Source organism: Oncorhynchus mykiss, chromosome 10 (assembly GCF_013265735.2).
Source record: "Oncorhynchus mykiss isolate Arlee chromosome 10, USDA_OmykA_1.1, whole genome shotgun sequence".
In the NCBI taxonomy this organism is placed as follows: domain Eukaryota; kingdom Metazoa; phylum Chordata; class Actinopteri; order Salmoniformes; family Salmonidae; genus Oncorhynchus; species Oncorhynchus mykiss.
In genome coordinates, this window is record NC_048574.1 from 59,480,898 (window position 1) to 59,623,055 (window position 142,158).

The window sequence follows — 142,158 nt, forward strand, 5'->3', positions numbered from 1 at the left end:
GTGGCCAAGTTACAGTTTTGACTTAAATCTACTTGAAAATCTATGGCAAGACCTTAAAATGGTTGTCTAGCAATGATCAACAACCAATTTGACAGAGCTTGAAGAATTTTGAAAAGAATAATGGACAAATGTTACACAACCCAGGTGTGGAAAGCTCTTAGACTTACCCAGAAAGACTCACAGCTGTAATCGCTGCCAAAGATGATTCTACAAAGTATTGACTCAGGGGTGTGAATACTTATGTAAATGAAACATATTTGTATTTCATTTTCAATAAATGTGCAATAAAATTCTAAAAACATATTTTCACTTCGTCATTATGGGGTATTGTGTGTAGATGGGTGAGAGAAAACAAATATTTAATACATTTTGAATTCAGGCTGTAAAACAACAAAATGTGGAACAAGTCAAGAGGTATGAATACTTTCTGAAGGTATTGTATCCTAGCCAGAATCCGACTGGACGTCATTTCTTGGAAAAATCCAGGAGAGCTTCATAAAAAATACCTAATGCCAACAGTTTTATCTGAGTGCACAAATCAGTATGCCTACCTACCAAAGTCCAGCACTACTACCGCCCTTATGAAAGCCACACACTCCTGGCTGACAGCTACTTGCTGATATGTCCAAAGTCTTTGACTGAGTAGATCACACAAAGCTCCTGCAACATCTGTCTGACACTGAACAGTGTCCAAGGTTACTAGCCTGGCTCTACAGCTACACCACAGGAAGAATGCAGAGGGTGATGGCAAATGGCACTTTTAGAACTTGGTCAGCGGTCACCTCTGGTGTGCCACAAGGGGGCGTGGTTGCACCATATCTGTTTCTCCTTTACATGTCCACCTGAAAAGTTGTCTTCAGTGACACTCTGGACACTGGATGATGTAGGGCTGTCCCGAGCCATGTCATTAACCAGCATCAAAGAGGACATTTCCATGGGCTTGGAGGCAAAGCAGCTGGAAGAGTGGGACACATCCAACAACATGCTCCTGAATGGGAAAAAGTCATTGGAAATTCGGATATGTTATTTCTAGAGACCATCCACAACCCGCACCACTAATCCTAGAAGGACAGGAAGTACCAGTGGTAACAACAACTACATATATTTGTTTTCATCTAGACTCTAACCTCAGTGGTGACACACATGTGGAGCAGTCAGTGAGGAAGGACTCAAAATGTCTGCACTTTCTGAATGTTCTTGCCAGAAATGTTCTACTCACTGAAGATCTGGTCACAGTCTATACTATACTGGTCAGACCTTGTCTGGAATACGGTGGAGTGCTGTTAGTTGGATGCAGTAAAAAGCAGCAGACCCAACTAGACAGGTTGCAGAGGAGGGCCTTGAGGATCATCTCCATTGTTGGAGCAGTCCAACCACAGCTCCCCTCACTGCAGAGCAGGCTGCAGTGCATCTGGTGAAGGACATGCACACTCTTGACCATCCACTGAATGATCTTCTCCCTCCAAAAAGAGAACTGCACCACCAGGCTCCTGAGAAACAGCCTGTATGAACCGCCTGCGAAATGCCACTCTACCCACTGCTATCAGACTGTATTATAACTCTAGCTCTTAAAAGGTTCTCCCAAAAATGGTATCTTTTTTTTAATCACATTTTAATATTAACATTTCCATAATGAAAAATGTCCGAAGCTGACAGATGTCTACAAAAGGGACTTCTTCCTCCATTTGTTTGATAAGCTGTTGGTACCCGAGTCTGAGATGTTCATGTACAACGACAACAATACGCTGGCCTGGTTCCCTGCAATGGTGAGGCACGTTTAGGGAAATCACTCATGGATTATGAGGTTTTTCGCACCTCAACACATTATAGAAATAAAATATTGATCATTATTGTACTTTCAAATAGCTTCAAATGTGCTGGTAGTGAAACACTGTAATGATATGTTTCTAGAGAAGAACTACTATAGTATTACTACTGTATTACTAGCCTACTACTGTATTCTAGAAACCACACTACCTTCCCTTTACTGTATATTAAGCTATCATTTTCCGCAGGTTAACAACAACATGTCCTATACTTTCACTTATGGTTTATTTCTTGTCTCTTGTCCAACACATCCTCGCTAACAGCCTAGAGTGGAGGAGAAGCGTTATTTCCTGTTTGGGGTTATGTTTGGGATGGCCCTGTACAACAACAACATGGTGCACCTCCCCTTCCCCATGGCCTTTTCAAGAAGCTGGTGAACATCAATCCCTCTTTAGAGGACCTGAGAGAGTTTAGCCCCATTGAAGCAGGGTAAGTTCAGACCATAATATATTGTTATCCCTTAGTCAGTAATGTATTACAGTACAGGCAGTTGTATTTGTTATAAGGACACCAAGGACAGATTAAGAAATTGCATCTCAAGGCATTTTATTGCATCTTAGGGGCAGGGCACTTTCTCTGTGAGGATAAGCAATTATTCATTATTTGGGTAAATAGTTTTTCATTTATGATTAATTGATTGCTGATTTATAATTGTCACATTTATTGTCACATATTATTTTCAATGATTTTGAAGGAGTTTGCAGTACATCTTGGATTACCCTGATGATGATGTTGAAAACATGGACATAACTTTCTCAGTATGTATTGATTTCAAACAGTTTGATTGATGAACAAGTCAAATGTAACATAATACAGATGTAGGATTTTAATTTGATCGCCCTTTTGTTGCTGACAATTTTCCCACACTGCAAGAAATACAAACTTGTAGTGTATTTTAAAGAATTCTAAAGTTAGTCATTTCCACTTTAAAATGACCCCTACAAAATAATGTCCATTAAATATAATTATGGGCTGTATCACATCTGGCCACGACAAAAATAACAACAGAGTTACACATGGGATAAACAAACGTACAGTCAATAACACAATAGAAATCTTTATACACTGTGTGCAAATGAAGTAAGGAGGTAAGGCAATAAATGGGCCATATTGGCAAAGTAATTACAATTTAGCAATTAACACTGGAGTGATAGATGTGCAGATGAGGATGTGCAAGTTTAAATACTGGTGTGCAAAAGAGCAGAAAAATACAAAAAACATATATGGGGATGAGGTAGGTAGTTGGTTGGATGGGCTATTTACAGATGGGCTGTGTCCATCTAAAGCAGGGGTGTCAAAGTCAAATGGACGGAGGGCCAAATAAAAAAATCAGCTACAAGACGAGGGCCGGACTGTTCGAATGTTCATTGAAAAAATTTTAAATGACGCATATAGTCTAGTGAACCTAATTGAACCTACTGAAAACCTAACAAATATATTACAATATGATCAGATAAATAAAGCAATATTTTCTTATGGCTCTGTCAGTAATCTTTAATTTTCAACAGACACAAAAGACAAATTTCCTTTATATAAATATCCCCATAACATGAACATTAAATGAAAGAAACCGGTATTCAAGGCACCATCAGTAGACTATATTTTCTATTTTAGCAAAAGTGGGCTAAATTTACTTCAAAGAAAAAACAATAATAGCAATTTTCTATCATCCACTCAACTGAAATATTTTTAAAATATAATTGGATTGAAATACAAAAAAATAAAGTGCAAAAATCTATTAATCAAAAACAACACTTTGTTTAAGGAGAAGTAACATGCAGTGAAAACAAATATTAAATTTTAACTTTTAAACTTGAACTGAGTAAAAACTCTAAATATGTGATTGCACAGTAATGTTCACTTGTTTGAGGTTGAGGGTGATACTTGGTGGTGTCCCATCTTTTCCACAAGTTCATCAATGTTCGGGGTAAGGCTCTGAGCTGAAGAAATCCTCAGAATTGAGTGGAGGTGTTCAGCAGTAAGTCGACTTCTGTGTGATGTTTTGTTCAGGTTCATCAAAGAAAACAGTTGTTCACACAGGTATGTGCTGCCAAACATAGACAACGTTTGAGCAGCCTGGATGCGCAGCTGGGGCATTGTGCCGGGGAGGAAACGGGCGAACTCCGCAGCACCCACTGCAGCATATTTTGCCCTCAGTGCATCATTGCATTGGAGGTCAATCAACTCCATTTGGAGGTTTGGTGGTGAGCTTTCCACGTCAACAGCAAATGGGTTACCGAGCAGTTCCAACCTGCTTTTTTGTGCTTCAAAGTCAGCAAATCGGCGTCGAAAGTCAGCGGCAAGCATACCTATTTTATCAGCCAACTGTGTGCTCGGGAACGCACTGGTAGAGAGCTTCTCTTTCATGGTCTGGCAGCTGGGAAAGTGGCTCAAATTTTCTTTCCGCATCTGCGTCTCCCACAGAGTCAGTTTGGTTTTAAATGCCTTCACTGTACTGTACATATCAGGGATGACACGATCCCGACCCTGCAGCTGCAAGTTTATTGCATTCAGATGACTCGTAATGTCACACAGAAAAGCCATTTCACACAGAAACATTTAGTCTCGGAGTTGTGTTGTGTCTTTCCCTTTGCTGTCCAAGAACAGACAAATCTCCTCACGAAGCTCGAAACATCTTTGAAGCACCTTTCCCTGGCTTAGCCATCGCACCTCTGTGTGATAAGGCAAATCACCATGCTCCGTTTCTAACTCCGTCAGAAATGCCTTGAACTGGCGGTGATTCAAACCTTTGGCTCTGATAAAGTTAACTGTGCGCGTGGTGATGCTCATTACATGCTCCATTTTCAAGGCTTTACCGCACAACGCTTCCTGGTGTATGATACAATGATAAGCTGTCAGCTCACCTGTCGCGTTTTCCTCTTGCATCTTTTCCCGTATCTTCGCCACCAGTCCGCTCCTGTGTCCACACATCGCAGGTGCTCCGTCGGTTGTCAAACCCACGAGTTTTTCCCAAGGCAGCTCCATCTCATTTACACATCTTGACACCTCTTCATACAAATCATGCCCCGTAGTTGTGCCATGCATAGGACGTAAAGCCAAAAACTCCTCTGTCACGCTTAGGTTGGAGTCCACTCCGCGGATGAAAATTGACAACTGGGCAATGTCAGAAATGTCGGTGCTCTCATCCACAGCCAAGGAATATGCAATAAAATCTTTTCCCTTTTTCACAAGCTGCTCTTTTAGATTGATGGACAACTGGTCTACTCTCTCGGCAATGGTGTTTCTGCTCAGACTCACATTTAAAAAGAGTTGCCTTTTTTCTGGGCAAACTTCGTCACAAACTTTAATCATGCAGTTTTTGATGAAATCCCCCTCCGTAAATGGCCGGGCTGATTTAGCGATCTCTTCTGCCAAAATAAAACTGGCCTTGACAGCAGCCTGGCCTTGTGATTTGGCTTTTTTGAACAGAGCCTGTCGAGATTTGAGGCCTCGTTTTAATTCCTCTGCCTTTTGTAGCCTTTGTTCCATGTCCATATTCTTGTTTTTGTCCGCGTGTTTCGTTTCATAATGTCGTCTCAGATTATACTCTTTCAGTACCGCCACACTTTCTCCACACAGAAGACACACAGGTTTTCCAGCTACCTTCGTGAACATATACTCCGACTCCCACCTTGTTTGAAACCCCCGGTTCTCAGTATCCACCTTCCGTTTTGCCATTTTTGATGGGTATCTGAAAGTTAATTTTACTGTGATGCTGACGACTGCTGTGCCAATAAATATTGAAATGAAGCAGCCTACTGCTCGGTGCGTCACCTTTGCATTGTGGGAAATGTAGTATTGGTGCGTGTAAAAGATCTGCGGGCTGCCGGCTTGCTGCGGGCCGGTTCTAATAATAAATCAAGATCATCCCAGGGGCCGTAAAAAACCTTCTTGCGGGCCGGATGTGGCCCGCGGGCCTTGACTCTGACATATGTGATCTAAAGCGATCGGTAAGCTTCTCTGACAGCCGATGCTTGAAGTTAGTGAGGGAGATCAACTTCAGTGATTTTTGCATTTCGTACCAGTCATTGGCAGCAGAGAACTGGAAGGAAAGGCATCCAAAGGAGGTTTTGGCTTTGGGGATGTATACCTGCTGGAGAACGTGCTACGGGTGGGTTTTGCTATGGTGACCAGTAAGCTGAGATAAGGCGGAGCTTTACCTTGCAAAGACTTATAGATGACCTGGAGCCAGTGGGTTTGGTGACGATTATGTAGCGAGAACCAGCCAATGAGAGCATACAGGTCACAATGGTGGGTAGTATATGGGGCTTTGGTGACAAAACGGATGGCACTGTGATAGACTGCATCCAATTGGCTGAGGTGAGTGTTGGAGGCTATTTTGTAAATGACATCGCCGAAGTCAAGGATCGGCAGGATAAATAAGAATTTGTTCTTCACTGACTTAGTAAATATAATATTTAATTATAAATAAAAATAATTCACTAAAATAATTCACATTTTCTGTTGCTGCAGGATTGTTTTCCTGCTGTATCAAATTGGCTCAAATTAAGTTCCTACATCTGTAGTTAATTGAAGTGAAGTGGTATGAATTACTGAACATAAGATAAATTATATTATTTCAGTGTGTATGTCTCTCGCATATCACTCCCATCTATTTGTCCATACCCTCAGTCTGCAGTGTTATCCTTGTTCATTTACCTCACTTTTTTTCATTACGCACTATTATAGGTGATGTGGGGTGATGTAGTGGTGGAACTTGATCCCAAAGAAACTGGAAATCTAGTCACAAGTGCCAACAAGTAAGATTATAGCAATATTTACAACTGACAAAATATAAGGTTTACAGTATGACACTCCATTGCTACAGCTACCAGGATTGGGGTCAATTCCATTTCGGCAAAATCATCACACATTGAAATATATTTGTATGAATGGAGAAATCATAATGGAAAGTAAATGACCCTTCTCATTCCTTGAATTGACATCATCTGGAATTGACAGCAACCTATACTAGCTACAACTCAATGGATATCTGACTCTGTCACAATCGTCGTAAGAAGTGGACCAAAGCGCAGTGTGGTGTGAATCCATGATTTTATTGAATGACGAAAAACACAAAGAACACTTAAACAAAGTGACGCTATGATAACGAGTGCTGACACAGGCAACTACACATAGACAATAACCCACGAAATACCCAAAGAAGATGGCTGCCTAAATAGAGTTCCCAATCAGAGACAACGATAAACACCTGCCTCTAATTGAGAACCAATCTAGGCATGTTATGGTGCGTGAATGAGGACCCAAAAGCGAATTAACAAACAGAGTACTTTAATGACGAACATACGTGGGCTCAGATGGACAGGTAGATTCCGACAGGACAGGACAAGGTTGCAGCACACACGATGATAGTCTGGTTCAGGCATGAGACACACAAACAAACAAACAAGAATCCGACAAGGACAGGAGCAGAAACAGAGAGAGATATAGGGACCTAATCAGAGGGAAAAAGGGAACAGGTGGGGAACGGGGTGAATGGGTAATTAGGAGGAGACAAGGCACAGCTGGGGAAAAGAGGGGGAGAAAAGGTAACATAACAACGACCAGCAGAGGGAGACAGGGTGAAGGGAAAGGACAGAGACAAGACAACATGACAGTACCCCCCCACTCACCGAGCGCCTCCTGGCGCACTCGAGGAGGAAGCCTGGCGGCACCGGAGGAAATCATCGATCAGCGCACGGTCCAGCACGTCCCGAGAGGGAACCCAACTCCTCTCCTCAGGACCGTACCCCTCCCAATCTACTAGGTACTGATGACCACGGCCCCGAGGACGCATGTCCAAAATCCTACGGACCCTGTAGATGGGTGCGCCCTCGACAAGGATGGGGGGGGGGGGGGGGAAGACGAGCGGGGGCGCGAAGAACGGGCTTGACACAGGAGACATGGAAGACCGGGTGGACGCGACGAAGATATCGCGGCAGAAGAAGTCGCACTGCGACAGGGTTAATGATTTGAGAAATACGGAACGGACCAATGAACCGCGGGGTCAACTTGCGAGAAGCGGTCTTAAGGGGAAGGTTCTGAGTGGAGAGCCAAACTCTCTGACCGCGACAATATCTAGGACTCTTAGTTCTACGCTTATTAGCCGCTCTCACAGTCTGCGCCCTATAACGGCAAAGTGCAGACCTGACCCTCTTCCAGGTGCGCTCGCAACGTTGGACAAAAGCCTGAGCGGAGGGGACGCTGGACTCGGCGAACTGAGATGAGAACAGCGGAGGCTGGTACCCGAGGCTACTCTGAAAAGGAGATAGCCCTGTCGCAGACGAAGGAAGCGAGTTGTGGGCGTATTCTGCCCAGGGGAGCTGTTCTGACCAAGACGCAGGGTTGCGAAAAGAAAGACTGCGTAAGATGCGACCAATAGTCTGATTGGCCCGTTCTGCTTGACCGTTAGACTGGGGGTGAAAGCCGGAAGAGAGACTGACGGAAGCCCCAATCAAACGGCAAAACTCCCTCCAAAATTGAGACGTGAATTGCGGACCTCTGTCCGAAACGACGTCTGACGGAAGGCCATGAATTCTGAAAACATTCTCGATGATGATTTGTGCCGTCTCTTTAGCAGAAGGAAGCTTAGCAAGGGGAATGAAATGAGCCGCCTTAGAGAACCTATCGACAACCGTAAGAATAACAGTCTTCCCCGCTGACGAAGGCAGTCCGGTGACAAAATCTAAGGCGATGTGAGACCACGGTCGAGAGGGAATAGGAAGCGGCCTGAGACGGCCGGCAGGAGGAGAGTTACCGGACTTAGTCTGCGCGCAGACCGAACAAGCAGCCACGAAACGACGCGTGTCATGCTCCCTGGTGGGCCACCAGAAACGCTGGCGAATGGAAGCAAGCGTACCCCGAACGCCAGGGTGGCCGGCTAACTTGGCAGAGTGAGCCCACTGAAGAACGGCCAGACGAGTAGGAACGGGAACGAAAAGAAGGTTCCTAGGACAAGCGCGCAGCGACGGAGTTTGAGTGAGTGCTTGCTTTACCTGCCTCTCAATTCCCCAGACAGTCAACCCGACAACACGCCCCTCAGGGAGAATCCCCTCGGGGTCAGTGGAGGCTACTGAAGAACTGAAGAGACGAGACAAAGCATCAGGCTTGGTGTTCTTAGAGCCCGGACGATAAGAAATCACGAACTCGAAACGAGCGAAAAACAGCGCCCAACGCGCCTGACGCGCATTAAGTCGTTTGGCAGAACGGATGTACTCAAGGTTCCTATGGTCAGTCCAAACGACAAAAGGAACGGTCGCCCCCTCCAACCACTGTCGCCATTCGCCTAGGGCTAACCGGATGGCGAGCAGTTCGCGGTTACCCACATCATAGTTACGTTCCGACGGCGACAGGCGATGAGAAAAATACGCGCATGGGTGGACCTTGTCGTCAGAGAGGGAGCGCTGAGAAAGGATGGCTCCCACTCCCACCTCTGACGCGTCAACCTCGACAACGAACTGTCTAGAGACGTCAGGTGTAACAAGGATAGGAGCGGATGTAAAACGATTCTTGAGGAGATCAAAAGCTCCCTGGGCGGAAACGGACCACTTAAAGCACGTCTTGACAGAAGTAAGGGCTGTGAGAGGAGCTGCCACCTGACCGAAATTACGGATGAAACGACGATAGAAGTTCGCGAAGCCGAGAAAGCGCTGCAGCTCGACGCGTGACTTAGGGACGGGCCAATCAATGACAGCTTGGACCTTAGCGGGATCCATCTTAATGCCTTCAGCGGAAATAACAGAACCGAGAAATGTGACGGAGGAGGCATGAAAAGTGCACTTCTCAGCCTTCACGAAAAGACAATTCTCTAAAAGGCGCTGGAGGACACGTCGAACGTGCTGAACATGAATCTGGAGTGACGGTGAAAAAATCAGGATATCGTCAAGGTAAACGAAAACAAAGATGTTCAGCATGTCTCTCAGGACATCATTGACTAATGCCTGAAAGACAGCTGGAGCGTTAGCGAGGCCGAAAGGAAGAACCCGGTATTCAAAGTGCCCTAACGGAGTGTTAAACGCCGTCTTCCACTCGTCCCCCTCCCTGATGCGCACGAGATGGTAAGCGTTACGAAGGTCCAACTTAGTGAAAAAACCTGGCTCCCTGCAGGATCTCGAAGGCTGAAGACATAAGAGGAAGCGGATAACGATTCTTCACTGTTATGTCATTCAGCCCTCGATAATCTATGCAGGGGCGCAGAGACCCGTCCTTCTTCTTGACAAAAAAAAACCCCGCTCCGGCGGGAGAGGAGGAGGGGACTATGGTACCGGCGTCAAGAGCTACAGACAAATAATCTTCGAGAGCCTTACGTTCGGGAGCCGACAGAGAGTATAGTCTACCCCGGGGGGGGGTGGTTCCCGGAAGGAGATCAATACTACAATCATACGACCGGTGTGGAGGAAGAGAGGTGGCCCTGGACCGACTGAACACCGTGCGCAGATCGTGATATTCCTCCGGCACCCCTGTCAAATCACCAGGCTCCTCCTGTGAAGAAGAGACAGAGGAAACAGGAGGGATAGCAGACATTAAACATTTCACATGACAAGAGACGTTCCAGGAGAGGATAGAATTACTAGACCAATTAATGGAAGGATTATGACAAACTAGCCAGGGATGGCCCAAAACAACAGGTGTAAAAGGTGAACGAAAAATTAAAAAAGAAATGGTTTCACTATGATTACCAGAAACAGTGAGGGTTAAAGGTAGCGTCTCACGCTGAATCCTGGGGAGAGGACTACCATCCAGGGCGAACAAGGCCGTGGGCTCCTTTAACTGTCTGAGAGGAATGTCATGTTCCCGAGCCCAGGTCTCGTCCATAAAACAGCCCTCCGCCCCAGAGTCTATTAAGGCACTGCAGGAAGCTGACGAACCGGTCCAGCGTAGATGGACCGACAAGGTAGTGCAGGATCTTGAAGGAGAGACAGGAGTAGTAGCGCTCACCAGTAGCCCTCCGCTTACTGACGAGCTCTGGCCTTTTACTGGACATGAAGTGGCAAAATGACCAGCGGAACCGCAATAGAGACAGAGGCGGTTGGTGATTCTCCGTTCCCTCTCCTTAGTCGAGATGCGGATACCTCCCAGCTGCATGGGCTCAGCACCCGAGCCGGCAGAGGAAGATGGTAGTGATGCGGAGAGGGAGGCGACGGAGAGCGCGAGCTCCTTTCCACGAGCTCGGTGACGAAGATCAACCCGTCGCTCAATGCGAATAGCGAGTTCAATCAAGGAATCCACGCTGGAAGGAACCTCCCGGGAGAGAATCTCATCCTTTACCTCTGCGCGGAAACCCTCCAGAAGACGAGCGAGCAAGGCCGGCTCGTTCCAGCCACTGGAGACAGCAAGAGTGCGAAACTCAATAGAGTAGTCTGTTATGGATCGATTGCCTTGACATAGGGAAGACAGGGCCCTGGAAGCCTCCTCCCCAAAAACAGATCGATCAAAAACCCGTATCATCTCCTCCTTAAAGTCTTGATACTGGTTAATACACTCAGCCCTTGCCTCCCAGATTGCCGTGCCCCACTCACGAGCCCGTCCAATAAGGAGAGATATGACGTAGGCGACACGAGCAGTGCTCCTGGAGTAAGTGTTGGGCTGGAGAGAAAACACAATATCACACTGGGTGAGGAACGAGCGGCATTCAGTGGGCTCCCCAGAGTAACACGGCGGGTTATTGATTCTGGGCTCCGGAGATTCGAAAGCCCTGGAAGTGGCCGGTGGATCGAGGCGGAGATGGTGAACCTGTTCTGTGAGGTTGGAGACTTGGGTGGCCAGGGTCTCAACGGCATGTCGAGCAGCAGACAATTCCTGCTTGTGTCTGCCTAGCATCGCTCCCTGGATCTCGACGGCTGAGTGGAGAGGATCCGAAGTCGCTGGGTCCATTCTAGGTCGGATTCTTCTGTTATGGTGCGTGAATGAGGACCCAAAAGCGAATTAACAAACAGAGTACTTTAATGACGAACATACGTGGGCTCAGATGGACAGGTAGATTCCGACAGGACAGGACAAGGTTGCAGCACACACGATGATAGTCTGGTTCAGGCATGAGACACACAAACAAACAAACAAGAATCCGACAAGGACAGGAGCAGAAACAGAGAGAGATATAGGGACCTAATCAGAGGGAAAAAGGGAACAGGTGGGGAACGGGGTGAATGGGTAATTAGGAGGAGACAAGGCACAGCTGGGGAAAAGAGGGGGAGAAAAGGTAACATAACAACGACCAGCAGAGGGAGACAGGGTGAAGGGAAAGGACAGAGACAAGACAACATGACAAGGCAACCATAGACCAACATAAACACCTAGATGAAAGCAACCCCATAAATCTACAAAAAACCATAGACAGTACAAACACCCTAGAATAAGACAAAAACACACATATCACCCATGTCACACCCTGACCTAACCAAAATAATAAAGAAAACAAAGAATACTATGGTCAGGGCGTGACAGTCTGTCATTCTTTTGACAGGAAGGAGTTTGTTGACACCTATGGGAACTACATCTTCAACCAGTCAGTAGAGGTGGTGTTTGAAGAGTTCAGGAAAGGCTTCTTCAAGGTGTGTGACAAGAACGTGGTGGAGTTCTTCCAGCCAGAGGAACTGAGGGGAGTGATGGTGGGGAAGGAGAATTTCGACTGGGAAACGCTGAAACAGGTCAGAACCATGTTTTGTTACTACATGACTGAAGCTCAATCCCAAATCTACCCTGAGTCAATTGTCTACATCTGAGAGCATTAAACAAGTAAAAACATATAATATATGGCAGAAATGTCACCTAGCCTATCAGAGGGCAATATGGAGCCTTAAAAACAAGTGTCCTGCGGTTGATTTGGGATTTATGGTGAACATGTTCTGCAACCTGGCTAAAATGTTTTGATGCATTGATTTGACAAATGGTTTTCTTCACCATATTAATTGAGGGCATTTCCCCCCTAGAACACTGTGTATGAAGGAGAGTACCATGCTGGGCATCCCAACATCGTCACATTCTGGGAGGTGTTTGAGGAACTGACAGAGGATCAAAAGAAAGCGTTCCTGTGTAAGTATGGAACATTTTCATTGTAACAGATGAACCAATAACGTAGGCTACTGAGAATACAGTTCTATTCTGTCATTCACTGCCCTCTCCGTTTTACCACCTTTGCCCCTTCAGTGTTCCTGACTGGCTGTGATCGTGTGCCCATCCTGGGTATGAACCAGATCAGGATGAGGGTCCAAACCCTTCTCAACTCCTCCCAACAGCATTTCCCAGAGGCGCTGACCTGTCACTCTCTGTTGCAGCTGCCCATCTACCCCTCCAAAGAGACACTACAGAGCAGGCTTATAGAAGCTGTTGGCCACAACAGAGGCTTCAAGAATGAATAATGGGTGTATAGTGTTGCTGCTATTTACACACTCCTCTCCTGTGTTCATCTTTTCATTGTTCCATAGTTGGGTTTAAGATTTGGATTGTTTTAATGTAGGGTTGTATTTCAAATCCTAGCTTGAGATCTGTACCATACTATGACATTATCATATTGCATTTACCAAATTTTATTAAAACATTTATAAATCAAAAAGTACAGGATGGTTTGTGCCTGCACATTAAACAACACATTAACAAAAATGATAACAACCAAGATACAAAGAAATCCCAAAGTATTTGAAATAATCTAAATGTTAAAAGGAAGCATATCCAGTTTTGAGTTGAACACAAGAACTATTCATTTACAAGACCCACCAAATGGTTCATTACAGAAATCAATGAGAGCATAATATCCCTGCAGTAAGGTGGCACACAATAAGGTACAGATCATTTGACACATCCTTCTCAACCATGTTCCCCCAATTCACAATATAGGGCAGCATTGAACTCAAGACGCTCTATAGCGCAGCGCACTATAAGATACTTTTAAAGGTAATTTACACTTGAGCAGACATGCCAGTGTTTACCATGAATGTGATCTCAGTGAACATCGGGGACAAGGCCTTTAAAAGGTGTATTTTGGGTTGCATCGTGCCCTGACATTACCAAAACCTCCAGGCTCATGATTTGAGCACCACTGACCGCAACTTATATTTAGAGTACTACTCAAGTTCATAGCACTTCTAAATTAGTCATTTTCCTTTGTGAACATGATTCCATTTCCAAAAAGACATACATACTGTTCAAATGACGAATACTTAATTCCCTTTGAATAGAGATGCTCATGTGAACAAAGTCGTATCGGGTTTTAAGACACTCTATAGAGGTCATGTTAAAGGTACAGTGATTAAAATAAAATAATAATATATATAATATATATATATAATAATGGGTGGAACGGAGTGTTTGATGTATTTCATACCATTCCACTGATTCCGCTCCACCAATTACCACAAGCCCATCCTCCCCAATTAAGGTGCCACCGATCTGTGTTCTAGATAAATACAGTAAGTATATTTTTGATCAGCGATCATCATGAGATCTTTATGTAACAGCGCCCTCTGGTGTTTGTGATCAGACTTAACCGTGGCGTTCAGGAACGAGTTGTTGGTGAACTCCACGATACAGGGCCCGGGGGAGCATGGGTCCCCCTCCAGCTCCAGCGGTCACATTGTTGGGTGCGGCCGTGCTCAGGATGCTAGCGGACACGTACAAGGTGAACTGTGGGCCATTGAGCAGGCCAGTTGCGGCCCAGGTTGAAACCGTTGATCCACACGTGGCCCTAGTGATTAAAACAAAACAAAGGAAAATCATTCACAAAAAGGCTAGAAATAACGTACGTGTTCAGGATTCAGAAGTGTCAGGGACCATGAACAAATATGCTGCACTAGGGTATATGAAACTAACGTGGTTCAGTAAACAGTGCTTATGTGATGAGTAACCTTGTCTGAGATCTGAAGAGGTGTGTCTAAGGCAAATGCCTCGGCTTTAGCTCGGAGGGCTAACACACCAGTCTTGTCATCACACAGAAGTCACAGGTCAGTTATACTGACCAAAACTATAAATGCAACATGCGACAATTTCTATGATTTTTCATTAGGCCCTAATCTATGTATTTCAGATGACTGGGAATAAAGATATACATGTGTTGGTAAAAAAAGTATGGACGTGGATCAGAAAACCAGACATTATCTAGTGTGACCACCATTTGCATCATGGGGTACTCTGTTCACAACTTTGACATCAGCAAACCGCTCGCCCACACGACACCATACATGTGATCTGCAGTTGTGAGGCAGGTTGGACATACTGTCAAATTCTCTAAAACGATGTTGGACGAGGCTTATGGTAGAAATATGAACATTCAATTATCTGGCAACAGCTTTGGTGGACATTCCAGCAGTCAGCATGCCAATTGTATGCTCCCTCAAAATTTGAGACATCTGTGGCATTGTGTTGTGTGACAAAACTGCACATTTTAGTGTCCCCAGCACAAGGTGCAAAGATGCATGCACCTGTGTAACGATCATGCTGTTTAATCAGCTTCTTGATATGCCACACCTGTCAGGTGGATGGATTATCTTGGCAAATAATAAATGCTCACAAACAGGGATGTAAGCAAATTTGTGCACAACATTTGAGAGAAATTAGCTTTTTATGGAACATTATGGAACATTTCTGGGATCATTTATGTCAGCTCATGAAACATGGGACCAACACTTTGCATGTTGCGTTTCAGTGGAGGCTGCTGAGGGGAGGACAGCTCATAATAATGGAATGGAATGGCATCAAACACATGGATTGTATTTGATACGACTCCACTAACTCCGCTCCAGACATTAACATGGGCCCGTCCTCCCCAATTATGGTGTCACCAACCTCCTGTGTTGCGTTTATATTTTTGTTCAGTAATAGATGAGCTGGTTAAGAAGCTAAGATTTTTCTACAAAAACAGATTGTTCCTTTCTCTAAGCAGTGAGAAGCAGATTATTCAGTCAACCTTTTTATCTGTTCTTGATTATGGTGATATTAGTTATCAGATGCTGCTACTCTTAAACCTTTGGATGCCATCTACCATAGTGCCCTTCGTTTGGTTACAGATGAGTTTTGAGACTCATCACTGCATCAAAAGGTTAATGTGTATATAATGTGTATATATATATATATATAGTATATATTTATGTTGTATATACAGGGCACATTTGCAAAAGAGGCTTAGGTCTCAATTATTCTTCCCTGTTAAAGTAAAGCTAAATATATATATATATATATATATATATAATAAAAGTTTGGGTTGGCATTGGGCCAAGTGCAGATTCACCAAACCTTGCAATGGTTTTGGTGTTTTATCATGTAACAATAAATCAAAATGTAATGAACAAAGATACAGAGTCAGACTCTGGAAGTTAGACAGATACGAATTGTGTAACAATGGCACTGCATAGAGCAACAATATGCATTACATATTTTACCAATCCGATTTGTTTTTTTATCAGAGTAGATGGGAATGAAATAGAATCGACTGAGTTGTTCGACTGAGTCATGAATCACTACATCTCTATCTATGACAAACTGACCATGGCCCCTTTGTCTCCTTCCCAGTTTATGCACTTTATAGACCACTAGAGGGTACCGCGACCAAAGAAATCTCCACCGACAGTATTGCTGTCACGTTCTGACCATCGTTCGTGTGTGTTTTCCTTGTTTTAGTGTTGGTCAGGACGTGAGCTGGGTGGGCATTCTATGTTGGATGTCTTGTTTGTCTATTTCTATGTCTGGCCTGATATGGTTCTCAATCAGAGGCAGGTGTTAGTCATTGTCTCTGATTGGGAACCATATTTAGGTAGCCTGTTTGGTGTTGGGTTTTGTGGGTGATTGTCCTTGTTCCTGTCTCTGTGTTACTTTGCACCAGTATTAGGCTGTTTCGGTTTTCGTGTTACGTTTATTGTTTTTGTATTTGATTCGTGTTTACTTTGTTTCATTAAACATGGATCGCAATAGCCACGCCGCATTTTGGTCTGACTCTCCTTCACATAAAGAAAACCGTTACAGAATCACCCACCACAACAGGACCAAGCGGCGTGGTAACGGGCAGCAGCAGGAGCAGCGCGATAAAAACTTCTGGACTTGGGAGGAAATCCTCAATGGGAGAGGACCCTGGGCAAAACCAGGGGAGTGTCGCCGTCCCAAGGTGCGGCAGCAGGAGCAGCGCGAGGAGGACTGGACATGGGAGGACGAATTAGACGGAAGAGGACCCTGGGCTCAGCCAGGAGAATATCGCCGCCCCAAAGAAGAACTGGAGGCGGCGAAAGCGGAGAGGCGCTGGTATGAGGAGGCAGCACGGCGACGCGGATGGAAGCCTGAGAGTCAGCCCCAAAAATGTCTTGGGGGGGGAGGGCTCACAGGGAGTATGGCTACGCCAGGTAAGAGACCTGCGCAAACTTCCTGTGCTTACCGGGGGGCTAGAGAGACCGGGCAGGCACCGTGTTATGCTGTGGTGCGCACGGTGTCTCCAGTGCGGGTGCATAGCCCGGTGCGGTACATTCCAGCTCCGCATATCGGCCGGGCTAGAGTGAGCATCGAGCCAAGTGCCATGAAGCCGGCTCTACGCATCTGGTCCCCAGTGCGTCTCCTTGGGCCGGCTTACATGGCACCAGCCTTGCGCTCGGTGTCTCCGGTTCACCTGCATAGCCCAGTGCGGGCTATTCCACCTCGCCGCACTGGCAGGGCGACCGGGAGTATTCAACCAGGTAAGGTTGGGCAGGCTCGGTGCTCAAGAGCTCCAGTGCGCCTGCACGGTCCGGTCTATCCAGTACCACCTCCACGCATCAGCCCTCCGGTGGCAGCTCCCCGCACCAGGCTTCCTGTGCGTGTTCTCGGCCCAGTACCACCAGTGCCAGCACCACGCATCAGGCCTACAGTGCGCCTCGCCTGTCCAGCGCTGTCAGAGCCTTCCTCCTCTCCAGCGCTGCCGGAGTCTCCCGCCTATCTAGCGCTGCCAGAGCCTTCCGCCTCTACAGCGCTGCCGGAGTCTCCCACCTGTTCAGCGCAGTTGGAGCCTTCCTCCTCTCCAGCGCTGCCGGAGTCTCCCGCCTGTTTAGCGCTGCCAGAGCCTTCCGTCTCTACAGCGCTGCCGGAGTCTCCAGTCTGCATAGAGCTGCCAGTCTACAAAGAGCTGCCAGTCTGCAAGGAGCTGCCAGTCTGCAAGGAGCTGCCAGTCTGCAAGGAGCTGCCAGTCTGCATAGAGCTGCCAGTCAGCATGGAGCAGCCAGAGCTGCCAATCTGCAAGGAGCCGCCAGAGCTGCCAGTCTGCAAGGAGCCGCCAGAGCCGCTAGTCTGCAAGGAGCCGCCAGAGCCGCCAGTCTGCAAGGAGCAGCCAGTGCCGCCAGTCTGCAAGGAGCAGCCAGAGCCGCCAGCCAGCATGGAGCAGCCAGGGCCGCCAGTCAGCATGGAGCAGCTAGTGCCGCCAGTCAGCATGGAGCAGCCAGAGCCGCCAGTCAGCATGGAGCAGCCAGAGCCGCCAGTCAGCATGGAGCAGCCAGAGCCGCCAGTCAGCATGGAGCAGCCAGAGCCGCCAGTCAGCATGGAGCAGCCAGAGCCGCAAGTCAGCATGGAGCAGCCAGAGCCACCAATCTGCAAGGAGCCGCCAGAGCCGCCAGTCTGCAAGGAGCAGCCAGAGCCGCCAGTCTGCAAGGAGCAGCCAGAGCCGCCAGCCAGCATGGAGCAGCCAGGGCCGGCAGTCAGCATGGAGCAGCCAGTGCCGGCAGTCAGCATGGAGCAGCCAGTGCCGCCAGTCAGCATGGAGCAGCCAGAGCCGCCAGTCAGCATGGAGCAGCCAGAGCCGCCAGTCAGCATGGAGCAGCCAGAGCCGCCAGTCAGCATGGAGCAGCCAGAGCCACCAGTCAGCAAGGAGCAGCCAGAGCCGCCAGTCAGCATGGAGCAGCCAGAGCCGCCAGTCAGCATGGAGCAGCCAGTCAGCATGGAGCAGCCAGAGCAGCCAGTCAGCATGGAGCAGCCAGAGCTGCCAGTCAGCATGGAGCAGCCAGAGCTGCCAGTCAGCATGGAGCAGCCAGAGCTGCCAGTCAGCATGGAGCAGCCAGAGCCACCAATCTGCAAGGAGCCGCCAGAGCTGCCAGTCTACAAGGAGCCGCCAGAGCCGCCAGTCTGCAAGGAGCAGCCAGAGCCGCCAGTCTGCAAGGAGCAGCCAGAACCGCCAGCCAGCATGGAGCAGCCAGGGCCGGCAGTCAGCATGGAGCAGCCAGTGCCGCCAGTCAGCATGGAGCAGCCAGTGCCGCCAGTCAGCATGGAGCAGCCAGAGCCGCCAGTCAGCATGGAGCAGCCAGAGCCGCCAGTCAGCATGGAGCAGCCAGAGCCGCCAGTCAGCATGGAGCAGCCAGAGCCGCCAGTCAGCATGGAACAGCCAGAGCCACCAGTCAGCATGGAGCAGCCAGAGCCGCCAGTCAGCATGGAGCAGCCAGAGCCGCCAGTCAGCATGGAGCAGCCAGAGCCGCCAGTCAGCATGGAGCAGCAAGTCAGCATGGAGCAGCCAGAGCAGCCAGTCAGCATGGAGCAGCCAGAGCTGCCAGTCAGCATGGAGCAGCCAGAGCTGCCAGTCAGCATGGAGCAGCCAGAGCCGCCAGTCAGCATGGAAAAGCCAGTCAGCATGGAGCAGCCAGAGCAGCCAGTCAGCATGGAGCAGCCAGAGCTGCCAGTCAGCATGGAGCAGCCAGAGCTGCCAGTCAGCCAGGATCTTCCAGATCCGCCAGTCAGCCAGGATCCGCTATTCAGCCAGGATCCGCCATTCAGCCAGGATCTTCCAGATCCGCCAGTCAGCCAGGATCCGCCAGTCAGCCGGGATCTGCCAGAACTGCCAGTCAGCCAGGATCTGCCAGAACTGCCAGCCAGCCGGGATCTGCCAGAGCCAACTACCTGCCTGGGCTTCCTGTCAGTGCTGAGCTTCCTCTCAGTCCCGAGCTACCCCTCAGTCCCGAGCTACCCTTCAGTCCCGAGCTACCCCTCAGGCCCGAGCTACCCCTCAGGCTCGAGCTACCCCTCAGGCCCGAGCTACCCCTCAGGCCCGAGCTACCCGTCAGTCCAGAGCTACCCCTCAGTCCCGAGCTGCCCCTCAGTCCAGTGGGGTCCTTGGTGAGGACTACTAGGCCAAGGTCGGCGGCGAAGGTCGCCTATCTAGGGACGCTAAGGAGGTGGACTAAGACAATTATGGAGTGGGGTCCACGTCCAGCGCCAGAGCCGCCACCGCGGACAGATGCCCACCCACACCCTCCCCTATAGGTTTAGGTTGTGCGTTCGGAGTCCGCACCTTGGAGAGGGGGTTCTGTCACGTTCTGACCATCATTCATGTGTGTTTTCCTTGTTTTAGTGTTGGTCAGGACGTGAGCTGGGTGGGCATTCTATGTTGGATGTCTTGTTTGTCTATTTCTATGTCTCGCCTGATATGGTTCTCAATCAGAGGCAGGTGTTAGTCATTGTCTCTGATTGGGAACCATATTTAGGTAGCCTGTTTGGTGTTGGGTTTTGTGGGTCCTTGTTCCTGTCTCTGTGTTACTTTGTACCAGTATTAGGCTGTTTCGGTTTTCGTGTTACGTTTATTGTTTTTGTATTTGATTCGTGTTTACTTTGTTTCATTAAACATGGATCGCAATAGCCACGCCGCATTTTGGTCTGACTCTCCTTCACATAAAGAAAACCGTTACAATTGCTGCCTTCATAAGATCTCTTTTGACATAAAATAGCAACAGGTTCATCAACAGCATGCAAAAAATGGTTCTGTAATATGTCTATTTTCACAAAACAAGCTTTATTGGATTATAGATTCATAGCAACAAGCATTCACAAAGACGTGGTTGCACAACTCTGTGTGACCAAACAAGCAAACAAACATACGCTTTACGAATAATTACAACAAAGGATATGTTTTGAAATTGTAATACATTTTAACCACAAATTTGATCAATAGGATAATATTTATGGTCAGGGATATGTTTAAAAATTCTTATGAGCTAACGTGGCTAATTTTGAAACATCTCCTTGGGAATTCCCCGCCAAACCATGTATGAATCTAAGCATGAATTCAAAATCATACCAGATCATAATGGAATATGAAATTGTTGCCAACACTCAATAGCCATCGAAGCACAGTGTCAGAGTTAATATCATCTTTAACAACCTGATCTGTTATTTCTCAAGGCACCTCCAGACATGAGAGAGTTGCGGTTCTTGTTAGTGCAGCAGTAGGCATTCCAGTAGTAACTCGGAACATTGACTTGCTCGTTCTGGTCTACCCACATGCTTTAGTTCTGTCGGTATTGAGGGGAGCTTTCTCTGCAGCCATTGTTTTGGTTGTATTTTTTGATCTCACTCAAGGATCCTTTCTTATCCATTTGCTGTAGTGTTAGGTCAGGACGCATAAACTGAAAAATACAAATATTTACAAATTAGCCACTCCACTTCAAGCTTTGTGGTAGCAGTCCAATACAACCCATTAATATATTACTGGTATTCTAGGCTACTGGTATTTAGTCTGAAATTACAGTGTACGAAATACTACCTTCTAGTGCTTATTGCATGAATACAATAGTTTTCTAACCTGCTCCACAGCTAATGTCCTATTCTACTGTAAATATTTAAACTACACTAATGTGATCATTCTGTAGTTGTGCCAGTCACATTAAATGTCTGCTGCACTGAATATATAGGACATTTAAAAAAGGTGATAATGAAAATGAAATATGCAAACCTGTGGTTCATAATAAACTATGGACCCCTCTCTGCCAGGAACCCCTTTGATATCCATTTCATAGGCAAGAGTACAGAGGGATCCTCCTGACACGTTCATACAGAATGGCAAAGTAATAGTGGTTACCGTTTCTCTGAAAAATGTATGCAGGAAAGGAAGCATTTTAAGCAGAGACATTGCGCATGTCACGACTTATGCCGAAGTCGGGCGGCGTCGTCGATCCACTTTTCATTTTCCATTGGTTTTGATTTGTTTTTTCACACAACTGGTTTCTATTCCCTCAATTACTTGTTGTGTATATTAACCCTCTGTTCCCCTCCATGTCTTTGTGTGAGATTGTTTATTGTAGGGCTTGTGCACGTTTCACCGAGAGCATACTAAGGGTTATGTTGTGCCCATTTATCTTGTTGTTCTGGATGCCATTGGTTTTGCTTAATAAACTACTCCGGTTATTATCCACTTCTGCTCTCCTGCGCCTGACTTCTCTGCCGCCAGTTACACACCCCGCTAACCCTGTGTGTTGGGCTCGAGCGGAGTGGGGAGAGCTACATTCAGAATGGACAGTGGCGTATTTCTGAAGAAAGTATCTGTGCCCCTGTGGAGAAAAACATCACAGATGACTTCGCCTCCCGTACACACCCCTGACATCAAGGGCTTTATGGTCGGTTGATTAGTTGTATCCAGTGAGCTGGTACTGGGCTGGAACAAAAGCCTGCACAACATGCAGGTTCCAGGATAAGGATGAAATATTAGCCAAAACATGTGTAGCTCCAGCTGTGAATGAGTCAGTGCGAAAACTTTGTAACTATAAGACCTAAAGGCTAGTGCTACTGTGATTTTGAGCATGGCTTGAGCTTAGAGAAAGAGCACTCTGTCCACATCCCTCATAGGTATGACAGTCATTTCCCCTCACAAATATTACACAACCTAAATATTACTAGGTCATACATACTGTTTGTCTGGACTGTCAGGTTATGAGCCTTACATCATTAATTCAATGCACATGCTTATCACCCCAATGTATGTAAAGTCATTTCCAGCTGGAAAAGCTTACTACTTTTAATTATCTAAACATTTAATTAATAAATCACTCCTTCCCACCCCATCTCAATGCCAAAGGTGTCCTATCCAACACTCAAAACTGCTCAACTTGTTTCTTTATTCGATAACAAAACAAGAGGAAAATTAAATTACATCTATGAAAACTGGACCCACCCACAGTCAATTGTTGTGATACCAAAATATTTGCTAAATGTGTTACGCATATTGTTTAAAACGTACCATGATATATATATATATATATATTTTATTACAAAAACAATAAAATGCAAAGAAATACATTTTCTTACATTATTTTTTTTTTCTTTTTTTTTTTCTTACATTATGCTAAGAGGGGTTTGAAAGGTTGGCGCTTTGTCACATTTGATGAATATCTGTGTGCACTGATATTACATACATGCAATTGTGTGTGTGTGTGTGTGTGTTTGTCATTTTCAATAGAAGCAGTGAAGAGGTCATTGGATCTCAACCAAAACAATGGAAATGCCATGGAAACGCATCGCATGGGGGAAAGATGCTGTGGGGGGAAAGATCCAGAATCTCAATGGCCACCAGCAAAATTAGCCTACATTTAGGCTATTGTTTGTGTTTTTCACACCATGTTGAGGTAAAAATCGGAGAATAATGCTGGTATGGATGTCAACCCGAATACATGTTGATGTCATCATCACCAAGAAACTGTATTACAGTTAAAAAAACGACTACCACCATCGACTTCTCTATACTAGCTATGCTACCAGTCAATACAAATGGGAGTTAGCCTTTAGCAGTCACTTCTACTAAACCTGAAAAGGGACTACTTCTAAATGTTATGCCGTGAAAACAGACATATATCCAAATCAAACTTTAGTGAGCACATTATGGGGATGTTACAATACATCAAAAATTACAATTTGACAAATATCTATTTTGTTAAATCAGATTTGTTGAATGTGCGTCCTTCTATCCCCCACGGTCTGCGTTCCATTGACTTCTTTACCGCATCTATAAGCACTCAACACTTTAGTTTATCAGAGATCATCAGTCCTGGTGATCAGGGAGATAGAGAGAGATACAACCACAAGAACAGACAGGCTACTGCCAAGCCATTGAGTAGAGGAGCCTTTGGGGGTGATTGATGGAGGACTCGTACTTGTAGGAGATCTGGTGAGACAAAGACAGACTTTCATTCTCCAAAGAATAAGGTAGACATTTTAAAAACACTCAACTCTTGTGTCATCTACACCTGTTTGGTAGTCCAATGTTGTCATGTCTTTTCGCTTACATAACCTGGCCTCACCTGGGGAAGAGGTAACAGTCGCGGATGCTGTCAATGCTGTGAGTTCTTGAACTTGTCAAAACGATCTCTCTGTACTCGTGATCTTTATTTCTTACATTCTTTACCTCAGCCACCCTAAACACCTCTGCTGGGGATATCAGCTGATCAATGCTGTCTGAGAAGCAAGTGTACTCATCAATGTTGACTACAGTGCAGGAAATAATGTTGAAAAGGATCCCATTGTCTGAAGCAGATTCCTCCGCATCGGAACGCTTGGCCTTGGTTGTGGTAAACCTCCCAAATCGCACTTCTGACCCTACTTGTGCCTCATACTCTTTGCTTGAGCCACGAAACACAGTTTGGCAGTTCTCAGTCTTCAAAAGCCTCATGGCATCCATTAGAAGGAAGTGGAGGGATTTGAACTGGAAGTTGCCGTTATAGACAGTGACATTCCCACCCTGAGTCTCCACTGCTTGGTTGAACATATTTCTGAACTCATTTCCCCCATGTCCATAAGACACCAATGCATCCGTGTGTTGCTTGACGCCTCCCGGGATTAACTTTGTACACTGCTTTGCCCCCCAGACATCCCTATACTCTAAACTGCCTTTCAGTTCTTCTTCCAGCAGACCCCCTTCCACAACCTTCTTCAACATCTGCTCCCGACAGTGAGTGTACTGGTCATCCACGGCATTAGGAACCATGTCCATTACCTTTGCCTGAGTCACCTGTAATAGAAAAGAGAATTGTTACCTTTTTAGTACAGGTAGTATCACAGCGTAACAATGTATAGCACTTAACATGTTATGACAATACAAGTTCAAATTCAAGCATTTTTCAAATGAAGTACATCAAGGCCAGTTTCCCAGACCCAGAGTGAGCCTAGTTCTTGACTAAAAATCATGCTCAATGGAGAATCCAGGAATAGGCTCACTCTGGATCTGGGAAACGGGCCCAGAAGTCTGTCCTTACAGTATGGCTGGTTCAATCAGTGGTGTAAAGTACTTAAGTAAAAATACTTTAAAGTACTACTTAAGTCATTTTTTTTTTTAGGGTATCTGTACTTTACTTTACTATTTACATTTTTGATAACTTTTACTTTTACTTCACTACATTCCTATAGAAAATATTGTACTTTTTACTGCATACATTGTCCCTGACAACCAAAAGTACATTTTGAATGCTTAGCAGGACTGTGAAATTCACGCACTTATCAAGAGAACTAGTGGTCATCCCTACTGCCTATGGTCAGGCGGACTCACTAAACACAAATGCATCTTTTGCAAATAATGTCTGAGTGTTGGAGTGTGCCCCTGGCTATACATACATTTTAAAAACAAGAAAATGGTACTCTCTGTTTTGCTAAATATAAAGGTATTTATTATTTATACGTTTACTGTTGATACTTAAGAATATTTTAGCAATTACATTTACTTTTGATACCTAAGTATATTTAAAACTAAATACTTTTTTCCTCAAGTAGTATTTTACTGGGTGACTTTCACTTTCTATTAAGGTACACTACTGCTCAAAAGTTTGGAGTCACTTAGAAATGTCCTTGTTTTTGAAAGAAAAGCAATTTTTTTGTCCATTAAAATAACAAAATTCATCAGAAATACAGTGTAGACATTGTTAATGTTGTAAATGACTATTGTAGCTGGAAACGGCTGATTTGTTATGGAATATCTACATAGGGTACAGAGGCCCGTTATCAGCAACCATCACTCTTGTGTTCCAATGGCACGTTGTGTTAGCTAATCCAAGTTTATCATTTTAAAAGTGTAAGGGAATTCGTCTTCTGACGAAGAGGAGTAGTAGGAAGGATCGGAGGACCAATGCGCAGCGTGGTAAGTGTTCATGATATTTATTATAACTCAGAACACTAAATAATAAAACAACAAAGAGAACGAACTGAAACCGAACCACTTCTGTCTGGTGCAGACACAAAACAGAAAACAATTACCCACGAAACACAGGTGGGAAAAGGCTACCTAAGTATGATTCTCAATCAGAGACAACGAACGACACCTGCCTCTGATTGAGAACCATACCAGGCCAAACACAAAAACACAACATATAAAAAAGAACATAGACAACCCACCCCAACTCACGCCCTGACCAAACTAAAACAAAGACATAACAAAGGAACTAAGGTCAGAACGTGACAAAAAGGCTAATTGATCATTAGAAAAGCATTTTGCAATTCTGTTAGCACAGCTGAAAACTGGTGTATGTTGATTAAAGAAGCAATAAAACTGGCCATCATAAGACTAGTTGAGAATCTGGAGCATCCGCATTTGTGGTTCGATTACAGGCTCAAAATGGCCAGAAACAAATAAAGAATTGCTGGAAATGGAGGATTCTTTGACGAAAGCAAAGTTTGAAGGACACAATCATTATTTCAATTACAAATCATTATTTATAACCTTGTCAACAACTTGACAATATTTCCTATTCATTTTGCAACTAACTTCATGCATGTTTTCATGGAAAACAAGGACATTTCTAAGTGACCCCAAACTTTTGAACGGTAGGGTATCTATACTTTTACTCAAGTTTGACAATTGGGTACTTTTTCCACATCTGGGTTCAATCATTTCAATCTTATGACCCCCAAAAAATGTGTTTGGTCAAAACTCTTACCCTGTGAGAGAGCGCAGCAACGAGGATCAATATGAATGTCTTCTCTCTCTGGCCCTGCATTTTCCCAGAAATGGCTGCCTTGTGTGTTCTGGTGACCAATAAATGAGGGATTGAGAGGAGATGGGACAGATCAGAGATGAGAAACAAAATGCAATTGAGAATAAATTACATTGTGAGGTTATAAATAGCAAACAAGAATCTTAAACTTACACAGACACAATTTTACTGTATGTTTTACAACATTTAGGGGTCTTTCATCACAAAATGTCCAGGCAATGTTTAACTACACAACTACTGCCCCTTCTCACAGGTATTATTCTGAAAGTTGACGCAACTACTACATAGATATTTTCAGTGTGGTATGTTCCTAGACTCAAGTGTAAGTAGCCTACAGCTGTTTTAATTGAGTAAGTTAACTATTAATGACTCAAACTATAGGTCTACAATTCACTGTTATAAAAGGCCCTGAAACCTAACAAACATAACATGAGACAATCAAAATAATACAATGAAGATATGATTTGGACACATAGCTTCAGAGTCGTATGGTGATCTAAATGTAATTAACAAACATACAGAGTCAGAGTCTGGAAGTTGGACAGATAAGCATTGTGAAACAATGACACTGCATAGGGCTACAATATGCAATACACATTTTACTAATCAGTTTTGTTTTTTAGTAGAGTAGATGGAAATTAAATAGAATCGACTGAGTTGTTCGACTGAATCATGAATCGAGGCATCTCTATCTATGACAGTCGGACAGGCTCATAGTAATGGCTGGAACGGAATTAATGGAATGCTATCGAACACATCAAATACATGGTTTTAATGCGTTTGATACCATTCCATTCACTGCATTCCAGCCATTATTATGAGCCGTCCTCCCCTCAGCAGCTTCCTGTGATGCTATGGCATTTCTGTCTGCAATGTTTACATTTGCATATTGATCGTGGCCCTTTTATACTCCTGGGTTTCACAAACTTGGTCCCCCCCCCCCACTAATGTAATGCAAGTTGGACCCCCCCCCATGTGACATTGTCGCATACCCGGATATGACATGACATTTCAAATTATTAATTTAATAAAAGTTACATTATTTAATGTAGTTTCTATGAAGTGCACGTGCGCCAAATAAAAAGACCAGTAGCCAACCAGAAGCCTTCAGGTGTGTAGCTTTTTTTTATGTTGGCCATTCAAAGTGGCAAAGAGGCTCAATGTCAAGGAAGTGGAGTGGGAGTTCACTGACGCAATGCAAGTTGGAAAAAAATACGGAAATAAAAGTTAACGAAATAAGAAGGATTAGGCTACAATGAGTAGGCTGTTGTTTTATCTGAATTGGTTTGGGGAGAAAGCTCAGCATGTGGCCTCAATTACAGATGCCTTCAGAATGGTTGACTTTTCCACATTTCACTGATCTTTGTGCCAGTTTTCGGTTTGACAATTTGTTTCAAGTGTATGTGGCGGTTCTGGCTTGTTTGGCACCCTGGGAGAACCCGCCCTTCAGCAACCGAACTCGGGGGCGCCCCCTTGATGTCGCCCTGGGTGTCTGCCCATGTCGCCCGTACCTCTATGTTTAATGTAACACACATTCATTAATTATTCATTTCGGTTGCCTATCCTGACGTGAAGTTTGTTCTATTGAAAGTATTTGACTCTGATGTGTGCCAGAGAAAGTATTAGACTCTAGCCACAACATTAAGGAAATTAGAAGAGTGGGGAGAATTCTGGCAGGGGACATTTTTGGCATAACGGCAAGGAGTCGTATACCAGTTAATACTATAGCGAATTGGTTAGGTTACTAATGTTAGCTCATCTGATGTTAGCTGTCTCACTTTATTAGCAAGCTAATTTTCACACCATAAACTCAATTATTTATCAGATAAGTTGGCTAATGTTGCCCAACATTTCTCTGGCTAGCTAACGGGTCCAGCTAGCAAGATACTTAAAACAGTGCTAATACTTGTTCACCACACTTTCTCCCTCACCTCAAACTTTCCAAAAGCCAGTAGTTTTTCGGTTACAGCTCATGAAGTACGCTTCGTCACCTTCTCACCCCGGTCTCCGTGGTCAGGCTTTTCACCTAAAGTCACCTCTTCGTTATCGTTCAGGGGACGCGCTGCTGTGACTGACAAGCTGACTTTCCAGAGGCGCGCTGATGCTGTAACTAGTAAGTTGGTTGTCTCCTCTTTCTTCAGGAATGTGCTGCGCAGCATTCTGCTGTTTACGTAACGATTGGCTGAGCCTTCGTCAAACCCACCCCCAAACCGTTCTCATCAGATCTACACGAATCACGTATGTCACCTATTTTGGTTTAAAAACGGCGAATTTCGCCGAAAGGTGACTAGTTTGCATCTCTGACAAAGACCACGGAGGTTTTCCAATGTCTTGCAAAGAAGGGGATCTATTGGTAGATAGGTAAAAAAAAAAAAAAAAAAGAAGCAGACAATGAATATCGGTTTGAGCATTGTGAAGTTATTGATTACAGTTGGATGGTGTATCCATACAACCAGTCACTACAAAGGTACAGGCGTCCTTCCTAACTCAGTTGCCGTAGAAGGAAGGAAACCACTCAGGGATTTCAGCATGAGGCCAATGTTGACCTTAAAACAGTTATATAGTTTAATGGATGTGATAGGAGGAAACTGAGGATGGATCAACAACATTGTAGTTACTCCACAATACGAACCTAAATGACAGTGAAAAGAAAGAAGCCGGTACCGAATAAAACATCTTCCAAAACTTGGATCCTGTTTTCAACAAAGCACTAAAGTTATACTGCAAAAAAGGTGGCAAAGCAATTACATTTTTGTCCTGAACACAAAGTGTTATGTTTTGGGAACATCCAATACAACACATTACTAAGTACCACTCTCCATATTTTAATGTTATGGGTATGCTTGTAATCATTAAGGGAGCTTTTCAGGATAAAAAAGAAACGGAATGGAGCTAAGCAAGGGCAAAATCCTAGAGGAAAACCTGGTTCAGTCTGCTTTCCACCAGACACTGGGAGATGAATTCACCTTTCAGCAGGACAATAAGCTAAAACACAAGGCCAAATCTACACTTGAGTTGCGTACCAAGAAGACAGTGAATTTTCCTGAGTGGCCAAGTTACAGTTTTGACTTAAATCTACTTGAAAATCTATGGCAAGACCTTAAAATGGTTGTCTAGCAATGATCAACAACCAATTTGACAGAGCTTGAAGAATTTTGAAAAGAATAATGGACAAATGTTGCACAATGCAGGTGTGGAAAGCTCTTACAGACTTACCCAAAAAGACTCACAGCTGTAATCGCTGCCAAAGGTGGTTCTACAAAGTATTGACTCAGGGGTGTGAATACTTATGTAAATGAAACATATTTGTATTTCATTTTCAATAAATGTGCAATAAAATTCTAAAAACATGTTTTCACTTCGTCATTATGGGGTATTGTGTGTAGATGGGTGAGAGAAAACAAATATTGAATACGTTTTGAATTCAGGCTGTAAAACAACAAAATGTGGAACAAGTCAAGAGGTATGAATACTTTCTGAAGGTATTGTAGCCTAGCCAGAATCCGAATGGGCGTCATTCCTTGGAAAAATCCAGGAGAGCTTCATAAAATAAAATGAATGCCAACAGTTTTATCTGAGTGCACAAATCAGTATGCCTACCTACCAAAGTCCAGCACTACTACCGCCCTTGTTAAAGCCACACACTCCTGGCTGATAGCTACAGACTCAAAAAAAAAAACGATGGTGAGGGTCTTACTTGCTGATATGTCCAAAGTCTTTGATTGATTAGATCACACAAAGCTCATGCAACATCTGTCTGACATTGAACTGTGTCCAACTTTACTAGCCTGGCTCCACAGCTACACCACAGGAAGAAAGCAGAGGGTGATGGCAAATGGCACTTTTAGCCCTTGGTCAGAGGTCACCTTTGGTGTGCCACAAGGGGGAGTGGTTGCACCATATCTGTTTCTCATTCACATGTCCACCCGAAAAGTTGTCTTCATTGACACTGGACACTGGATGACGTAGGGCTGTCCCGAGCCATACCATTAACCAGCATCAAAGAGGTCATTTCCATGGGCTTGGAGGCAAAGCAGCTGGAAGAGTGGGACACATCCAACAACATGCTCCTGAATGGGAAAAAGTCTGTGGAAATTCAGATATGTAATTTCTAGAGACCATCCACAACCCGCAACACTAATCCTAGAAGGACAGGAAAAAACAGTGGTAACAATAACCAAGTATATTGGTTTTCATCTAGACTCTAACCTCAGTGGTGACACACATGTGGAGCAGTCAGTGAGGAAGGCCTCAAAATGCCTGCACTTTTTTAATGGTCTTGCCAGAAATGGCCTACCCACTGAAGATCTGGTCACAGTCTATACTATACTGGTCAGACCTTGTCTGGAATATGGTGGAGTGCTGTTAGTTGGATGCAGTAAAAAGCAGCAGGCCCAACTAGACAAGTTGCAGAGGAGGGCCTTGAGGATCATCTCCATTGTTGGAGCAGTCCAACCACAGCTCCCCTCACTGCAGAGCAGGCTGCAGTGCATCTGGTGAAGGACATGCACACTCTTGACCATCCACTGAATGATCTTCTCCCTCCAAAAAGAGGTAACTGCACCACCATGCTCCTGAGAAACAGCCATCAACTGTCCTGTATACCGTCCCGTATGAACCGCCTGCGAAACGCCACTCTACCCACTGCTATCAGACTGTACAATAACGCTAGCTCTTAAAAGGTTCTCCCAAAAATGGTATATATTTTTAAATCACATTTTCATATTTAAATTTCTATAATGAAAAATGTCCTGTAATGTCTTAAATTGTTCAATATTCTATGTATGTCACGTATTATGTGTTATGTATTGGAAATTAGTGTTTTGCAATGATTACTAATGTAAATTAATAATTTTTTCAGTTTCATCTGTGAGCAAGAATAAATCAACTCAAACTCTTCATTACCTTCTCTCTCTAGTTGGGAATGCTGCAATGCCACGATCAAGACTGCGCGGAGCCGGCGAGAGATATGGCTCGGAAAATGTACCTCAATCCAGGAATGGAATACAGCCGTGTACTCCTAATTATCCCAACTGACAAATCGAGAAGATTGAAATACTTCCAATTGTTAATGAATGTTCATTTTTAGTCAGCATGCTAGGCTAGGCAATCCGATAGCAGCCCATTGGATTCCATGAAAAGGCGATGCCTAGCGTTGGGGTGAGTAGCTACAGGAAGTGTCATCGAATCAAATAGGCTACTCCAGTCAATATAGACACTGTTATATGGGATGATAATAAATAACATGGTCGCTGCTGCAAGTTAGCTAGATAGTGTTGGCTGTAGCGGGGTTGCCTTGGTGTCTCTCTCTCTCCGTCTGCTCGCTCCCATCTCTCTTTCATGTTCTTCCGCTGCTGCAACAATAAAGTACCATCTTCTCCCTCGCATAGCTGTGTTCAGGTTAAAAACGTAGATTTTTAAAAACCACATGTATTTCAAATATCCGGATATCAGACAAAAATGATTGTTACTATTCGAATAGTAAAATTATTTCAAACTCCCATCCCTACTTTCTGCATAGGTTATTATGTACCCATTTACCTGTTCAATTGTCATCTTAATTAATGAGGGACATTGATTATTTTAAAACTTTTATGCCGTATGAGTTTAGTACAACTGCCACACGGGTGTATAGTATCATAACCCAATAATTAAAGCAATTTTAGTATTTTCTTTACTCTTTGCCTGGTCAAGTCAGTGTGCACCCTCCACAAAATACTGCTGACAGTTCTTTTTTGAAATAATTATGATAAACGTGAGCTTAAAAATGAAGTTTGGTAATTACTTTAACATCTGAAAAAAAACAGGGCAAATATCAGGGACGTCTCTGAGGGATGGGTCTTTTCAAACTCCGAAACCATTTTCAGTTCAGCATTTAGCAGTCATGCATGACACAGCATAAAGTGGACTTTTCAGCCAGTTCCACTGAAATGCATCTAGGGAGGTATCGACTGGGTGGTAATTGTTTCAAGCATTATCGTGTGTGTCAAGTGCGTCAGTTTATTGTAGGCTATTTCCAAGATAACTGGGCTGCTATTGTCAATAGACGTTCACTTTCGTTTTCGGCCTTGCGTCATAAGTAACTATTCGAAACTGCATTTATATTTGTTTGTAGGCGTGTTTTCTTTTATGCCCTCTATAAATACAGTTTCATTTAAGATTCATTTTCGTTTCCTGCTTTGTTGATGATGAGTCTTTCTGTATGTCATATGGTTGGTTGCGGTCATATAAACCCATCATTGAGTCGGAAACATCGGCAGGTGCCTCTCCTTCAAGAATCTGTATGGACTAGTTTAAGAATAATACACAACAATGATTTCATGGGGAGATGATTGTCGCAATGGCTTTGGTTTAGTGAAGCCGAATGGTTTCGATACGACCAAAGCGGATATTAATTTGATACACCTTAAATCTAAAATTCAGGCTCTGTCCGCAGGTAACAGTGTGGTCGCGTTTATCAGAAATAATGGGAGACTAGTGTCTGTCGCACGGATTCAAGAGGACCAAGATGGGAGAAGATTCACAGGGAAACTGAGTAGGTCTAATCTCCTTAACAATATATTTTTATAATATATTTTCTTGAGTTGCCCAATCATATGTTTTATGTACTTTAGAGACTGTGAAATGTAAGGAGACGATTCGGGCTCTGAGTTGTGGAGATTCTCATGCTGTTTTACTGTCTGAAGAGGGTCGGGTTCTCTGCTTGGACAAAGCCAATATTCTCAGGTGGGTTCCATTCCATAATGATACATTATATGTAGTTTACCCTAAGGAATTGTCACCCCCCCCCCCCCATTCAAATAGTTAAAGTATAAAAACAATTTGTCATTTAATTCAAATGGGCAAGCTAATTTTAGTCATCTTTCTTCTTTTCCCCCCAGCCCATTGGGTAACCTATGTAACCGACAGGTAACTCAGGTTGCATGTGGAGACCAGCATTCAATTTTACTAACTCAGGGTAAATGACCATTAACACACCTCTAATCGCTGTTTCACAATGCAACTTAACCAAAACAGTCTAACCTTTCAAAACTGTAATTGTGTACAATGTTCTCATTGTATGATTGCTTACTTCTGATTTCTGTTCAGATGGTCAGGTTTTCACATGGGGTCAGAACACCAGCGGTCAGCTGGGTTTGGGGTGGGGCGAGCCCAGCGACATGTCCCCCAAGCCCCTGAAGTCTCTATCAGGGATCCCCCTGGTTCAGATCACTGCAGGGGGAGAACACAGCTTCGCTCTGTCCCTTTCTGGAGCTGTGTTCGGCTGGGGCAAGAACACCGCCGGGCAACTGGGACTAGGGGACACAACAAGTACAGTATACATTACACAATAGCATATGTGTTGACTCTTGTTAAATATATTTAAATAATCAAGGTCCAGACCGAAGACCATGAACAGTACATTATTTGAAACAGGTGTGTTAGTGTTGGGTTTAAACAAAAGTCTTCCCACTCAGTAGTTCTCTCAGGCTGCAGCTGGAGACCCCTGATTTATGTATTATCAACTACATTTTTGTGGTGGTTGAAATTATATTTTAAAAAATTAAGAAAAGTACAGAAATGTGCCTTTATCTGTCTAAAAACAATTTTAACCAGGATGAGAGAGCACAATGTGTCGTGTGTTTGAGGGTTATGTGTTGTAAATAAATAATTATAAAAATGATATATAATAATAACAATAAATTGAACCCAATTTTCTGTAGACAGATGTGATCCAGCTCCTGTTGATTGCCTGAATCTGAAGAAGACTGTTTTGATTTCATGTGGAGGAGAACATACTGCCGTTCTGACAAAGGTTGTATATCTGTCTGACATAATTACACTTTTCCTATAATTTGAACTAAATGTTGTTTAGACCATACAATATGTCTACATTTTATGTGCGTTTATTTATATTGGTGTCTCAATGTTCGCTGCAGACAGCGACTGGAACGAGCTGCAACAAACACTCAAACTGGACAGTTTTATCTCTTCATTCAAAGACTCAATCATGGACACTCTTGCTGACAGTTGTGGCTGCGTTGCATGATGTATTGTTGTCTCTACCTTCTTGCCCTTTGTGATGTTGTCTGTGCCCAATAATGTTTGTGCCATTTTTTGTGCTGCTACCATGTTGTGCTGCTACCATGCTGTTGTTGTGTTGCTACCTTGCTGTGTTGCTGCCATGCTATGTTGTTGTCTTAGGTCTCTCTTTATGTAGTGTTGTGTTGTCTCTATTGTCGTGATGTGTTTTGTCCTATATTTTATTTAATTCATTTATATTTTTAATCCCAGACCCCGTCCCCGCAGGAGGCCTTTTGGTAGGGCGTCATTGTCAGCAGGAATTTATTCTTAACTGACTTGACTAGTTAAATAATGTTGAAATAAAAAATAAACAAAACAATTGAAATGTTTTAGTTTTTAGTTCCCTGGAAATTTGCATTGAAACATCCTCATTAACGTAGAGGAAAACACTGTGATAACTGTCTGGGTTGATTTTGTTCTAGGGAGGTGTGGTGTTCACATTTGGCTCAGGCCGCTATGGACCGCTTGGACACAACTCTCTCCGAGATGAACTACGACCTCGAGTGGTGGGGCATCTTTGTGGATTAAAGGTGACCCAGATAGCCTGTGGAAGGTAGGTTACACTTATTAGACATGATCTGGAATTGACAAAATGTTGTGACACAACAAAAATGTATGTAGGACTGTTTTCATTTTAGCATAAGACCTTTTTAGAATTCATTGTTGATTTGAGAAATGTTTTCTCTGTCTGTTTGCCACATTAGACACCACACATTAGCATTTGTGGGGCCCTCCAATAAGATCTACTCATTTGGGCGTGGAGAGCAAGGGCAGCTGGGAAATGGAGTAAAGATTGATCAGTCTGTGCCCCTTCCAGTACAACTGCCAGGTAAAACATTAATTTATGGTATAACATTAGCCAGAGTACACGCATTTTCAGAACAGATCAAACTTGAATAAAAGTCAACTCAACAAAATGCTTATTTCAATACTCAACTAAAATAACATGAGGTAAAACATGAAATAACATTAACTTGATCATCAACTATTTTTGTCAACATTTCAGACCAGATTGATGACCAGAAAATTGAACACATTTTTGCTGGAGGAAACCATTCCTTTGCGTTGTGCTCTCTTGGTCAGGTATGGACACAATTTGGTTTGAAACAATGAGTTAGCAAAACAGGACATAGTTTGTCCTTTGTACTTAACATTTCTGTGATACGTTGCATCACATTGTCATCTTCCCAGGAGTCTGAAGAAAGGGCTAACAATCTCAGGTCAAGTGTGGGCAAAGTTACACAACAAGCTATAGATGAAGAAATCATTGACAAATGGATCTCGGAATGTGATTCAAAGTCTTGGAAAAAAGGACAGAAGTAAGTATGATATAAGTTGCTATAATTTACCGTTGTTGTTATTTCCTTATTTTGTTTATGTACAGTCACATACTGAACTGAAAGATTACTCATACTTGTAATTGCAGGGAAATCACAAAAATGTTTTCTTCTGCATCGTGTTTAAATGGGAGCTTTCTTGATAAAAGGTAACAGTATTTAATATTGGTTCAAATACATGATTGTCTTATGTTTGAAATATTACATTATCAAAGAATACTGATTTAAATATGGCAAAAGTATTGACAATTATTTCTTGCTTTTATAAGTTGTGACAAACATTACCAAACCTCACCAAAACAGTCTGGCCTGGATTATTCACTCGTCCAAGGCGCATTCCGGAAGCTGGCGAAAAAGGGCAAAGTTTTGACTGAGGTATTTTGTGAATATATTTATAAATTGATATGTAATCGATCCTATTCTGACATTTAGTCTGACATGTATCTTGAACAAGGGACGATTCACACACCTCTTTCATTGCACTAGGTTGAAGCTGTTGTCCAGCACACACTACTTCCCTCCCTGTATGAGGAGTCCATTGGAGTGGAGAGCTTGAGGGTCTACCTGGTTCTCCCTGAGCTCCTGAGGGTCCTTCACAAACAGCACAGAAGGACAGATCTCACCGAAGCCGTTGCTGCTGCTATCCTCAGACTGCACCCCAACAAGCTGCAGGTCCTCGGTAATGTTGCCCTCCATTTAAAATGTTTAAAGTGTGTCACCCCAAATTCAACTTATCAAAAATAACGTAGTCGTAAATCTGTTTGTGCTGTAGACAACTTATTTTGTCCTTGTTCATTCGATGTCTGGCAGATTTAGACTAGGCTAAATTTACAAAATCGTTGATAATTTGAATCGAGTGTGGTAGTGCTGGGCTAAAACAAAACGTGTGCACATTGGGGGTGCCCCTGGAATGATTGTGAAGTCGAGCAAATTCTATAACCCCACGAAATGGTTTGAGAAAGTAATCTGTGTGTTACCATGTCCTGTAGGTGACTGCTGGTCCTCATTGAAGCCGTCTGTCATGACCAAGCACATTGGGGTGTGGAAGAAGGCCCTGTCGGGGATTCTGAGGAGTGAACATATTCTACCCACTCGTGATACTGGGATCAAGCACCTGCTCCAGGTCCTCGGCCATCTCCACAGAGTCAGTGTCCATGCTTCACTGCTCGTACTGTCAATCCATTTATAATGCTGTTTTTCCATTTTGACCAGTCAACTTCGAGGACCGATCTGGTGCCAGGGTGGCAGTTATTTCAATGCAACCTATTTAGAATCAATGAGACCGTAACTGAGATTTGATGAAATAATATTTTTCTGACAAACATGGAAAATATTTAGCTAATACTTTCTAATAATTGTTTATTTATTATCAATGTATTTTACTTTTCTATATTATTTCAAAGGCAAACCAGACATCTGTAGAGACCCAGACTGTTCCAGACAGTACCTTTTGTATGGAGGAGGTTCACTTCAATCCCATATTTCTAGAGGAGGATATAAAGCTTTGGCGTTTATGGTCAAAGCAGGTAAGAAACGTTTTTTTGTCTCAGTCACTGATTGCTAACAATGCTAGTTGCTGTCAGTCTTGAAATGTATTGATGTTCGTTGTTTGGGTCTTAGAAAGTGTCCTGGCTTCATCTCAGTAGAGGCTTGAGATTTCCTCTACCTGAAATGGTCTGGAAAGAGAGCGTGAAGGAAACATTTTGTTTCCCTACTGGAGAATCTTTCTCACCTACTAAAGTTCCTTCTTATCACTGCAGATGAACATAATTAGACAAAGAAGCTCCTTAATTGAGATGCCTTGTATGTTTTCTTTTACATCACTTTCAGGATGTGGATCAGACACCTGCCATCTTTTGTCGTTACCCATTCTTGATGAATCTGCAGAGCAAGATAAACGTTTTTAACATCAACGCCGCACTCACAAAGGTAATGAAACTTGCTTCTCAATATATAGTATTATAATATACAGCAGATACTATAAATCAAGGTGGCTAACCCCCTACTAGAGACCAACTGACTGTGTATGCAGGCTTTTGCTCTTGCCCTGCTCTAACACACCTGGTTCTACTAATCAGCTGCTCACCAGGATCTTGATTAGCTGAATCAGGTGTGTTAGAACAGGGCTGGAGCAAACGCCTGCATTCCAAGTAGCTCTGGGGTGTTGACCATCACTACTGAAGAAACCAGACATATTTCTTAACCTTTTTGATGGAAGAAACTGGTTGAAATAACACCTGTATTGTATACTAGATAAGCACTAAGTGAATACTTAATATTGTACTGTATGCATTGCAGAATCCCCCTAACAATCGCCAAAGGACTGGTATGTGGCTTTTTGACATGTTCCTCGTGGCGGCGCCTGCTCCGGTCTTTGAGCTGAGACTGAATAGAGCATCACTCATAGAAGACACTTTCCATCAACTGAGTGTAGCATATCACAGTACCTTCAAGAGGTCCCTTGTGGTAAGTCCATCTTTTTTAATATGATGAGACAATGTTTTGAACAGAGAAGGGCTATTCCAAAATGTGCTGCTTACATCTCTCAGGTGTATTTCGACGAGGATGCGAAGCTGACAGATGTCTACAAAAGGGACTTCTTCCTCCATTTGTTTGATAAGCTGTTGGTACCCGAGTCTGGGATGTTCATGTACAACGACACCAATACGCTGGCCTGGTTCCCTGCAATGGTGAGGCACGTTTAGGGAAATCGCACATGGATTATGAGGTTTTCTGCTCCTAAACACATTATTTTATTTCTATATCGATAATCATTGTACTTTCAAATAGCTTCAAATATGCTGGTAGTGAAACACTGTAATAATATGTTCCTAGAGAGGATCTACTACTGTATTACTACTGTATTAATACTGTATTACTAGCCTACTACTGTATTCTAGAAACCACACTACCTTCCCTTTACTGTATATTAAGCTATAATTTTCCGCATGTTAACAACAATATGTCCTATACTTTCACTCATGGTTTATTTCTTGTCTCTTGTCCAACACATCCTCACTAACAGCCTAGAGTGGAGGAGAAGCGTTATTTCCTGTTTGGGGTTCTGTGTGGGATGGCCCTGTACAACAACAACATGGTGCACCTCCCCTTCCCCATGGCCTTCTTCAAGAAGCTGGTGAACATCAAGCCCTCTTTAGAGGACCTGAGAGAGTTTAGCCCCATTGAAGCAGGGTAAGTTCAGACCATAATATATTGTTATCCCTTAGTCAGTAATGTATTACAGTACAGGCAGTTGTATTTGTTATAAGGACACCAAGGACAGATTAAGAAATTGCATCTCAAGGCATTTTATTGCATCTTAGGGGCAGGGCACTTGCTCTGTGAGGATAAGCAATTATTCAATTATTTGGATAAATAGTTTTTCATTTATGAAAGCATCATGATTTATTGATTGCCGATTTATAATTGTCACATTTATTGTCACATATTATTTTCAATGATTTTGAAGGAGTTTGCAGTACATCTTGGATTACCCTGATGATGATGTTGAAAACATGGACATGACTTTCTCAGTATGTATTGCATTCAAACAGTTTGATCGATGAACAAATACAATGTAACATAATACAGATGCAGGATTTTAATTTGATCACTCTTTTGTTGCTGACAATTTTCCCACACTGCAATAAATGCAAACTTGTAGTGTATTTTAAAGACTTCTAAAGTTAGTCATTTCCACTTTAAAATGATGCTGTATCACATCAGGCCGTGATTGGGAGTTCCATAGGGCGGCGCACAATTGGCCCAGCATTGTCCGGCTTTGGCCGGGGTAGGCCTTTGTAAAAAAATATTTGTTATTTTATTTCACCTTTTATTTAACCAGGTAGGCCAGTTGAAAACAAGTTCTCATTTACACCTGGCCAAGATAAAGCAAATCAGTGCGACAAAAACAACAACACAGAGTTACACATGGGATAAACAATCGTACAGTCAATAACACACTAGAAAATCTTTATACAGTGTGTGCAAATGAAGTAAGGAGGTAAGGCAATAAATAGGCCATATTGGCGAAGTAATTACAATTTAGCAATTAACACTGGAGTGATAGATGTGCAGATGAGGATGTGCAATTTTTAAATACTGGTGTGCAAAAGAGCAGAAAAATTCAAAAAACATATATGGGGATGAGGTAGGTAGTTGGTTGGATGGGCTATTTACAGATGGGCTGTGTACAGCTGAAGCGATCGTAAACTTCTCTGACAGCCGATGCTTGAAGTTAGTGAGGGAGATCAACTTCCAGTGATTTTTGCATTTCGTACCAGTCATTGGCAGCAGAGAACTGGAAGGAAAGGCATCCAAAGGAGGTTTTGGCTTTGGGGAAGACCAGTGAAATATACCTGCTGGAGCACGTGCTACGGGTGGGTGTTGCTATGGTTACCAATAAGCTGAGATAAGGCAGAGCTTTACCTAGCAAAGACCTATAGATGACCTGGAGCCAGTGGGTTTGGTGACGCGAATGTAGCGAGAACCAGCCAACGAGAGCATACAGGTCACAATGGTGGGTAGTATATGGGGCTTTGGTGACAAAACGGATGGCACTGTGATAGACTGCATCCAATTTGCTGAGGTGAATGTTGGAGGCTATTTTTAAATGACATCGCCGAAGTCAAGGATCGGCAGGATAAATAAGAATTTGTTCTTAACTGACTTAGTGAATTATTTTTATTTATTTAGCTAAATAATTCACATTTTCTGTTGCTGCAGGATTTTATTCCTGCTGTATCAAATTGGCTCAAATTAAGATCCTACATCTGTAGTTAATTGAAGTGAAGTGGTATGAATTACTGAACATAAGATAAATTATATTATTTCAGTGTGTATGTCTCTCGCATATCACTCCCATCTATTTGTCCATACCCTCAGTGTTATCATTGTTCATTTACCTCACTTTTTTCATTACTCACTATTATAGGTGATGTGGGGTGATGTAGTGGTGGAACTTGATCCCAAAGAAACTGGAAAACTTGTCACAAGTGCCAACAAGTAAGATTATAGCAATATTTACAACTGACAAAATACAAGGTTTACAGTATGCCACATTTTTGCATTGCTACAGCTACCAGGATTGGGGTCAATTCCATTTCGGCAAAATCATCTCACATTGAAATGTAAATGTATGAATGGAGAAATCATAATGGAATGTAAATGACGCTTCTCATTCCTTGAATTGACATCAACTGGAATTGACAGCAACCTATACTAGCTACAACTCAATGGATATCTGACTCGGTGTGTCATTCTTTTGACAGGAAGGAGTTTGTTGACACCTATGTGAACTACATCTTCAACCAGTCAGTAGAGGTGGTGTTCAAAGAGTTCAGGAAAGGCTTCTTCAAGGTGTGTGACAAGGACGTGGTGGAGTTCTTCCAGCCAGAGGAACTGAGGGGAGTGATGGTGGGGAAGGAGAATTTCGACTGGGAAACGCTGAAACAGGTCAGAACCATGTTTTGTTACTACATAACTGAAGTTCAATCCCAAATCTACCCCGAGTCAATTGTCTACATCTGAGAGCATTAGAAAAGTAAAAACATATAATATATGCAGAAATGTCACCTAGCCTATCAGAGGGCAAGATGGAGCCTTAAAAACAAGTGTCCTGGGGTTGATTTGGGATTCATGGTGAACATGTTCTGCAACCTGGCTAAAATGTTTTGATGCATTGATTTGACAAGTAGTTTGAATGGTGTCAAGTGTCTATTGCTTCACCATATTAATTGAGGGCATTTCCCCCCTAGAACACTGTGTATGAAGGAGAGTACCATGCTGGGCATCCCAACATCGTCACATTCTGGGAGGTGTTTGAGGAACTGACAGAGGATCAAAAGAAAGCGTTCCTGTGTAAGTATGGAACATTTTCATTGTAACAGATGAACCAATAACGTAGGCTACTGAGAATACATTTATATTCTGTCATTCACTGCCCTCTCCCTTTTACCACCTTTGCCCCTTCAGTGTTCCTGACTGGCTGTGATCGTGTGCCCATCCTGGGTATGAACCAGATCAGGATGAGGGTCCAAACCCTTCTCAACTCCTCCCAACAGCATTTCCCAGAGGCGCTGACCTGTCACTCTCTGTTGCAGCTGCCCATCTACCCCTCCAAAGAGACACTACACAGCAGGCTTATAGAAGCTGTTGGCCACAACAGAGGCTTCTGGAATGAATAATGAGGGTTTTGTGTTGCTGCTGTGTATAGTCCTCTCCTGTGTTAATATTTTCATTGTTCCATAGTTGGGTTTAAGATTTGGATTGTTTTAATGTAGGGTTGTATTTCAAATCCAAACTTGAGATCTGTACAGTACTATGACATTATCATATTGCATTCACCTAATTTTATTAAAACATTTATAAATCAAAGTACAGCATGGTTTGTGCCTGGACATTAAACAACACATTAACAAAAATGATAACAACCAAGATACAAAGAAATCCCAAAGTATTTGAAATAATCTAAATGTTAAAAGGAAGCATATCCGGTTTTGAGTTGAACACAAGAACTATTAATTTACAAGACCCACCAAATGGTTCATTACAGAAATCAATAAGAGCATAATATCCCTGCAGTTAGGTGGCACACAATAAGGTACAGATCATTTGACACATCCTTCTCAACCATGTTCCCACAATTCACAATATTTTAATTTTTTTACATTTATTTAACTAGGCAAGTCAGTTAAGAACAAATTATTATTTTCAATGACAGCCTAGGAATAGTGGGTTAACTGCCTGTTCAGGGGCAGAACGAACTTGCAACCTTCCAGTTACTAGTCCAACGCTCTAACCACTAGGCTACCCTGCCGCCCCTTGATTCCATTTCCAAAAGACATACATACCCCATTGAACTCAAGACGCTCTATAAGATACTTTTAAAGGTAATTTACACTTGAGCAGACATGCCAGCATTTACCATGAATGTGATCTCAGTGAACATCGGGGACAAGGCATAAAAAACAACTCCAGGCTCATGATTTGAGCACCACTGAGCACCACTGACCTCAACTTATATTTAGAGTACTACTCAAGTTCATAGCACTTCTAAATGAGTAATTTTCCTTTGTGAACATGATTCCATTTCCAAAAAGACATACATACTGTTCAAATGACAAATACTTAATTCCCTTTGAATAGAGATGCTCATGTGAACAAAGTCGTATCGGGTTTTAAGACACTCTATAGAGGTCATGTTAAAGGTACAGTCACCCGTGATTAAATTACAAACATTACTCTTTGATTTTTAAAAGATTAGTGAAAAATAGATCACTTCCAGATCAGTGGAGGCTGCTGGGGGGAGGACGGCTCATAATAATGGGTGGAACGGAGTGTTTGATGTATTTCATACCATTCCACTGATTCCGCTCCACCAATTACCACAAGCCCATCCTCCCCAATTAAGGTGCCACCGATCTGTGTTCCAGATAAATACAGTAAGTAAATTTTTGATCAGCGATCATCATGAGATCTTTATGTAACAGCGCCCTCTGGTGTTTGTGATCAGACTTAACCGTGGCGTTCAGGAACGAGTTGTTGGTGAACTCCACGATACAGGGCCCGGGGGAGCATGGGTCCCCCTCCAGCTCCAGCGGTCACATTGTTGGGCGCGGCCGTGCTCAGGATGCTTGCGGGCACGTACAAGGTGAACTGTGGGCCATTGAGCGGGCCAGTAGCGGCCCAGGTTGAAACCGTTGATCCACACCTAGCCCTAGTGATTAAAACAAAACAAAGGAAAATCATTCACAAAAAGGCTAGAAATAACGTACGTGTTCAGTATTCAGAAGTGTCAGGGACCATGAACAAATATGCTGCACTAGGGTATATGAAACTAACGTGGTTCAGTAAACAGTGCTTATGTGATGAGTAACCTTGTCTGAGATCTGAAGAGGTGTGTCTAAGGCAAATGCCTCGGCTTTAGCTCGGAGGGCTAACACATCAGTCCTGTCATCACACAGAAGTCACAGGTCAGTTATACTGACCAAAACTATAAAGGCAACATGCAACAATTTCAACGATTTTACTGAGATACAGTTCATATAAGGAAATATGTTTTTTTAATTCATTAGGCCCTAATCTATGTATTTCAGATGACTGGGAATAAAGATATACATCTGTTGGTAAAAAAGTATGGACGTGGATCAGAAAACCAGACATTATCTAGTGTGACCACCATTTGCCTCATGTTCACAACTTTGACATCAGCAAACCGATCGCCCACACGACACCATACATGTGATCTGCAGTTGTGAGGCAGGTTGGACATACTGCCAGATTCTCTAAAACGACGTTGGAGGAGGCTTATGGTAGAAATATGAACATTCAATTATCTGGCAACAGCTTTGGTGGACATTCCAGCAGTCAGCATGCCAATTGTATGCTCCTTCAAAATTTGAGACATCTGTGGCATTGTGTTGTGTTTTAGCACAAGGTGCATGCACCTGTGTAACGATCATGCTGTTCAATCAGCTTCTTGATATGCCACACCTGTCAGGTGTATGGATTATCTTGGCAAAGAAGAAATGCTCACAAACAGTGATGTAAACAAATTTGTGCACAACATTTGAGAGAAATTAGCTTTTTGTGCGTATGGAACATTTCTGGGATCATTTATGTCAGCTCATGAAACATGGGACCAACACTTTGCATGTTGCGTTTCAGTGGAGGCTGCTGAGGGGAGGACAGCTCATAATAATGGAATGGAATGGCATCAAACACATGGAAACCATGTGTTTGATGTATTTGACACGACTCCACTAACTCCGCTCCAGACATTAACATGGGCCCGTCCTCCTCAATCATGGTGTCACCAACCTCCTATGTTGCGTTTATATTTTTGTTCAGTAATAGATGAGCTGGTTAAGAAGCTAAGATTGTTCTACAGAAACAGATCGTTCCTTTCTCTAAGCAGTGAGAAGCAGATTATTCAGTCAACCTTTTTATCTGTTATTGATTATGGTGATATTAGTTACCAGATGCTGCTACTCTTAAACCTTTGGATGCCATCTACCATAGTGCCCTTCGTTTGGTTACAGATGACAGTTTTGATACTCATCACTGCATCCTGTATCAAAAGGTTAATGTCTATATATATATATATATTAGTTTGGGTATAAAGTATACATTTGTTGTATATACAGGGCACATTTGCAAAAGAGGCCTAGGTCTCAATATGTCTTCCCTGTTAAAATAAAGGTACAAAAATAAAAATATAATAAAAGTTTGGGTTGGCATTGGGCCAAGTGCAGATTCACCAAACCTTACAATGGTTTTGGTGTTTTATCATGGTACAATAAATCCAAATATAATGCACTGCATAGAGCAACAATATGCATGACATATTTTACCAATCCGATTTGTTTTTTTATCAGAGTCGATGGGAATGAAATAGAATCGACTGAGTCGTTCGACTGAGTCATGAATCACTACATCTCTATCTATGACATTTATGTCTGCAACTGACCGTGGCCCCTTTGTCTCCTTCCCAGTTTATGCACTTCATAGACGACTAGAGGGTACCGCGACCAAAGAAATCTCCACCGACAGTATTGCTGCCTTTATCAGATCTCTTTTGACATAAAATACCAACAGGTTCATCAACAGCATGTAAAAAATGGTTCTGTAATATGTCGATGTACACATTTCCTACTTTCACAAAACAAGCTTTATTGGATTATAGATTCATAGCAACAAGCATTCACAAAGACGTGGTTGCACAACTCTTGTGTGACCAAACAAACAAACATACGCTTTACGAATAATTACCACAAAGGATACGTTTTGAAATTGTAATACATTTTAACCACAAATTTGATCAATAGGATAATATTTATGGTCAGGGATTTGTTTAAAATATTGATGTAGCCTAAGTCAGGGGTTTTCCCTCTTCTCAGGGACCCCCAGGCATTTCTTGTATTTGAACTATTCCACAGTTAGCACACCTGACTCAACTAATAATCAAGCCGTTGAATAGGTGAATCAGGTGAGCTAAATTTTGAAACATCTGGCCACTGGCCTACATCAATATAATCTAACGGTTCAAAAATGTCATTATACAGCAGGCCTATACTAAATAGTAACAACAAACGTAAGAGCCTAAGCATTAATTCAAAATCCAAAACAATCATACCAGATATATTAGACAGGTCCACATCTATATTGGACTAACAACCATTAAAAATGTTGAAATTGTTGTCAACATTCAGTAGCCCTCTAAGCTCAGTCTCAAGGACTGTAACAGAGTTATACTCTGTAACATTGTGATCTGTGTTAGGACCCAAGGCACCTCCAGACTTGAGAGGTTTGTCGTTGTTGTCGGTGCAGCAGTAGGCATTCCAGTAGTGACTCGGAACATTGACTCGCTTGTTCTGGTCTACCCACGTGCTGCTTGGGACCACCCCAGTCACCACATACATCTTACTACAGCCTGCACTCAAAACATCCTTCAGCTTCTTCTCGTACTGGTTCCACGGCACTTTGTTCATCTTCGGATTTTGCGGAGCTACGTTGGTATGGGTCATGGTGGCTTTGGAGGCATCTTCTTTATGGTGTCCTGCGGGGTTTAGGTGCCCGCGGTCATATGAGCCAAAGTTGTCATCGAGAGCCTGACTCCAGCCCAGCTTGTAGTTCTGTCGGTATTGTGGAGAGCGTTCACTGCAGCCAATGTTTTGGTTGTATTTCTTGATCTCAAGCAATGATCCTTTCTTATCCATTTGATGTGGTGGTAGGTCAGGATGCACAAGCTGAAAAATACAAACATTTACAAATTAGCCACTCCACTTCAAGCTTTGTGGTAGCAGTCAAATACAACTCATTATTATATTACTGGTATTCTAGGCTACTGGTATTTAGTCTGAAATTACAGTGTACGAAATACTACCTTCTAGTGCTTATTGCATAATTACAATCACTTTCTTACCTGCTCTACAGCGAATGTCCTTTTCTACTGTAAATACTTGAACTACACTAATGTGTTGCATCATTCTGTAGTTGTGCCAGTCAAATTAAATGTCTGCTGCACTGAATTTATAGGACATTGAAAAGGTGATAATGAAAATGAAATATGCAAACCTGTGGTTCATAATAAACTATGGACCCCTCTCTGCCAGGAACCCCTTTGATATCCATTTCATAGGCAGAGTACAGAGGGATCCTCCTGCCACGGTCATACAGAGTGGCAAAGTAATTGTGGTTACCGTTTCTCTGACAAATGTATGCAGGAGAGGCAGCATTGTAAGCAGAGAGACATTTCTCGGGATTCTTTAAGTCCTCTGGGTTGGGCTCGGGTGGAGTGGGGAGAGCTATATTCAGACCGGACACTGGCGTATTTCTGAAGAAAGAATCTTTGCAGTTGTTGAAATTTGGAGCCACTTCCCCTCTGGCCCCCAACAAGGAGAGCAGACAGAGGGACAAGAGGGACAGAGTCACCATGCTGTGCCCCTGTGGAGAAAAACATCACAGATTAATCTATATTGCAATGTTACCTTTACATTATGCCTGTTTAAGGTCACAGTTAGTCACTAGAATCATCTCAAATCAGGTTATGAAAACCACCCAAGTTCCTGAAACATTATAGTTCCTGTTTACTGTAGTTTCCCACCATCTAGAGGTTGACTTCCTGCTTCTCATTTCTGGTCAAAGGTTGCTAAATGATGTTGCTGTAAGGTTATTAATGCTATAATCATATACACTCCAAACATATTGTTCATTTGTCAGAAGACACTTTAGGAAATCTAATCAAGTCAAATTGTATTAGTCAAATTCGCCAAATACAAAAAGTTCACCTTACAGTGAAATGCTTACGAGCCCCTAACCGATAGTGCAGTTTAAAAAAAATACAGATAAGAATATCAGTATATTTCCTTAAGTGCATATCTTGATTGCATGACACATTAGTATTGTTTCTTGCCACTAGCCTATTTAATTTCCTTGTATGAAATAGTTTTTGCTGTGCTCGATACAGAGAACCTTGCGTAATTGCATCGATTTTCGAAATAACCATAAGAAATTGAATATCCAAATAATTTGTTAGATTTTCAATCTCACCTTGTGAACCTGTTTAACAGTCCTTTGAATTGTCTCACTCCCTCAGAGGTCTGTAGTTTCAGAGTAAACACTTCCTGTTACTCTCTAGATACTGTACATAATCTCTCTCTCTCTCTCTCTCTCTCTCTCTCGTCGGAGTGCATGCAAATCTCCGTTGTTGAAACATGTCGTGTCTCATATGAGACAAGTGCATATGATTTTAAAAAAGGAAGGAGATGAACTGAATTTAGCGTTTAGTTTTAAGATTGATGGATTTGATTATGTCTTCTATGCATCTACTGAATCAATGAAATGTTTTGGATGTGGAAGAGAGGTGCATTTGGTGCGTAGTTGTCCAGAGAATGAGCGCGCTGAGCCTGGTAGTAGCTTTAGTGCGGGTGCAACTAACGTACCACAGCGAAGGGATGAAAATACTACAGGTGTAGGGGAAGAGAGAAGGTGGGCAGATGTGGTTGGAAAAGTAGGAGAGTAAGGAATTGTGGATACGGGGGCAATTGTGGTAGATCAGAACAAAGAGGGAGGGGAAACAATAGGTGAGATTGCGACTGCCGTCGCTGAGGTGGTGCTGGAAAATGAAATTGGAGGTCAAGAGGAGATTGAAATAACGGAAAAGGAAGCGGGAGGAGTAAAAGGAAGAATTTAAGGGGTGGTGAAGGGTCTAATTCTAAGAGAAAGGTAGAGATGGATAAATCAGTTGAAGATGAACAGGTTGTAGAGATGGAGTTTTATTCTTCTGCTCCTTTTAAAGTGTGTAGAGGTATTAGGCAGGGATGTTCTATGTCAGGGATGTTATATGCTATTGCTATAGAGCCACTACTAAATAGCATTAGAAGTCGCATTGCAGGGGTGTGCCTTTCAGAGGATATTCCTCCTATTCGTCTTTCAGCCATTGCTGATGATGTAGTTGTGCTAGTGAAAAATAAAACGGAGGTGGATAGCTTGAGTCTAATGGTTGATCGTTTTAGGGGAATATCCTCTGCAAAGGTAAATTGGGAAAAGAGTTGTGCTTTACAGATTGGAGAATGGTCTGGAGGGATCATGGCTTTGCCAGGGGGGCTAGAATGGTGTAAGGGAGGTTTTAAGTATCTTGGAGTGTACCTAGGAGATGAGGGGACTATGGAAAAAAATTGGAGTGGGGTGGTTGAAATGGTGGAAGGGAGGATGAGGAGATGGCGTTGGTTACTATCTCGTATGTCATATAGGGGGCGCACTATTATAGTTAACAATGTGATTGCCTCTGCACTGTGGCATTGGTTGTCAGTTTTAGAACCACCATCTGGCCTTCTGGCTAAGATACAGGCAATTATTGTGGATTTCTTTTGGGATAAATATCACTGGGTTCCACAAAGTGTTTTGTATTTGTCAAAAGAGGAGGGGGGACAAGGTCTTGTACATCTTGCTAGTAGGGCTGCTGCTTTCCGGTTTCAGTTTATTCAAAGGTTGCTTTATGGACCGGAAAATGTGGTGTGGAGAGGGGTGGCAGGTCTTATATTACAGCGGGTTGGAGGATTAGGTTTAAAGAAGGCTTTATTTCTGGTTGATAGTAGCCAGATTTCTAGGGAGGGAGTACCTCCGTTTTACAGAGGCCTTCTCAGTGTGGAGCATAATGAAGGTGTCCAGACGAACTTCAGCGGAGTCAGTGCAGTGGCTGTTGGAGGAACCTCTGGTGTATGGGGCAAGACTGGATTGTACAACTGCAGCTGTTCCACATTTCTCCAAGATTCTGGTGAAGGGGAAAATCATCACCTTAAGACAGTTAATGGCCATGGCTGGGCCCGCCTTAATGGATGGAAGACGGGTGGCAGAACATTTGTGTTACGGTGCGTGAATGAGGACCCAAAAGCGAATCAACTTAAACAGAGCTTCTTTAATTACCAAACATAGGTAGGCTCAGATGGACCGGCAGATTCCGACAGGACAGGACAAGGTTACAGCAAACATGACGACAGTCTGGTTCAGGCATGAATGACACAAACAAACAAGAATCCGACAAGGACAGGAGCAGAAACAGAGAGAGATATAGGGACCTAATCAGAGGGAAAAAGGGAACAGGTGGGGAACGGGGTGAATGGGTAGTTAGAGGAGACAAGGGACAGCTGGGGGAAAGCGGGGGAGAAAAGGTAACCTAACACGACCAGCAGAGGGAGACAGGGTGAAGGGAAAGGACAGAGACAAGACAACATGACAGTACATGACAGTACCCCCCCACTCACCGAGCGCCTCCTGGCGCACTCGAGGAGGAAACCTGGCGGCAACGGAGGAAATCATCAATCAGCGCACGGTCCAGCACGTCCCGAGAGGGAACCCAACTCCTCTCCTCAGGACCGTACCCCTCCCAGTCAACTAGGTACTGATGACCACGGCCCCGAGGACGCATGTCCAAGATTTTACGGACCCTGTAGATAGGTGCGCCCTCGACAAGGATGGGGGGGGGGGGGGGGGGAAGACGAGCGGGGGCGCGAAGAACGGGCTTAACACAGGAGACATGGAAGACCGGGTGGACGCGACGAAGATATCGCGGAAGAAGAAGTCGCACTGCGACAGGATTAATGACCTGAGAGATACGGAATGGACCAATGAACCGCGGGGTCAACTTGCGAGAAGCCGTCTTAAGGGGAAGGTTCTGAGTGGAGAGCCAAACTCTCTGACCGCGACAATATCTAGGGCTCTTAGTTCTACGCTTATTAGCAGCTCTCACAGTCTGCGCCCTATAACGGCAAAGTGCAGACCTGACCCTCTTCCAGGTGCGCTCGCAACGTTGGACAAAAGCCTGAGCGGAGGGGACGCTGGACTCGGCGAACTGAGATGAGAACAACGGAGGCTGGTACCCGAGGCTACTCTGAAAAGGAGATAGCCCGGTCGCAGACGAAGGAAGCGAGTTGTGGGCGTATTCTGCCCAGGGGAGCTGTTCTGACCAAGACGCAGGGTTGCGAAAAGAAAGACTGCGTAAGATGCGACCAATAGTCTGATTGGCCCGTTCTGCTTGACCGTTAGACTGGGGGTGAAAGCCGGAAGAGAGACTGACGGAAGCCCCAATCAAACGGCAAAACTCCCTCCAAAATTGAGACGTGAATTGCGGACCTCTGTCCGAAACGACGTCTGACGGAAGGCCATGAATTCTGAAAACATTCTCGATGATGATTTGTGCCGTCTCTTTAGCAGAAGGAAGCTTAGCAAGGGGAATGAAATGAGCCGCCTTAGAGAACCTATCGACAACCGTAAGAATAACAGTCTTCCCCGCTGACGAAGGCAGTCCGGTGACAAAATCTAAGGCGATGTGAGACCACGGTCGAGAGGGAATAGGAAGCGGCCTGAGACGGCCGGCAGGAGGAGAGTTACCGGACTTAGTCTGCGCGCAGACCGAACAAGCAGCCACGAAACGACGCGTGTCATGCTCCCGGGTGGGCCACCAGAAACGCTGGCGAATGGAAGCAAGCGTACCCCGAACGCCAGGGTGGCCGGCTAACTTGGCAGAGTGAGCCCACTGAAGAACGGCCAGACGAGTAGGAACGGGAACGAAAAGAAGGTTCCTAGGACAAGCGCGCGGCGACGGAGTTTGAGTGAGTGCTTGCTTTACCTGCCTCTCAATTCCCCAGACAGTCAACCCGACAACACGCCCCTCAGGGAGAATCCCCTCGGGGTCAGTGGAGGCTACTGAAGAACTGAAGAGACGAGACAAAGCATCAGGCTTGGTGTTCTTAGAGCCCGGACGATAAGAAATCACGAACTCGAAACGAGCGAAAAACAGCGCCCAACGCGCCTGACGCGCATTAAGTCGTTTGGCAGAACGGATGTACTCAAGGTTCCTATGGTCAGTCCAAACGACAAAAGGAACGGTCGCCCCCTCCAACCACTGTCGCCATTCGCCTAGGGCTAACCGGATGGCGAGCAGTTCGCGGTTACCCACATCATAGTTACGTTCCGACGGCGACAGGCGATGAGAAAAATACGCGCATGGGTGGACCTTGTCGTCAGAGAGGGAGCGCTGAGAAAGGATGGCTCCCACTCCCACCTCTGACGCGTCAACCTCGACAACGAACTGTCTAGAGACGTCAGGTGTAACAAGGATAGGAGCGGATGTAAAACGATTCTTGAGGAGATCAAAAGCTCCCTGGGCGGAAACGGACCACTTAAAGCACGTCTTGACAGAAGTAAGGGCTGTGAGAGGAGCTGCCACCTGACCGAAATTACGGATGAAACGACGATAGAAGTTCGCGAAGCCGAGAAAGCGCTGCAGCTCGACGCGTGACTTAGGGACGGGCCAATCAATGACAGCTTGGACCTTAGCGGGATCCATCTTAATGCCTTCAGCGGAAATAACAGAACCGAGAAATGTGACGGAGGAGGCATGAAAAGTGCACTTCTCAGCCTTCACAAAAAGACAATTCTCTAAAAGGCGCTGGAGGACACGTCGAACGTGCTGAACATGAATCTGGAGTGACGGTGAAAAAATCAGGATATCGTCAAGGTAAACGAAAACAAAGATGTTCAGCATGTCTCTCAGGACATCATTGACTAATGCCTGAAAGACAGCTGGAGCGTTAGCGAGGCCGAAAGGAAGAACCCGGTATTCAAAGTGCCCTAACGGAGTGTTAAACGCCGTCTTCCACTCGTCCCCCTCCCTGATGCGCACGAGATGGTAAGCGTTACGAAGGTCCAACTTAGTGAAAAACCTGGCTCCCTGCAGGATCTCGAAGGCTGAAGACATAAGAGGAAGCGGATAACGATTCTTCACTGTTATGTCATTCAGCCCTCGATAATCTATGCAGGGGCGCAGAGACCCGTCCTTCTTCTTGACAAAAAAAAACCCCGCTCCGGCGGGAGAGGAGGAGGGGACTATGGTACCGGCGTCAAGAGCTACAGACAAATAATCTTCGAGAGCCTTACGTTCGGGAGCCGACAGAGAGTATAGTCTACCCCGGGGGGGGGGTGGTTCCCGGAAGGAGATCAATACTACAATCATACGACCGGTGTGGAGGAAGAGAGGTGGCCCTGGACCGACTGAACACCGTGCGCAGATCGTGATATTCCTCCGGCACCCCTGTCAAATCACCAGGCTCCTCCTGTGAAGAAGAGACAGAGGAAACAGGAGGGATAGCAGACATTAAACATTTCACATGACAAGAGACGTTCCAGGAGAGGATAGAATTACTAGACCAATTAATGGAAGGATTATGACAAACTAGCCAGGGATGGCCCAAAACAACAGGTGTAAAAGGTGAACGAAAAATTAAAAAAGAAATGGTTTCACTATGATTACCAGAAACAGTGAGGGTTAAAGGTAGCGTCTCACGCTGAATCCTGGGGAGAGGACTACCATCCAGGGCGAACAAGGCCGTGGGCTCCTTTAACTGTCTGAGAGGAATGTCATGTTCCCGAGCCCAGGTCTCGTCCATAAAACAGCCCTCCGCCCCAGAGTCTATTAAGGCACTGCAGGAAGCTGACGAACCGGTCCAGCGTAGATGGACCGACAAGGTAGTGCAGGATCTTGAAGGAGAGACAGGAGTAGTAGCGCTCACCAATAGCCCTCCGCTTACTGACGAGCTCTGGCCTTTTACTGGACATGAAGTGACAAAATGACCAGCGGAACCGCAATAGAGACAGAGGCGGTTGGTGATTCTCCGTTCCCTCTCCTCAGTCGAGATGCGGATACCTCCCAGCTGCATGGACTCAGCACCCGAGCCGGCAGAGGAAGATGGTAGTGATGCGGAGAGGGAGGCGACGGAGAGCGCGAGCTCCTTTCCACGAGCTCGGTGACGAAGATCAACCCGTCGCTCAATGCGAATAGCGATTTCAATCAAGGAATCCACGCTGGAAGGAACCTCCCGGGAGAGAATCTCATCCTTTACCTCTGCGCGGAAACCCTCCAGAAGACGAGCGAGCAAGGCCGGCTCGTTCCAGCCACTGGAGACAGCAAGAGTGCGAAACTCAATAGAGTAGTCTGTTATGGATCGATTGCCTTGACATAGGGAAGACAGGGCCCTGGAAGCCTCCTCCCCAAAAACAGATCGATCAAAAACCCGTATCATCTCCTCCTTAAAGTCTTGATACTGGTTAGTACACTCAGCCCTTGCCTCCCAGATTGCCGTGCCCCACTCACGAGCCCGTCCAATAAGGAGAGATATGACGTAGGCGACACGAGCAGTGCTCCTGGAGTAAGTGTTGGGCTGGAGAGAAAACACAATATCACACTGGGTGAGGAACGAGCGGCATTCAGTGGGCTCCCCAGAGTAACACGGCGGGTTATTGATTCTGGGCTCCGGAGATTCGAAAGCCCTGGAAGTGGCCGGTGGATCGAGGCGGAGATGGTGAACCTGTTCTGTGAGGTTGGAGACTTGGGTGGCCAGGGTCTCAACGGCATGTCGAGCAGCAGACAATTCCTGCTTGTGTCTGCCTAGCATCGCTCCCTGGATCTCGACGGCTGAGTGGAGAGGATCCGAAGTCGCTGGGTCCATTCTTGGTCGGATTCTTCTGTTACGGTGCGTGAATGAGGACCCAAAAGCGAATCAACTTAAACAGAGCTTCTTTAATTACCAAACATAGGTAGGCTCAGATGGACCGGCAGATTCCGACAGGACAGGACAAGGTTACAGCAAACATGACGACAGTCTGGTTCAGGCATGAATGACACAAACAAACAAGAATCCGACAAGGACAGGAGCAGAAACAGAGAGAGATATAGGGACCTAATCAGAGGGAAAAAGGGAACAGGTGGGGAACGGGGTGAATGGGTAGTTAGAGGAGACAAGGGACAGCTGGGGGAAAGCGGGGGAGAAAAGGTAACCTAACACGACCAGCAGAGGGAGACAGGGTGAAGGGAAAGGACAGAGACAAGACAACATGACAGTACATGACAATTTGGGGATGAGGTCGGAAAGGATTGTCGGACAAATGCTGGGGAGCTGTAGGAAGGCTCTGTCAGCGGAAGAATGGGGTATGCTTAGTAGCCACAAGAATAAGGTGCAAGATGAAGACGTCTCATTTCCAAAACTAGGGATTACACCAAATATCCCAGAGTCAGAAAGAAAGGCGTTATTGCTGGATTTGAGAGGGTTGGAGGAGGTGGGTTTGGATGAGGTGAATGGGAAGGAATTGTATTGTATTGAATTGTAAATTGAAAAATAGAAAAGATACTCCATGGAGGGTACAATTGGGCATTGATGACAAGGTAAAGCCAGCATGGAGAGCACTGTACAAGCCACCGTTACAAAAGGGTACTGGTGATATGCAATGGAGGGTTTTACATGGCATCATTGCAGTTAATGCTTTTGTATCTGTTATTAACTCAGATGTTAGAGATGGATGTCCTTTTTGTAATATAAGAGAAACCATTTTTCACTGTTTTATGGAGTGTGAGAGGATAAAACCTCTATTGAAAATGCTGGAATCTTTGTTTAAAGCTGTAGGGGAGTTTTTCAATAACACTGTTTTTATTTTGGGGTTTCAATATAGTAAACAACAGAAAAGAAAATGTCAAATGTTAAATTTTATTTTGGGACAAGCTAAGATGTCAATTTTTCTGAGTAGGAAACATAAGATAGAAACGGGATATGGGCAGGATGTAAGATGTGTTTTTAAAGGTTTAGTGAAAGCAAGAATAAAAGTAGATTTTGAGTTATTTTCAGCTGTAAAAGATCTCCTATTATTTGAGGAGAAGTGGGCCTACGAAGGAGCGCTTTGTTTTGTAGAGGAGGGGAAATAATTTTTTTGCTGCTGAAATAAGTTGAATGTATATGTTATGTATTTATTTTTGTTTAGGAATTACATTTGTTGTTTCATTTCTGAAAAGGCAGTGTGTCATTATTTATGTTAACACTTGAGTAAAAAATAAAGGTTTTATAAAAACTCAAACTCTCTCTCTCTCACTCACACACACACTTTTTCTTGCCATCTAGATCCACAATCATTATGCCTAATTCTATGTCATAAATATCTATATTTTTCTGCTCGGATGTGCACGGTTATCGAATATCCGAATGGACGTTAGTATTCGATTACTTGTTTTAATATACAGTGTCTTGCGAAAGTATTTGGCCCCCTTGAACTTTGCGACCTTTTGCCACATTTCAGGCTTCAAACATAAAGATATAAAACTGTATTTTTTTGTGAAGAATCAACAACAAGTGGGACACAATCATGAAGTGGAACGACATTTATTGGATATTTCAAACTTTTTTAACAAATCAAAAAATGAAAAATTGGGCGTGCAAAATTATTCAGCCCCTTTACTTTCAGTGCAGCAAACTCTATCCAGAAGTTCAGTGAGGATCTCTGAATGATCCAATGTTGACCTAAATGACTAATGATGATAAATACAATCCACCTGTGTGTAATCAAGTCTCCGTATAAATGCACCTGCACTGTGATAGTCTCAGAGGTCCGTTAAAAGCGCAGAGAGCATCATGAAGAACAAGGAACACACCAGTCAGGTCCGAGATACTGTTGTGAAGAAGTTTAAAGCCGGATTTGGATACAAAAATATATCCCAAGCTTTAAACATCCCAAGGAGCACTGTGCAAGCGATAATATTGAAATGGAAGGAGTATCAGACCACTGCAAATCTACCAAGACCTGGCCGTCCCTCTAAACTTTCAGCTCATACAAGGAGAAGACTGATCAGAGATGCAGCCAAGAGGCCCATGATCACTCTGGATGAACAGCAGAGATCTACAGCTGAGGTGGGAGACTCTGTCCATAGGACAACAATAAGCACAAATCTGGCCTTTATGGAAGAGTGGCAAGAAGAAAGCCATTTCTTAAAGATATCCATAAAAAGTGTTGTTTAAAGTTTGCCACAAGCCACCTGGGAGACACACCAAACATGTGGAAGAAGGTGATCTGGTCAGATGAAACCAAAATTGAACTTCTTGGCAACAATGCAAAACGTTATGTTTGGCGTAAAAGCAACACAGCTGAACACACCATCCCCACTGTCAAACATGGTAGTGGCAGCATCATGGTTTGGGCCTGCTTTTCTTCAGCAGGGACAGGGAAGATGGTTAAAATTGATGGGAAGATGTATGGAGCCAAATACAGGACCATTCTGGAAGAAAACCTGATGGAGTCTGCAAAAGACCTGAGACTGGGACGGAGATTTGTCTTCCAACAAGACAATGATCCAAAACATAAAGCAAAATCTACAATGGAATGGTTCAAAAATAAACATATCCAGGTGTTAGAATGGCCAAGTCAAAGTCCACACCTGAATCCAATCGAGAATCTGTGGAAAGAACTGAAAACTGCTGTTCACAAATGCTCTCCATCCAACCTCACTGAGCTTGAGCTGTTTTGCAAGGAGGAATGGGAAAAAATTTCAGTCTCTCGATGTGCAAAACTGATAGAGACATACCCCAAGCGACTTACAGCTGTAATCGCAGCAAAAGGTGGCGCTACAAAGTATTAACTTAAGGGGGCTGAATAATTTTGCACGCCCAATTTTTCAGGTTTTGATTTGTTAAAAAGTTTGAAATATCCAATAAATGTCGTTCCACTTCATGATTGTGTCCCACTTGTTGTTGATTCTTCACAAAAAAATACAGTTTTATATCTTTATGTTTGAAGCCTGAAATGTGGCAAAAGGTCGCAAAGTTCAAGGGGGCCAAATACTTTCGCAAGGCACTGTACATTTTTTAAGACAAAAATGTATTTGACTATTTTAACCCTGAAAAGGCTTTTTCTGAATTAAATGTAAATATCCATGTGACATTGTTACATATCCAGTTATGCCATGACATTTCAAATGATTCATTTAATAAAAGTTTGACTCTTTTATGTAGTTTTTATGAAGTGCACGTGCGCCCCATAAAAAGACCAGTAGCCAACCAGAAGCCTTCAGGTGGAAATAAAAGTTAATGAAATGAGAAGGAGTAGGCTACAACGAGCAACCAAGGCTGTTGTTTTATCTGAATTGGTTTGGAGAGAAAGCAGATCCTGTGGCCTCAATTACAGTACGGTACCTTCAGAATTGTTCACACCCTTTGACTTTTTCCAAATGTTGTTGTGTTACAGCCTGAATTTAAAATGCATTAAATTTAGATTTTTGGTCACTGGCCTACACACAATAACCCTAAACATCAAAGTTGAATTGTGTTTTTTATATATATAAATTAATACAAAGTGTCAAATATTCAAACCCTTTGTTATTGGTATAAGTTCAGAGGTAAAAATGTACTTTACAAGTCACATAATAAGTTTCATGAACTCACGCTGTGTGCAATAAGAGTGTTTAACATGACTTTTGAATGACTACCTCACCTCTGTATCCCACACATACAATTATCTGTAGGGTCCCTCAGTCGAGCAGGGAATTTCAAACACAGATTCAACCACAAAGACCAGGGAGGTTTTCCAATGCAATGCAAAAAAGGGCACCTGTTGGTAGATGGGTAAAAATAAAAAGAAGCGGATAATGAATATCCCTTTGACCATTGTGAAGTTATTAATTACATGCAGCCAGTCACTACAAAGATACAGGCGTCCTTCCTGACTCAGTTGCAGTAGAGGTAGGAAACCACTGAACGATTTCACCACGAGGCCAATGGTAAATTTAAATAGTTACATAGTTTAATGGAGGTGATAGGAGGAAACTGTATTTATTGCAGGTCCTCCACAATACTAACCTAATTGACAGAGTGAAAAGCAAGAAGCCTGTACAGCAATTACACTTTTGTCCTGAACACAAAGTGTTATGTTTGGGGAAAATCCAATACAACACATTACTAAGTACCAAGCTCCATATTTTAAAGTTGTGGCTGCATCGTGCCATGGGTATGCTTGTAAACATTAAGGACTGGGGAGTTTTTCAGGATGAAAAATAAACGGAATGGAGCTTAGCACAGGCAAAATCCTAGAGGTAAACCCGGTTCCGTCTGCTTTCCACCAGACACTGGGAGATGAATTCACATTTCAGCAGGACAATGAGCTAAAACACAAGGCCTGGAGTTGCTTGCCAAGAAGACAGTGAATATTCCTGAGTGGCTGAGTTACAGTTTTGACTTAAATCTACTTGAAAATGTAAGACAAGACCTTAAAATGGTTGTCTAGCAATGATCATCAATCAGTTTGACAGAGTTCGAAAATAATAATGGGCAAATGTTGCACAATCCAGGTGTGGAAAACCCTTAAGAGACTTACCCAGAAAGACTCACAGGTGTAATCGCTGCCAGAGTTGATTCTATAAAGTGTAGACTCAGGGGTGTGAATGTTTATGTAAAATAAACATTTCTGTATTTAATTTTCTATACATTTGCAATAAAAATGTAAAAACATGTTTTCACTTTGTCATTATGGGGTATTGTGTGTAGATGGGTGAAATAAACACATATTTAAGATTTTTTTTTAGATTCAGGCAATAACACAACAAAATGTGGAATAAGTATGAATTCTTTCTGAAGGCATTGAAGCCTAGCCTGAATCCGACTAGAAGTTCAATACATTCTCTCTCTAATCGGAACGCGGCTACGCAACGATCAGGACTGCGCGGAGTCGACGAGACATATGGCTCGGGAAACGTAGCTCAATCCAGTGATGGGATACTGCGGTGTACTCCTAATTATCCCAACGGACACATCTAGAATATTTAAATACTGCTAGTTTTTAATGACTAGTATTTTCGTCAGCATGTTACAGCTAATGCTATAGCAGCCCATTGGATTCTAGCGTTGGGGTGAGTAGCTACAGGAAGTGTTGTCGAATCCAATAGAATAGTTTACTCCAGTCAAGACAGGCACTGTTGTATGGGATGATAATAAATAACATTGTTGCTGCTGCAAATTAGATATCTATGGGGGTGATAAGGGACATTTATACGTCTAGGCAACCGTACCACCTGACATGACATGATATACCAGCACCCCCTACTAACATCTGCGTGACTCCTGGGTTACGTGTCTGACTTACATGACATGATTACCAACGACTTACTAACGTCTGCGTGACGTCTGAATCACGTGTTAATGAAAGTCATAATGTGCATAGTTTATATTTACATGAATTCAATCTCAACCATAAATGTTAGAAACCTACAATGTATCGACTGGGTGGTAATGTTTCAAGAATTAGCATGTGTGTCAAATTAGTCATTATATTGTAGGCTATTTCCTAGATAACTGGGCTGCTTTTGTCAGTAGATGTTTAATATTCGGCCTTGCGTCAACAAGTAGCCTAATCCAAACTGTAAATTATGTTTTTAGGCTGTTTTCTTTTATGCCCTCAATAAATACCCTTGCAGTTTATGTATTAGGCCCACAGGGCTACTTTATAAACCTCCCTATGACGGCCTAGATTTATGTTTGTGAAATTCATTCAAGGTTCCTTTTCGTTTCCTGATTTGTTGATGATGATGATGATGATTAGACTTTCTGTATGTCGGACACATCGGCAGGTGCCTCTTCTTCAAGAATCTGTATGGACTAGTTTAAGAATATAACACAACAATAATTTCATGGGAAGAGGATAGTCATAATGGCTTTGGTTTAGTGAAGCCGAATGGTTTAGATACGACCAAAACGGATATTAGTTGAGTTAATTTGATACACCTTAAATCTAAAATTCAGGGTCTGTCCGCAGGTAACAGTGTGGTCACGTTTATCAGAAATAATGGGAGACTACTGTCTGTCGCACGGATTCAAGAGGACCAAGATGGGAGAAGATTCATAGGGAAAGGTTCTGCTTGGACAAGGCCAATATTCTCTCTCAGGTGGGTTCCATTCCATAATGATACATTTATATGTAGTCTACCCTCAAAAATGGGAGCAATGCCTTATAGTAATTCAGTGTCAATGTTTTGATTGACGTTGTAGTCACCCTCACATTCAAATAGCGAAAGTATAAAAACTATTTATTTGTCATCTAATTCAAATGGGCCAACTCTAATCGTATTAATCTGTTCATTTTATATATATTTTTTCTATCAGACCATTGGATAACCTATGTAACCGACAGGTAACTCAGGTTGCATGTGGAGACCAGCATTCAATTTTACTAACTCAGGGTAAATGACCATTAACACACCTCTAATCGCTGCTTCACAATGCAACTTAACCAAAACAGTCTAACCTTTCAAAACTGTAATTGTGTACAATGTTCTCATTGTATGGTTGCTTACTTCTGATTTCTGTTCAGATGGTCAGGTTTTCACATGGGGTCAGAACACCAGCGGTCAGCTGGGTTTGGGGTGGGGCGAGCCCAGCGACATGTCCCCCAAGCCCCTGAAGTCTCTATCAGGGATCCCCCTGGTTCAGATCACTGCAGGGGGAGAACACAGCTTCGCTCTGTCCCTTTCTGGAGCTGTGTTCGGCTGGGGCAAGAACACCGCCGGGCAACTGGGACTAGGGGACACAACAAGTACAGTATACATTACACAATAGCATATGTGTTGACTCTTGTTAAATATATTTAAATAATCATGGTCCAGACCGAAGACCATGAACAGTACATTATTTGAAACAGGTGTGTTGAATGTTGGTATAAACAAAAGTCATCCCACTCAGTAGTTCTCTCAGGCTGTAGCTGGAGACCCCTGATTTATCTATTATCAACCACATTTCTTTGTAGTTGAAAAAATATTTTGACCAGGATGAGAGAACAAAATTGTGTCATGTGTGTGATATGAGGTATGTGTTGTTTTGTAAATAAAACATTATAATTAAATGAACCCAATTTTCTGTAGACAGACGTGCTCCAGCTCATGTTGATTGCCTGAATCTTAAGAAGACTGTTTTGATTTCATGTGGAGGAGAACATACTGCCGTTCTGACAAAGGTTGTATATCTGTCTGACATAATTACACTTTTCCCTATCATTTGAACTTAATGTTGTTTGGACCATACAATATGTCTTCCTTTTATGTGTATTTATTTAAATGGGTGTCTCAATGTTGTAGTTTTTAGTTCCCTGGAAATTCGTATTGAAACGTCCTAATTAACTAGAGGATAACACTGTATGATAACTGTCTGGGTTGATTTTGTTCTAGGGAGGTGTGGTGTTCACATTTGGCTCAGGCCGCTATGGACAGCTTGGACACAACTCTCTCCGAGATGAACTACGACCTCGAGTGGTGGGGCAACTTTGTGGATTAAAGGTGACCCAGATAGCCTGTGGAAGGTAGGTTACACTTAGTAGACATGATATGGAATTGACAAAATGTTGTGACACAACAAAAATGTATGTAGGACTGTTTTCATTTTAGAATAAGACCTTTTTAGAATTCATTGTTGATTTGAGAAATGATTTCTCTGTCTGTTCAACCACATTAGACACCACACATTAGCATTTGTGGGGCCCTCCAATAAGATCTACTCATTTGGGCGTGGAGAGCAAGGGCAGCTGGGAAATGGAGTAAAGATTGATCAGTCTGTGCCCCTTCCAGTACAACTGCCAGGTAAAACATTCATTTATGGTATAACATTAGCCAGAGTACACGCATTTTCAGAACAGATCAAACTTGAATAAAAGTCAACTCAACAAAATGCTTATTTCAATACTCAACTAAAATAACATGAGGTAAAACATGAAATAACATTAACTTGATCATCAACTATTTTTGTCAACATTTCAGACCAGATTGATGACCAGAAAATTGAACACATTTTTGCTGGAGGAAACCATTCCTTTGCGTTGTGCTCTCTTGGTCAGGTATGGACACAATTTGGTTTGAAACAATGAGTTAGCAAAACAGGACATCGTTTGATACGTTGCATCACATTGTCATCTTCCCAGGAGTCTGAAGAAAGGTCAATCTCAGGTCAAGTGACACAACAAGCATTAGATTAAGAAATCATTGACAAATGGATCTAAGAATGTGATTCAAAATCATGGAAAATTTACAGAAGTTAGTATGATAGTTACTTAAATAATTTACCGTTGTTGTTATTTCCGTATTTTGTTTATGTACGGTCACATACTGAACTGAAAGATTACTCAAACTTGTAATTGCAGGGAAATCACAAAAATGTTTTCTTCTGCATCGTGTTTAAATGGGAGCTTTCTTGATAAAAGGTAACAGTATTTAATATTGGTTCAAATACATGATTGTCTTATGTTTGAAATATTACATTATCAAAGAATAATGATTTAAATATGGCCTAGATATTGACAATTATTTACTGGTTTTATTAGTTGTGACAAACATTTCCAAACCTCACCTAAACAATCTGACCTCGATTTGTCTCACCGGAAGCTGGCAAAAAAAGACAAAGTTTTGAGGTATTTTCTGAATAAATATATAAATTGATATGTAACCGTATTCTGACATGTATCGTTGATTGCACATTGAATTGCTGAAATACTTCTAAATTGTTGTCATTATCATTTGAACGAGGGACGATTCACACACCTCTATCATTGAACTAGGTTGAAGCTGTTGTCCAGCACACACTGCTTCCCTCCCTGTATGAGGAGCCCATTGGAGTGGAAAGCTTGGTACCTGGTTCTCCCTGAGCTCCTGAGGGTCCTTCACAAACAGCACAGATGGACAGATCTCACCGAACCCCTCTTTTACGCTGCTGCTACTCTCTGTTCATCATATATGCATAGTCACTTTAACCATACCTACATGTACTGTACATGCTACCTCAATAATCCTGACTAACCAGTGTCTGTAAATAGCCTTGCTACTGTTATTTTCAAATGTATTTTTACTGTTGTTTTATTTCTTTACTTATCTCCACACACCTACACACACACACACATACTTCTTTTTTTCTCGCACTATTGGTTAGAGCCTGTAAGTATGCATTTCACTGTAAGGTCTACCTACACCTGTTGTTTTCGGCGCACGTGACAAATAAACTTTGATTTGATTTGCTGCTATCCTCAGACTGCACCCCAACAAGCTGCAGGTCCTCGGTAATGTTGCCCTCCATTTAAAATGTTTAAATTGTGTCACCCCAAATTCAACTAATCAACAATAACGTCGTAAATCTGTTTGTGCTGTTGCCAACTTCTTTTGTCCTTGTTCATTCGCTGTCTGGCAGATTTAGACTAGGCAAAACCAGTGATTATTTTTATTGAGTGTGGTATTCCTGGGCTAAAACTAAATGTGTACACTGTCGTGTTGCCCCTGGAATGATTGTGAAGTAGACCAAATTATCTACCCCCACAAAATAGTTTGAGAAAGTCATCTGTGTGTTACCATGTCCTGTAGGTGACTGCTGGTCCGCATTGAAGCGCTCTCTCATGCCCAAGCACATTGGGGTGTGGAAGAAGGCCCTGTCTGTGATTTTGACAAGGAAACATATTCTACGCACCTGTGACCCAAGGATCAAACACCACACAATTTTTCCCCCCGATGTTCACAACATGGACAGCTATTTATTTATGATACACATTTAATTGCACATTTCCATTCAGTGTGCAATTAATGAAGTAGCTGTCTAACCCCGGGGTCTCAAGTGAAGCTGGGCGCCATTTCACAGGAACAACTGCCTTATAGTCGCACGCAGCTAGCTGTTAGGATGTTACTCCATCTCCTCTTTTCCGTGGATGGATTCCAATAGCTCGTAAGATAGCTTTAGGCTCTGTGGCTGCTCACAGCCTTGATCTCTCTAGCCTCCAGACCTGCATCAGAGAGCTGCTGGATGTTAGTCGTCTTGATGCAGTGGTTGGTATACCTACGGGATGTGCCGGCCTCCTAGAGAGAGAGAGCGAGCAATTAATAATAGCAATATGACAATGATTCTATTAATGTTTATTCTATTCATATAACTGTATAGCAGCCTAGCTATTTGAACAAAATGGTATACCTTGCACAGACAGGGCAGCATTGATGAAAGGATGTTGAGTCCCATTGGCTCTGTGGTATACCACAACGTTGTCGTTGGATAGCTTTCGTCTGGTTAACAATGGGAATTCCAAACCACCCGCTTCATAACACTATATATGGCGGAAATGTCACCTATCAAAGGGCAAGATGGAGCCTATTAGACAAGTGTCCTGGGGTTGATTTGGGATTCATGGTGAACATGTTCTGCAACCTGGCTAAAATGTTTTGATGCATTGATTTGAAAAGTAGTTTGAATGGTGTCAAGTGTCTATTGCTTCACCATTTATTAATTGAGGGCATTTCCCCCCTAGAACACTGTGTATGAAGGAGAGTACCATGCTGGGCATCCCAACATCGTCACATTCTGGGAGGTGTTTGAGGAACTGACAGAGGATCAAAAGAAAGCGTTCCTGTGTAAGTATGGAACGTTTTCATTGTAACAGATGAACCAATAACGTAGGCTGAGAATAAAGTTATATTCTGTCATTCACTGCCCTCTCCATTTTACCACCTTTGCCCCTTCAGTGTTCCTGACTGGCTGTGATCGTGTGCCCATCCTGGGTATGAACCAGATCAGGATGAGGGTCCAAACCCTTCTCAACTCCTCCCAACAGCATTTCCCAGAGGCGCTGACCAACACTCTCTGTTGCAGCTGCCCATCTACCCCTCCAAAGAGACACTACAGAGCAGGCTTATAGAAGCTGTTGGCCACAACAGAGGCTTCTGGAATGAATAATGGGTGTATAGTGTTGCTGCTGTGTATAGTCCTCTCCTGTGTTCATCTTTTCATTGTTCCATAGTTGGGTTTAAGATTTGGATTGTTTTAATGTAGGGTTGTATTTCAAATCCTAACTTGAGATCTGTGCGGTACTATGACATTATCATATTGCATTCACAATTTTATTAAAACATTTATAAATCAAAAAGTACAGCATGGTTTGTGCCTGCACATTAAACAACATTAACAAAAATGTTACCTAAGATACAAGGAAATCCCAAAATATTTGAAATAATCTAATTGTTAAAAGAAGCAGATCAGGATTCCAGTTGAACACAATAACTGTTCATTTACAAGACCCACCAAATGGTTCATTACAGAAATCAATGAGAGCATAATATCCCTGCAGTTAGGTGGCACACAATAAGGCACAGATCATTTGGCACATCCTTCTCAACCATGTTCCCCCAATTCACAATATAGGGCAGCATTGAACTCAAGACGCTCTATAAAGATACTTTTAAAGGTAATTTACACTTGAGCAGACATGCCAGTGTTTACCATGAATGTGATCCATGAACATCGGGGAAAATGCCTTTAAAAAGGGGCATTGTTGGTTGCATCGTCCCCGGACATAAAAATAAAACCTCCAGGCTCATGCTTTGAGCACCACTGACCTCAACTTATATTTAAAGTACTACTCAAGTTCATAGCACTTCTAAATGACTAATTTTCCTTAGTGAACTTCATTCAATTTCCCTAAATATATACATACTGTTCAAAATTATCCATACTTAATTCCCCTTGAATACAGATCCTTGTGTAAACAAAATCATGTAGGCTTAAGACACTGAGGTCAAATAGAGGTAATGTGAGAGGTACAGCCACCCGTGATTAAATTACAAACATTACTCTTCGATTTTATAAAGATCAGTGCAAATAGATCACTTCCAGATAAATACAGTAAGTGCATTTTTAATCAGTGCTCATCATAAGAGATCCTCTTTATGGAACAGCGCCCTCTGGTGTTTGTGGTCAGACTTAACCGTGGCATTCAGGACCGGGGTGTTTGTGAACTCCACGGTACAGGGCCCAGGGGTGCATGGGTCCCCCTCCAGCTCCAGGACGGTCACGTTGTTGGGCACGGCCGTGCTCAGGATGCTAGCAGGCACGTACAAGGTGATTTGTGGGCCGCGAGCGGGCCAGTAGCGGCCCAGGTTGAAACCGTTGATCCACACCTGGCCCTAGTGATAAAAACAAACAAAAATATACATGTTAAGTCTAGAAATAACACATGTTCAAGATTCAGCAGTTTCAGGGACCATGAACAAGTATGTTGCACTAGGGTATATGAAACTAACGTGGTTCAGTAAACAGTGCTTATGTGATGAGTGAGATCTTGCCTGAGATCTGAAGAGGTGTGTTTAAGGTTAATGCCTAGGTTTTAGCTCAGAGGGCTAACACACCAGTCTCGTCATCGCACAGAAGATGCAGATCAGTTACATTATCTATAAAGGTCATTTGCAGTTGGGGTGCCTGCTCAGGAACAACGTACAGTACAGTTCAACAAACAATTACAATCTCCTTAAAAAAAAAAAAAAGGTAAAACCTCACCTTTCTCCAATCAGGGAACTGGATGTAGGTGTCCTGGGGCAGGTCTGGGATGCCATCCGGGATGACAAAGGTGCCCCCATAGAAGGAGGGGACGGAGAGGGGAGAAGGTGGTGGGGTGCCAGCTACCCTGGAGCCCATCTCCCAGAGAAGACCCTGGCTAACAGCCTGGTCGATGCTGAGGCTGTAGACTTCCCAGCCGGTGAGGATGTCGGCCCCCAATGTTAGGTTAGACACCAGGCCCTGTGTAGAGACAGAGTGGGAGAGAGGAGGGAGTCAAAACATCATAGTTGTGTATGTGTACATAGGACACTCAGGGTTGGCTTCCCAGACTTAAATTAATACTAATGGTGGACTAAAAAGCAGGTTCAATTAAAATTCTACAAAATGCTTAGTCTAGAACTTTACTTAAGTCTATTTCCAGGAAACCAGCCCATAATGTTCAGTGGGACCGAATAATGTTATGTAGAAGTAAGTAGCTAATGGTGAGTGAAATGTGAAAAAAAAAGTGAAATGTTTACTCCGGGAGCTAGCTTTAAATAACCTCTTGCCTTAAAGTCATTGATGTCTTTCCCATAGTTGACTCTGCCCATATTCTCCACCAGTATGTCCACCTGACTCCCAGCCTTCCCAGTCACGTTGATGGTCAGGGCCTTGTCCCTCTCTAGGATCCCAGCAGCAACCTAATGACAGACCGTATTGAATTGCAACAGACGTTTTCCTTTTTTGGAAGAACCTGAAGACTTTTCTCTCTTCCTCTTTTGAGATAATAATCTAATCCAGTCTGACTTTGTATGAATGACAGTGATCCCCAACCCTGGTTCTGGAAAACTACATGGTGTGCAGATCACGGTTCCAGTCCACCACTACAACACAGATTTCATTAAACAAGGTCTAAATTGGGTGTTTTAGTGCAGATGGGACAATAACCTGTCCTCCTTGGACAAGGATTTGTGACCTGCGACCAATGTTGAGCACCAACATGTTAACTTGCAGCAAACCAAATGAATTGCCGGGGAAGTTTCAGTGACTAACTCACCCCATCGACTGATACATATGCCCGGTCATGGACTCCATTCAGTGGTGAGGACAGAGGGGTGGGCTTACTGCAGTCCACAGGCAGCTTGGTCTGATAGAGGACGAACCCAAACGGCTTTTGGAGAGAAAACAAACGGAGTAAAGCCTCTCAGCCATTTTGGATCATAACAACCATAGCTGCTTATACTTAGTGTAGAAAAGGACAGACAGACATTGAGCTTGTGGACGTACTTGGTTCATCTCAATGAAGGTCAACGGGTAGATGCTTTTGACAGGACCGGAGAAGGATAGTATATCTAGAGCATCGACTACTGTGTGGAGCTGAAGAGGCAGAAAGATGGATTCAATTCTACACTGTGTACACTCCGGTGTTCAATCAACACAAGAGAAAATATCAATTTGCTTTTAGTGCATTATGACATGCCTATGATACAATGTAATATATATATACAAAACAACACTTAACCAGCACTTGCACTTGACCCCCCCACCCTCCACTCCACAAGCTTTGACTCTGTACTTTCTATGCCTGTTATATGTGGTTGTCCCACCTAGCTATCGTAAGACGAATGCACTAACTGTAAGTCTCTCTGGATAAGATCATCTGCTTAATGACTCAAATGTTAAAATGTAAATATTGCAACACTTCTCCGCACTGTGTGCCATGTGTCAACAAGGTCAGGTAAAGGCAAAGTCATTTCTACCTGGTGCTGTGGCTTAGTTGGTTAAAGCGCCTGTCTAGTAAACAGGAGATCCTGAGTTCGAATCTCAGCAGTGCCTTTTTTAGCATTTCATTGTACTGTGTACACTTCTCTTTAATCCGTGCATATGACAAATAAACGTTGATAAAAGTGCTAACTCAAATGTTTAATTGTCTGAAGATGATCGACCTTCTTCATTGGCACAGCTCCGTAGGCATATTTAGGTGTTGATGGAAGCACGGGTCCCTCTGGTATCTTCCGATACTGTTGGGGGAAAATACAGGTGGATATGACATCATTAGGTGATAAAACTGACCGATTTACCTTTAATTACAAACTTATAAGAAGTCAGGGTACTAAAATGCTGACCATATAAACCTTTGCTATAAAAGTCACAAGGAAGCATAATCAAACATGTTGCATGTACGACATGTTGTGTGATATCTCTGTTACCAACCAGTTTGATGACATCCTGGATGGCAAAATATTTGTCAGTGAGGTCTCCTGCCTCAGTGAGCGGGGCATCATAGTCATAACTAGTAGGCTGGGGGGCATAGGGGGTATTGGCACCTGAGAATATTAAGAGAAAAACATTTGATTTTCTACGAGTGGGTCTAATCCTGAATGCTGATTGGTTAAAACCGCATTCCAGCCGGTGTCTATTCGACAAGTTACCACCGGCTAAATCTATGATGTTAAAATGCCTATTGACTCTGTTCCATCTGACTTGACTTCGTCTCTGGCCTAATGACACCCGTGCCAATACATCCTCCAAACACCGGCTTCTCGGGCATTATCACTTAAATAAACTAATCTTCACATCATGGCTAAACCCAAATAAAGTGAACTAGATTGGGTTCTGCAATAGAGCAATAGAGAATATGGGATCATTGAACAATTTTACTCACCATTCCAGTATCCAAAATTGGTTCCTCCAATAAACATGTATCTGCACAGAGAGGTTCATAACTTGTCACTAGTTGAAAAATCCTCTGTGCCTTTTTGATGTTAAATGTTTCATGTGTGATGTCAACATATTCCTATCAATCATTGTTGATTGGTGATAGAATTATGACTATTATCCAATCAATTCATCTCTCAGTCTATATCCAATATCCATCCACCCAAACTCACAGATTAACGCTGGCGCCGATGGCGAGGATCTCGTTGAGGGACTTGGCCACGATGGCGGTGGACACTGTAGAGTGACGCTCTCCCCAGTGGTCCAGCCAGCCGGTGTAGAACTCAGAGTTCACCTGCAACACAGGAAACAGTCAGCACTATCTGGCCATGCTAGAGAGGACAGAAGTGTGTTGGACTTTTACCACTAACATCTAATGACATGTAGTTATGGTTTGTGTGCATCTGTAAGTTGTTGTTCGTATGTATCAGTTTGTATCTGGAGAGGATAATTTTTTATATATATATATATATATATATATATATATATATATATATATATATATATATATATATATATATATATATATATATATATATATATATATATATAATAATAATAATAATAAATAAATAAATAAATAAATAAATACACACACATATAAAAACATCTAAATGACAAACATGCTTACCAAGGGTCCATGGGGCTCTGCCTGTCTCTGTGCATCAAATGCAGCAGACACATTCCCACCTGTTAAACAAATACAAACGCACAGGCAGACACACGCAAAGACAGACACAGTTGTTGAACAATGCTGCATACGATGGTATAACACATCCGTCATAGATTCCTAAGGCGCAATGAGTCAACATGTCTGTTTTGGCAAACAAAAGGAAATCGGCCAGGTTAGACGTCACATGAATCAACAACCACCCAGATCTAAGAGATAGATACCATACCAACTGAACACTTCTATTCTTCTTCAAAAAATACCCGTTCCATTTAGTAAGTAACGATCCCAGGCATTTCACAGAAAATGTATCACCATTGACATTTGTTGTGTATATTTTGACCTGTATCAGTTCCCTCTTGACACTGATCTAATGTCAGTTTTGCCATTTCCCTATTATCAGTATGGTAGTGATTTTGGGAATATAATTCTATTCTAGATCTGTGCCCCAGAAGACTACCTGGGCCAAAGTCCACAGTGGCGTAGACGCCCTGCAGAGTTCCACACTTGAGGTACCCGGCCCCGGCCCCGTCTGTGGTGAACAGCACCACGTCGTTCCCCAGGTGGGAGCGGAACAGACTGGTCAGGTGACGCAGGTAGTTGTAGTCACAGGCAAAGTAGCTGCCGTACTCATTCTCCACCTAAGAGAGAGAAGGGGAGGAGAGGGGAGGGAGAGAGAGAGATGGGCTCTTGTTGAGGAGATGAGACAATGTTTGACAAACCGTCTTCTATTGAATTGTAGCATTTTAAGGCACAATATGAAGTTATCCAAACTTTAATTCCCCAATAAATGTTTTATTAATCATTGAATATCAACATGGCTCACCTGAACAGTGATGATTGGGCCACCGTTCTGATAAAGGAACGGCTTCAACATTGGCAGTAGCGTGCCCATCCACTTGTCAACAGCCGCAATGTAATCTGAAACAAACGGATTTGGGTGTCATAAAAACACAATTCTTTATTGTAATACTAATAGAATCCATTGCAGTCTCATCTGACGGTCAATACACACCTGGGTCTGAGGAACGCAGGACAATGTCTTTCTTGTGGAGCAGCCAGGCAGGCAAACCCCCCTAAAGACCAGGTCATGAAATGGGCAAATTATCACACAGTCCGTCAAGAACTACACTGCGGATGTCAAAGTGCCGTTACTACATTGTGATTGATCGTCTTCCAAAAACAACATTATTACACATCATATCATCAACAGGTATATTTATCATTAAACAATTGTTTAGTCATTTTCTCACCATATCCCACTCTCCACAGATGTAGGGCCCAGGCCTCAGTACAACCAGCAGACCAATGTCTTGGGCCAACTGCAGGAAGTGTTCTAGATCCCTGTCCCCACTGAAGTTGTACCGATCCGGAGAGGGCTCGTGGAAATTCCAAGGGACGTACCTGGAATGTCAATTGGACAATGATGTACTATTTAAGTCCATACCACCGAATGGTAAATCATAGCTCTTTCTGAGGTTTAAGGCCCGACGAAGGAATTCTGTCATGTTATCAACATTTGGAGGTTATGTGATTAAATGGCTCTTTGAATTACTTTGAGCAGCGTCAATCCTATGTACCAACGGGCCACTGAAATGACTACCTGAAAACTAGAAGGAACATTGAAGACACTCATCTAACTGGTTGGCATTCAGTTTATTTATGACATAGTGGCCAGTCTACATTCGCCTGGATACCCAGACTAAACGCTACGCCAAGCCTATGGACGTAAGTTTCTTCTCCACAACGAGTCTGGATCTGAGCATCCCTCCCGACCCAGATTGGTTCAGAAACCAATGGGTTGGGCCAGAGCACACGTGGGTAAAGAGGCGGTTTGCAAAATCGTCATTGGCTTTGATACTCTGATTGGCATCAGCGATTGGATCGTCTCTAACCTTTGTTTGTTTGTTTTTTACAACAAGTCGTCAGGCTAAGTCTACATACGTCTGAATGGCGTTCAGTCCGGCCATATACATCTTGAGTAGCCTGTCTTTCCAGTAGGCCCTGGGGATCCTGTTGTAGTGGATGCTACCGGAGATGTAGCGGAACTCTTCCCCATCCTTACGGAAGCAGTCGTTCTTGTAGTCCACACTGAAGGTCTGCGGCACACCAAGCTGAAAGAGATTTCAACAGAGTAAGAGTCACATACCGTCATTTTAAATCTTGCGGAGCCATGCGGTCAGTGCGCTGTTTTTTTATTGCTACGGCAAACTGACTTTAGAGAGATAGTTGTCTGAGTGGCCGCATCTTGAGAGCAACTGATAGAATTTAATTGCAGTCATGCAACTGTTCTGTTACAGGTTCAGCTTTTTATGGTGAAGGGATGATTTATCAGGTGACAGCACAAGGTTGGCAACAACAATGTGACTGCCAATCGTTGCCCCCTAGTTAAGTGCCGTTGCTGGATGTATAAAATGAAAAGGCCTACATCTCGATGAAAATGAATACAGAGAGCAAAAGAGGCCATTGTAATGCACATTTACGTTATTAGTTTATATGGCTTGCAGTAGATCAACCACAGACAGAAGGGTTAACCCAGACACCTCACTGGGGCTATAAAGCTGAAGCATCCGTTTAGAACGTTCTCACCACCAAATATATGGTACTGAGAGGAAGTCCAGGGGGGGGGGGGCCGATATTCTGCTTTCTTTTCCTGTTGCCAAAACTACAATCTGCTACGATGTTTTATAGACTTGACGCTTTTCCAAAGTTGAAAAGCCCTACTTCTCGATTAAAATGAATACAGAGGACAAAATAGGTCATTCTGATATTCATTTAAATTATTAATTTCTATGGTTTGCAGTAGATCAACTGTGATAGTTCATGTCAATTAAGCAGAGTTTAGAATGTTGCTAGCTAGCTACTTCGAAAGCAATCAACAAAGATACGATAAATCAGTACACTAGCGGGTAAATGGTTCAAGGAACCTGCGATTAGTTCCAAGTTATAGGCTAATCTAAACATCATTCAACCTTAAAGTGCATGCCAAAAGGAGGCTTGGATTCTGACTAGTTAGCTTGCTATCTGTGAGCTGTATGAAACAATATCACGTGTGTTCTCTTTTCCAACCAATTCAGTCTAAGCTACTACGAAATGAACCATGTAAGAGTACTTACTGTACTTGCAAAGAGGGAACACAGTAGCACAACTCCAATCCTTGAGCAAGCCATGTCTCAATGTCGTGATGCACTGACTGATTGACTGAACTTCAACAGATGAAATGCGGAAGTCGGATATTGTCATGTGACGATGGCTGTTATGACAGTACTTACGCCTTACCGGTAGGCGGCAGTCTTATAGAATGCTCAAGGCACAAACTAAACTGTATGCTCGTACTTCCTGAAATCGCTTACACACGTGGACTTCCGAACTCTGCTCACGTTGTCGCTTCTTACGGTCTGTAAATAACATATGTATTGATTATTTGTGGTCACATCGTCATATAATTTTGACAACATGTCGACAAGTGAGAAAATAACACCAAACGAAGGACTGAGCGCCGAAGAGGACGAGTTGCCTCCTCCCGTTGTGACTCGGACTCGTAGCGGGCGCAGAGTACGGACCCCAGCTGTGTATCTCGACTCCGAAGTACCGAAGACTCCAACACGCCGAACAAGGAAATCTGTCATTCAAGAGTTACCGAATGAGAACCAGGCGGAACCCGAACCAGAGGTTGTAGTCGTGGAACCAGTTGCCGACGAGACTCGTGCGAAAAAACTTCCAAGCAGTGAGTCCAAATCAAATGCATTGGCAACAGCTGAGGCATGTCCAAAACTGGTCAAGTCAGACACACCTGAAGGGAAATCATTAGGTGCCGTTATTCCAGCTGTGTCACATCATTGCAACGAGAAGGAAAACAAGGTTGGTCCCGTACCAATGGAGACTGTTCCGCACCGCCCAAATAAAACGGCCAAAAAGAGGACTCATTCAGAGTCAAATGAGAAACGTGACGTGATACCTTTGGGTAAACCGAAATCTGGACGGGTATGGAAAGACCGCAATAAGCAAAGGTCAGTAGTTGCAATAGCCTACAATATATTAACTAAGTGCATGCATATGCAAACTATTACTAGTCAGCCCAGCCCATGCAAACACTGCCTAGAAATTGTTTATGAAAATGTACCTTTTTATAGAACTCATTTTTGTTTTTCAGGTTCTCGGCTCTTGTAAGAGATAAGCCACTGTGCACCTCCTGGGAGAAGAAGATGGTGGCCAAGCGAGAGAAGGAGCTGGTGAAGAAATATTCCCTGCAACTGAAGGAGGACAAGGCCAGGGAGAAAGAGGTCTGTATCGTCACCTGTTCATATTACAGAGTGCACTAACATCTTAAAAAGTAGTGCATAAACTGCGTTCAAGACAACTGGGAAATGAGCTCCGACTGGGAGAAATCATTTTTAACTTGGGCCTCTATCTAGAGCTTCGACTTTCCAACCGGATGCTCACTGGCGTCGGGATTTGACCTCGTATTTTTCAGAGTTCGCAGATGTCTTGGAACACACCATTAGTATATGGACCACACATAAGAGGTTGGCAGGACAACTGATTGTTTAGGTGTCCCCCCTCATGATGTCATTGTTTGGGGCTATCTTTTGTCCCTTACAGGAAAAGAGGAAGAGGCATGAGGAGAATTTGAAAAGGCGAGCTGAGAACGAGAGGAAGGGGGAGGTTGTGCAAGTGGTAAGTAAACACACACAAATCCCCACGTGATCTCAAGTGAGATGGGGGTCTTTCTCACTGTAACCTACGTGAGCCAGGCAGATCTCTATTGCTGACTTCAGAGGCCGTATGTATCAATTGTCTCGGAGTAGAAGTGCTGTTCTATGATCAGGAGCTCCCATGTTATCTTGTTAATTTGTGATCTAAAAGGCAATACTGATCCTAAATCAGCCCTCTTACTGCCACTTGATACATATGGCCCCAGGCTAAGCGCTACACCCCCCTCCCCCCTCCCTCCCGATATTTCCATCCCAGATCCGGAACACAACAAAGATCAAGAGGATGAAGAAGAAACAGCTGAGGAAGATTGAGAAGAGGGACACACTTGCCATGCTGCAGAAATCACAGCCCAGGAACCCAAAAGCTGCACGGAAAGGGGACAAGTAGAGGGAGTGCACTTGGTTGACTGATGGAATGTTCAGATCTACAGCTCTGTTGAGAACCACCCCCTAGGCACTTCATGTAGATATGAGAGAACCAGTCAGAAAACGGGCTTGCTCCGTCCGCTCCACGCATCGACCCGGTATTGCAGTTCCTCCAGGATGAAGGCGTTCGATCTTTCCCTCAATAGGCTAGGTGGAATTTTCTCCATATTGCTTAATATATCCAATCCTTTTCAGATCTACACAGTGCCTAGGGGGTAGGGCCAACGCTGTGTGTGAGGCTGCTAGAACTGGAGAGCATGAGCAGCAAACCCTTTCAAAACAAGTAACCGTCTGGAGCATTGCAGATGTAAAAAGTGCCTCCTACCTCTATTTTGTGGAAATCCAAACATGGGCTGGAAGAATTCTTTACTTGACCTCTTACTAGATTTACTGTCGTGTAATGCAATGTTCCATTAAACAAAGCAAATTGTTATACCAGTGGGTCTCCCAACCTTTTTTTTCCTTAATGGTCCACTAGATCACCATTGCAAGCTTTTTGCCCACAAGTGTGTTGCATTAAAGGAATAATGACACTAAAGCAAGTGTGCACTTCTCCAGTCAGGCTTTATTACATCACCCTGTGATGCTGTTATACTCGGTGCCCTGACCAAGATCCATAAGAGAATGAATGAGCTTAAAAAGATGGGGAACTACAACAAATGGAGGGAAGATGAATGGAAAGACAGTGAAAGAACTCAAGACTATATGAACAATACAATGGACATTCAACTCAAGACAGGTCTAGTAAACTAGTTGTACAACACCTGACAATGGTTTTGATGCAGATATTTTTTTTTTCAACTATTGTGGTGTCTTCACAGCAGTGTAACTGGATCAAATGTATTGTACAACGTGTGTGTACGGGGCCAGGGAGTAGGAGAAAAAAGTAATGAAACTAGTTACAATTAATGGAGGACAATCCAGTTCTAGGAGAAACAGTCATGTTCTATTTTACAGAAACAAATGGGAGTTCTCTCTGACCTTAAATACAAATCACCATACTTAGATCTAACTAATCAATATTATTAATAGCACTAATTATTACTTTGATATATACACAAATATTAGCAATGTTCTGTGTCGGTTTTTTCCTCGGTCTCAAAAACATTTTGTAAGTACACTTGAAAATAAAATGTGATTTATCTTATTTTTGGACCTCACACTCAAGCTCACATTCTGTACTAGTTGCACACACACTTCAACTAGAGTAGATTACGAGTAATGCATCCCTATTCATTTATAGTGCACTACTTTTGACCAGGGCCTGGTCAAAAGAAGTGCCCTTTATAGGGAATAGGGTGCCATTTTGGACACTTATTTACTAGACCACTATTCCAATATGTTATGGTTGAGTCTGCTTCATTCACTAACCCTAATAAAAAAAAATAAGGCTACGCTAGATTGTTTTGCTGTTGAAGAGGTGGAAGTCATCTTTGGGATGTAGGACGTAGGAACTGTTAAATAGTATTTTATGACGATACATCCTTCATTTAGCCGATTCCGCTGCTTCGAGAGGGATAACAGGCTCCAAGCCCAAATAGCCACAGCAGAGGAGCTAATGTGATGTCACCGGGTTCTCACACACACACACGTGGGCTCCTGCATTTGTTGCTCACCCCCTTTCTCTCTCTCTCTCAAAAAAAAAAAAAAAAAAAAAATCACCTCTTAAACAGCATTTGTTTAGCTTTGAAAATCTGGCAGCCTCAAAGCAGACATAAGCACCAACCCATTGCTATTATAACCCCCCTCTTCTCACACAGACATATACTCTCACACAAACTGTTCATGTCCATTTAGTCCATATCCTTTGGAAGAGGAGCAAGGTAGAGTTAGTGTTTGATATTGTTAAATCGCTAGAATCTATCTGCCCCCAGTCTTTTCCACAGACTAACATAGCAAGAGATGGAGTGGGTGAGAAAGAGAGCAGCAAAGGAAGAAACAGAAGACACAGAGGTCTAGCCAGTGGCAGTGGCTCTAAAGGGAGATATCTAATCATTGTAGTGAAGATGAAGCTTCAGGGGTGACGTTTTCCCTAGCTACAGATCTAGGATCAGCTCGCCCCCCCCCCCCCAATCCTGACCTTAAACATTAGCGGGGGAAATGCAAAACTGACCCCAGATCAGCATCTAGAGGCAACTTGGCCCTACACGGAAGATGAAGGCAGGTCTTTCCCACCTGCCTGGTTGCATTGTCCTACAGGATCTCACCGCCCCTATACACACCATCCCCACAGAGAGTGATAGGGGAGAGGTAAGGGGCATTACAACCCAAAATCTATCCTGAAAGAGGGAGGGTTGGGGTTAAACAGGGTCGATACCCAGTTTGTCCCTTCTTCAATTGGGGGGAAAAGGGTGGCTTGTTCCAAATGCCTGGGTTAGTACAATTCGCTGATCGGGGGGAGCTCAATATATATCTGGGCACATGTCCCAGTTGCCGTGGTCCTTCGCCTCCCAGTAGCCCCCCTTGTAGACGTGCATGGACTCTCCCGTGATGACGTCCTCAGTCCGCTCGAACCACATCGCCTCATAGTTGTCCTGGTGGACGCCTGACGAAAATAACAAGAGAAAAATAAAGACATTTAACCGATTGAAAGAATCATAGGATGTTGAGGACCAGCCCTGGAAGCTTTGGGAAAGGGACTTCTGCATCAAAAACAATTAAAAGGATGAGGTCAGGATGACAAGGACAACATTGCAGCAGTATGGTGGTGTCTAGCTACAATAGTTACCAGAGTTGTCATGTCTAGTGCTACAAGACTTCACACATACGAACGCCGTAAGACTTTGGGAAGTAGTATTTCTCAACCAAGTTATTCTGCAACTACTAGAGCGTCTAAGAGGAAGGAGACACAAACTATAGACAAATAACAGAGGAGAGAGAGAGCGAACAACACTGGTGTTACTTGCTTTTGACCGCAGCTCCATAATGACCTCCCATGTCATCCACTGGGGGGGGGGGGGGCAAGATGGAAAGATATGAGGTATGATATAAAAAAAAAAGGTGTGAGAATGAAATCATGGTGTGTGTGTCCCGAACGATGAATACTTGCTTTGATTCTCTGAGAGGGGCGGACCACGTGAGGCTGCAAAAGGGAAGACTGTCAGATGAGTATGTGAGGGTGTGGATAGAAATAGATAGTGATATAGAGAGGAAGAGAGTAGAGGGCTACTTGCTTGGAGTGTGAGGTGGAGAATCGTCGGGGTCCGCTGAAGGGGGAGAGAGGAACATGAATAATTGACAGAAAGGAAATAAATTAAAAGGGGTAAAAGAAAAATAAATGACCTACAACCTAACCAATTAAATCTATTTAATATACGATGATACTTACTGGTGTGGAAAATTAAAGCTAGCCTGCTTTTACTGCGCTACAGAGCGGTTTCCTACCATGGGACATTGCCGCATATCAAAAAATAGTTTTCAAACATTCCACTGTTTAATACTAGAATTCAAAATGTGCATTTCACAGCACAAGAATAAGCCGTTTCTAGGCATAGCCTGGAAATCTGGGTCATATTCACTAGACACCTTAGGTAGAAAAACGTCCAGAAAACAGGAAAGGGACTACCTGAACTTGTCAAATAAGAAACTTGTTTAAAGTTGCAAAACGTTTTGCTAGTGTGCACTAATGAACACGACCCTGGTATTGATTGACTAGCATATTTGCATCACAAGAAAGCTAGCTACCATTTGTCTACATATACACACTAAAACGGAAAGTGCTAGAAGGATCACGTGTCAGAAGGAGAGGGAATAAGAGTGAAAGTGTGGAGAAAGCGAGGGAGTGCTATAAGGACAGAGCGATGGAGGGAGGAAAGTTAGTGGTACTTGCTTTCGTCCGAAGCCTGGCTCACTTCCGTACCAATCTCCACTGCATCGGCTGAACACAGCACAAACCAAGGATGGATGGATGAATAAAGAAAGCGGGATATGATGAGGTGATGGATCGTCAGAGGTATTAAAATACACCTACCTTGTGAAAAGTGGAACGGATTGTGTGTGTGTGTGTGTGTGTGTGTGTGAGTGAGAGAGAGAGTAAAGTGAAACAATAGGGGGAAGAGGAGGAGTACTTGCTTTTCAAAGGCGAGTCAGTGATGAAAGAGTCCTCAATGACAGCTTGGGGGACAGAGAGACAGACACGTGTGAAAGACAGACAGACAGATAGATATATATATATATATACACACACACGAGGAGAAAGGGACAGACAGGCAGACTATGAACACAGACAGCTCTGGGACGACACTCACTTGGTCTTTCCTCAAACCTGCCTCCATCTCTGTGTCCTCTCTCTCTAGCTACAATAGGAAGCCAAAGAGACCAGACTCCTCGCTCAACTTAACGGGGAGTACTTCCTTACTCACAAGAACAAGAATTGGATCTTGCTCCCATCTTGGGCATGTCCCAATAATATCCTCAGCGGTACCGGAGCGCCAAGTCTAGGACCAAAAGGCTCCTCAACAGCTTCTACCCCCAAGCCATAAGACAGCTGAACAATTCATAAAATCGCCACCAGACTATTTACATTGACCCCTCCCCTTTGTACACTGCAGTGACTCGCTGTTTATTATCTACGCATAGTCATTTCACCCCTGCCTACATGTAAAAATTACCTCAACCAACCTGTACCCCTGCACACTGACTCGGTACCGGTAAACCCTGTACATAGCCTCGTTATTGTATTACTTTTGATTATTATTTTTCACTTTAGTCTATTTGGTAAATATTTTCTTAACTCTTCTTGAACTGCACTGTTGGTTAAGGACTCGTAAGTAAGCATTTCACGTTAAGTGAAATTAAGTTTGATTTGAAGTATGCACTTGTTAAGTACTTCAAATATTGGATTGGTGAGGCATGGGTTAGTGGGTGTCTCCACCTTGTTTCTCATACCAGTCATTTCCTTTCAAATAAGTATAGGAAAGTCAACAAGTGGACACTGGGAGGAAGGAGAGATAATTGGGATGTAGCCCTTCTTGCACCTCCTTCCCTCGCCCCCTCTTCCTTACCGTCCTCCGCTACCTCCACCCCTTCTGCCCCCTCCTCGGGCAGGTTGGCTGCACGCTGGGCCTCTCTCTCCCTCTCGCGGCGGACGCTCCTCTGCTTCTCCTCCAGCCGCTGCTTCTCGGCGTTGGCCTCGTCCCACCGGCCCGCCTCCATCAGCTGCTGGTCGGGCCGTCGCCGGCTGTCGGTGGGCGCCACGCCCTCCTCGGACTCGTTGAGCGTCAGCGCCAGTGACGAGAAGTAGTACATAGTCTCCGCTCCCTCGCTGCAGATGGGAGAAAGAGAGCGGATGGGAAATGAGGAGAGAGAGAGAATGGAGGAGGAAGTTGAAGGGACAGAGCAATGGAGAGAGATGCCCCCCCCGCCCGCCCGCCCCACACACACACACACACACTCTACTCACGGTAGTGGGTTCTTCTTCCAGAGCTCCTTGGCTTTGAGCGTCTGGTAGACGGTTTTCTGTTTGCCCTCGGTGCCGTTCTCTCCCTTATTGCTCTGCATCACCCTGGAGAACTCCATCTTCTCATCCCACGTCCCTGACAGCACATAGTGGGCCTTACCCTCCTTGTCGGTCACCACACCAGTCACCTTCCTGGCCACGTCTCTGGAGAAGTAGCTGTACGGGGCGAACTTGAGATGGCAGCAGTCGCCGGTCCGGTGGTTCACCACGTCTATCTCTCCCGACTGAGAAAACCAGAGAGAGCGAGAATGGAATTCTTTAAAAATGTGTCCGTTCACCTAAATAAATCTTGAATGTTTGTTTTTTTATGCTTGGAATTGGTCTAAAATCTCCTAACGTCCATAGTAGGTGCTGCGTGCGTCTATGCCAAAAATTGTGGCGTGATAATGTCACTATAACAGAAATAGCCATCATGTGTGAAATATTTCTTACCTGGTCGATCCACAATTTGCCCACAATGATGTTGTGTACTGTTGTAGTGACTTTCTTCCACGAGTAGTGATTGTTGCTCTTCTCAAACACACATTGGATAGAGCCTGTGGAAGACCATTACACCATAAAAAACTTGGAAAATTCAAACAAAAATATTTGCGTGATGGAGACATTTGGCTGGCAGCCCTCACACACCGCCTTACCCAGAGGCATGATGGAGAGGTATTTTCCCCTGAACTTGCTGGCGAGGGAGATCTCCTGTCGGAGGGTCCAGCCTCTCTCGGAGATGGCATGATGAGCAGCTGCAGGCGGGTGGTGACTCACCTGGATGAAGGAGGATTGGGTAGGGCAATATTACAATTGAGTCACTTAGCACAGTGTTTTGCAAACCCGGTCCTAGGGAACCACAGGTTTCTTTTTAACTGTGCACTAAAACACCCAAATCCACTAATCAATGGCTTGATGATTAGCCAATTTCGTGAGTGTGATATGGTTGCGTAGGGATAAGACAACATATTTAAACAATTTATCTAACTTAGTTTCATACGCGTGGGAGTAAAGAGAGCTGTTGTTTCCCACAGCTGCCACCAGGGGGTGTTTTCCCTCTCAGTAATCCTCCAGAGAATTGAGTACCACAGTATGAGTCATAAAACCCAGAAATGGTTCCAATCGTTTTTTTTTGTTTTTTTTCCCACCATACATTTTTTCAATCTGGGATTTTAGAACTACTTAATATACGGGTTGTGTTTTGTGTAGGCGTGACGTTTTGATAACCACACAAATCTCTCGGACACGGTAACGTCGCCAATAACAAGCATAGCATTTGGAGAGTCAATTGAGGCAAATCTATTGATAAAACGCACGGCTATCAAAACGCCAGGCCAAGGTAAGCCTACACAGTTAATAAATGTAAAAAAAAATCTGTAAAATTCACAATGTGAAAAATGAATGGTGGAAAAACCACTGGAACCACTTCCGCGGTTTTATAGGTATTACGTGGCGGACTATTGGAACGTGATACAGCAGAAGGGAACGTGTTACAGCACCACAGGTGATGGACAGCGCTGGAACTCCTGACAGTTTATAGAGGTACCACTACCCATAGATGCCCTCTCTGTTAACGTACTGTGGGAATTGTAATGGGAAATTATTTTCCTGTCGACATGGGACTGATATGTAATAAACATGACTGTATGTGCGGGGGGAGACGCAGACAGATGCATTCCCTTGGGGAAGGGAAACAGGAGCCAACCATGTAACGTTTTATCTAATGAAGTTGTCGTCACTTGTTAAGTCTATAATTGTCTGTTGTAACCAAGTACTGATGTTCTACCTTTGACCTGTTAAAACTGACGGTATCAAATGTTACGGTTAATGTTTGACGCCAGGCTCGATTCGAGGACAGAGATAATGTAACTGTGTCACTGTAGCAGCTGTTGTTGGCACTTCCTGCAAGCATCTCGGGCTGGTGTTTACAGAACATTTGATGCTGTGGGATTCATATTTAAGGGCCTTCTCTGCTTTTGTTCTGGAGGGGTCTCCTTGTTGCAACTTGTAATAAACCGGATTGATATGATTAGATTGTTGTGATGTCAACTTGTGGTTAATTGAATGTGTATTGGTTTTAAACACATACAACCACTGTAGATGCAAATATTCTCTCCTACTCTCTCTCTGCCCCTTCCCGCACTTAGCCCCTCACTATTTTAATTTGTAGCCACCCCGCCCCCCCCCCCCCCCCCCCCCCTTCTGTTTTTCCAATTCCCCTCTCTCCCAACCAGTCATTCCCCCCCACCTTTACCTGTTCACACAGTGAACGGTAGCCGCTCTCCCTCAGTCGGTCCAGTTCGTAGGTCTCCCCCAGTAGGGGGTTGAAGGGTTTCCCTGTACGATGGACCGTAGTGGAGTAGGATGATACGGTGAAGGCAGCCACGTAGCACAGCTGCTCCAGAGAGCTCTGGCATTTAGCCGCCTTGTCCAGGAGCTCGTAGTACTCCAAGTCCTCGGACAGACGCTGCAGCATGGAGATGGGCTCGTTGAAGTTCACCTGAGATAAATGGGGAGAAAAGGGGGCGAGGACGAAAGGAAACTTAGAAATGGAAAGGGTTGAGGAAAAATATGTGTAACTGCCAAAATAAAGGAAACATTGACAAAGTGTCTGGGACTCTATTGGAGGGATGCGACACCATTGTTCCACAATTTGGTGGAAAATGCCGTCTCAGGCACCTCTCCAGAATTTCTCATAAATGTTCATTTGGGTAGAGATCTGGTGTCTGAAACACACACACTTTAAAAAAACCCTATGCTCCTTTGAGACCCCTCTTTCAAAGTTACAGACCTCTTTTTCTAGCCGTGGTAGCCAAAATACTTAGGAAACTGGCCATTTTTATACATGACCCTAAGCATGATGGGATGTTAATTGCTTAATATATTCAGGAACCATCCTGTGTGGAAGCACCTGCTTTCAATGTACTCTATTCCTCACTTACTCAAGTAGAGTGTTTCCTTTATTTTGGCACTTACCTGTAGATCCATTTCATTCCAGAAAGTTGTTCCCTCCCTTCTGCCCTTCTTCAATACAATGCACAGAGCTAAAAGCAATGGTTAGGGTGTGCTGCAATAGTCTATAGTCACACACACACACACACACGTGTGTTTCTTACAGGCATGGGGATCTTGGAGAGCTCTTTGCCAATGCAGTTCTTCATGATGCTCCAGAGGTTCAGCGAATAGTTGGGCTTGTCTGGGATTTTGGTCCGCCTCTTCCTCACTGGCTCCACCTCCAGGGACTGGGGCGACTCCGGATTGGACCCCAACGACTGCTCGTCACAAAGCTGTGGGTGGCCAATGAAGAGGGCATACGTTTTATTTCAAGGGACATCCTATGTACTGTAAAGCAAGTAATTAAACAAATATTTCAAATTTCAAAACACAGTGACAGACTCACCGATTGGTCATCGATTCCAGTCTCAGCACTGAGACCACTGATGTTACTTCCTGACCTTCTGAGTGGAGGAGAAAGAAACAGATATATAGAAAGAAAGAAGTGCATTTACCAATTACAGTTTTCCTTCTAAAAGCTCAGTTTATTCCTCATAAAATGCCATGCCATTTTATATTGATAAAAATGAGGTTGAGAGAGAGAGAGAGAAGGAAAGAGAGCGAGAACAGGGATTTAAAAAAAAACAACATATATATATATATATATATAGAATAACAAAAAAGGAAAAGAAAAAAAGAATTAAAAAAGAAAAAAATAATTTTAAAAAATGTTTTAAAAAAAGAGGTAGAGGCGTGCTGACCTATGATACTTGGGGTCGGCCGGTACAGTGATGAACCCTGCCGGGTCCTCCATAGCGTCAAAGAACTCGTTTTCATCATCCTCGTCGCTTGCGTCTCCCTTTGCTGAGCCCAAACCTGAGGGAGAAAATGAAATATTATGAATGACAGTCTGTTGTCGATTCACTGGTTGACTTAACTAGCAGGCTAACAGTCCGTTTGGAGTTAAAGGGGGTTAAAGGTCAGGGGGTCAAGGAGTTAATGTAACAGTTTGTTCGGGGTCAGAGGTGATGCCTTACTCTTGCTGTTCAGGGCAGGGTTGCTCTGGGAGAGGGGCAGTACGGTGGCCCCTCTGAAGGCCCTCTCCAGGTGGTTGTGCTGCTTGGCAAGCTGCTCCAATGTTTCCTCCAGCCTTATCCTCTGGTCCCGCTCCGAATGCAGGGCTTTCTGCCACCGTTTACTGTGGGCCTGGGCCAGCGCTAAGAAGTCTCTGCATGCCTGGGGAGAGAAATGTTAGGGAAACAGAGGAATGTCAGGGAAATCTCAAAGAACCGCTTTAAGAACATTCATACAACACCACAAAGCCTTGTAAATGTTTGTGTGACACTCAAGAAACAGATGGCTCGTACTGTGGGCTTCAGTTAGACCTGCACTATTAGACCTTCACTGTATTCTATGAACAATCGCTTCGTTAACCAGTTCCCTTTGCACACTGTAAAAACAATAACACCAACAACAACACGTACGTTGATCATAGCGTTGGAGGTGATGCGGAACAACGTGGCTCTCTCCGTCACCTGCCGGATCTTGCCATCCGTGTCGCCTCCCAGACGCACCCCCTCCAGCTCTGACAGGGACCTAGGACATGGGGCACAGCCAAGGAGAGTCAGCCAGTCCCTTCAACGCATCCCCCTCAGCCCATCCCTTTCGTATGTAGTACATGTCATTTCTTTATTCACTCAGACTACTCTGCAAACAAGACAAATATCTGGTCCATAACAAAATCTTAGCCCTTACCTGGTCAACCAGTTACTATGTGCTTGTAAGGATAGAACCCAGCAATAGCTTTTTGCATCCATTGATGTGTTCTATGGATGTGAGCAAAGTTATCTTGTTCTATTAATATTGGTGTGTCTATACACGGGGGAATCAACCAGTTGTTGATTGTAAGGTTTGTGAGAGTGATGGGTTGACCCCTGACCTTTGGAGGGCGGAGCCGTGCTTGGCGATGAGGTCGTTGCAGGTGCTCAGGTCTTCCACCTTGCTGCCCAGCGTGCGCAGTGTGGACTGTACCTCTGAGTTAGAGTTACGTGCCCCTCCGCCCTGTCCCGAGGTAGGGGGTGACGTTGGACACTCATCACCAGAGTCATCTGGAGAAGAGAAGAGGCAAAAGAGGAATCTCAAATATATTTGGATTTGTTTAACACTTTTTTGGTTAATACATGATCCCATGTGTAATCTACAATGTAGAAAACAGTAAAAAAAGAAAGAAAGAAAAACCCTGGAATGAGTAGGTGTCCAAACTTTTGACTGGTACTGTATATGAATAAAATATATACATTCTGTCAGAATGATAGCCCCACCCCCCCACTAATTGGGGGTTATACAGTAAACTGTAATTCTTGAGAATTAAAACATGTTCTCTCTCTCTCTCTCAAAGGAACACATGCAGTATACACTCCACTCAGACACCCTCCTTCCCTTACCCTCTCTCTGTACCCATTAAAGACTGTTCTACACAGACAAATCCCTTCCTCTCCCGCCTCATTTTTCCCTCCCTCACCAGACTCGGCCTGATTACGGACAGCCTTGGCCTTGGCCAGCTCCAGGGCGGTGATCCAGCGCTGCCGCTCCACCTCAGAGCTGGCCTTCAGGTGGTAGGTCTGTGCCCCGCCGTTGGAGATGACAAAGTTGCACGAGTCCTCCACCGCGATGTTGGCCGTGGCCAGGTTGATGGTTCCCCGGCACGTGTGGCCCATCTCCGCCTGGGTCCTGGGGAGAAACAGAGCGAGAAAGTGGAGTGGATTAAACTAGGGTCAACTCCTGAAAAAGTCAACTCGGTAACCAGCTCCAACTCCTGCTTGTACGGCTGGTCCGAAAACAACTTCTAGCCCCCTAACCTGGTTCGCTTCAGTGTTTACGCATCTGAAGGAACCATATAGGAAGCAATACGGCAGAAGCCTCTCTAAGCCTACTGGAAGCCAAGATAAAGACATCACTTTAACTACGCCTACCTGGTTTATTTTGTTCTGCAAACTCCAGAAAGAGGGAAAGAGGCTAGAGAATATGTTCAGATTGAGGCAGCTTTAGGCTAGTTGGAGCAAAATTGAGTAACCTAACTTTGGACAACAATGTTCTCTTCCACATCAATAAAACATTATACATTACATTTAGTAAAGGTCTCTGATTACAGCCAGTTTTAACCAGGAACCATTATGATCACACAAGCAAAGAGGACGGTGGACCCAATACTCAGAAGCGTGGCAATAAAAACCAGCTGACTGATGGACCAGTGTGGACTATTGGCTATTGTTGCCTAACTTATTTGTTCATATGGAACAAAGGAATCTGTCTAATACAGCTATGCTATCTCAAGAGGCAATATAGCCTAGTGTTGAAAAAAACATTTCATATTGCACCATTTCTGGTTTTGCAATTTTGCATGATTGCAAAAACCCATGTACAAATGTCTCGCTAAATGCACTCTTGGCAAGTTCTTCGAGAGAAAACAACCTTACTTGGAAAAAGACTCAGAGATAGGAACATAAAGTGTGTGAATTGTTGGACGTGCTTATCACCTGACTCTAAATTGTTAGGCAAACAGTACTGTTAACACACACACACACACACACACACCGTGCTTGGAGTGGGAGGTGAATGGTACACAGCTACGTCACTAAACAAACACAACTCATATTACACAGCCCAGTGAAGACACGATGACTCTCCCACAGGGCTGAAAACACAATAAGTATTCAGACACACCCCTTTGTTGCAAGCAGAACAGAGAGGAGTCATGCAATATTGTGACACCATTAAATGGCAAAGACTTACACAGGGAATCCATAATGACCTCTAGCTTCAATTTCTTTATGATACCGTGTTCCATAGTCAAAACTCATGATAGGCATATAAAGGAGAGCAAGTTGTATTCATCTTGTAGGGCAGGGGAAATGGGAACGACACAGAGAAAATCACAGCTATAATATAACCGTTTAGTTAGTTCTCCTAGCTAACAAACTAGCTAGCACAGTTTCCTTCACTCCCACCTGCCAAACACTTGCCCTTGCCGTTGTTAACAGAATTGCTGGAAAGCAGTGCCCAACAGGCAGGGGTGAAATACACTGTCTGCTGGTGTGCTAGCTAGCTGCTTATCCCGCATGCTGTGCACCGGAGTCCTAGCTAGCTAACTAACCAACTAGCTAGCACAGTTTCCTTCACTCCCACCTGCCAAACACTTGCCCTTGCCGTTGTTAACAGAATTGCTGGAAAGCAGTGCCCAACAGGCAGGGGTGAAATACACTGTCTGCTGGTGTGCTAGCTAGCTGCTTATCCCGCATGCTGTGCACCGGAGTCCTAGCTAGCTAACTAACCAGCTAGCTAGAACACAGTGTCCTCCACTCCCGCTTGCCGAACACCGGCCCTCCCCTGCAGGAAAACAGTGCCCGACAGGCAGGGGCGAAGGAAAACGTCTACCATTGTCCTAGCTAGCTACTGACATTGTTGCCCCCCCGCCTCTTCTTGTGTGGGGTTTATCAGCGTTTGGCATCCAACGTTATGGTGCATTACCGCCAACTACTGTACAGGAGCACCCTGCCTCCCACCTATGTACCGGAGTCCTAGCTTAATAATGGACCATTAGAAGTATAAAGAGGGGTTCCGGCAGATGCAGGAACGCCCACAAGCAGGAACGCCCTGAATTGCGGGCAGCAAAGATTTCTGGTAACTGTTTAGTCTCATCTGTTACAGCAGGTGCAAAGAGGTACTATGTCATGCAACTCCATCTCGCTCCATTCTTACCTGTAGTAGGATAGTAAACCGTTGCTCAAGACGAACCATCGTCGCTGGTAGCCCTTGATGTAATTTGTCCATTTGAATAGCCATCCTTTGTATGTGTCTCCAGCCGGAGTCGGGGTGGGTGCCTTGGGCTCCGACATTATGACAGCCTGAGCCTTCACAGTGGGCTATTAGATTGGGACCTAGGGACATGAAAAGCAGTAAGACAACCTAAAAATTGCAGTGGAAAATCTACAGGACAATTTACCAGCTAACTAATCCATACACACTTGGGATACGTAGAGGTCTAGTAGTAGACCACGTAAAATGTCAGTGTAAAGTCAGAACAGTTTCTACAATCAGCATAACCCAAAGGCCGGTAGACGGCGATATTGAGTCGTTTCGACATCGCCATCTACCGGCCTTTGGGCTCCAATCAGCAGTCAACACCCGATTTCCCCATCAGTGACACTAGCCTCTGTCAAATACCTCGCTTTGGTTAAGTTTATATTGTGTAAATTGATATAGTAAGTGATATCAGCAACTTAGCTAAAACTGGATAAGTTGTTGGAGACCAACTGCTGCTACTGATGTTAATTAACAAGACTTAGCTTGCTAGCTAGCCTACAAAACTCGGGCTAGATAAGATAGGCTAAGCAGGTAGTTAAGCTAGTTATAGTAGCTAGCTAACGTTAACGGCATAACCAGTCTTGTCGAGGGCAAGACGATAACAGCAATCACGTTACCATCCAAACGTCGGCATAAAGCTAGAGGGATACTAGCTACACAATTTGCAATGACTGTACACTTTACACATTTAGCATCGTCAGTGCAAAATCAACACAAACTCGCTAGCGGCCTAACAACACAGCACAGCCTGGCGCTGAAGTGCAGCATCACACACCGGACTCACGACAATGACAGGCGGATCCACATCGACGCTAGCGACCGTCGACCGAGAGTCGATGCCTTGAGCAGCTAATCATCTCAAGTTTTGCAATAAAAATACACGTATATTATGCTCGTATAGATAGCTAATCAATGATCCAACCAACCAACCTTTATCAGTATGTCGAGGAAAAACTGACGCAATTTCCTTGGGCTTGACAACTTCAACATCCGACTATCAGACTGGACATTTATTTTTGCATTAAAAAAATGAAAGTAACATGGCCAACGTAGCTATCAAGCTACAACCTTTCCCAATCAAAGTTGTCTTCTCCTTAGCATTAAATGTCACGAACACAATTGATTTCAGTTTGTTTACTTTTTTATTTTTTTTATTTTTTACAAATATGTCTACCTACCTTGTATCGATGGGCAAGTTCGTTTTACGTGGGCGGGGTGTGCACATTGTAAACCATTCCATTGGTCTATAATGAAATATCCACTCAACCGGGCACCGGTCCATGCAAAACGAACTAGCCCACTCACTGGTACCACCTGTGTGTGCCGCCAGAGACGACAAAGTGCTTTCGCTTCAAAATGTAAACACATAAATAAGAGTCCTCGTTAGAAACCTTTGTCAAGGAAAATACTTACATTTCTCAACGCCGGTGGAACCTTCATATACAGCCATTGGGTGGAGCACTGTGGGTGGGGGTGTATTCCTTACGGAAACAATTTTACGGATTGCCATAACCCCAATCCGGAGATTTTATTGGTGATGAAAAACATCTCACCCTGTATCTTGACCTGTCACACTTATCTGTGCCATGGGTCCACAGTCTGTTAGCAGCGCCAGCTTCAGTTGACCCCGTAGTGTCCTGTTCTAGTTCTAGGCCCTACTGTATGTCTCATGCCCAGTTAGGCATCAAGTCTCCAGCAGTTTGTGGCCTTAGTAGTAGCTGGCTATGAGTCCCCTGACTTGTCAGGCCCTAGTCCTCCTGTCCTACTAGGGTCCCAACCACCTGACTTGGGGTACCCACCATTCCCTGAACCGGTGGGCCTGCTGTCCACCACCTGCCCTGGATGCCCCTCACACCGGGGAAGCCACACAACCTCACCTCAGAGACGCATTCAGAGGTCAAGACATCAGGTCCGGGAGAGAGAGAGCGAGGTGGGGGGTGAGTGGCAGGGTCGAAACAGCAGGTCCGGGACAAGGTAGCACGTCCAGTGAAAACAGGACACCGCTTACCAGCTGCCACTCAAGTATTATGTCCAGACGCACCTTGACTGGTCCCTTTGTTGCTCTGCCTACATGCCCTTCCATTGCCTGCACCTTTGGTTACAGCCCTTTTATTGTTAAGACATCCATGGAAGGGCAGAGAGGCTGAACAACAAAGGGTGTAATCACATAAATAAGAGTCCTCGTTAGAAACCTTTGTAAAGGAAAATACTCTTACATTTCTCAATTGTTGCACACCAGCAGAAGCAGAAAATATTTTGTGTATCTCAGATTGTTCTGGCAATTCTCACATAGAAACTTCATTGAAAGAAAGGATGTTTGATAGGCATTACAGTGCCTTGCGAAAGTATTCGGCCCCCTTGAACTTTGCGACCTTTTGCCACATTTCAGGCTTCAAACATAAAGATATAAAACTGTATTTTTTTGTGAAGAATCAACAACAAGTGGGACACAATCATGAAGTGGAACGACATTTATTGGATATTTCAAACTTTTTTAACATATCAAAAACTGAAAAATTGGGCGTGCAAAATTATTCAGCCCCTTTACTTTCAGTGCAGCAAACTCTCTCCAGAAGTTCAGTGAGGATCTCTGAATGATCCAATGTTGACCTAAATGACTAATGATGATAAATACAATCCACCTGTGTGTAATCAAGTCTCCGTATAAATGCACCTGCACTGTGATAGTCTCAGAGGTCCGTTAAAAGCGCAGAGAGCATCATGAAGAACAAGGAACACACCAGGCAGGTCCGAGATACTGTTGTGAAGAAGTTTAAAGCCGGATTTGGATACAAAAAGATTTCCCAAGCTTTAAACATCCCAAGGAGCACTGTGCAAGCGATAATATTGACATGGAAGGAGTATGAGACCACTGCAAATCTACCAAGACCTGGCCGTCCCTCTAAACTTTCAGCTCATACAAGGAGAAGACTGATCAGAGATGCAGCCAAGAGGCCCATGATCACTCTGGATGAACTGCAGAGATCTACAGCTGAGGTGTGAGACTCTGTCCATAGGACAACAACCAGTCGTATATTGCACAAATCTGGCCTTTATGGAAGAGTGGCAAGAAGAAAGCCATTTCTTAAAGATATCCATAAAAAGTGTTGTTTAAAGTTTGCCACAAGCCACCTGGGAGACACACCAAACATGTGGAAGAAGGTGCTCTGGTCAGATGAAACCAAAATTGAACTTTTTGGCAACAATGCAAAACGTTATGTTTGGCGTAAAAGCAACACAGCTCATCACCCTGAACACACCATCCCCACTGTCAAACATGGTGGTGGCAGCATCATGGTTTGGGCCTGCTTTTCTTCAGCAGGGACAGGGAAGATGGTTAAAATTGATGGGAAGATGGATGGAGCCAAATACAGGACCATTCTGGAAGAAAACCTGATGGAGTCTGCAAAAGACCTGAGACTGGGACGGAGATTTGTCTTCCAACAAGACAATGATCCAAAACATGAAGCAAAATCTACAATGGAATGGTTCAAAAATAAACATATCCAGGTGTTAGAATGGCCAAGTCAAAGTCCAGACCTGAATCCAATCGAGAATCTGTGGAAAGAACTGAAAACTGCTGTTCACAAATGCTCTCCATCCAACCTCACTGAGCTCGAGCTGTTTTGCAAGGAGGAATGGGAAAAAAATTCAGTCTCTCGATTTGCAAAACTGATAGAGACATACCCCAAGCGACTTACAGCTGTAATCGCAGCAAAAGGTGGCGCTACAAAGTATTAACTTAAGGGGGCTGAATAATTTTGCACGTCCAATTTTTCAGTTTTTAGATTTGTTAAAAAAGTTTGAAATATCCAATAAATGTCGTTCCACTTCATGATTGTGTCCCACTTGTTGTTGATTCTTCACAAAAAGATACAGTTTTATATCTTTATGTTTGAAGCCTGAAATGTGGCAAAAGGTTGCAAAGTTCAAGAGGGCCGAATACTTTCGCAAGGCACTGTATATTTTTGTATCACCATTTTTTTATTTATTTTTTAAATCATGATGAAAGTATAAATGTTTGGGCTATTTGTAGACCAATACAATAAAATTAATGTGAAAATCTGTATTTCAGAATCTGTACATATTCCATATGTTAGATCACACTATAAAGAGTATAATGATGACACCAAGATGTTGTCTGTATCATGTACGGTTCACGGATCATAAGGTCTTACAGGGGGCATGTACACTGTAGGTCTAAAAGGGGCCTAAAATTCCCCCTTTTTTTCCCTTCAAGTTTCTATATGAGAATTGTCAGAAATATCTGATACACAAAATATTTCCCGCTACCGCTGGCATTTTATCGCCCCAAAGGGATGAGGGTGAATTCCACCTTTAGTTAGTGTGTATTTTTGTTGTGTTGAGAAGAGGACCACTCTGTAAGAGACAACTCTCCATAAAGGTACAAAGACAGAAATGTGTGTATCCTCTTCCTCTTGGACCAGAAAAAAATACACGTTTTGCTGTATGAGCATTACAACTCCTACTTTTTGACAAGCAAACTCACTCTCTCATTCTCGCTCTCCCTCTTTTCACCTTTTCCTCCTTTCCTTCCCTCCTTTCCAGGGTTAATCATAACTCTGGAGACACTGAACTAAATGGGATACCTCCAGTCATCTGGCTTCTGTAGACCCTGGCCCAGACACGGCCTTCATCTCCTTCACTTGTTCTCCCACAACTACCGTGAACAAAAATATAAATGCAACATGTAAAGTGTTGGTCCCATGTTTCATGAGCTGAAATAAAACAACACAGAAATGTTCCAATACGCACAAAAAGCTTATTGCTCAAAAAGGATGTGCACAAATTTGTTAACATTCCTGTTAGTGAGCATTTCTCACTTGCCAAGATAATCAATCCATCTGACAGGTGTGGCATAACAAGAAGCTGACGAAACAGCATGATCATTACACAGGTGCACCTTGTGCTGGGGACATTAAAAGTGGTGACAGTGGGGTTATGGTATGGACAGGCATAAAGTACGGACAATGAATACAATTGCATTTTATCGATGGAAATTTGAATGCACAGAGATACCTTGACGAGATCTTGGGGCCCATTGTCGTGCCATTCATCTGCCGCCATCACCTTATGTTTCAGCATGATAATGCACGGCCCCATGTCACAAAGATCTATACATAATTCCTGGAAGCTGAAAATATCCCAGTTCTTCCAGGGCCTGCATACTCACCAGACATTTCACCATTTGAGCATGTTTGGGATGCTCTGGATTGACATGTAGGCAGCGTGTTCCGAATCCCGCCAATATACAGCAACTTCACACAGCCATTGAAGAGGAGTGGGACAACATTTCAAAAGCCACAATCAACAGCCTGATCAACTCTATGCGAAAGAGATGTGTCGCTCTGCATGAGGCAAATGGTGGTCACACCAGAAACTTTATTTTTAAGGTGTCTGTGACCAATTCCCAGTCATGTGAAATTCATAGATTAGTGACTGATTTCCTTCTATGAACTGTAACTCAGTAAAATCTTTGAAATTGTTGCGTGTTGCATTTATATTTTTCTTCAGTAATAAATCAAATTCACTGAAAACTGTGAAATGGTGACGCCGCAAAACCTCAAAAGGCGTTTGGCTTCCACCGCTTCTTCAATAACATAGAGGACGGGGATGTCTAAGGTTGCTAACTGCTCCCAGACCAGGATTTACCGTACTAAGAGGTGGGCAGTTTGAATGAACTAGGGTCTGAGAACCACAGACATTATTTTTTGTTACATTTTTTGTTTAAAAAATGTGTTAACTATAATTGTTTTTAAATTGTGTGTGTGAGACATACTGTCAGGTTTATGGTCTGTGTGTGTCGCTTCAAGAGAGAGTGCTTAGCTTCAGAGCTTGAGATTCACTGTAGGGCTGCTATTGAACTCAACCTGAGAATACTTAATTCTTTATTTTCAGAAACATTTTCAGTGCAAACAAGAACACAGACCCTGGCCTCCTGTCTGGCAAAGACCCCCTCCACAGCTGTCAGAGTTCATCTTGGGACTTCACGGGAACATTAATCAAAGCAGATATACCTCTTGAGAAGAGGCCCAAGTTCTACACATTTCTGAAGAAACACTGCAAGCAGGGAGGTTCTATCCCAGCGCCAACTGCGACTTTTCTTAAATGATCAGATGCTACTTAGTCAGCGTAGAAGGAGCCTGACATATAATCTTTTAAAGATGTTGAGGGCAAAGGGCAAAGCATTGAGCACTAAAAAGCATGTTAGTCACACACCTACCAACTCTCCCACTCTTTCTGTGTTTTGGTTTGAAGCAATTATAATAATAGTTATAAGGTGAATGGAATGACGAGACAAAATTGTTAATCTAATCTATTTGGTGTTTATGTATTTATTGATGGATTCATCAATGTATTATTTGTATTTATGTACCTTTGCACTTTGTTGATGACGCTCTATTTCTTATCATATGTCTTATTTCTTATATTTTTCCATAAGGAAACGTTTGCAATAAAAGGATCATATAAAGATTGTGTCTGTGTCAAGGTTATTTTTAATTGAGCTTTAGTAGAAGGGTAACCACAGGTTCATGGTCCTCTAATACACAAACTTAAGCATTTATTTACATAAAATCCTGTTCCCAATGTTATTAAATCATGTTAGTACTTTCTCCCCAGGCCAAGGTCATAAAAACAGGCATCGGTACACTTAATTTCTTTTGAGCCTAATATCTGATGGTCAAATTCAAAATCTTGAACTTATTTTTTTCTTCTTAAAAATGGTTAACGTTATGAGAAATTTTGATAAAGGGTCTTGTTTTCAGATCTTTCACTTCCTGCCACAGTTTTTTTTTTAAATGGTCTTTCCCCAACCATTTCACCTGCAACAGTTGTGTGTGTTTGTCAATTCAGGATTGGCTACTAATGGCAAAGTTAATGGAGTACAAGTGTTCTGATGGGAGTGGGAGGGAAGCAGCTGTCATTTGTCTGTAATGGTTTATGCTCTTAAAAAATATATATGTTAGATCAGCATCTGGGGATAATTTAATCCTACTCCATACAACCCTCAGCTGCAGAGATAATGCTACTTCACAGCACCATGAGGCGACAAATTAACAGTGATACGTCTTGTGGTTATTTCAAGTGAATAGAGATACCGTGGATTGCTTGCAGATTCCATCTCTAGACTCTGAGGTCTCGAGTTTCCATCATTGTTATTAAAGGCCTAGTGCGGTCAAAACTGTGATTTGCCTGTGTTGTATATATCGCCACACTATGAGGTTGGAATAATAAATAAAAATAGTGATATTGCCCTTTTAGTGTAAAAGTGGTTTGAAAACATCAGCTGAAATTTCAGCCTGTGCTGGTGGGATGAAGTCTTGGCCTGCCTGGTGACATCACTAGTTAATAGACCAATAAGAAAGATATTTCTAAACCTTTCTGCTAACAGTTTGTTTTCAGTTTCCCCCTCCCCACTCAGATCACTCCCACACAGTCTTAGCAAAAATTATTGCCTGAGAAATTGGTCTTTGCTAAGCTATTTTTGTTAATCTTTGACCATTTTAAATGAAAACAACAAGAGTAAGGTACTTAATTGTTACGCAGAAATGATTTGATATTGAGATCAAAACGGCTACATTGGGCCTTTAAATCTAGACTCGAGAACATAATAGAACAGTGGTCCTAATGTCATTCCTGGGGGACCCACAGGGAGTGCACATTTTTGTTTTATTGGAGCACTATTATACATGTTCATAATAAAATGCTTTATTAGTTCATTAGTAGTTAAAAAAAAAAGTTTTACAAAATGTTGAACGTATCAATAACATCAGTCTCACCATTCTCCCAATCACCTTAAGAGACCAGGAAACTCCTGTTTCTAACGTGAAAACATCCACACCATACTTTGAACAACAGCCTGTACTGTACTGTTTCATCATTATTCAAATAAAAGCAGACATGATTTACATAGAACATTTTACTAAATTAAATGGAATCACATATCAATGTATTTGAAACCTACAAGATGAATGACCCAGAGCTGCTTTGTTTTCTTAACAGTCTTGTCCATATCCTGCTTCTTATTCTCATCTCCTGACAGAAGATCTTGGTGTTTTAATTGTCTTTCTTCTTTCCACTATCTTCCTGTTTTCTTTCTTTGTGGATGAACAGCATATGCCTGTTGAGGTTAACCTTGTAATTGAAGCTTTTTCCACATTCTCCACATTTAAATGGTTTCTCTTCCATGTGAATCATTATATGTTTGGTTAAGTCACTCTTTTGCTTGAAGCTTTTCCCACAGTCACCACAGGTAAATGGTTTCTCTTCCGTGTGAGTCAGTAAATGAGAAGTTAGGTTCCTTTTCCTGTTGAAGCTTTTCCCACAGTCACCACAGCTAAATGGTTTTTCTCCTGTATGATTCTGGATATGGTCAATGAGGGTCTCCTTGCGATTGAAGCCTTTCCCACAGTACCCACAATGAAATGGTTTTTCTCCTGTGTGAATCATTTTATGTCTGTTCAGGGTCTGCCTGCGAGTAAAACTTTTCCCGCAGTCACCACAACAAAATGGTTTCTCCCCTTTCGTCTTTCCATTTTCGCACTGTGTTCCTTCTTTGTGGACAAGCAGTATATGCCTGTTAAGAGTAAGCTTGCGATTGAAACTTTTTCCACAGTCACCACAGTTAAATGGTTTCTCTCCCGTGTGAATCACTATATGTTTGGTTAGTTCTCCCTTCAGCTGAAATCGGTTCCCACAGTCTCCACAGCTAAATGGTTTCGCCTCTGAATGAATCCTCGAGTGCATCTTCAGTCGGCCAACCTGAGTGAAGCATTTGCCACAGTCAAGGCAGCAATGAGGTTTTTTAGACGTGGTGCTGCTTTTTGTATGTTTCCTCAATGGTGGGCTGCTGTCAAGTCCTAATGGGTCGCTGCTTATGGCCGAGCTGTGGCTGGAGGTATTACCTTCATTATCTAGAGGGTTACACAAACTGTCAAGACCCTTTATGTGAGCCACAGTGCCAAAAGGGTCGTGATCCAACAGTTTAAAGTCACTACCCCTGTCCTCCACGGTCTGGGGAAGATCACATTCACTTTTCACACAAGGAGGAGTGAATATGAACTCTATGGTGTCCGTCTCCAGGCCTTGAAGCTGTCCTACCTCCTGACTGGTCCAGATTTCCTCCTGTTCCTCTTTAATCTGTGTGAGCGCTGGTTTCTCCTGACTCAAACTGGGGCTCCACTCCTGCTCACAGTGCTGCTGCTCAGGGGTTTCTTCCTCTTTTATCTCTGTTGTGATCCGCAGAAGTCTCCGTAGCTGGTCATTCTCCTCTTTAGATCGGGAAATTTCCTCCTGGTACTTGGCTACCACTTTCTCTACAACGTCAAAAATCTCCACAGCAGCCACTGTTAAACGTTCATTAACAAATACACTCAAAGACTGGAGTTTAGCCATTTTCAGAAGACTGCGAATTCGGTATTAAGTTTCGTGTCTTCCTTGGTCGACACAATGACTGATCGATATCAAAACAAACTCGCTTCCAAATCGATTTCCGTGTTTTCTTCTTCTTTTATTCTTTCAGCGGGTACCGAGTCCAGAAAAGGAAAATAGCGCCACCAGCTGGATGGAGTTCTGAGCTGCAATAGGTGATATGGTGAGTGTGAACCAAGAACCGGATAGAGCCCCACGGTGTAAGTCTATAATACCCATGAAACCTAACGATCAAACAGTGAAATGGTTCTAATCGTTTTCCATCATTCATTTTTCACATAGGGAATTTTAGAAACACTTCAAATTAGAGCTGTGTTTTGTGTAGGCTTACCCTAGCGTGACGTTTTGATAACCGTGTAAATCTCTCTCGGACAAGGATACTTTTAACAATATATTCGGCTTTATTTACTCTGATTTGAAAAAACCCTAATTAACATCAAAGTAGACATTATGCAAGACTACAAATCCCTGCAAGCTCCTGCACATCATCTGTAGCTGACATATTTGCTAACAGCTATTGTGTCAGTTGAAAACTTGCACAAGACATTTCACAGAATATTCCATTTAAAGAAATGTTGCCAATTTATTCATCACTAAATTTAGCTAACATTAGATAGTTAATCCAGAGATTCTTACCTTTGCCTCAATTTGTCAGTCTCGTCCATATCATCATGGCATTTGTAGTTCTTTATGATAGCGCATTTGCAGCTAATTCGCATGACATTTTTAAGGGGGTAAATACAAGTGAATATATTGATAAAAGTCACCTTGTCCTAGGGAGATTTACACAGTTATCAAAACGTCACACCAGGGTAAACCGACACGAAACACAGTCCTTATTTTGTGTTTCTAAAGTCCACTATGGGGAAAATGTATGTTGGAAAAACTATTTCATTGTTTGACTGCTTTGTTTTATGAGTACAATGACTCATACTGTACTCTATGGGGCAGTGGTCACCAACCGGTCGATTGCAATCAACTGGTTGATCTCCAAGGCACTCTTAGTCGATCTCCAAACCATTCTGTAAAAAACAACAACGATAAAGCCTTGCGTTCCAATTTGTATTTATTAGTCTCACTCTGTTGGCTGTGCACCCGATTCAGCTGCCCTGTGCTCCGGGTAGGAAAAGTGTTTCCATTTCATGTGTCTGAAGGTACAAACTCTGCCTTCCTGGCAGGTCCGGAGAGCAAATCAAATGCACTATAGGCTTATCACTGACCAATCGGACAGCTCAGATTACCATGTCTGCAGTAACATAGCAGGCGTAAAAGAAATCTAAAGCAAAGTTGATACTGTGAGATATCAAAACGTATAAAACCATGACTAGATAGAGACTGTCAACGAATACAGCAGAGAGCTGCTGTTTCTATGAGTGAGTTCATGTTTAAGTTTGTACTCAGCACCGTCAACACGTTTTATTCAACCCTCACGCTACAACCAGCACTGCAGCTATAAGGAATGAGTAGGACAGTGTGTAATAAGTATAATACCTTGGTGTTATTAGTGGCTTGTGTCTTTTTTTTATATCAAGCCAATAGTTCACTTTTTATGTTTATATGAGTAACGACATGAATTTGTGCATGAGGCAGAACGTCTCAGCAGGGGAAAAGGAGAGTGGAGGGATGTTGAGTGGCGGACCCTCAGATGCAGGCAAAATCAGCCCAGTAAAATAAAAAGCAAGTGATTTAAATGTATGCTCACTCAAGTGTGCCTCACAAGTAGTACAACAACTGATTTATTACCGGTGTAATCATGCAGCTTACCTCCATTTTTATATACAGTATATATATCTTTTTGAAATGGTCCGAACAACAATGTATTGGCACGGCAATTCAAGCAAAGCCAATATGCGGTGATATTGTATTGGGCCTATAGCCTACTGCACAAACCTCATTGCTACGGTACTGTTTTTGATAGGTTAATGTTGCATAGGCTTACATTTTTTAAGTCGTGTTAAAAAAATAATAATCTGAGAGGTATATCTCGGCTTGTATTTTGACTCAGAAAGTGATCTTGACTCAGAAAAGGTTGGTGACCACTGGTATTGGGTGTGACCGTGTAAAATGTTTAACGGAATCAGTATAATAAAATATAATAATTCCCGTATACAGTAACAGTTCAGATGAATAATTCTTAGGCAGTGCAGTTGCAATTCAAATGCAAAATGATTGGGCATAACATTAACAGACTTGTAATAACAGACGATGCTACTGTATCATTCTGTAGATCAAACAAACAAGATGGGTTCAGAGGATAATTAACATCCTTTCGGAGAATTTACTAGGGGTAATAATAGCTAGAGTTGATTTTGTTGTGATAATCTCTTTTAACACAGAACTAAAGACGAATGTAATTGGTCAGCTGTGCTTGATTTAGTTCTGGGTCCATACGTGTTAAGAGAAGAGATGAGAAGATTCTAGAATGAGGAGCGGAACCGGAAAGAGGAGCTTCAACCTCTCTTTTTTGCAAGTTACGGGCTGAAATTCGAAAGATGCTAACACCCGCGAAATTGTGCTTTATCCAAATAACCAGTGAGGACAAACCCAACCACGGGAACTGGTGTTGCTAGTTATCCCACGCATCCCATTCCTTCCCGACAGATTCTATGTTTCCAGTTTTGTTTACGTAGATCTGTCTACGAGAGATTCATCTTGTGAAAGCACACAAGTGAAGCTGATGAAAAATGTTATAAACATGATATTATTACATTATGAACGCAAAGATTACACATATTTGCCACAGCACCATCATAAGGAGGAAAGGTAATCGATCTCGGCCTTTTCATCGTTATTTCTTTGTAAATCAACAGATACCACGAGTCATAAAATGACCGGTGGATTGCTGGGAGATTCCTTTGGTCACAGCACCCTGGTTATGGTAAAGGTATGCAAGGAGTGTGGATAGCTGGTACATGAGTGCACATTTTTGTTTTAGCCAAGCACTAGACCTGTTTATAATCAAGGACTTGATGATTGGTTATTTAGTTATTTTTGCCTGAAGTATACAATCTTTAATATAAAAATAACATCAATCACACCATTATCTCACCACCCTGATAGACATTCCAAAACAAAGAATAATTCTGGTTTCTTTAAAAAAATCTAACTTTATTTCAGGAATTATATATATATATATTTTTTTTATTACAAATCAATTCCCAGATATTATTAGATAAAAGCGTGGATATTTCAACAAACAGGGATATAAAAATAAAAAAAAGCCACCCAACCCCCCGGGAAAGCAGACTATGACCCCCGACCCAAACCATCACCACCCCAACCCTCTGGGCACAATTGGCCCAGCATTGTCCAGGTTTGGCCGGGGTAGGCCGTCATTGTAAATAATAATTTGTTCTTAACTGACTTGCCTAGTTAAATAAAGGTAAAAAAAAAAAATTCAAATATAGTTCAGACCAGATTATTATTCAGTGTTCAAAGGAGAATTAACATCCCCTGAGAGAACTTACTAAGATAATAATAACTAGAGTTCAGAGGAGGCTGGTGGGATGAAATATAGAAGGATGGGCTCAATGTAATGGCTGGAAAAGAATCAATGGAATGGAGTCAAACATGTTGTTTCCATGTGTTTGATGTATTTGGTAACATTCCACTGATTCCATTCCAGCCATTACAATGACCCTGTCCTCCTTTAGCTCCTCCTACCAGCTTCCTCTACTAGAGTCGATTATCTTGCGATGGCATAAAAATCCCACTCAAGTGAATGCACATTTTTTTTTTTAACACAATTTCATTAGATTGGGAATGCAAAGACTACACCAATTCACCACATCAGCATGAGGATTTTTTTAAAATCATATGCTCTGTTTCATGGTTATTTATTTGAACATCAACAGAGATACTGTAGAAAACAATAGGTTATAAAAGACTGGTGGATTGATGGGGAATTATTTGATCATAGTCCCTCCCCTTTAGTGGTCAAACTTAAGAAGTGCAATCACTGGAAAGTTGATTCAAAACTCTTCCGCGATGGACTCAGGTTGGGTACAAATGACTCTCTTGAATGAAAGGTGGATATCGAGGAGTCGAGTATACTCTTAATTTCGCCTACTAACGAATTGACATTGACCTCGACCACTCATCGGTTTCCAGGTCAAGGAGGAAATAGGACGGGGGAAGAGGGTGGATAACGGACTGTTCTCTAGATGAGAAAAGGCCTTTGTGTCGACTCTCCACACTTGTCCCAGTGTCTAAGCGTTGCATACTCCCCATCATGGATTTCAAAGCATTGGGTTGGTGAAAGCATTGGCTGGTTGGAGTTTCCATCATTATCAAATCCATCAGGACTCTGGACTCTAGAGAACATAACAGAACAGTGTTCCTCAATACATTCCCGGGGGATCCCCAGGGAGTGCAGATTTATGTTTTAAGCCCAGCACTACAAAACTTTTTTCTAATCAGGAACTTGAATCAATGATTGTTTATTTTTTCCCCCTGGAAATTACAAAATGTTTAATGTATCAATAAGATCACTCTCACCCTTCTCTCATAGCCCTGAGAGATGCAAGCGACCAAGAATTCTTGTTTCAAATAACATGAAAACATCAACATACTTTGAACAACAGCCGTGCGAGTTTTGTCAAAGTGTAGGATTTTGTTTTCTCCAACAATACTCGGCACTGTTTGATCATTACATAAAATCAAACCTTATCTACATAGAACGTTGTACAAACGTAAACTAATCGCACATATTTTTCCTGAAATCTACAAACATGGATTTGCATTGGCTTTCTTAAAAGAGTTGTCCATATCCTGCCTTTTCATGCCAACCTCCTGACAGAAGAACTCTGTCTTCATTTTCTTTCCTTCTTTTTTCCAATTCATCCTGTTTTCTTTATTTGTGGATGTTCAATATATGACTCTCCAGGTTCGATTTGTGTCTGGAAAATATCCCTCAGTCACCACAGCTAAATGGTTTCTGTCCAATACTTGTATGTCTGCACATGCGTAAGGCTCCTCGAGTCCGAAGCTTTTCCTTCCCTCAGACACCACAGCTAAATGGTTTCTCTCCAGTACTTGTATGTCTGCACGTGCGTAAGGCTCCTCGAGTCCGAAGCTTTTCCTTCCCTCAGACACCACAGCTAAATGGTTTCTCTCCTGTGTGAGTCAGTAAATGTTTGGTTATGTTCCTCTTCCTGTTGAAGCTTGTGGCCGTATGGAAAAAAATGAGGGAGCAGCGACACAACATCCATATGGAGAACATGGCCTCCCCAGTAAAATCAATCTGCTCCGTGTGTGGGATCGAGCTAGAGATGATATGTTGGGGCTGAGACCATTTCTTTGCTCTGACTGTGTGGTGTCTCTCTCTCTCTCTCTCTGTCTCTCTGAATCATATTCCCACCCACAACTTACTTATTTTCACCAGGTCACAATTTTTAGTCATGGCTAAATCATTGAAACCAAGGCCAAACTCTTAACCAATTCTCTTCCTCTTTAGGACAGTCAATTTAAAAGGAGCCTTCCATTTGCTTTCGAATGACACGGGATGTGGAGAGATGGCCATAAGTGTTCTCTCCACAGTAGACTTCTGAGGGTATTTGATGAAGTAATTAAGCATTTGTTTGTAATATCTTACAGTAAACAAAAACCTTTCAACTTGATCTCTACATAACCTTTTTAGTGTTTTTTTAAATGTTATTACGTGACATGTTCAAAGCAATTTTGTCATTTTCAAATGATATACACAGTGAACAAAACATTAAGAACACCTGCTTTTTCCCATGGCATAGACTGACCAGGTCAATCAGGTGAAATCCATGATCCCTCATTGATAAATCAACTTCATTTAAAGTCAATGAATGGGAGGAGACAGGTTAAAGAAGGAATTTTAAGCCTTGAGACAATTGAGACATGGATTGTGTATGTGTGCCATACACATGTGTAATGTCTGGTATACTCCGTGTAAACCCCTTGATTATGGCTTGTAGCGTCACTGTGTTATGATATCATAACTAGAGTAACTAGAGCAATAAGAAACTATTACTGGATGTAGTCGTTGGGATAGTTTTTGTTGTCATGGGAGGCTTTTAAAACAAATGATGTGGCTGGCCACCTCTTTACAACTCGGAAGGCATGGTTTTGCTGACTTTAAAAGTGAACAAGACAGTTTCATTAAGAGATTGTCCTCCAACAACTAATTTCAAGGTGAAATCATTGAAAGAGAAAATCTAAAACCTACGTTTTGAGTTACAGCAGCTGACAATCTGCAACGGATGTTGTTTATTTAAAGCATAACGCACCAATCCACTCAGTGGCCTTGGGGTTAGTGTCGGCCATGAGACTGGAAGGTTGAGTTCGATCCCCAGTTTATTCATACCAAAGATTCTCAAAAGTGGGACCAAATGCATCTCTGCTTGAAACTTCGCATTAAGCAGACAGATTCGGGGTAAGGCATTGTGATAGACTAGCTTCCTGTCCAGGGGGTATACTTGTGTATTAAGTTGCTTCACACTACTGAAACAGGAAATAGGCTTCTGCCTTATGGGCTGTTATGGCTGGGACAAGGCATATTATAATGCACCCAGAGGTAACGTTTTTTTCCCATACATTTTTCATCAAACCTAAACTTCTTAAGCTTGTTGATTATCTTTATTTTGTGAAATGCAACATTTTCTACGTTGTTGACACACTTTCAGGCCGAGTGCATGATGTGCGAGTAGAGCTCTGCCAGTGTGAGCCGGAAGCAGTCATTGGTCAGGTACATGCTCTGGAAGCAGTGTCATTGGTCAGGTACATGCTCTGGTCTTGCACACCCCGCCAGCCTCAGACTGCAGTTGTCTTTTTACAACAAGAGCAGATGTGGTGTTCCACTGAGGGCCATATTCCACAAGGGTCATTCAATTTTCCTCATAGGACACTAAGTAATCACTGTTATAATCTGATTCTAGTATAAAGTATATTTTACATGTCTTTACAGGACCCGCTTGCCCTCTTGAACGTGAACAAGTTTTTAGTATTTTCTGCGGTGTTTGATTAATTTAGTATGCAAATAATTATATATATGCTCTGTAGTTTGTCAAATGCAGTTGTTCCTACTGTGAGAGATGAAGGAGAGGACGAGAGGCAAGAACATCAAACTCATCTTCATGTTTGACGTTACATGAAAATATCAAGATATGTCGAAGGTACTGGACTGGCAGATGGGGAGCAGAGACGCTGAAGGCCACCAAAGAGATGACGGAGTCCCATCGTATTGACCTCCTGACTGAGGCCTTTCTCCACCATGGGAAAAAGATGCGCCAGAGGCAACCTTAGTACACTTGGAATCGCTATGATATTTACTTGATTCTGGTTGACTCTAGTGATGTTCCTAACATTTCCTGTTGTTTTTTGTTTTGTTTTAGTGGACTCTCTGCTGTAGAGGCTGTCCTGAGCAACAGAAGTTGCAACAGAGGCAGAAAGGGAAATTCTAACAGCTACGCCATTGTAATCAATTCTCTAAGAATAGCATTTCAGAATTGATTACAATTTGTTGTCACATCTGTATCTGTTGTTATGTTTTAGGGACAACACTGGACACCATTAGGGATTGTGGCAGGAATGTCAGTGTCATCCTTGAGAGGAAAAAACCTGCTCTGTGCTGGGAGAAGCAATATGTTGCAATGCTCTAGCAACATACAATTGCAGTGTATGTAATACATTTCAAATTTACTAAACCTAGTTGTTATTTTTTGGCATGCATTATTGTATGCCCTCTAATCCATTTTTTTTTCAGGGCACAGCAGGAAAGTGGAGATGGAACAGCTTTGGTCAGCTTGTGCAGATCGAGAGGTACTTCCTCAATTCGTTTTTAACAGTACAATTGGGAGATCAATGAAAATCCTTAATCTCCCTGGTATGTTTAGAACCTTTAGAACTCAAGACGATGGGGAGGAAGAACAGAATCCCCCATTGATGGTTCCCCACCAGCGGTCGCTTCCAGACTGCACTCCACAGACTGCAGAGTAACAGATTGAAAACCAGATTGGATGGAACCTTCAGTCTGGTGCTAGAATGGAGGTTTCTCTGTGGCCTGATGAGAAAATATGCAGGTAACATATACAGTTGAAGTCGGAAGTTTACTTACCCTTAGATTGGAGTCATTAAAACTCATTTTTCAACCACTCCACAAATTTCGTATTAACAAACTATAGTTTTGGTAAGTCAGTTAGGACATCTACTTTTTGCATGACACAAGTCATTTTTTCAACAATTGTTTACAGACAGATTATTTTCTTATAATTCACTGTATCAAATTCAAGTGGGTCAGAATTGTACATACACTAAGTTGCCTGTGCCTTTAAGCAGCTTGGAAAATTCCAGAAAATGATGTCATGGCTTTAGAAGCTTCTGATAGGCAAATTAACATCATTTGATTAAATTGTATCTGTGGATGTATTTCAAGGCCTACCTTCAAATTCTGTGCCTCTGCTTGACATCATGGGAAAATCTAAATAAATCAGCCAAGGCCTCAGAAAAAAAATTGTAGACCCCCACAAATCTGGTTCATCCTTGGGAGCAATTTCCAAACGCCTGAAGGTACCATGTTCATCTGTACAAACAATATAAAGTATAAACACCATGGGTCCATGCAGCTGGCATACCGCTCAGGAAGGAGACGCGTTCTGTCTCCAAGAGATGAACGTACTTTGGTGCGAAAAGTGCAAGTAAATCCCAGAACAACAGCAAAGGCCCTTGTGAAGATGCTGGAGGAAACAGGTACAAAAGTATGTATATCCACAGTCCAACGAGTCCAAAATCAACATAACCTGAAAGGCCGCTCATCAAGGAAGAAGCCACTGCTCCAAAATCACCATTAAAAGCCAGACTACAGTTTGCAACTGCACATGGGGAAAAATATCTTACTTTTTGGAGAAATGTCCTCTGGTCTGATGAAACAAAAATAGAACTGTTTGGCCATACAGGCCATCGTTATGTTTGGAGGAAAAAGGGGGAGGCTTGCAACCTGAAGAACACCATCCCAACCGTGAAGCACGGGGGTGGCAGCATCCTGTTGTGTGGGTGCTTTGCTGCAGGAGGGACTGGTGCACTTCACAAAATAGATGGCTTCATGAGGAAGAAAAATTATGTGGATATATTGAAGCAACATCTCAAGACAGTCAGAAAGTTAAAGCTTTGTCACAAATGGGTCTTCCAAATGAACAATGACCCCAAGCATACTTCCAAAGTTGTGGCAAAATGGCTTAAGGTCAACAAAGTAAAGGTATCGGAGTGGCCATCACAAAGCCCTGACCCCAATCCTATAGAAAATGTGTGTGCAGAACTGAAAAAGCGTGTGGGTATGATAAGAATCAGCATGTTTGATTGATCAAAGGGGTTATGTCCAAATGCCAAGCGAGAGCTTAAAACGCATCAGTTTTCACTATCTGAACGCCTGAATCACTACATTGGCTAGGGTTGAATATAGTCATCATATAGGCCAGGCTACACATATTCATATACAGCATACATAGTGAAAGGATCGACGCAGGAGATAAGAAGCATGTACAGGGAGTGACATTTTAATAGCTGACGGACATGAAACAGAACAGGAACAACGTCTGGACAGGAACACATAACAACAATTAATGAGGACACAGGGAACACCACCGAGGAACAGGCAGATATACAGGGGCAATCTACCACGTGAAGGAGTCCAGGTGAGTCTAATGAGCGCTGCTGCACGTAATGATGGTGACAGGAGCATGTAAAGACTGGTAGCCTGGCGCCCTCAAGCGCCAGGGAGGGGGAGCGGGAGCAGGCGTGACACATAGGCCTACAAGTTGTAGGTCATACGAGTTTTAGGTCTTAGGTCAGAGGCATGGTGCCGTGAGGTGTTTCCTCACTTGAAGTTAACTGCCCAGTGCCTGAGGGACCCGAGATAGAAGGGAGTACTGTGTGACCATCTGAACTCGGACTCTCCCATCTGCTGCCGGGGGAAACAGGTTTAAAAAGGGCTTTGTTCAATGGGTGGTTCTAATCCAGAATGCAGATTGTTTAAAACCGCATTCCAGGTGGTGTCTATTCGACAAGTTCCAACCGGCTAAATCTATGATGTTAAAATGCCAATTTACTCTGTTCCATCTTACTGTGCAATCCACTGTCTCATCAGCCAAGCCATGTAGATTATGAACTTGATCCCCACTATAAAAAGCATCTAGACATTATCTCACATTTCATTCAGACTAACATTTAGTTATAAACAGCAGAGATTTGTGTAAACCTTGCTGTCTGTCTCTCCGACATTTGCAACATTGTTTCAATATTCAAATTCAATCTCCAGCTGTCCCCTAGTAATGAATTTGTTGGGAGTCGAGACAAGACAGACAGGCAGGCAGAGTTTCTCAGCCAATCAAAATCATGAATCATCTGGCATAATTTTTATGGATACATACAAAGAAATGTAGATTGAAAGACAGCTAGTTTGCAGTCTTTCCATCTTCAGTTTGAAGTGATTGTGTTAGCTGTTGTTTTGTTGTATAGCTCCTCTGAACAACAGTGCCCTGTCGAAAGAGCACATTTTCTATACCAGGCGATATCGCGCCTTATTAGCTCATTGTTATGGATATATGCAAAAGAATGTCACTAGAAAACAGAGTAAACAAATGCAAATTCAGCTACTGTTGTTATTCTGGCTGCACTGTTAGACCTGACTGTAAGTGAGCTGTTGTTGGCTAGCTAGCAACCAAGGGATAAAAACGTTGCCAGCCAGTATGGCAATGAAACATTTAGAAAGAACGACTGGGTTACATCCATAGATACAGAACAAAAAGACTGAACAACTAGGTCGTGTCTCCGGCCAACGAACAGATAGAATGAACAACCAGCCAGCTTGGGTAGCAACCCTAGATTTGTGTCGGGACTATATCTTGTGGAAGGATGAAATAGTATGAATAAATTAATCAAAATAATGTTTTTTATAAAAATATATCAATCATTATTTGAATATCTTGGTGATCCGTTGTATTAAAGTGATAATGCCCTTGAAGCCAGTTGTTGGAGGATATATTGGCACAGTTTGCCAGCCTTCAACTTCGTCTCAGGCCTGACAACACCCGTGCCAATATATCCTCCGAACACCGGCTTCGAGGGCATTATCACTTAATTATTCTACACATGATCAGAGAGGGAAACATTAACCCCTTACCAAACCAGCAACTTCTATCTGCAAATATATATTATTGTGCAGACATTCTCTTACTTATTTTTTACACAACTTATTTTTGCAGAGAGTTGTTAAGAGTAATTTCAGGGGCTGGGCGCCTACAATATCTATTCAGTTATCACAAGTAATATTTTAATTGGAACATTTGTAACAGTATAACTTTAGACCGTCCCATCGCCCATACCCGGGTGCGAACCAGTGACCCTCTGCACACATCAACAACAGTCACCCACGAAGCATCGTTACCCATCGCTCCACAAAATCCGCGGCCCTTGCAGAGCAAGGGGAACCACTACTTCAAGATCTCAGAGCAAGTGACGTCACCGATTGAAACACTATTTAGTGCGAACCACCGTTAACTAAGCTAGCGTTTCACATCCGTTACACTCACCCCCCTTTTGACCTCCTCCTTTTCCGCAGCAACCAGTGATCCGGGTCAACAGCATCAATGTAACAGTATAACTTTAGACCGTCCCCTCGCCCATACCCGGGCGCGAACCAGGGACCTTCTGCACACATCAACAGTCACCCTCGAAGCATCGTTACCCATCGCTCCACAAAAGCCGCGGCCCTTGCAGAGCAAGGGGAACAACTACTTCAAGGTCTCAGAGCAAGTGACGTCACTGATTGAAACACTATTTAGCGTGAACCACCGCTAACTAAGCTAGCGTTTCACATCCGTTACACATTGAACAATAACAAGATAGAACGAGACAAAGATTTAATTAATTTATACCTACTATTTTCAAAATTTAAGTCCCCTGCCTTTTGCAGTATGTCTTCCAGCTGTTTGTTTCCAAAAGATAACAGTCACTTGATGGTTAACTCATGCCCCAGACATCTAATGACGTTGGTCCCCTCCTTAAAAGAGCAGCAGAGGAACCAACCTTTTCCACCACATTCATCTAACAGGGAAAACACAGAGAGCTTGGCATTGGTAACATACATGCATACTCTATATATCAATGATCAAATGTTGCATACTACATTACAGGTAACACTAAACAACAACATTACATTTTGTCTGTAATCTATTGATGTGACTAAACGTATCTGTAATCAACTGACTGGACTTAATGCATCTGTAATCTATTGATGTAACTCAATGCATCTGTAATCTATTGATGTGACTAAATGTATCTGCTGTTTGCTATTTTGAGAAAGGAAATCACTTTAAACATAAACATTGTAAATGTAGAATTGAAGATGTCTTTAACCTCCGGAACTAGATGTAGTTGGCTCTTCCGACCCTCCTGTGGTCCAGTTGTGTTTTCACCTATGAACAATTAAAAGAACATGGTGCAGAATGATAGGACAAGTTTAAGCACCCACCTAATGATTATTAGTATTATTATTGTTATCATGGGTATTTATGGAAATGTTGTGGAAATTCATGTATACTGAGAGAGACTTGGACAATTATTCAAACAATCAATCTCTATTTAACATTGATTACTTATTGCAATAATGAAGCTGTCAACCCCACACTCTTGAGTGTGTTGCGGAAAGCTTAACTGATAATGAAATTCTGGGAAGGCCACCAAAGAGATGACGGCGTCCCATCATATTGTCTTTAATTCAATGTAGAATTGAAGACGTCTTTAACCTCCATAACTAGATGCTGGAGACAGGAAGCAGTTACAGGGAGAACACTTGATAAACTACGGACATGAACAGGTGACAAAATAACTACATCAATTCTGACACAAGATTAAACAGAGGACACAGACAGATAAAGGTGAGGCAATCAAATAATACCGGAGTTCAGGTGGGTCCAATGAGGCACAGGTGCGCGTGACGAAGGTGACAGGTGTGCGTAATGACAGGCACACCTGAGAGAGCGGAGAGCGGGAGCCTGGCGAACCGGCTGAGGCGTGGGAGCCTGATGATCCGGTTGAGGCGTGAAAGCCTGATGATCCCGCTGAGATGTGGGAGCCTGACGAACCGGCTGAGGCGCGGGAGCCTGATGGCTGGTTGAAGCATGACGTGGAGCGGGAGCAGGCGTGACACATACCACATCTTGTTTATGGAAAGCCAGGAGTAGTCATTGTCAGCTCAAGCTATCTCTCGCAAAACCCATTAGCTTGACCATACGCACAGACTAACTGCAGGAAGCACGAGTGAAAATCCCTATACAGAAACACAACATTAATAGAAAATAAATATCTTACTATATGTTGAGTATTAATACCAAACAAATCAGGTAAATGCTTAATTTTTCTCTCACAGAAAACGAGAAACACAGGAACCACATTGTCTGTCTTTTAATCTGTTTTACAATAATACTTTACCTGCAAAGGAAAGGTCAAATTCTCTGTGACAACCTGTTGCCCACCACTTTTGTTCTCCATTTTTCTTCAAGATGAGGACAACAGCCTCCACCCCCAGATCCTTGAAGTCAGGCAACTTAATAAGAAGAAAATGTATTAAACTACATACGGAGGAACTAAACATTTAATGTATTTGATAATAGTCAATTCTACACTTTTTGTACTGAAAACAAATGATCAATTACATTTTCTGTAACACATAGTTCTGTCTAATGTCATCTCTGAACCTATTTTAACCTCTTTTCTTCTTTCAGACTTCTTATCTTACCCTATGTGAGGTTCTAAAACAGTAGCACTTTATTCAAACCCACACTTATCGGGTACTAATTTGCAACTTTTAAGTAAGGGCAAATAGCTGCAAGGTCGCTGGTTCAAACGACTGGAGGGTTGCTGAAATCTAATTGAAGTAATATCTAATAAGGTTCCAATAAACCTACTATGAAACACTTGCAAACTACAAATTAGTGCCTAAAAAGTGTGGGCTACAATATAGTGCAAGGCTGCCATCCTACTCTGACCCGGGCTTTAAATGAATGTATGTGGTCATCAACTCTTCTTGCTATAACGTCTTCAGTCATCTATCCTTTATCTCTTGAATCCCTGAGCTCCTCAGTCATCTTCTGGAACGTCCTCCTCTCCATCTCACCTAAACTCCCCCACCTGCCACTGAGTCTTGTCTGGTCACCTGAGATGACAATATTGTATACTTATGTCAAATAAAACAGAGGATATTGTCGTGGTGAAATTGTCGTGAGCTATTGACTTACTTGAACAGGATCACCTTCAAACTGCTCATGCGCACCTACAAAGCACTCAATGGACTTGTGCCCTCATACATTACTGACCTTCTGCACCCCTACATTCCCACCAGCTCACTGCACTCCTCTAACAATGGCCTCCTCATCATCCCTTGCACCAGGCACCGCTCAGTAGGAGACATTGCTTTTAGCAGTGCAGCTCCCCAAAATAGCACACAAAAAGGCACGAATCTCCGGTTTATTGTCCCGATGCGTGGTACAAGACAAGCGTAGCTTAACCTCTTTCTAAATATGTTGGAAAACAAATTGCTTTATGATGTAATGATGAGTACATGTGAAATAAACAATTCACTTTAAAATTGTTCTCTAATTAAACATTATGGAATACCCAAGTTGACTTTATATTGGTTTGACATGCGTCACCTAACTGTGATTGCGCCCAGGTGCGTCTCGTTATTGGTTGATGGGGTTTTCCCTATATATTGACAGTATTACCCTGTGGCTAGAAGATTCCCATTATTTGTTAAGGTTGGAGTGCCTTGAGAGGACATAAGAAGTGAAGGTGACCTACAGTGGTTCTTCCTATAAAAGTTGCACCATACAGAATTCTATGACACGTTAATTGTCAGCTTTTGTTGCCATTAATGCCAGTTATTGCTAGTTTGACCACCAGAGGGCATCTTTGAGAAGCATATGACTTTTTTGATGTTGGCTGTACTAGACCTTTTTTTGTAAGAACTTAGTATATGGGATTGATTTAAATTTTTGCTGTCACGACTTCTACCGAAGGTAACTCCTCTCCCTGTTCGAGTGGTGGTCGGCGTCGCCGGTCTACTAGCCACCACCGATCCCTTTTTCCTTTTCTGTTTGTTTTGTCTTTGGTTCTTTTTCACACCTGTTTTCATTTGCGTTAATTTCTGTGTGTATAAGGGCAACCTGCTGCCTGCCCAAGTTTGTGTGGGATTAGTCTTTTACAGTTATTTACCGTTATTTGTTTTCACGGTTACGTAAGTGTATATAGTGTCGGAACTGTGCTTGTTCCTCCGTGCGTTTGCGCGGGTTTTCTGTTAAGAGGGCTTTGTTATTTTTGATGGTGCATTTCCAGTGTCGGTGGACTGTCTTATTAAAAAACGCTTCTCAGACATCCCTGCTCTCCTGCGCCTGACCCCTACACCTATCACCTAGACGCACCTTATCACATTAGTTTAATTAATCTGATTAATATTATGGTGTTTCTATTCCAAAAAGATCTAAACCTCAGGGTTTCGTTTGGAAAATATGGCGCTGTACAACGTTTCCACACCCTAATTGTAGGCTAAACAATACCCAAACGGAGATTCAATGAAAATAAAAATCTCATTGATTTATCAAGGCCAGTCCCCATGCTTGTCTCAGAGCAGCGCGAAACAGTGCTGAAATAGTTGACCACACCCGGACAGGTTATATACCATCAGTATACAGCAGATCGCCGATTGTCCTTACTTTGATTATGCTGTAACAACATACTGTAGCACCATGACCAGGATCTCTATTCATTTAAGTGAGCAGACTAAGGCTTTCAGGAGGAACGGAACATTTACTGGAGACAATTAAAAAATATTTTTTGTGGATTTTGATCGTGGACAGCGCTATTCAGAAGACAGTTGAAGAAACTTGCGTGGACTTATGTAAAGGCTCGGTAAGACATTTTCTATGTATATATATTTTTTTCAAAACATTAACCATGTGTGTTCTCTTGTTGTATACTATTCTGTATTTTCTACCCAATGATTCATCAGACAAACAAATAATTTTGCGTCCTGCAGGTCCAGGCATAGATCAAAGCTGGCGAGACATTCAATGATGCCATCTCCACAGACTAATCTGGAAAAATGGCCTTGTTTTTCTGTGACTTGGCTCTGACCTAAGAGACAATTACTGTACCTGGCATACAGGTCAGCTTTGTTTCTCTTAGAATAAAAACCTTTGTGTAACAACAGTTTTAGTCAGTAATATGCTTACAGTCCAGTTACAGCTTGTTCTGATCAAGTAGAAACAAAAAAATACGTACATTTCTTTCATTGTTTATTTAGTGGCACCACAAATGTGAATAGATATTTACAAAACAATTTACAAAACAAAACACATTACAAACCGAACCTTTATTTAACTAGGCAAGTCAGTTAAGAACAAATTCTTATTTACAATGACGGCCTACACCGGCAAAACCCAGATGACGCTGGGCCTGTTGTGCACCTCCCTATGGGACTCCCAATCACGGCCGGATGTGATACACAATAGCGCATGTTAGCAACAACCGTCCCGGTTTAGGGACACCGATCCTATAGAGGTTATAAGAAACAAGGTTCATGAAATCAATAATTTGCTAGTAACAGATGACATTCATATTCTGACAATCTCTGAAACTCACTTAGATAATACCTTTGATGATACAGTGGTAGCAATACATGGTTATACTATCTACAGAAAAGACAGAAATACCAAAGGTGGAGGTGTGGATGTTTATATTCAGAACCACATTCCTGTGAAGCTTATAAAGGATCTCATGTTAAATACTGTTGAGGTAATATGGCTACAGGTTCACCTGCCTCACCTAAAGCCAAATCTGGTGAGAAGCTGCTATAGACCACCAAGTGCTAGCAGTCAGTATATAGATAACGTGTGAAATGCTTGATAATGTATGTGATATTAATAAAGAGGTATATTTTCTGGGTGATTTAAATATTGACTGCTTTCATCAGTCTGCCCACGCAAGAGAAAGCTTCAAACTGTAACTAGTGCCTGCAACCTGGTTCAGGTCAACTTACCAGGGTAGTTACAAACAGCACATGAATAAAATCATCAACATGTATTGATCATATCTTTACCCAATGCTGCAGAAATGTGTTTGAAAGCAGTATCCAAATCCATCGGATGTAGTGATCACAATAAAATAGCCATACTAAGGAAAACCAAAGTGCCAAAGCCTGGGCATAATATAGTGTATAAGAGGTCATACAATACGTTTTGTAGTGATTCCTGTTGTAGCAATTATTCTAACCAAAGGAGAGAGACTTTTAGATTTCTTCAAAACAATCCAACTTTATTATTCATTATTGCAATAACGGAGCTGGTCAGCAAATCACCCGGAGGTGATCGCTGAGATCCCAACGAGCAACGTTGGGTTACAACCTTTACAGACAAAGCACATCCTTCTGAGTACGTGGCAAACAACAGATGTGTAGAATTGTACAAATATACATTGTGCTCTCAAGCAACAGACAGCAAGATTTATATGGCACCGGGTGTATGTACCTAGGTAATTTACTGCTTGTTTTGACAGGGTTATGTTCTCCATTTAGAGTAGCACACCTTAACAAACAGATACTAACACAACATGGGACACTGGGTCCTCCTCACAATTTTCAAAGTCCAATGTTCATCTGCGTGTGGGAGAGAAACTGGAGGGAGGAGACACCTGGCCCTGGCATCATAAATCAATTGCCAGCCCAAGCCCCAGAGGCCAACTCAGTTCACACAGACACAGATGACAGAGTACTGAGAAAACCTTATTTTATGCATAAGTATTTAAAACATAATCTTGTAATTTTTCTATCATATTCCTATGTTGATGTAAATAATATTTGTTGGTCCGTGGTGTGTAATGACGAGCAACCAGACGCTGCACTTGACACATTTAAGAAATTGCTTATCCCAGTTACTAATAAGCATGCATCCATTAATAAAATTACTGTAAAAACAGTTAAATCCCCTTGGATTGATGAGCAATTGAAAAAAGTTTATGGTTGAGAGGGATGTGGCAAAATGAATGGCAAATAAGTCTGGCTGCACAACCGATTGGCAAACGTACTGCAAATTGAGTAATCATGACTAAACTGAATAAAAAGAAGAATAAACTACACTATGAAACAAAGACAAATGACATGAAATAATGATAGTAAAAAGCTTTGGAGCATCTTAAATGAAATTTTGGGCAAAAAGGCAAACTCCGCTCCATTATTAATTGAATCAGATGTCTCATTCATCACAAAACCCACTGATATTTACTACTTTAATATTTTTTTCATTGGCAAGATTAGCAAACTTAGGCATGACACACCAGCAACAAATGCTGACACTACACATCCAAGTACATACAAGCATTGTAATTTTGAATTCCGTAAAGTAAGTTTGGAAGAGGTGAAAAAATGATTGTGGTCTATCAATAATGACAATCCACTGCGGTCTGACAACTTGGATGGAAAATTACTGAGGATAATAGCGGACGATATTGCCACTCCTATATACGTATATACCCCACAAGACATGCCACCAGAGGTTTCTTTACAGTCCCCAAGTCCAGAACAGACTATGGGAGGCGCACAGTACTACATAGAGTCATGACTACATGGAACTCTATTCCGCATCAAGTAACTCATGCAAGCAGTAAAGTTTGATTTAAAAAACAGATAAAAATATGCCTAATGGAACAGAGGGACTGTGAAGCAACAAAAAAAAAAGACACATGCATACAAACACAGGATAACATACACACTGTACACACACGTACACATGTAATTCTTTGTAATAGATATGTGGTAGTAGGGGCCTGAGGGGACACACTTAATGTGTTGTCAAATCTGTTATGAATGTATTGTAATGTTCTTAAAATGTATAACTGCCTTCATTTTGCTGGACCCCATGAAGAGTAGCTGCTGCCTTGGCAGTAACTAATGGGTATACATAATAAATACTGATACAAATTCTCTCATGTGTCAGAGGGAGAACAAATAACCTGTTGAGCTCAGCCTGATAGTACAGTTTGTCCTCTTTCAGGTCAAGTTTTGTGACTGAGTGTCATGATAATGGCACCAAAAATAAAAAGTTTGACTCAAAGGTTGGCATTCAGCATTCCATGTACGTATGTGGCATTGAAAGTATGACTCATGTCTCAAATACTGAGTTGATTCTGTATATATTATATATTATATATTATAGTACCGGTACTCTCTCTAGAGGGGATTAATGAAAAATACAAACCACACAGTGTGGTTGCTTTAAAATGATTACAAGATTTGAAAAGGGTGGCATGCTGCTCATCGTTTTCAGCCTCCAATGAAATGTATTGTGATTACTGGCTTGAATGTGCATTTAGGACAGTTGAATGCAAGCCATTTCAATCCACATATTGAAATTATGTTCAGATCCAATTAATAGATAGGAGTTTGTATATTGTGTTACTAGGCCTTCCGATAAACTGTGATTTTAGTTGAGAGTTTACAAAAAAACATCTTTACAAAATCGGATCAGGAGATTCTAGTGTTAAGTAGCCTTGGCTTTTTGCCCATGGAACTTTGGGGAGTGGTTAGGATACATTTTCACTCCGCAAATAGGGAACTTGACAGGCTAAAAGGGAAACAGTTGCTATAGAATTGTAACTCCATAGCAGCCTAGCCTACTATCACTTCACAAAACGTTTAATTGATTCACAAATAGGTAAGTTGTTCATTTAAATGATTTATTTGGCATCAATGTACAATTGTAAACCTGTCTTCTGGATAACGATGAATATAATGAAGTAAACTGGTAGGCTAAAGAATGGCTTGGTTGTTTTATTAGTTGGACAAGACGTTCAAGGTTTGCTCAAAAGACAATATCTTGCAATGATGCTTGACTGATTTAATACAACAAATCAAATCAAACTCAAATCACATGTTATTAGCCACATGCGCCGAATAAAACCGATGTCGACCTTACAGTGAAATGCTTACATACGAGCCCCCAATCAACAGTGCAATTTCAAAAAATACAGATAAGAATAAGAGATAAGAGTAACAAGAAATTTAAGAGCAGCAGTAAAATATATATGTATATATATACAGGTGGGTGCCGGTACAGAGTCAATGTGCGGGGTTTAGTTGAGGTAGTATGTACATGTAGGTACAGTTATTAAAGTGACTATGAGTAAATGACAACAGAGAGTGGCAGTGGTGTGGAGGGGGAGGGCAACGCAAAACATTGTCGGTAGCCATTTGATCAGGTGTTCAGGAGTCATATGGCTTGGGGGAAGAAGCTGTTCAGAAGTCTCTTGGACCTAGACTTGGCGTTCCGGCACTGCTTTCCGTGTGGTAGCAGAGTGAACAGTCTATGACTAGAGTGGCTGGAGTCTTTGACAATTTTTAGGGCTTTCCTCTGACACCGCCTGGTATAGAGGTCCTGGATGGCAGGAAGCTTGGCCCCAGTGATGTACTGAGCTGTTTACACTACCCTTGCAGTCGGAGGCCAATCAGCTGCCATACCAGGCAGTGATGCAACCAGTCAGGATGCTCTCTATGGTGCAGCTGTAGAACCTTTTGAGGATCTGAAGACCCATGCCAAATCTTTTCCGTCTCCTGAGGAGGAATATGTTTTGTCTTGCCCGCTTCACGACTGTCTTGGTGTGCATGGACCATGTTAGTTTGTTGGTGATGTGGACACCAACGAACTTGAAGCTCTCAATCTGCTCTACTGCAGCCCCGCCGATGAGAATGGGGACATGCTTGGTCCTCTTTTCCTGTAGTCCACAATAATTTCCTTTGTCTTGATCACGTTGAGGGAGAGGTTGTTGTCCTGGCACCACACGGCCAGGTCCCTGACCTCCCTATAGGCTGTCTCGTTGTTTTTGGTGATCAGGCGTACCACCGTTGTGTCATCGGGCAAATTTTATGATGGTGTTGGAGTTGTACCTGGCCGTGAAGTCATGAGTGAGCAGGGAGAACAGGAGGGGGCTGAGCACGCACCCCTGAGGGGCCTCTGTGTTGAGGATCATTGTGGCGGATGTGTTGTTACCTACACTTACCACCCGGGGGTGGCCCGTCAGCAAGTCCAGGATCCAGTTGCAAAGGAAGGTGTTTAGTCCCACTATGGTGTTGAACGCTGAGCTGTAGTCAATGAATAGCATTCACATACAGTTGAAGTCGGAAGTTTACATACACCTTAGCCAAATACATTTAAACTCAGTTTCTCACAATTCCTGACATTTAATCCTAGTAAAAATTCCCTGTATTAGGTCAGTTAGGATCACCACCTTATTTTAACAAATGTGAAATGTCAGAATAATAGTAGAGAGAATTATTTATTTCAGCTTTAATTTATTTCATCACATTCCCAGTGGGTCAGGAGTTAACATACACTCAATTAGTATTTGGTAGCATTGCCTTTAATATGTTAAACTTGGGTCAAACATGTTGGCTAGCCTTCCACAAGCTTCCCACAATAAGTTGGGTGAATTTTGGCCCATTCCTCCTGACAGAGCTGGTGTAACTGAGCCAGGTTTGTTGGCACCCTTGCTCGCACACGCTTTTTCAGTTCTGACCACAAATTTTCTATGGGATTGAGGTCAGGGCTTTGTGATTACTTTTTTGTCCTTAAGCCATTTTGCCACAAATGTGGAAGTATGCTTGGGGTCATTGTCCATTTGGAAGAAACATTTGCGACCAAGCTTTAGCTTCCTAACTGATGTCACGAGATGTTGCTTCAATATATGAACATAATTTTCCTCCCTCATGATGCCAACTATTTTGTGAAGTGCACCAGTCCCTCCTGCAAAACATGCACCCCCACAACATGAAGCTGCCACCCCCATGCTTCACGGTTGGGATGGTGTTCTTCAGCTTGCAAGCCTCCCCCTTTTTCCTCCAAACATAACGATTGTCATTATGGCCAAACAGTTCTATTTTTGTTTCATCAGACCAGAGGACATTTCTCCTAAAAGTATGATCTTTGTCCCCATGTGCAGTTGCAAACCGTAGTCTGTTTTTTATGGCGGTTTTCGAATAGTGGCTTCTTCCTTGCTGAGCGGCCTTTCAATTTATGTCGATATAGGACTCCTTTTACTGTGGATATAGATACTTTTGTACCTGTTTCCTCCAGCATCTTCACAAGGTTCTTTGCTGTTGTTCTGGGATTGATTTGCACTTTTCACACCAAAGTACGTTAATCTCTAGGAGACAGAACGCGTCTCCTTCCTGAGCGGCATGACCGCTGTATGGTCCCATGGTGTTTATACTTGCGTACTATTGTTTGTACAGATGAACCTGGTACCTTCAGGAATTTGGAAATTGCTCCCAAGGGTGAACCAGACTTGTGGAGGTCTACAACTTATTTTTCTGAGGTTTTGGCTGATTTCTTTTGATTTTCCCATGATGTCAAGCAAAGAAGGTGTTTGAAGGTAGGCCTTGAAATACATCCACAGGTACACCTCCAATTGACTCAAAGTATGTCAATTAGGCTATCAGAAGCTTCTAAAGCAATGACATAATTTTCTGGAATTTTCCAAGCTGTTTAAAGGCACAGTCAACTTAGTGTATGTAAACTTCTGACCCACTGGAATTGTGATATATTGAATTATAAGTGAAATAATCTGTCTGTAAACAATTGTTGGAAAAACTACTTGTGTCATCCACAAAGTAGATGTCCTAACCGACTTGCCAAAACTATAGTTTATTAACAAGAAATTTGTTGAAAAACGAGTTTTAATGACTCCAACCTAAGTGTATGTAAACTTCTGACGCAACTGTAGGTGTTCCATTTGTCCAGGTGGGAAATGGCAGTGTGGAGTGCAATACAGACCGCATCACCTGTGGATCTGTTGGGGTGGCATGCAAATTGGAGTGGGTCTAGAGTTTCTGGGATAATGGTGTTGATGTGAGTCATGACCAGCCTTTCAAAGCACTTCATGGCTACAGACGTGAGTGCTACGGGTCGGTAGTCATTTAGGAAGGTTACCTCAGTGTTATTGGGCACAGGCACTATGGTGGTCTGCTTAAAACATGTTGGTATTACAGAGTCGGACAGGGAGAGGTTGAACTTGCCAGTGAAGACACTTGTTAGTTGGTCAGCGCATGCTCGCAGTACACGTACTGGTAATCCGTCTGGCCCTGCGGCCTTGTGAATGTTAACCTGTCTAAAGGTCTTACATCAGATGCGGAGAGCGTGATCACACTGTCTTCCGGAACAGCTGGTGCTCTCATGCGTGTTTCAACACACTCTCACCATGTATTATAGTGCATATAACGTTTTCTGCTAGCTGTGAAGTCTGTATTGAAATGCAAATTCCTTGGCAGTCCTCTTGAGGACATCACCATTTAGGCTCAGAAGGTTGATCACCTGTTTAATGACGGCTAAAATATGAAAGGGAGAGGGGATTTTGTATTAGGATTTTTATTTATAATTATATGCGGATTAATAAATAGTAACCCAACGGGGATACATTCACACTACCCCACAGATCTAGCCTCAGATTACCATAACCCCAATACTGATCTGCCATTGATGATGAAAAACATCTCACCCTATTGAATTGTCTTCTGTCCAGTTACTAGGCTACCTGTTCCATAGGTCCACAATCCCTCAGTATATTTGCAGCCCACACCTTCAGTCTGCCCATAGTGTCCTGTTCTAGTCCTAGGCCCTACTGTATGTCTCATGCCCAGTTAGGCTCCTAGTCTCCAGCAGTTTGTGCCCTTAGTAGTAGCTGGCTATGAGTCCCTTGCCTTGTCAGGCCCTAGGCTTCCCGCCCTGCTAGGGTCTCAGCCACCTGACTTGGGGTACCCACCATTCACTGACTCGGTGGGCCTGCTGCCTTCAGGCATGTGAATCTGTGCCGGTACCTTCCTGGATGCATGGTCCCGAGAAATTATACTACTCCTCTAGTTTTACGGCCAGATGCAACTTGACTGTCCTGCTGTTGCCCACACATTTGGTTATATCCCTTTTATTGTTCAGATTTCCATTGAAGGGCAGATAGACAGAACAGCAAAAGGACCATAAGGGTGAAGTCCACCTCGAGTTAGAGTGTGTTTCTGTCGTGTTGAGAAGAGGATGCAACCATTTTCTCAAAGACCACTCTGTAGAGACAATGACAGAAAAGGTCCAAACAGTTAAATAAATGTTTCGCTCATAGTTTTTGACAAGAAAACCCACTCTTATTCTCTCTTATTCTCTCTCTCTCCATCTTTCCACCTTCCCTCCTTTCTAGAGTAAATCATAACCATGGAGACACTGAAAGAAATTGATCACCTTCAATCGTCTGGCTTTGGTAGACCCCGGCCTAGACACGGTCTTCATCTCCTTCACTGGTTCGCCCACGACTACGTCCAAATCAACATAAAGGGTGAAATGGTGACAGTGCGAAACCCCAAGAAGAAGGTGTTTGGCTTCCACCGTTTCTTTGACAACATAGAGGAGCATGATGGCCAGCGTAACCAACTGCTACCAGACCAGGGTTTACCGTACTACCAAGTGGGAAATCTGAAAGGCCCACGATCTAAGAACATGCCGGATTATGTCAGCCAAAACCACACGAGACAAAATGACGACAGCAACATAGACCGAATTATCATTAGCCTCAAGTCAGACCTGGTGTTGGACAGAATCTACGTGACCCAACATGATCATCACAGAGGTGCTTTTGACCCCCAGCGCACCTATCGCATCAGTAAGGGGTTGATCAGTATCATCCGTAATCTGGACCTGGATGAGCTCTTGGAAGAGACTGGATACTTTTAAGACTTTTCCCTCTGGCCAAGGGCACATAGACAGAGGCATCTTACGCATAATCTGATGGTCAAAATCAAGATCTTAAAATGAATTATTTTCTTTAAAATGTATAATAGGCATTTGTGTTTGCTAGACTCACGTAAGTTTCTAACTGACCAAGATCCATTTTATTTCAGTAACTTTAACTCAAGTCTAAGGCTGGGTTTCTTCTAAGCTTACACATGGAATTATTTTAAGATCGTCATACCAAGGATCATTTAGCTATTTAATTTGGACTTTTAGTACCCTTTTATGTATCAAAATATACAGTATATACTGAACAAAATTATAAACGCAACATGTAAAGTATTGTTCCCATGTTTTACGATGTGAAATCAAAGATCCCTGAAATGTTCCGTTTGCACAAAAAGCTTATTTCTCTCAAATGTTGTGCACATATTGTGCACAGGTGCACCTTGTGCTGGGAACAAAAAAGGCCCCTCTAAAATGTAGAGTCAGAGGTGTAAAAAGTACTCAATTGTCATACTTAAAGATAACTTAATAGAAAATGACTCAAGTAAAAGTAAATGTCACCTAGTAAAATACTACTTGAGTAAGTCTAAAAGTATCTGGTTTTAAATATACTTAAGTATCAAAGTAAATGGAATTGCTAAAATGTACTTAAGATTCAAATGTAAAAGTACAAATCCTTTCAAATTCCTTCTATTAAGCAAACTAGACAGGTTTTTCTTTATTGACGGATAGCAGGGGCACACTACAACACTCAGACATAATTTAGAAATGAAGCATTTGTGTTTAGTGAGTCTGCCAGATCAGAGGCAGTAGGGATGACCAGGGATGTTCTCTTGATAAGTGTGTGAACTGGAGCATTTTTCCTGTCAAAATGTAACGGTATTGTTGGGGAAATGTATGGAGTAAAAAGTACATTTATTTTCTTTGGGAATGTAGTGAAGTAAAAGTTGGCAAAAAATTGAATAGCAAAGTAAAGTACAGATACCCCAAACAACAACTTAAGTAGTACTTTAAAGACTTTTTGTTTCAGTACTTTACACCACTGTTTACAGTTTTGTCGCGCAACACAATGCCACAGATATCTCATGTTTTGAGGGAGCGTGCAAATGACATATTGAGGTATGTTCGCCAGAGAATTGAATGCTAATTTCTCTGCCATAAGCTGCCTCCAACGTCAATTTAGAGAATTTGGCAGTAGGTCCAACAGGCCTCACAACCACAGACCACGTGTAACCACGCCAGCCCAGGACCTCCACGTCCGGCTTCTTCACCTGCGGGATCGTCTGAGACCAGCCACCCTGACAGCTGATGATAGTAAAACAAATTTTTGCCCTCCCAGGCCCACCCATGGCCTGCCCAGTCATGTGAAATCCACAGATTAGGGCCTAATGAATTTATTTAAATCGACTGAGTTCCTTATATGAACTGTAACTCTGTAAAATCATTGAAATTGAAACTCTCCTTGATGAAAGGTGGATATCGACGAGGGGAGGATACTCTTCCTTTCACCTACAAATGACATCTCCTTGACCACTTATCAGTTTCCAGGTCACGGAGGAAAGAGGACTGAGGAGAGAGGGTGGAGGACAGACATTGTTTTCCAAATGGGAAAAGACTTTTGTGTCGATTCTACACACTTGCCCCAAAGTATGCACTTGCACTTGGATTTCAAAGCATTGGGTTGGTGTTAGCATTGGCTGGAGAGGGTTTCCATCATTATCAAATCCATCAGGACTCTAGAGACCATAACAGAACAGTGTTCCTCAATCCATTCCCGGGGGACCCTTCTTCTTCAATGAGGTTTAATTGCGGTTGGCATCCAATAAATGTTGCATTACCGCCACCTACTAGACTGGAGTATAACTCCCTTATAATTTGCTTAATAAATAACTAATATTAAAACGAATACAAATATAATTAACCTACCATCTAACACTACACTCACACATTTTTTTACATTTATTTATTCATAAATAAATACCATACTCCACTATTTCAATCTATTTCGTCTTCAGCCCAAGAGCCTGAAAGGATGGGACACCACCACTTAACACACCCTGTAACTCTTCTGAATTCAAATCTCGCACACCCAAATCCCTCTCTGCAGCTGCCACCACAACCTCTATTTTCTGCTAATTACATTCCATCCCTGCAATACAGTTGATAACCATCGCAAATAAATGCCAATAATACAATCTTACTGAAACATATATTACTTGTTGGTTTATCCCTCTGTACTGGTACAGATCTACGACTCACACAACTCCTCTCAGGATCCCTTCCCCTTGACCCATCTTCCTTCCGGGGGACCACCAGAGAGTGCACATTTTTTTGTTTTAACCCACCACTACCAAAACTGTGTCTAATCAGGAACTTGAATCATTGATTGGTTAATTATTTGTATTTCTTTCTGGAAAATACAAAATGTTTAATGTATCAATAAGATCACTCTCACCCTTCTCTCATAGCCCTGAGAGACATGCAAGCGACCAAGAATTCTTGTTTCAAATAACATGAAAACATCAACATACTTTGAACAACAGCCGTGTGAGTTTTGTCAAAGTGTAGGATTTTGTTTTCCTACAATACTCTGTACTTATTACATCTGCTCCTGCCACGCCCTCTACAGCTCATCCAGTGTCTCCTTGACCTGCCTCCACTCCTGCAGTGCTCTTTCCCTCTCTCAGTGTGTGTGTGTGTGTGTGTGTGTGTGTGTGTGTGTGTGTGTGTGTGTGTGTGTGTGTGTGTGTGTGTGTGTGATTGTGTGGGTGGAGACAGGTGTGCTGGGGTCAGAGCAGATCCCCACCAGCTGCAACCTGTTCCATAATCAAGACCTCTACAAATACTCAGCCCTGCCACTTCCACTAGCCAGATTGTAATCTCTTCTCAGTCAGTCTATGTTTCTAGCTGATTAGATGCTGTTGTGCCTGTTTTCCCTTGCCTGACGCTGTTTTCCTCTCCACTACAGTTCTGCCCGCTCTGACTGGTTGCTGTCTCCAGTCTGAAGTCTCGTCAGTCCTGCAACTCTGTCCTGGATCCCCCAATCTACGGCTACCTTGGATTCCCCTCCGGACCTGCTTACCATGTCCCAATACCTCTCGCTCCAACCTCAGCCTCCGCACCTGGTTTCCCACAGCTCGCCTGAGCTTCCCCTGGCCTGCACTCAATCTTCCCGCTGTGTTTCAATAAATACCTTGGTTACCTCATCCCAATCTCCTCGTCTGAGTCTGCTCTTGGGTTCACCTGTTACGCGTGACCGTACTGTTTGATCATTACATGAAATCAAACCTTATTTACGTGGAATGTTATACAAACGTAAATAAATCACACATATATTTATCTGAAATATACAACATGAATGATCCAGAGTTACTTTGGCCTTTGTCCTTTTCCTGCCAATCTCCTGACAGAAGATCTGTCTTAATTGTATTTCCTTTTTTCTAATTCCTCCTGTTTTCTTTATTTGTGGATGTTCAATATATGACTTTCAAGGTACAATTTGTTCAAAATATCCTGCTGTCACCACAGCTAAATGGTTTCTTTCCAGTACTTGTATGTCTGCACGTGCAAAAGGCTCCTCGAGTCCGAAGCTTTTCCTTCCCTCAGACACCACAGCTAAATGGTTTCTCTCCAGTACTTGTATGTCTGCACGTGCGTAAGGCTCCTCGAGTCCGAAGCTTTTCCTTCCCTCAGACACCACAGCTAAATGGTTTCTCTCCTGTGTGAGTCAGTAAATGTTATGTTCCTCTTTCTGTTGAAGCTTGTGGCCGTATGGAAAAAAATGAGAGAGCAGCGACACAACATCCATATGGAGAACATGGCCTCCCCAGTAAAATCAATCTGCTCCGTGTGTGGGATCGAGCCAGAGATGATATGGTGGGGCTGAGATAATATTTTGCTCTGACTGTGTGGTGTCTCTCTCTCTCTGTCTCTCTGTCTCTCTGAATCATATTTCCACCCACAACTTACTAAATCATTGAAACCAAGGCCAAACTCTAAACCAATTCTCTTCCTCTTTAGGACGGTCAATTTAAAAGGAGCCTTCCATTTGCTTTCAAATGACACTGGATGTGGAGAGATGGCCATAAGTGTTCTCTCCACAGTAGACTTCTGAGGGTATTTGATATTGTAATATCTTACAGTAAACAAAAACCTTTCAACTTGATCTCTACATAACCTTTTTAGTGTTTTTTAAAATGTTATTACGCGACAAGTTCAAGGCAATTTTGTTCGCGTTTTCAAGTGATATACACAGAGTGAACAAAACATTAAGAACACCTGCTTTTTCCATGACATCGACTGACCAGGTCAATCAAGGTGAAATCTATGATCCCTTATTGATAAATACACATGAATCAGTGTAAATGAATGGGAGGAGACAGGTTAAAGAAGGAATTATAAGCCTTGAGACAATTGAGACATGGATTGTGTATGTGTGCCATTCAGAGGGTGAATGCTCAATATTTGGAAGGTGTTCCTAATGTCTGGTATACTCAGTGTATACCCATTGATTATGGCTTGTGCCTTAATTGTAGTAGCATCACTGTGTTATGCTATCGTAACTAAAGCAATAAGAGTCTATTACTGGATGTAGTCGTTGGGATAGTTTTTGTTGTCATGGGAGGCTTTAAAACAAATTATGTGGCTGGCCACCCCTTTACAACTTGGAAGGCATGGTTTTGATGATTTCAAAAGTGATCAAGACAGTTTCAGTAAGAGATTGTCCTCCAACAACTAATTTAAAGGTGAAATCATTGAAAGAGAAAATCTAAAACCTACGTTTTGAGTTACAGCAGCTGACAATCTGCAACGGATGTTGTTTATTTAAAGCATAACGCACCAATCCACTCAGTGGCCTTGGGGTTAGTGTCGGCCATGAGACTGGAAGGTTGAGTTCGATCCCCAGTTTATTCATACCAAAGATTCTCAAAAGTGGGACCAAATGCATCTCTGCTTGAAACTCCGCATTAAGCAGACAGATTCGATGTAAGGCATTGTGATAGACTAGCTTCCTGTCCAGGGGGTATACGTGTGTATCAAGTTGCTTCATGCTACTGAAACAGGAAATAGGCTTCTGCCTTATGGGCTGTTATGACTGGGACAAGGCATATTATAATGCACCCAGAGGTAATGTTTTTTCCCATACATTTTTCATCAAACCTAAACTTCTTAAGCTTGTTGATTATCTTTATTACGTGAAATGCAAAATTTTCAACGTTATTGACACCAATTCAAATCAAATCAAAATCAAATCAAATTTATTTATATAGCCCTTCGTACATCAGCTGATATCTCAAAGTGCTGTACAGAAACCCAGCCTAAAACCCCAAACAGCAAGCAATGCAGGTGTAGAAGCACGGTGGCTAGGAAAAACTCCCTAGAAAGGCCAAAACCTAGGAAGAAACCTAGAGAGGAACCAGGCTATGTGGGGTGGCCAGTCCTCTTCTGGCTGTGCCGGGTGGAGATTATAACAGAACATGGCCAAGATGTTCAAATGTTCATAAATGACCAGCATGGTCGAATAATAATAAGGCAGAACAGTTGAAACTGGAGCAGCAGCACAGTCAGGTGGACTGGGGACAGCAAGGAGTCATCATGTCAGGTATTCCTGGGGCATGGTCCTAGGGCTCAGGTCCTCCGAGAGAGAGAAAGAAAGAGAGAAGGAGAGAATTAGAGAACGCACACTTAGATTCACACAGGACACCGAATAGGACAGGAGAAGTACTCCAGATATAACAAACTGACCCGAGCCCCCCGACACATAAACTACTGCAGCATAAATACTGGAGGCTGAGACAGGATGGGTCAGGAGACACTGTGGCCCCATCCGAGGACACCCCCGGACAGGGCCAAACAGGAAGGATATAACCCCACCCACTTTGCCAAAGCACAGCCCCCACACCACTAGAGGGATATCTTCAACCACCAACTTACCATCCTGAGACAAGGCTGAGTATAGCCCACAAAGACCTCCGCCACGGCACAACCCAAAGGGGGGGCGCCAACCCAGACAGGATGACCACATCAGTGAATCAACCCACTCAGGTGACGCACCCCCTCCAGGGACGGCATGAGAGAGCCCCAGTAAGCCAGTGACTCTGCCCCTGTAATAGGGTTAGAGGCAGAGAATCCCAGTGGAAAGAGGGGAACCGGCCAGGCAGAGACAGCAAGGGCGGTTCGTTGCTCCAGAGCCTTTCCGTTCACCTTCCCACTCCTGGGCCAGACTACACTCAATCATATGACCTACTGAAGAGATGAGTCTTCAGTAGAGACTTGAAGGTTGAGACCGAGTTTGCGTCTCTGACATGGGTAGGCAGACCGTTCCATAAAAATGGAGCTCTATAGGAGAAAGCCCTGCCTCCAGCTGTTTGCTTAGAAATTCTAGGGACAATTAGGAAGCCTGCGTCTTGTGACCGTAGCGTACGTGTAGGTATGTACGGAAGGACCAAATCAGAGAGATAGGTAGGAGCAAGCCCATGTAATGCTTTGTAGGTTAGCAGTAAAACCTTGAAATCAGCCCTTGCTTTGACAGGAAGCCAGTGTAGAGAGGCTAGCACTGGAGTAATATGATCAAATTTTTTGGTTCTAGTCAGGATTCTAGCAGCCGTATTTAGCACTAACTGAAGTTTATTTAGTGCTTTATCCGGGTAGCCGGAAAGTAGAGCATTGCAGTAGTCTAACCTAGAAGTGACAAAGGCATGGATTAATTTTTCTGCATCATTTTTGGACAGAAAGTTTCTGATTTTTGCAATGTTACGTAGATGGAAAAAAGCTGTCCTTGAAATGGTCTTGATATGTTCTTCAAAAGAAAGATCAGGGTCCAGAGTAACGCCGAGGTCCTTCACAGTTTTATTTGAGATGACTGTACAACCATTAAGATTAATTGTCAGATTCAACAGAAGATCTCTTTGTTTCTTGGGACCTAGAACAAGCATCTCTGTTTTGTCTGAGTTTAAAAGTAGAAAGTTTGCAGCCATCCACTTCCTTATGTCTGAAACACATGCTTCTAGCAAGGGCAATTTTGGGGCTTCACCATGTTTCATTGAAATGTACAGATGTGTGTCATCCGCATAGCAGTGAAAGTTAACATTATGTTTTCGAATAACATCCCCAAGAGGTAAAATATATAGTGAAAACAATAGTGGTTCTAAAACGGAACCTTGAGGAACACCGAAATTTACAGTTGATTTGTCAGAGGACAAACCATTCACAGAGACAAACTGATATCTTTCCGACATATAAGATCTAAACCAGGCCAGAACTTGTCCGTGTAGACCAATTTGGGCTTCCAATCTCTCCAAAAGAATGTGGTGATCGATGGTATCAAAAGCAGCACTAAGGTCTAGGAGCACGAGGACAGATGCAGAGCCTCGGTCCGATGCCATTAAAATGTAATTTACCACCTTCACAAGTGCCGTCTCAGTGCTATGATGGGGTCTAAAACCAGACTGAAGCATTTTGTATACATTGTTTGTCTTCAGGAAGGCAGTGAGTTGTTGCGCAACAGCCTTTTCTAAAATGTTTGAGAGGAATGGAAGATTCGATATAGGCCGATAGTTTTTTCTATTTTCTGGGTCAAGGTTTGGCTTTTTCAAGAGAGGCTTTATTACTGCCACTTTTAGTGAGTTTGGTACACATCCGGTGGATAGAGAGCCGTTTATTATGTTCAACATAGGAGGGCCAAGCACAGGAAGCAGCTCTTTCAGTAGTTTAGTTGGAATAGGGTCCAGTATGCAGCTTGAAGGTTTAGAGGCCATGATTATTTTCATCATTGTGTCAAGAGATATAGTACTAAAACACTTGAGCGTCTCTCTTGATCCTAGGTCCTGGCAGAGTTGTGCAGACTCAGGACAACTGAGCTTTGAAGGAATACGCAGATTTAAGGAGGAGTCCGTAATTTGCTTTCTAATAATCATAATCTTTTCCTCAAAGAAGTTCATGAATTTATCACTGCTAAAGTGAAAGTCATCCTCTCTTGGGGAATGCTGCTTTTTAGTTAGCTTTGCGACAGTATCAAAAAGGAATTTTGGATTGTTCTTATTTTCCTCAATTAAGTTAGAAAAATAGGATGATCGAGCAGCAGTAAGGGCTCTTCGGTACTGCACAGTACTGTCTTTCCAAGCTAGTCGGAAGACTTCCAGTTTGGTGTGGCGCCATTTCCGTTTCAATTTTCTGGAAGCTTGCTTCAGAGCTCGGGTATTTTCTGTGTACCAGGGAGCTAGTTTCTTATGATACATGTTTTTAGTTTTTAGGGGTGTAACTGCATCTAGGGTATTGTGCAAGGTTAAATTGAGTTCCTCAGTTAGGTGGTTAACTGATTTGTGTCCTCTGGCGTCCTTGGGTAGACAGAGGGAATCTGGAAGGACATCAAGGAATCTTTGTGTTGTCTGTGAATTTATAGCACGACTTTTGATGATCCTTGGTTGGGGTCTGAGCAGATTATTTGTTGCAATTGCAAACGTAATAAAATGGTGGTCCGATAGTCCAGGATTATGAGGAAAAATATTAAGATCCACAACATTTATTCCATGGGACAAAACTAGGTCCAGCGTATCACCAATTGATGGTGAAACTGAGTTCCCGACTGCGGATTGTACCGTTACGCATCACAGATACGTCAAAGAAAACAATTGATATTTGCAGTGAGAAATGTGTAGCTTTTGCTCCATTTTGTGAACAGTTTATTTGTGAATTTTCAATGGAACTTTTTAGAACTATTTTTCTTCTTTCAGGCCGAGTTCATGATCTGCAAGTAGAGCTCTACCAGTGTGAGCCGGAAGCAGTCATTGGTCAGGTACATGAGCCGGAAGCAGTGTCATTGGTCAGGTACATGAGCCGGAAGCAGTGTCATTGGTCAGGTACATGCTCTGGAAGCAGTGTCATTGGTCAGGTACATGCTCTGGTCTTGCACACCCCGCCAGCCTCAGACTGCAGTTGTCTATTCACTACACAAGCAGATAACCAGATAACCTGCAGCTTGAGAGTGGTGTTTCACTGAGGGCCATATGCCTGTCATTCAATTTTCCTCATAGGACACTAAGTAATCCCTTTTATAATCTGATTCTATAATGTGTCTACTTTGTCTGCAAAGGTTCATAACCAAATTCCTGTTTTGATAAACAGATCTGTCATAGAAGCCAAGCGCTACTTATATGTGAAGATGCATTTGCTGCATGTGTTGATGTCCTACTCTGATGGAATGCAGTAATGAATCAAGAGTGCCTTTAAGTAACTCTGTTCCATCATTTCAGGGAAGAGACTTGTATACTGCCCGAATGTAATATGCACTGCATCTTAACAAGAACTTCCACTTCCATTTGTCACGTTCTGACCTTTATTTCCTTTGTTTTGTATTTATTTAGTATGGTCAGGGCGTGAGTTGGGGTGGGCAGTCTATGTTTGTTTTTCTATGATTTGGGTATTTCTATGTTTCGGCCTAGTATGGTTCTCAATCAGAGGCAGGTGTCATTAGTTCTCTCTGATTGAGAATCATACTTAGGTAGCCTGGGTTTCACTGTGTGTTTGTGGGTGATTGTTCCTGTCTCTGTGTTTTGCACCGGATAGGGCTGTTTTTGGTTTTCCACGTTTATTGTTTTGTAGTGTTCGTGTTTATCGTTTTTTATTAAACATTAATCAATATACAGTGCCTTGCGAAAGTATTCGGCCCCCTTGAACTTTGCAACCTTTTGCCACATTTCAGGCTTCAAACATAAAGATATAAAACTTTATTTTTTTGTGAAGAATCAACAACAAGTGGGACACAATCATGAAGTGGAACGACATTTATTGGATATTTCAAACTTTTTTAACAAATCAAAAACTGAAAAATTGGGCGTGCAAAATTATTCAGCCCCTTTACTTTCAGTGCAGCAAACTCTCTCCAGAAGTTCAGTGAGGATCTCTGAATGATCCAATGTTGACCTAAATGACTAATGATGATAAATACAATCCACCTGTGTGTAATCAAGTCTCCGTATAAATGCACCTGCACTGTGATAGTCTCAGAGGTCCGTTAAAAGCGCAGAGAGCATCATGAAGAACAAGGAACACACCAGGCAGGTCCGAGATACTGTTGTGAAGAAGTTTAAAGCCGGATTTGGATACAAAAAGATTTCCCAAGCTTTAAACATCCCAAGGAGCAATGTGCAAGCGATAATATTGAAATGGAAGGTGTATCAGACCACTGCAAATCTACCAAGACCTGGCCGTCCCTCTAAACTTTCAGCTCATACAAGGAGAAGACTGATCAGAGATGCAGCCAAGAGGCCCATGATCACTCTGGATGAACTGCAGAGATCTACAGCTGAGGTGGGAGACTCTGTCCATAGGACAACAATCAGTCGTATATTGCACAAATCTGGCCTTTATGGAAGAGTGGCAAGAAGAAAGCCATTTCTTAAAGATATCCATAAAAAGTGTTGTTTAAAGTTTGCCACAAGCCACCTGGGAGACACACCAAACATGTGGAAGAAGGTGCTCTGGTCAGATGAAACCAAAATTGAACTTTTTGGCAACAATGCAAAACGTTATGTTTGGCGTAAAACAGCTCATCACCCTGAACACACCATCCCTACTGTCAAACATGGTGGTGGCAGCATCATGGTTTGGGCCTGCTTTTCTTCAGCAGGGACAGGGAAGATGGTTAAAATTGATGGGAACATGGATGGAGCCAAATACAGGACCATTCTGGAAGAAAACCTGATGGAGTCTGCAAAAGACCTGAGACTGGGACGGAGATTTGTCTTCCAACAAGACAATGATCCAAAACATAAAGCAAAATCTACAATGGAATGGTTCAAAAATAAACATATCCAGGTGTTAGAATGGCCAAGTCAAAGTCCAGACCTGAATCCAATCGAGAATCTGTGGAAAGAACTGAAAACTGCTGTTCACAAATGCTCTCCATCCAACCTCACTGAGCTCGAGCTGTTTTGCAAGGTGGAATGGGAAAAAATGTCAGTCTCTCGATGTGCAAAACTGATAGAGACATACCCCAAGCGACTTACAGCTGTAATCGCAGCAAAAGGTGGCGCTACAAAGTATTAACTTAAGGGGGCTGAATAATTTTGCACGCCCAATTTTTCAGTTTTTGATTTGTTAAAAAAGTTTGAAATATCCAATAAATGTCGCTCCACTTCATGATTGTGTCCCACTTGTTGTTGATTCTTCACAAAAAAATACAGTTTTATATCTTTATGTTTGAAGCCTGAAATGTGGCAAAAGGTCGCAAAGTTCAAGGGGGCCGAATACTTTCGCAAGGCACTGTACCTCCTACCCCTGGGTGAGATCAGGCAACATCACAAAGTTCACTTCCACTGCTATGCTGATGACTCCCAGCTCTACCTCTCCACCAAACCCACTCTCCCTCCCACCTCCCTCGTCAGCTGTCTTCACGACATCCAGAGCTGGATGAGCATGAACCTCCTCAAAGTCAACAGCAACAAGACAGAGGTCATGCTCATCTGCTCCAATCCTTTCTCTCCAAGCATCCCCACAGATTGTTTCCCGGTCCCTCTGTGAACACAAGTCAAAATCCTCGGTGTCTCCCTGGATAGTTCCCTCTCTTTCGAACCCCACATGAAAACCAGCACCCGGACAGCATTCTTCCATCTACTCAATATCTCCAGGCTCCGCCCCTCACTGTCACACTCCAGCACCAAAACCCTCATCCATGCCGCCGTTACGTCCCGACTGAAATACTGTAACACTCTCCTCACCAGATCCCCCACCAAACTCAGCAATTGACTCCTAATGGTTCTGAACTCTCCAGAATCCACACCGGATCAACTAAACACATCAAACCAATCCTTATCAATCTACACTGGATCCACCTACCTCTCTGATCTTCTCCCAGTCTATGTCCCCCCCCTCCCCTGCTCCCTCTGCTCCTCCTCTGATGGTCTCCTTACCCTAAATCGGGTTTGTATCCTCTTTCCAACCCCCCCTCCTCCTCTATTTATCTGTCCTGTTTTGTCTGGTCATTTGATTTGAGATCGTTTAGATTTTATATTGCCCTGTTGATTGATGCACTTGATTTATCTGGGAGAGAAAAAACACACCAAAAAAAAGAATGTCGTTGGCCAGTTAATATCATTGTTTAAATAATACTTGGGGTGGAAATTAAATATGAATTACATAGTTGTGGCAAAGCGTAGGAGCGTTTGTCACAAATTAAGTGGTAAACTGTTACCAAATCACCCAACAATGAGAGTTCTTTCGAACAGGACAGTACCTGTGTGTTTGTTTCTCCGTCCCGGTACACGAATCGGGTTCTCGGTAGGTCCAGGTCCAAACGCCAACAGGTAAGTCCAAAACAATCCAGCTCATACACGGTAAATCCAGCCAATCTCTATTGTCTCTTTCTCTATTGTTCATAGATCCTTCCAGCACTCTCTCTTCCTCTTCCTGGTTTTTCTTGACCCTTTATCTGTGGGTCGGCTCCACCTTCTGAAGGTTCCCCTTGCTTCTGGGACTTGTAGTTTTGGCGGTCGGCCATTTTGTGATCTGTAGTTCTGACAGGGGTGGCCATTTTAGTGATCGGGCAGAGCCCGTTTATTAGTTCTGCTCTCACATATCTGCCATTTATCACTCGACCCCCTTCTTTGCCACACATCTCTCCCCCTAGATCCGACCCCCTAGGTCGGGCTACCGCAGCAAAATATGCGTGCATGCGGGATAACCCATCCACGTTTCCCATTTCCTTCCCTGCTCTGTGTTTCAAGTCAAAATGAAACGGTTGGAGACTCAAAAACCACCGCATCACCCGAGCGTTCTTCTCTTTAGCCCTATGCATCCAGGTGAGTGGGGCATGGTCACTGATGAGGGTGAAGTGGCGCCCCAGCAGGTAGTATTTCAGGCTTTCTAGAGCCCACTTTACTGCCAGCGCCTCTTTCTCAACGACTGAGTAGTTGGTTTCCCGTGGTTCCAGCTTCCTGCTTAAAAATAGGATGGGGATAGCCTCTTGGGATAGCACTGCTCCCAAGCCGACCTCTGAGGCATCCGTCTGAACCACAAACTCTCTCTCAAAGTCGGGTACCACCAGCACTGGATTACAGCAGAGAGCCTCCTGTAATGTCCTAAATGCTTTGGTGGCCCTTTCATCCCATTTGACCATGTTTGGCCCTCTGGCTCTAGTCATGTCGGTAAGTGGGGCGGCCACTGTGGCATAACTTGGGATGAACTTCCGGTAGTAACCGGTCAGCCCTAGGAAGGCTCGAACCTGCCTCTTATTTACTGGTTTCGGCCATTCTCTAATTGCCTTCACCTTCTTACTTTGGGGTTTGATTAACCCTCTTCCCACAGTGTACCCCAGATACTCTGTTTCCTCTAACCCCACATAACACTTGGCAGGGTTTGCCGTGAGCCCTGCCTTTCTAAGGGCGTCTAACACTGCCTGTACCCGGGGTAAGTGGGATTCCCAATCTGGTCTGTAGATCCCCACGTCATCTAAATAAGCTGCGACGTATGCTTTGTGCGGTTTTAGGACTTTGTCCATGAGCCGTTGAAAGGTGGCTGGGGCCCCGTGTAAGCCGAATGGCATGACGGTGTATTGAAACCGTCAGGTGTTGCAAAGGCTGTCTTTTCTTTGGCCCTGGGGGTCAGAGGAATTTGCCAGTACCCTTTTGTCAGATCAAGGGTCGTAATGTACCGAGCATTACCAATTTTCTCCAGTAGTTCATCTACTCGGGGCATGGGGTAGGCATCAAACTTTGAGATTTCATTTACCTTCCGAAAGTCGTTACAGAACCGCAAAGACCCATCGGGCTTGGAGACCATCACAATTGGTCTAGACCACTCACTATGTGACTCTTCGATCACTCCAGCTGTCAACATTTTCTCCGTCTCTGCTCTAATCGCGGCCTGTCGAGCCTCGGGTACCCGATATGGCCTCATGCTCACTTTTCTCCCTGGTAGGGAAACGATATCATGAGCCGTAACCTCAGTTCGGCCAGGTACCTCTGAAAACACATCTCTGTTTTTCTGGATCAGGGTCTTTACTTCCTGTACTTGTGCTGGGGACAGAGTGGGTGAAATATTTACTTTGGCTGTCTCCTGAGTGTGTGTGGGGTATGTGACCATTAGTGTTTCTCTCTCCATGCTTTTAACAGGTTTATGTGATAAATCTGTTCCTGGGGCCGTCGACCTGGCTGTCGGATCCGATAATTGACTTCTCCTATTCTCTCCAGTACTTCATATGGTCCTTTCCATGTGGCTAGTAGTTTACACTCTACCGTGGGGATCAGCACTAACACCTTATCTCTCGGTTGAAATTCCCTCAGGGTAGCCTGCTGGTTATAAGTGTGCCGCTGGTGCTCCTGTGCTTGTCTCATGTGCTCTCTGACGATGGGCATGACTGTGGCTATCCTGTCTTGCATTGCCGTGACGTGCTCTATGACACTAGTATACGGGGTGGATTGGTGCTCCCAGGTTTCCCGGGCGATGTCTAAGATTCCCCGGGGATGTCTCCCATATACCAGCTCAAAGGGAGAAAACCCCAGCGAGGCTTGAGGAACCTCTCTAATGGCAAACATCAGATACGGCAACATGCAATCCCAGTTTTTCCCATCCTTATCGATTACCTTCCTGAGCATTGACTTCAGGGTCCGGTTGAATCTCTCAACCAGCCCGTCCGTCTGAGGATGGTAAACCGATGTCCTCAACTGTTTCACCTGCCACAGTTTACAAAGGTCCGCCATAAAGGGGGTCCCCTGGTTGGTAAGGATCTCCTTTGGAACCCCTACCCTGGTGAACAAGAGCACTAATTCCTTTGCGATATTTTTGGAAGCCATCGTCCGAAGGGGAAGGGCTTCTGGGTAGCGAGTGGCATAATCTCGAATGACCAGAATGTATTGGTGCCCTCTGGCGGATTTGGGTAGTGGGCCCACTAAATCCATCGCTATCCTCTCAAATGGCGTTTCGATTATGGGGAGTCGCACTAACGGGCTTCTAACAGCTGGTCGGGGAGCTGTTAACTGGCACTCCGGGCACTCTCCACAATGCCGAGCCACTTCATCTTGAATTCCTGGCCAGTAAAACCTCCTTACAATCCGGTCTCGGGTTTTATCGATACCAAGGTGTCCACCCAGAATGTGCCCATGAGCTAGATCCAGTACTGTCCTCCGGTACCGGGTGGGAACCAACAACTGTTCCACCACATCAACCCCTATTTTTGAGACTCTGTACACCAAACCCTTTTTCATGATGAAGTGGGGAAAACTATTAGGCATCATCCCAACATTTATGGGAGTACCATCTACGACCTGCACATCTGCTCTGGCTTGCTGCAGGGTTGGATCCTGGTTTTGGGCCGTCCCAAAATTAGTCAAGGACCCTGCCAGGTCTGCTGGTTCTAGATCGTCATCCTCTGAATTCAGATCGACCCCAGCCCCACTAGTACCGGGCTGTTCGTTATCAGCGAGGTTTGCCACTTCATCCTCCTCCTCCCCTACTAGCACTTGTGATGTTGTCCCCTGGGAGACCCCTTTTCTTGGCTTTGGTTGAAGGTCCCATGCTTCTTCCTGCTTGGTCAGGGTTGTTGGCTTCTCAAATATGCCATTCTTGTTGCCTAACTTTGCAAAGTTAGGAAAGTCTCTACCCAATATTACATCATATGGCATCTTTGGGACCACGCCGACCTCATAATCCAGCAGACCGTCCTCTGTTTGTATGCTCACTAAGGCCGTGGGGTACAGACGGGTATCCCCATGAATGCATGTAACACTGATATCCTGTCTTGTATCCAGTTTATGATTCGGCACTAGGCTTGCAACGACCGGGGTTAGCATACTGCCGGAATCCAGCAGTGCTTCCACCTCTTTCCCTTCAACCTTCACCCTGCACATATGTTTGTTTCTTGATCTTTCAAGTATAGTGGTTACAACAGGACATGCATAACGTATATCATCTTCATTTTCACAGAGGTTACATTGCAGTGGCTCTTCTTTAATAGGGCAGTAGGCTGCAATATGTCCTGGTTGATTACAATTTTAACAGATAATAGGGGTTTGGGGGGAAGGCCCCCTCGACACCCAGTCCCGGTTTTCGTTTTTTCACTTAGTGTCTCGGCCTGATTCTGATTCTTTCCTCATGGCCCCACGCTGCTCTCTTCCCCCTCCATATGTTGGGACAGCCTTACCCTGTCCGCTGGTTCGCCCAGGCCTGGGGAACGGGAATCTTTCCTCTTGTGCCTGCTCAGCTTTTCCTGCCGTACAATACCGTTCAACCAGGCCCACGAGATGGTCGGCGGAAAGTACCTCGTTCTGGCCAACCCATCGTCTCACTTCTTGGGGTAGACCTCGCTGAAACTGGTTGAGTACGATGGTCTCGACGATCTCAGCGGATGACCGGGTCTCTGGTCGCAACCATTTCCATGCCAGGTGAATCAAGTCGAGGGGTTGTCCCGGTCGGTAGGACCATTGGTGGAAGCGGTGTGCCCTCACGGTATCAGTCACTCCCAGTCTAGTCAGGATCTCTCCCTTTAGTTTATCGTAATCCTGTGCATCTTTCAACTCCAGGTTGAAATACGCTTTTTGAGCGTCCCCTGCCAGGTATGGTGCCAGAAGCCCTGCCCATTCTTCTTTCGGCCACTTCTCCCTCTCTGCCGTCCTTTCGAAGGTGGTAAGATATGCTTCCACATCATCCTGTGCTGTCATTTTTTGAAGAAAATGATTGGCCCGCCTCTGGGTATTTGCAGCTGGTAATTGAGCCCCAATTTGGTCCGCTAGCCCCTTTAGGCCTTCTCTTAACTCCCGGGTGTTTCTCTCTTGCTCTTCTCTGAGCAGCTGGTTGGTGCGGTGCTGGACCTGTAACGTGTACTGATACATTCGCATTGCATCCTGATGAACGATTTGTTGAGCTCTAGTTGCCTCTTGTTGGGCGGCCGCCGCTTGTAACAGGGCCTGTATGGCTCCCTCCATACTCATTTTCCTGAGAAACTGTCCTAACCAAACAAAGCCACAAAAAAAACCTGACTCCCCTTTGGAGTGCTGACTGAACATTTTTATTTTTCTTCTACCTGTGGTATGGTTAGTCCATGCCCGCATTCTCCACCACGTGTGGCAAACCTCTTCAAGGTTAGGAGCGTTTGTCACAAATTAAGTGGTAAACTGTCATCAAATCACCCAACAATGAGAGTTCTTTCGAACAGGACAGTACCTGTGTGTTTGTTTCTCCGTCCCGGTACACGAATCGGGTTCTCGGTAGGTCCAGGTCCAAACGCCTACAGGTAAGTCCAAAACAATCCAGCTCATACACGGTAAATCCAGCCAATCTCTATTGTCTCTTTCTCTATTGTTCATAGATCCTTCCAGCACTCTCTCTTTCTCTTCCTGGTTTTTCTTGACCCTTTATCTGTGGGTCGGCTCCACCTTCTGAGGGTTCCCCTTGCTTATGGGACTTGTAGTTTTGGTCGGTCGGCCATTTTGTGATCTGTAGTTCTGACAGGGGTGGCCATTTTAGTGATCGGGCAGAGCCCGTTAATTAGTTCTGCTCTCACATATCTGCCATTTATCACTCGACCCCCTTCTTTGCCACAATAGTATAATGTTAATTTGACACACTATGCTGTTTTTACTTAGAGAATTGTCTATTATGTTATGTTAGTATTTTTACTGATACAAGCTTGTCGTGTGACTTAGTCATACGTCTAGATGTACAGATAAGAGCCCTTTGGGACACGACTGCAGTTTGTGACATTCTGTTTTATCAATCGACAAGAATTCAGATGTGTGGAAACATGCTGGAGGGAACAGACAACGGTGGCAACGTCAACTATCTTAATCTGCGTAGACAAAACTGTTGTTTGAAAGAATCTGTAGTCTCTCTTCCTGTAGAATTTCTCTGACATGCTCTTCCTTTTACAACTCCCTTTAAAAAAATATCCATCAGGATATTTTATAGAAAAATATATTATATTTTTGGGACAAAAAAGGATTATTGTGGAAAGACGCATCATGAAATGGAGAGAGTAATTCTCCACATGTCACATCAGATTGTAGGACGACATGTTTGATGTTGGAATACACGTTCATCTGAGAATACATACCTTTCCCTTTCAGCACCTCTTCGCAAAACACGTTTTTAGAAAGACACACTGCGCTTATAACCAGCAGCTTTGCAAATTTGGGTGTTGCAGGAGGCGTTAAGTAAACGCCCATAGTTACCAATCCCAGTTGTGTAATTTGAAAGGCAAGCATTGTCATTAGATGTAGCTCAACTAAAAACATTCAAGCATAACACTGTCTAACTTCTGTGTTGATAAAATGAAGTTTATAGTCCTGGAATTAAACATGATTTTACACTGTTGCCTTATTCTGCTAAACAGGTTATTCGTTGTCACACTGACACATGAATGATTCAGGGCAGGCAATGCAAAATATGTTGTTTGCATTACCTTCCCTGAGGCATTGATTCTCTCATGTGTCCGTGTGACAACGAAGAACCTGTTAGTACAGTTTGTCCTCTTTCAGGTCAAGTTTTGTGACTGTGTGACATGGAAATGGCACAAGATTTTAAATTATTGAAACAAAAGGTTGGCATTCAGCATTCCATGTACCTCTTACGTCAGAGACATCTCTGAATCTAAAGAATATGTGGCATTGAAAGTATGACTCATGTCTTAAATACTGAGTTGATTCTAAATTCATGTGTACATATTGACATACCGGGACTCTCTCCTAGAGGGGATTAATAAAAAATGCAAATCACACAGTGTGGTCGCTTTACAATTATTACAAGATTTGAAAAGGGTGGCGTGCTGCTCATCGTTTTCAGCATTCAATGAAATGTATTGTGATTACCGGCTTGAATTTCATTTTGGACAGTTGAAAGCAAGCCATTTCAATTCATGTATTGGAATTCTTTTCAGATCCAATTAACAGATTGGAGTTTGTATATTGTGTTACTAAGCATACTGATAAACTGTGATTTTAGTTGAGAGTTGGGAACAACAACAAAAACATTTTTACAAAATAACATTAGGAGATTATAGTGTTAAATAGCCGTGGCTTTTTGCCCATGGAACTTTGGGGAGTGGTCAGGACACGTCTACATTCTGCATATAAACAACTCGGCAGGCTAAAA

General features: G+C 43.1%; 8 protein-coding genes, 2 long non-coding RNA genes and 1 other non-coding gene across 32 annotated transcripts; 6 read left to right on the forward strand and 5 right to left on the reverse strand.

The window, feature by feature from the left end:
- Window positions 1-1,718: 1,718 nt before the first annotated feature.
- LOC110533170 (E3 ISG15--protein ligase HERC5-like) lies at window positions 1,719-13,379 on the forward strand. The gene is given in 8 exon segments (XM_036989370.1): window positions 1,719-1,766; window positions 2,091-2,181; window positions 2,184-2,256; window positions 2,522-2,585; window positions 6,517-6,587; window positions 12,290-12,473; window positions 12,756-12,858; window positions 12,973-13,379. Coding segments are annotated over 8 exon segments (846 nt in total). The 3' UTR covers window positions 13,185-13,379.
- A 7,143-nt stretch (window positions 13,380-20,522) lies between these two features.
- Window positions 20,523-21,970, reverse strand: LOC110534393. The gene is made up of 2 exons (XR_002475113.2): window positions 21,482-21,970; window positions 20,523-21,155 (listed from the first exon to the last, which is right to left on the reverse strand). It is a non-coding gene; the product is annotated as an uncharacterized LOC110534393 (long non-coding RNA).
- A 943-nt stretch (window positions 21,971-22,913) lies between these two features.
- LOC110534392 (T-cell ecto-ADP-ribosyltransferase 2) lies at window positions 22,914-31,541 on the reverse strand. Of its 2 annotated transcripts, none has more exons than XM_021619242.2 (4): window positions 31,404-31,541; window positions 26,442-26,529; window positions 23,820-24,526; window positions 22,914-23,683 (listed from the first exon to the last, which is right to left on the reverse strand). In XM_021619242.2, the coding sequence occupies exons 2-4, from the start codon at window positions 26,499-26,501 to the stop codon at window positions 23,551-23,553; spliced, it is 900 nt and encodes a 299-aa protein (XP_021474917.2). In that variant the 5' UTR covers window positions 26,502-26,529; window positions 31,404-31,541; the 3' UTR covers window positions 22,914-23,550. The 2 variants fall into 2 exon arrangements, with proteins under 2 accessions (XP_021474917.2, XP_036789392.1); XM_036933497.1 differs by lacking the exon at window positions 31,404-31,541 and adding an exon at window positions 28,430-28,644.
- Window positions 31,524-42,274, forward strand: LOC110534395 (probable E3 ubiquitin-protein ligase HERC3). 5 transcript variants are annotated; one of them, XM_021619246.2, is made up of 24 exons: window positions 31,524-31,658; window positions 32,935-33,033; window positions 33,113-33,224; window positions 33,380-33,407; window positions 33,588-33,809; window positions 34,202-34,293; window positions 34,985-35,115; window positions 35,267-35,391; window positions 35,569-35,645; window positions 35,754-35,881; window positions 35,989-36,048; window positions 36,169-36,274; window positions 36,386-36,578; window positions 36,889-37,043; window positions 37,303-37,425; window positions 37,730-37,828; window positions 38,198-38,365; window positions 38,449-38,589; window positions 38,925-39,091; window positions 39,369-39,432; window positions 40,833-40,903; window positions 41,170-41,353; window positions 41,656-41,758; window positions 41,873-42,274. In XM_021619246.2, the coding sequence occupies exons 5-24, from the start codon at window positions 33,659-33,661 to the stop codon at window positions 42,082-42,084; spliced, it is 2,550 nt and encodes an 849-aa protein (XP_021474921.2). In that variant the 5' UTR covers window positions 31,524-31,658; window positions 32,935-33,033; window positions 33,113-33,224; window positions 33,380-33,407; window positions 33,588-33,658; the 3' UTR covers window positions 42,085-42,274. The 5 variants fall into 5 exon arrangements, with proteins under 5 accessions (XP_021474921.2, XP_036789391.1, XP_036789390.1 ...); XM_036933496.1 differs by having other exon boundaries at window positions 33,115-33,224; window positions 33,380-33,456; XM_036933495.1 differs by lacking the exon at window positions 31,524-31,658 and adding an exon at window positions 32,367-32,456 and having other exon boundaries at window positions 33,380-33,456.
- Window positions 42,275-45,550: 3,276 nt separating this feature from the next.
- LOC110534397 (endonuclease domain-containing 1 protein) lies at window positions 45,551-48,075 on the reverse strand. The gene is made up of 3 exons (XM_021619248.2): window positions 47,951-48,075; window positions 46,976-47,344; window positions 45,551-46,647 (listed from the first exon to the last, which is right to left on the reverse strand). The coding sequence occupies exons 2-3, from the start codon at window positions 47,333-47,335 to the stop codon at window positions 46,069-46,071; spliced, it is 939 nt and encodes a 312-aa protein (XP_021474923.1). The 5' UTR covers window positions 47,336-47,344; window positions 47,951-48,075; the 3' UTR covers window positions 45,551-46,068.
- Window positions 48,076-59,382: 11,307 nt separating this feature from the next.
- Window positions 59,383-63,552, forward strand: LOC110534399 (probable E3 ubiquitin-protein ligase HERC3). 8 transcript variants are annotated; one of them, XR_005034192.1, is made up of 11 exons: window positions 59,961-59,991; window positions 60,518-60,647; window positions 60,865-60,941; window positions 61,073-61,294; window positions 61,620-61,711; window positions 61,923-62,053; window positions 62,206-62,330; window positions 62,508-62,584; window positions 62,888-62,947; window positions 63,068-63,154; window positions 63,302-63,551. XR_005034192.1 is itself a non-coding variant. In XM_036933502.1 (11 exons), exons 1-9 carry the CDS (start codon window positions 59,976-59,978, stop codon window positions 62,939-62,941), a joined length of 924 nt encoding a protein of 307 aa, XP_036789397.1. In that variant the 5' UTR covers window positions 59,961-59,975; the 3' UTR covers window positions 62,942-62,947; window positions 63,129-63,154; window positions 63,302-63,551. The 8 variants fall into 8 exon arrangements, 7 of the variants coding, with proteins under 7 accessions (XP_021474925.2, XP_036789398.1, XP_021474926.2 ...); XM_036933502.1 differs by having other exon boundaries at window positions 63,129-63,154; XM_036933499.1 differs by having other exon boundaries at window positions 63,068-63,552.
- Window positions 63,553-63,653: 101 nt separating this feature from the next.
- On the forward strand, window positions 63,654-65,638 carry LOC110534401. Its single transcript, XR_002475120.2, has 2 exons — window positions 63,654-65,126; window positions 65,238-65,638. It is a non-coding gene; the product is annotated as an uncharacterized LOC110534401 (long non-coding RNA).
- glb1 (galactosidase, beta 1) lies at window positions 65,599-73,710 on the reverse strand. Its single transcript, XM_021619247.2, has 16 exons — window positions 73,528-73,710; window positions 72,356-72,525; window positions 71,665-71,815; window positions 71,427-71,487; window positions 71,238-71,332; window positions 70,872-71,052; window positions 70,373-70,431; window positions 69,915-70,036; window positions 69,689-69,729; window positions 69,238-69,350; window positions 68,970-69,044; window positions 68,311-68,400; window positions 68,081-68,194; window positions 67,593-67,724; window positions 67,045-67,284; window positions 65,599-66,674 (listed from the first exon to the last, which is right to left on the reverse strand). The coding sequence occupies exons 1-16, from the start codon at window positions 73,579-73,581 to the stop codon at window positions 66,420-66,422; spliced, it is 1,953 nt and encodes a 650-aa protein (XP_021474922.1). The 5' UTR covers window positions 73,582-73,710; the 3' UTR covers window positions 65,599-66,419.
- trnat-agu lies at window positions 68,786-68,859 on the forward strand. The gene has a single exon. It is a non-coding gene; the product is annotated as a tRNA-Thr (tRNA).
- Window positions 73,711-73,728: 18 nt separating the features above from the next.
- Window positions 73,729-76,697, forward strand: LOC110534398 (coiled-coil domain-containing protein 86). The gene is made up of 4 exons (XM_021619249.2): window positions 73,729-74,421; window positions 74,565-74,694; window positions 75,014-75,088; window positions 75,383-76,697. The coding sequence occupies exons 1-4, from the start codon at window positions 73,868-73,870 to the stop codon at window positions 75,512-75,514; spliced, it is 891 nt and encodes a 296-aa protein (XP_021474924.1). The 5' UTR covers window positions 73,729-73,867; the 3' UTR covers window positions 75,515-76,697.
- On the reverse strand, window positions 76,098-90,155 carry LOC110534402 (oxysterol-binding protein 1). 10 transcript variants are annotated; one of them, XM_036933506.1, is made up of 19 exons: window positions 90,025-90,155; window positions 88,742-88,920; window positions 86,505-86,713; window positions 85,923-86,091; window positions 85,468-85,579; window positions 85,021-85,219; window positions 84,745-84,859; window positions 84,390-84,447; window positions 84,106-84,276; window positions 83,244-83,489; window positions 81,646-81,766; window positions 81,443-81,546; window positions 80,954-81,234; window positions 80,556-80,815; window positions 79,624-79,665; window positions 78,726-78,758; window positions 78,602-78,634; window positions 78,459-78,497; window positions 76,098-78,097 (listed from the first exon to the last, which is right to left on the reverse strand). In XM_036933506.1, the coding sequence occupies exons 2-19, from the start codon at window positions 88,876-88,878 to the stop codon at window positions 77,955-77,957; spliced, it is 2,472 nt and encodes an 823-aa protein (XP_036789401.1). In that variant the 5' UTR covers window positions 88,879-88,920; window positions 90,025-90,155; the 3' UTR covers window positions 76,098-77,954. The 10 variants fall into 10 exon arrangements, with proteins under 10 accessions (XP_036789401.1, XP_036789403.1, XP_036789399.1 ...); XM_036933508.1 differs by lacking the exon at window positions 90,025-90,155 and adding an exon at window positions 89,777-90,000 and having other exon boundaries at window positions 84,390-84,444; XM_036933504.1 differs by lacking the exon at window positions 90,025-90,155 and adding an exon at window positions 89,777-90,000.
- Between the last annotated feature and the right edge of the window lie 52,003 nt (window positions 90,156-142,158).

Excerpts from the sequence above, each read along its gene's own strand:
- LOC110534398 (XM_021619249.2), top strand. The coding sequence starts at position 73,868 with ATGTCGACAAGTGAGAAAATAACACCAAACGAAGGACTGAGCGCCGAA. Across the intron at positions 74,422-74,564 it reads AAAGACCGCAATAAGCAAAG|GTTCTCGGCTCTTGTAAGAG; the intron begins GTCAGTAGTTGC and ends TTTGTTTTTCAG. Across the intron at positions 74,695-75,013 it reads ACAAGGCCAGGGAGAAAGAG|GAAAAGAGGAAGAGGCATGA; the intron begins GTCTGTATCGTC and ends TGTCCCTTACAG.
- LOC110534392 (XM_021619242.2), bottom strand. The coding sequence starts at position 26,501 with ATGCAGGGCCAGAGAGAGAAGACATTCATATTGATCCTCGTTGCTGCG. Across the intron at positions 24,527-26,441 it reads TTGCTGCGCTCTCTCACAGG|GTGACTCAGGCAAAGGTAAT; the intron begins GTAAGAGTTTTG and ends TTTCTATTACAG. Across the intron at positions 23,684-23,819 it reads GACTGTTACCTCTTCCCCAG|ATCTCCTACAAGTACGAGTC; the intron begins GTGAGGCCAGGT and ends TTGTCTCACCAG.
- glb1 (XM_021619247.2), bottom strand. The coding sequence starts at position 73,581 with ATGGCTTGCTCAAGGATTGGAGTTGTGCTACTGTGTTCCCTCTTTGCA. Across the intron at positions 70,432-70,871 it reads CACTGTGGACTTTGGCCCAG|GTGGGAATGTGTCTGCTGCA; the intron begins GTAGTCTTCTGG and ends TTTGTTTAACAG. Across the intron at positions 69,351-69,688 it reads CAATTTTGGATACTGGAATG|GTGCCAATACCCCCTATGCC; the intron begins GTGAGTAAAATT and ends TAATATTCTCAG.
- LOC110534402 (XM_036933506.1), bottom strand. The coding sequence starts at position 88,878 with ATGTCGGAGCCCAAGGCACCCACCCCGACTCCGGCTGGAGACACATAC. Across the intron at positions 86,714-88,741 it reads GGTTTACTATCCTACTACAG|GACCCAGGCGGAGATGGGCC; the intron begins GTAAGAATGGAG and ends GTTTCTCCCCAG. Across the intron at positions 86,092-86,504 it reads CCGTAATCAGGCCGAGTCTG|ATGACTCTGGTGATGAGTGT; the intron begins GTGAGGGAGGGA and ends TCTCTTCTCCAG.
- LOC110534397 (XM_021619248.2), bottom strand. The coding sequence starts at position 47,335 with ATGGTGACTCTGTCCCTCTTGTCCCTCTGTCTGCTCTCCTTGTTGGGG. Across the intron at positions 46,648-46,975 it reads TAGTTTATTATGAACCACAG|CTTGTGCATCCTGACCTACC; the intron begins GTTTGCATATTT and ends TGTATTTTTCAG.
- LOC110534399 (XM_036933499.1), top strand. Across the intron at positions 60,648-60,864 it reads AGGCCAATATTCTCTCTCAG|ACCATTGGATAACCTATGTA; the intron begins GTGGGTTCCATT and ends TTTTTCTATCAG. Across the intron at positions 62,054-62,205 it reads ACCCAGATAGCCTGTGGAAG|ACACCACACATTAGCATTTG; the intron begins GTAGGTTACACT and ends CAACCACATTAG.
- LOC110534395 (XM_021619244.2), top strand. The coding sequence starts at position 32,811 with ATGATTTCATGGGGAGATGATTGTCGCAATGGCTTTGGTTTAGTGAAG. Across the intron at positions 34,294-34,984 it reads ATACTGCCGTTCTGACAAAG|GGAGGTGTGGTGTTCACATT; the intron begins GTTGTATATCTG and ends ATTTTGTTCTAG. Across the intron at positions 36,049-36,168 it reads GGGAGCTTTCTTGATAAAAG|TTGTGACAAACATTACCAAA; the intron begins GTAACAGTATTT and ends TGCTTTTATAAG.